The sequence below is a fragment of the Amphiura filiformis genome, chromosome 15 (genome assembly GCF_039555335.1).
Source record: "Amphiura filiformis chromosome 15, Afil_fr2py, whole genome shotgun sequence".
NCBI lineage: Eukaryota > Metazoa > Echinodermata > Ophiuroidea > Amphilepidida > Amphiuridae > Amphiura > Amphiura filiformis.
The window spans coordinates 29930916-30075094 of NC_092642.1; the positions used below are offsets into that span (position 1 = coordinate 29930916).

The 144179-nt window shown below is 36.7% G+C and overlaps 7 protein-coding genes across 8 annotated transcripts in view; 3 read left to right on the forward strand and 4 right to left on the reverse strand.

Moving 5' to 3' along the window:
- The first annotated feature begins 3562 nt into the window (after positions 1-3562).
- LOC140171492 (uncharacterized) lies at positions 3563-6406 on the forward strand. The gene is made up of 3 exons (XM_072194761.1): positions 3563-3728; positions 4421-4483; positions 5737-6406. Exons 1-3 carry the CDS (start codon positions 3598-3600, stop codon positions 5921-5923), a joined length of 381 nt encoding a protein of 126 aa, XP_072050862.1. The 5' UTR covers positions 3563-3597; the 3' UTR covers positions 5924-6406.
- Positions 6407-7259: 853 nt separating this feature from the next.
- On the reverse strand, positions 7260-35350 carry LOC140171491 (dynactin subunit 4-like). The gene is given in 13 exon segments (XM_072194759.1): positions 7260-9740; positions 11626-11704; positions 13848-13948; positions 14750-14906; positions 15524-15597; positions 15841-15950; positions 16889-17001; positions 23119-23251; positions 23254-23290; positions 23889-23932; positions 24804-25006; positions 29314-29384; positions 35219-35350. Coding segments are annotated over 13 exon segments (1392 nt in total). The 5' UTR covers positions 35348-35350; the 3' UTR covers positions 7260-9599.
- A 5530-nt stretch (positions 35351-40880) lies between these two features.
- LOC140171493 (mortality factor 4-like protein 1) lies at positions 40881-57530 on the forward strand. Its single transcript, XM_072194762.1, has 11 exons — positions 40881-40949; positions 42522-42568; positions 45417-45484; positions 46361-46450; positions 47261-47535; positions 49034-49131; positions 50427-50528; positions 51450-51541; positions 52202-52304; positions 53284-53353; positions 55407-57530. The coding sequence occupies exons 1-11, from the start codon at positions 40919-40921 to the stop codon at positions 55574-55576; spliced, it is 1146 nt and encodes a 381-aa protein (XP_072050863.1). The 5' UTR covers positions 40881-40918; the 3' UTR covers positions 55577-57530.
- Positions 57531-76427: 18897 nt separating this feature from the next.
- LOC140171494 (uncharacterized) lies at positions 76428-81854 on the reverse strand. The gene is made up of 4 exons (XM_072194763.1): positions 81623-81854; positions 79630-79692; positions 78833-78953; positions 76428-77976 (listed from the first exon to the last, which is right to left on the reverse strand). The coding sequence occupies exons 1-4, from the start codon at positions 81792-81794 to the stop codon at positions 77784-77786; spliced, it is 549 nt and encodes a 182-aa protein (XP_072050864.1). The 5' UTR covers positions 81795-81854; the 3' UTR covers positions 76428-77783.
- Positions 81855-89179: 7325 nt separating this feature from the next.
- Positions 89180-102178, reverse strand: LOC140171495 (uncharacterized). Its single transcript, XM_072194764.1, has 6 exons — positions 101754-102178; positions 95951-96385; positions 94814-94882; positions 93708-93737; positions 92716-92833; positions 89180-91277 (listed from the first exon to the last, which is right to left on the reverse strand). Exons 1-6 carry the CDS (start codon positions 101860-101862, stop codon positions 91070-91072), a joined length of 969 nt encoding a protein of 322 aa, XP_072050865.1. The 5' UTR covers positions 101863-102178; the 3' UTR covers positions 89180-91069.
- Positions 102179-126935: 24757 nt separating this feature from the next.
- Positions 126936-133613, reverse strand: LOC140171496 (kelch-like protein 12). The gene is made up of 4 exons (XM_072194765.1): positions 133223-133613; positions 132571-132813; positions 131264-131536; positions 126936-129827 (listed from the first exon to the last, which is right to left on the reverse strand). Exons 1-4 carry the CDS (start codon positions 133574-133576, stop codon positions 129702-129704), a joined length of 996 nt encoding a protein of 331 aa, XP_072050866.1. The 5' UTR covers positions 133577-133613; the 3' UTR covers positions 126936-129701.
- Positions 133614-138770: 5157 nt separating this feature from the next.
- LOC140171498 (arylsulfatase B-like) overlaps positions 138771-144179 on the forward strand; it is a 9879-nt gene continuing 4470 nt past the window's right edge. The window contains exons 1-3 of one of the 2 annotated variants that reach the window (XM_072194768.1): positions 138771-139008; positions 141215-141505; positions 143103-143289. In XM_072194768.1, the coding sequence (XP_072050869.1) occupies positions 141218-141505; positions 143103-143289 (475 nt within the window). In that variant the 5' untranslated portion in view covers positions 138771-139008; positions 141215-141217. Of the gene's footprint in view, positions 139009-141214; positions 141506-143102; positions 143290-143353; positions 143541-144179 lie in introns of both variants that reach the window. The other variant, XM_072194767.1, reaches the window with a different exon arrangement.

The following is a 144179-nucleotide window of genomic DNA, read 5'->3' on the forward strand; positions in this document are numbered from 1 at the left end:
TTTTATTCCCCTTTTTTATGGTCTAAAATTTTTTTTCGCCCCCCTTCAAGCACTAAAAACGAAACCCAAAATATACATCCCTAACAGTAGCATAGATTTCTTTTTGGGGTTGGAGAAAATTTCTTAAAGTCTAGTGAATGCAGCACCTTTTGCCGACAAAATAAGTTTATGGTACAAATGCGCGCGAAGCGCGCAAAAATTGCTATATTGAAGCTAAACTGGTGAAATATAGTACAAAACCGGAATTAATTTGCGCGAAGCGCCAAAATTGGCACTTTTAGTTTAAAATTACCAAAATATGTGGGTTAATTTTGGTTAGAAACCCATATACAGGCCACAACATTGGGGGATGATTAAAATATTAGGAGGATTTATCCCCCATCTCTCCCGGGATCTACCCCTATGGTCATTAACTCATTAGCTAAAAAAATAACACTAATAATAATAACAATAATAATAATATTAAATAAATATTAAAACTTTAAAACTTAATGTTATAAAGTTAAAATATTCCCACTTTTATGTTAAATCATTGGCCATTTATTTATATAGCCTATAGTATAAAGATACCACATAATCTACATTTTAATGTGAAAGTCTGAAAGACCATAGTTGAACCAGAGAAGGTGAGATTTTGAACATAGTTCAAAATTTAATAAAACAATATAAAATAATAACAATACTATTCAATGTTGCTACACTAAATATATGAAAATAAATAAAACGTATTACTAAAACAACCTTCTCAGCAAACACAAAACATTTTCGAGATCATTCGCAAACGGTTAGAAAAGGTTGTCAGAAAATGTTTAAATGTCGGGTTATATAAAGGGTATACAGACGATATATAAAACGTTTTTCATAACATTCAAAAATATTCTAACATTATGTTATTTAAGTGTTGACAAAATATTTCACAAAAGAAATGTTTGGAATTTTTATTTAAAATAACATTTTGAAAACATTTTAAAAATATTGTTGTTGTGTGTTTTCATAACAAAACATTTTAAAACGTTTTAATGACTTTTATATAATCCGACATTTAAAGGGGCATTTCGTGATCCACAGCATCATCTCCCCACTTTTTTCAAAAAAAGTTGAGACTTTTACATAATGTTTATGTACAAAAAATTCTTGCAGATTAATTCGTTTAGCAAAGATATGAATTTCATTCTGGTATACCAGAACGAAATTACAACACAGTCTATGGAGCAGTATAATCATGCATAACTCGCAAACGCAAAATTGGAATCAACTGAAATTTTGGGAATAAGCTTTTTTCGTGGATATCTATACTGAAAATTGTCATAAAAAGAGGATCATCGGTGCTATGATCACGAAATACTCCTTTAATGTTATTAAAAGGTTTTTACCAAAACCAAAACCCAAAATACAACCTGCTTCCAACGTTTTAAAAATTAATGTTTTGTGTTCGTTGGGTTAGGGCCTATATACTACAAAAATTTATTTGCATAAATTGGAAAACACTTCAGATTTATTGTCCTGCTTTTTTAACCAAAAAAAATAAAATAATAATAATAATTTCATTGTAGGCTGAAAAAGTTTCTCTCTCAGCCTATACCAACCGCGTGCAGTTAGGCCTATATGGCGTTTTAATTGAATTTAGGGCCTACAAATATCGCAAAGCGCATTTTAATATAACATTTTTCTGCTAAATTGGATTGGTAGGCTATTGTTTTGTTAAAATAATTACACAAAAACAAATGATACGAGAAGCAATATTGTATAAATAAAGACAAAATGACAAACGTTTTCAACTGAGTGTTTTTAAGTTATTTGACAAGTTTATAATATTCATCATGTTCATGCTGTTTGTGTGGCCTATAAGATGTTGCGAAATGATATATAGGCATAGGCATATATTTAACATGTTAAATTAGGCCTATGATAAAAAAATGTTTATAATTTCTTTAATTTAAAACAAAATCCTATACATTATAGTAGGCTATATAATATTATCATCGTTTAATTATAATTATTATTTCGTTGTTATTTTTTAAATCGTAACCATAAAGAATAAATTGAGTCATGACATCCTGCTGCTGAATCATACTATCAGATATCTGACTTTTGCAGTTCTGAGTTTGATCATGCTAATTATCGATTATCATGTCATCATTTTTGAGAGCTATTCAGCTATGATAGGCCTACATGTATGTTTCCAGTGCGTAAATTCTTATCCATGACAATCGTCGAACGATTTTACTTTGTATGAACTTTGAACTTTATTAAATCCTATGGTACCGGTATCTGATTTGTTGAGCCAGTCCCATAACCGTTGCTATGCATTGTTATAATGCAGGCAGACGCAAAACTGCTGATAGCCTATAATGTTGGCAACGTCGAATTTGCGACGGCGATTTACAATATACTTTAATACAATCACCACCATGCGTACACATTCTCAGAATCACGTATTGACTTTATCCCTTTTTACATCAAGCGCACGTCCTTTTTAAGGTTCGATAGTAGCTGGATTTTGATTGGTTCACATGCCATGAGGTCATCGCGAGATGGCGTGTTTCTCACAAGAAGCCTAAAAAGTTTATTACGGGACGCTAAAGACGTGACGGGTGGGGTGTGTGGGTGGAGTGGGTCTGAGGAGTTATTGGATCTACTTGGAATGTGTCCCCGGAACATTGGCGTAGATTTCTTTTTGACATTGGGGGGGGGGTTGACAAAAATATGGTACAAATGCCATATTTAAACTATTAAAGCTGGTGACATATAGGCCAATGGTACAAAAGTGGGATTTTAACCTTAAAAATAAATGCAATTTATTTAACCTTAAAAATTGAGTTTTTAAGGTATGACCAAATATGAGGTTAATTAATAACTCTCAGAAGTAGGCCTAATTTACCTTTATCATTGGGGGGGGCAAGGGCTCCCCCGCTCCCCCTAGTTACGCGGCTGCTTACCCATGTTAATTGAAAGACCGTCAAAATATGAAAGAAAAACTTTGCGTTACAATTTAAATAAGTTGTAAATTGAAATAGACCAAGGCTTACGACCTAAGACCTGCTCTGAGGCAGGGCCAAGAAAAGCCGCTGTAAGCCTGGTCTAACAGGCTTGCGTAGACGACGGCTACAGAAGACTGATTTCGAGAAATGCAAATTTTACTGAAGCCTGGGGCTAATCCTACAAGCCTAGCCCACGGGCTAACGAAGCATCGAGGCTATGGTAGCCGTGCTTCAGGAAATACGTTTTCAGTTAAGCCTGGTCTTACGACCTCTTAAGCCTTGAGGCTAGACAAGCCAACTGCTAAGCCACTCGTCGAGAAATTCGCCCTTAGAGGCTCCGGAAGATGTTAAATATTGGGGGGGGGGGGCAATGGTGCCTGGCCAAAATTATTGGGGGGCCCAATGGTACTTTTCCATAGGCATCCAAATTATTGGGGCCGAGCCCCCCCGGAGCCACTGCTTGATGATTGACAATCTTATCCAACGTTTTAGCAAGGCTCATTTATGCACGTAGGCCCTGTCTTCTTTTCAATATGCTTTTCAGACTCTTCACGTGATTTTCTTTGCAGGTGTTATAAATATCGACGACAGTCTTCAATATTAATAACCGAACAAAATGACAATTATAGGCGTCCTGCTAGCCACTGTTTGCACGCAATTTTTAGGCGTCATCTGGTATTCAGACGCCTTATTTCGTAAGGTATGGATGAGAGGTTTCGGCGGAACACCAGTCGTGAATGATAACAGGTATGGTGTTACACACCTAAGAGTCCCCCCAGCATCGAAGAAAATTAATTTTGAAACTTTTATATGTAGCTCCCTTTGATGTTAATGATAAAATGAAAGGTTTTCGTGGTTATTTCTTTAATTTCTTAAATTCCACACATTAAAAATGGGAATAAACTAGGCCTACCCAGCAAACACTAAACGGTTTAAAGAAAACGTTTAAATGTCGGGTTATAAAAGCGTATAAAACGTTTTAATAACATTCAGAACATTTACATGTTATTAATACGTTTTGACTAAAACCAAAGCGCGTTTATCACGTAACATTTGGGTGTTTGCTGGGAAGTAGCCGTGGGAAGTAGTTACCTCTCAAATAAGCAAAATGGTATATCACTCCCCTATTGACAAAAATTTCATGCTTTCCCCCACATCATCCGTATGAAAAAACCAAAATTTCGTGTTTCATTATCACACTTGCTCTTGTACAATATAGACCTAATACTCTTTTCCTGTTATATTTCTTAATTTGACATTACACGAGCCTCTCATTTATTCAAACAAAATACGTGATCAATAGTATCAAACGCCTTTGATAAATCTATGAATGCAGCAATGCATACAAGAACCATCGTTCGCATATCCCTCAAGTTCGAGGTCCACTCATTTCCTCCTCGTATTGACTGTTCCCTTCCTGTTTTCATTCATTTTGCTAGGGTGTATATGGCTGCTGCGGCTGGTATGTTTTCACTGGCTTTGTTTTTCAATGCAACACTTGGGTGAGTAGCATCGTCACCAATTTGTCATATTTTTTTCCGGAGATACAATTATTTTTAGTTTGGTCAAAAATGTCTCTGTTTAAGCAATCTTATTATTCTGGATCTTGACCAGTAACGCGAAGAACAAAGACATCTGTAATCAACACTTTTCTCTACGTAATGCGCTAGCTTTCCTATTAATTATATTCTAATACCTGTTGCTCAAGAAGTAAAAGAAATATAATTTGGAAGCTTGGATTATCTACATTCCACTCCAATATCACTAGCTTTCTCCACAGTTCAGATCGTAAGAACATTTTGTCTAGAGATCCCATGGTTCCAGGTTCAAATCCCAGTCAAGGGTATTTTTGAGGAAAATACATCAGAAAATGATCAATACCTCCAAATCACTTTTTAGCAACAACTTCTTTGTCTTGATTGGTCAATGTTATAAGCACAACTTGAAGGCATTATTAGTGATCCCTGCAAAATACTTGAAAAGTAAAGGATAGGCACTTATTCAAATGAAATATTATGGAAGAGGAAAATAGCAGTGCTGAAAAAAAATCGTGAAGCTTCATTCAAATCAAGTGTTGCCTGAATCAACAGAACCTTCCACATTGACTACAACTTCCAAATAGTATCAGTTTACTTCCAGTCTTATAACTTGCATGTCAATTCGCTGTAGAAGTGACGTATAAGAGGATTAACTACCATAGCAATTAATAGATGAATACAATTTTTGAATACATCGCCCTGTACTACAATGTTCACGCGGTACCTATGCATTGAACCAAAGAAATGCTGACCACTTGCACCTGTAAGATTAGTTTCTTTGAAAAGAGCGGTATTGTATTTAATCTATCATTGCAGACACACAGGTGATGAGTGCAATCTGCTTGTAGTGCAGGGCGATATATTCAAAAAATTTATTCATCTATTGCTGATTATTACGTCACTTCTAAGGCAAATACTTCTTACAAAAATCTTGATTTTTGTTTGTTTATCCTTAGTGTAAGAGAGCACGAAATACTAATAGGATTAGAGTTAGGGTTAGGAATTAGGGTTATGGTAGGATTAGGGTTAGGATTAGAGTTGGGATTTGTTTGGTATTCTCTTACACGAAGGATACACCATTTATTTTTGATAATTTTCTGATTTAGGGAATCACTGGTAGTGCCTTTAATAAGCACCAATAATATAGTTGCAATGACTCTGCTATGTTATCGTGTTTTATTTCTTTCCAATATGTTTCTTTTTTCTCTCCAATCCAGACCCTACTTTGGCATCAGCGGTGTCCATGAAGCAATACACTTTGCATTTATATTGACAATACCAGTTGGATTACTACAGATATCTCACACAGGCTTTGAAGGACGGTCTATTGGTGCCTATTTGGTTAATGTTGGCTTTGATGCTACCGTGCTTGTTATCATATGTACAATTGTTACCATACTATGAGGATGACACTGTACCTAACTTGGGCAGATGGCTATGTGACATTCTAATTTGTGACACGATTTGAAGATTTTCACAAGGGTATTTGATTTGCAATAATCAATGTTTTCTACCTATATTCTGTATGCAGAATATTAAATTTTACAATAACGTACTAGATAATAAGAGGTATTCCTGTCATGATTTCACCATCGCATGACATTTCGCATGACTTTCATGGTATTATTACATATGCCTCTTGTTGGTTTGTCTAAATTAGCAAAGAATTGGGTATCATTGTGCTTTTTCGTAGTGTTAAATCCAAGTTTCCTATCCACCTTGCATTGTGCCAAACGCTGAGAGTGATGTTATTGTACATTTTTGTGTGCAAAGTCACTTTTCGTAGCCATTGTTTGCTGCACAATATTGATGCCTTTTGTACCGCATTTCCTTTAGGCTATACCCTATTAAGGATTTTCTTGTAATCTGTAATTGTCACTAAAGAAAAAAAACACATTAAATACCATTGTACTTTCTCATTCTATTAACATATTTTGATCGCAATCCAAAACATTGACACAAGAACATTTATTGTCACTAGAAATAATAATGAAACATGACTCATAAGGCTATATATCATATACAGTACAGTTTATTATGTTATATTATTATATCTGTATCTAACTTGAATAGAACAAATATCACTTGCAACAATGTGACAACTTACCCAGTTGTAGAGAACTTGGCATTCCAACATTTTGTCAAACAACAGTATTTTGCTGAAGTGAGTTGAAGCTTCAACAGTGGTCCTGTTAAATTGTCTTTAACATATTAATATTTCAACATTTGTGGGGTGTTAAGCGACTTATTTCCGACTCAAAAAATTAATTTTGTGAGATGGTTAAAGTGTTCTTTGTGTTTTCTGCAACAATAAGCATACCTTAGGAACTGGTAACTGTAATTTGTAATTTCAATGATTTTTTTTTTTCTGTCTAATGGTCAAGACTTTTGAATAGAGAAAAGTCAACAATTCACTAATTTTGCTTGATGCATATTTTTGAATCCGAACTTAATCATATCTTGGCAAGCTTATTACAACTTGTCAATTTGCTATGCAAAAATATCAAATTTCAAAGTGGTCAATTTGTTGCAAGATATTACAAAATGTGACTCATAATGTAACATCCATTGCTGATCCAAATCTCCATAAATATTGGGCTATTCCAGTTGAGTGAGGCAAGCATATTTACCTTTTCATCAAAGAATGTTTTTATGAAAGGAAGAGATTGCAATTTTGAGATGATTTGGATCAACAGCCATATTATGAGACCCTTATGCTTCATACTATATTCAATATACAAACTCAGCTTCTGTATCAGGCAATGCCAAATGGAGAAGGGGCGATGTATATTAGTTCCCCGTTACAGATCTTTGTCAAAACACCTTGAATGAGAGGGCACACCTTCTTTAGATCTTCAGGAGATATTTGTTTTTAATTCCAAAGACATTGTTGTACAGTAGGCCCTACTAGAACAGCCAGCTTTAATTACACAACTGATTAGATATTTCATAATATATATTGATCATATATAGTAAACTAAATTCCCAAATGGTTCAGAGTCATAAGCTGTGCATACTAATGTGAATGCAGAAGCGATTAACAATAATGCCAATTGGCTGATGAAATACCATGACAAAAAGACGGCTGACTAATATTTGACATCGAGCAAGCAGAAGGAGTGGAGACTTTATGTCTTCTACATGCTCAATGATTATCATTGTGTAAGTGGAACTAAAGAATTGGTAAATTCATTGTAGCAATTAAATCACAATTCTGAGAACAAGTTAGGCTTCTACCGCAACTAAATTATTTCTATCATCAGTACTTTCACATGCCGTTGTTTTGATCAGTCTGATTACATCATCAATTTTAAAAGAGGTTGCTCCTCCACTGACATCAACCAAAAACAGCAGCACTGTGATCTTGATGAAATGGTGAGCTATAAAAGCTTGTGTGTATGTATGTGGAGGTGTAACTTGCTTTCAGTTTGCTGCCTCGATAATGATTTCTAGTACATTCATTATAATACATTAAAGCTAGTTTATTATTACTATATACAAGTTATGTATAACATTACATATGAGTATTGAGTACATGAAAAACAATTTTTCCTCTTATCTTTGTCTAATGTACATTGCACATGACCCTGTGGCCACTTACCTCCTCATCTAGAAATAATAGATTCCTCTACCACCTATCTCCCCCCCCCAAAAAAAGTCAAAAGTCAAATTTCCTCAAAAAAAAAAGAGTAAAATGTAAAACATACCTAGTTTAAATCATCTTTTTGTATAATAATAAAGTCTTTATATTTCTGTAACGTCCATTATTTTCTAACACTATATGTGACATGATCAAGGGGAATGAGTCGCATGTCGACCTTGGTCAAAAATGAGTAAAAAAAAGGACATTTAGAGCTTTCAGAAACTGAAAACCCCATGTTGATACGGCTTTTATTTGCGAAGTTACGTCAATTTATCAATTACTGAAAACAATATATAAAGAATTTTAACACTTTCTTTGCCAATATCTCAAAATCAATATTAGCGACATAATCCGACTCATTTCCCTTGATCATGTCACATATGAATGTTCAAAATTGGTCATATTTCTAAAAATAAATAGACAAACCAACAATTCCAATTACTTGTTTGCCTGAAAAGGGTTGTGTATCAGAATACCATGTGTACAGTTTATAAACAAAACATATGTGCGTATTCTAGCTAATTAGTGCCAACTCCCCTAATAAGCCCCCTGTGCATTTTTTTTTCAAGTGACAACTGTAATAAAACACCCATTTTAAATGCAAATGTAAATGCAATCTCATTGCGTTTTTTTGTTTGTTTTTAATTTGAAATTTGTCAAGTGGCCAAGAATACAAATTTTAAAAGAAACATTTTAAATATATCCGTTCATGCCAGTATTCTCATTTACAGATTGCAAAAATGCAACAACAGTCGAGAGACTTTTAAATTATCTCGATACCAATTTCTAAGAAAATATTTACCATCAAATGTTAGCAGTTGAAAGCCTAAAAGGTGGCAATTTTAAATTCCTTAATAATACCCTGTTACATCAAAGAATTGTTTAATTTATCAACAACATCATGACAAATAAATGAATAGTCAAGTACAAACATGCATATAACTATAATGCACTGTTTACAGATACAATAACTGGCATATATGTCACTCAACCCTAGCTACAACCTATTATATTTGTTATAATTAGCTGTATCTACTAGGTTTCAGCAGCCAGTCCTCTCGAAGTTGATAACAATATCTTCAGTGGCATAGCTAGGGAGTAGGGAGGGCACATGCCCTGGGCGCCATCTTGGGGGGCGGCGCTGAATCTACCAATTCAGTACCCCTTAGATCGATTCTGCTGCTCTTCAAGTTCTGAAAGTCTAAATTTTCTACAGCTTTTCATGTTTTTCAACATTATAACAAAATAAATAGTGTTAGTGGCTCCGAGCACAATTGTTTAAGGGGGGGTTGTATCCTTACCCCAGGCGCCACAACCCCTAGCTACATCACTGAATACCTTGAATCTTGTTCTTTGCATCTTTCATCAGTTTGAGCTCGCAATAGAGGATTAGCTGCTACAGCCTATACTCAGCTACATTTGCCAGATGTGTTTACTCTACTGGGTTTCAGCCAGTCCTCCCAGGTTGATAACAATGTTTTGATCCAGCCATTTGGTCTCGGCTTCTTTACCGTCATCTGCTGGAGTTCGTAATGATGGAGTCACATTCTTGTAGCTGTAATTGAGTTTCATGTGAACCTAAAACAAAGAATTAACATTAATCAAGAATGTCAATATAGACAAATCGTCGGCTGTATTCCATAGTGGCGTATGGTGATTTTTGGTCATTTTTTTTTAAAATTGGCACATATGTTTTTAATGATGTTCTCTTTCATTTTTTCTAAGTCTCATCAGTCATAATTAGCTAATTAATTAATAATTAATCAATTAAATGTAGGCGTATAGTTACAAAGTGACATTTTTGTATTCCATAGTGGCATATCGACCATACACGCCACTTTTTATACACATTTTATAATTATGAAATATCGGCAAAAATGAAAAACATCAGTATGTCATAGTGGCGTCACGCGTATCGGACCTATACGCCACTATGGAATACTTAACGACGAAAAGTAACGCCATAGGGATTACGGCGACCGAGGTGGCGTCACGGTTAACGTTAGGTTAGGGTATTGCGTTTTGTTTGTTTTCCATAGTGACGTATAGTTTTATTTTCAGTTTGCCAGCAATAGTATGTATTTATTTCTTTTGAAAAATATATAACAATAAAATCTATTTAGTTTACTACAGAAATTTCACATCATTTACAAAATATAATGAATGTCTGATTTACACAACTCGAGTTTAAATTGGCATTTCTTCAAACCCGATTTTCTCGAAAAGTTGTTTATTCGCGGCGCCCCACTATACGCCACTATGGAATACGGACGACGAAATGTGAAGGAAATAAGATGACTGAAATACTCTTCATACATAAACAATATTGAACTAAGGGAACTATCTATTTGAAACAAAACACTTTGAGACTACATATTGAGTTTCTAAGCCACATACAATGTTTGGAGATGCACTTCTAGCTTATAGGATTAATGGCAAATAGGTGCAAGATGTTAACCAACCACCTGTCATTTTGGATGGGCAGTTTGCTCCTGGGACAGGCAAAATTAATGAGTATGACACCTGCTAAATTCTGAAAATAATGAGTGAATAAATTCTGTGAACTCAAAACAAGACCAGACTATTATATCAAGGCTGTTGCAATAGCTAAACATCTCAAAAAAAGTAACTAACCCCCTTTATAATGACCATTATTAAAAAACAGGCGATTGTATTACAAATCTGTATTGTGTTGGAAGCAGAATTTATTTTCACATTTTGACACTTCATTTGTAGCAATTGACTAAATATTGACGTCACAGCATACATTTAAATCCATGTAACCCAAGATTTGAAAGTTGCAGTAAATTGTATTGATTTTACAGTTGTGTAAGTTCATACGTGCAGGTAGTAAACAAGAAGTAAAAAGATTAAAACTTTCAACTGCACTCACCAGGTTATTTTCCCAAATATTTCAGAACCAACTGGTTCCTTCCTCAGTGGGTGATGGTGTGTGAGATGTTGCTGAAATCAGTGTTTCTAGAAGATCTTCTACTAGAGTTGCCAGTTGGTTTCACTGATTTCAGCAAGCTGTTGTAAACTGGAGATAGTTCGTACCCCTGCGAGGTGTTGATTTTGGGCTGCGGGTCTCGTATTGATGTATTGATTTTGTATTCAGTATAAAGGAAGGAAATCTTTGTAATGATATCTGAGTGTTTTTGTATTGTATGTAAGTGCAACTTTCAAGTCTGGACCTCACTACATTAATTTGACCGTTGTTTTATTGTTTTCTGGGCTATCGTATAAAATGAGGTGTCAAAATGCGCAGAAATAAATTCTGCTTCCAATGTATTTTACAGATTTGTAATACAATAGTCCATTTTGAATAATGGCCATTATTTAAGGGGGGTTAGTTACTTTTTTTGAGATGTTTATTTGAACAGCATGAACCCCATAGAAGGGGCACAGGTCTGGTTTATGTTTGGTTTACAATAAGACAGACAATCCAATAATGTGTACTTACAATTACATCTCCAATAGAGGTCATGGGTGTTACTTTCACTAGCACTCCAAGCTTGTGTCCTTTACGGAATTGTATAAACCTGGGGAAAATAACAGGAATTATGTTGTTGTAATAATATTGTATCATCATGGTTACTGTAGGCATCTAAATTCTTAGCATTAACTTGACAAGTCAATTAAATTTTTGTCCAGTTGTTCTTACTGCTGACAAAATAACATTAACTTCTTATTTTGCACAACTCCTTTGCCAATGAAAACTCAAGAGCTAATGAAATTAAAATCCAATGAACTTCCTATTAAAAAAAAAAAAAAAAAAAAGCGTAGTGATTTATAGTGCGCTATGCACAGGCACAACGCCTAGACGTTGATCCACAAGCTTCAGCACACTTTACAGGTTGTCGCTGACCACTACGGCCCCACATCATTCCATAAACCATTTAACAACAACTCAGGGACTTTGCAGCTTCAAGAGCGCACACCCTAGACATTCCACAAACAACCTTCGCAACCAGGATCAGCTCCCGAGTTTCGTACGGGGTTACAACGACACAATAAGCAGTGAGTTCCTTGTCCAGGGGAATTTCAAGCTAACTCAATTTTTCCACGAGAGCAAACTAGGCACCGTCAGGGTTCGAACCCACAACCTCTCGCACCGTAGTCGAACGCCTTATCGATTGAGCTAACTTGACTGCAAATAGAGGTCGTCAATGTGATGTAATTTCGGCCATCTTGTGGTAAATCTACATAAATACCTTCAAGTACTAAGAAATCATGTGATAACCTAGAGATGAGTATCTGGATGTGCACCCATGACAATTATGGGAAATGCAACCTTATTGATTAACCAGCTTTTACCCACAAGATGGGAAAAGGCTTAAACCTTTTGTTAAGTGACTGCATATCAGTGTTACATATAAATCACTGTGGAAACTCATATGTTGCCATGGTAACTATGTCAACAGTATGTGGTCAGTACGCTGTACGCATGTAACACAAAATAACATGACACAAAAGTACAAAGCACCAGAGCTCAGCATGCATTATCATTAAGTCAGAAGTTGTACTGCATTGTAAAAATGAATATCTAAATTAATCAAGAAAATTTGTTGAGCTTGACTTGTTTCTCCTGTCTGATGGCTATGGACTCCTTCCAAGAATTTATGACTGTCTTCTAGAAACACCAAAATCATCCAAGTGTGAAGAAGACAGTCAGCCAGTCATTACTGCCTGAGGATGGTAACAGTTAGTTACCGAAAATACTAACAGATAAATATTTATTTATTTGCCTTCAGTTTCTGTTGAAAGTTTTAAAATTTTCTTGGTTATTTTAACAACCGGAATGTACGAGCCTACATAGCAGCAATATTTAAATTGCAAAACTGAATTGTAATACTGAATTGTACTTAAGGGATCTAGAATGAGCGTTTTTTAGCGTTCGACAGTATTTTTTGTGGGACATGAGAGCACCTCAGACCTATCGAATTGCATTCTGAATCTGAAGCATGTCTTTCTGATATCAAATAATTTTCATTTTTGAAAATCACAATATAATACAAATTTTATGACAAATTATAAAAATTTGATATTTTTGAATTTTTGATATATAACAGTCCTCAAAAGTAAATTATATAAATCTAATGATATATTCTTAAAGTGTATGTAGCAGGGAGGAAAAGCCGACGGTCAATTGAAAATTTTGACCTTTCATATTGAAGATATGGATTTTTTCCCAAAAGACCTAATTTTTTTGGTGTTTTGGGAAAAAAATCCATATCTTCAATCTGAAAAGTCAAAATTTTCAATTGATCGTCGGCTTTTCAGCCCACCTACATACACTTTAAGTATAAATCATCAGATTTATAAAGTTTACTTCAAGTACTGTTAAATATTTAAAAAAAATCAATTTTTAATGATTTGCCATAAAATGTGTATTAAATTGCGAATTTCAAAAATTCAAAATTATTTGATATCAGAATGACATTCTTCGTATTCAGAATGCAATTCGATATGTCTGATGTGCTCTAATGTCCCAAAATAAATACTGTCCAAACGTTCATACCCCATCCCTTAACTGAATATTAAAATATATTGGTGGTAGAGTAGATATACTAGCTTAACTACCCACTGTCAAATTTTGGACCAGATATTCTAATTATTTAGTGAATATGCCTAAAGATTAAAAAACTAAGCCCACAACATCATATTATTTTGGAGCCTACTTACTCTGGGTTATCATTGTACTCCTGTGTCTCCATGGCAGTGTCATCAAATTCTGCAGCTATGTCTCTAGCAGACAGAGACAACTCATCCCCTGGAACTGTAAGCTGTCAAATAAAATTGATCATTTTAAATCAAATTAACAAATAAAATAGAAAGCTTGTGTTTCACTCTTGAACTATTCAAATAAACCAGCACAAATTTCAGGGGCAATTGTACAATCATCCGTTTTAGAAAAAACACAAATCTGGTTGAGGGTTAAAGATAATGAGGTGCAGAATTTTGTAATTTGCATCTTTGCTACTATGATATATATATTTCAAGGAATAAGCACTCTTCATTGGTACTTCATATCGAGGGCTTAAAACCAGAACCATCTTTGTCCACAATTACGTGTTACTCATTTCGGCTACAAATGAATGGTTATGTCTGCCCTCCATATTATGCAAGTGACTTTGGGGTATATGCATGGTCACTTACATTAGATGCAAGTGATGTGATGCTGTATTGCATAATCACATCCAGTCATTCTCAAACAATATCAAACAACTCTTGGTTCTCACACAATATTATGACCAGCATCAGCACAGCAAAACTGCTGCTCTATGGGCGTAATTAGAGCTAATGTTTTGAGCAATGTATCTTGACAATGATGCCCAGTTACAAGCAAATGGCCCAAAGGAGTGTCCCAATGAGCCAGGGCACTAATTATTCCAGCTGGTTTCATTTTCTAGCAATTCGTAAAATAACTTCAAAGCAGGGGAAAAATATAATCAGCAGGTAGCATAGATGGACTTTCCTTGAACTGGACAAGCATTTTCAGCTAAGGGTCAAATTAGGTAAAGGCCGGTAGATAAAATTTGACAGGCTGCCAAGATAAGCCGACCCTGTTTACAGGTGGTACATACCTTTGCTGTGGTAGTCTTCTCATCCTCATCTTCCAATGCTTCCATACGTATGTAAGTTGGCTTCTCTACTGGGTTAACCAGCATCAGAGTCACAATGCTCTCCTTCTGGTGATGTAGCTTAGGAACCAAGAAGATACGAACATCTGGTATGTGATGCCTGCAAGGACAAATCAGTACCACAAACAGTATTTAGGTGACAGGTCACTTAAAAATATGTCATTGTTCACCTCACCTCCTTTAAAGCAGAAAAGAAAAAGTGAGTAAACCCCATTCAGGTAGTCTTTTCTGTTGTTAGTCTGTACATGTAGATATATGGTTTCAGAAGCGGTTTAAGATTGAACTGGTTGAACTTTGAACTTGACGAAGGGAGGATTGAAATCTGGTTTGCTAGAGCTGAATTTATACTCCATCGCTGAGCGACAAGCAATTGCTATTTGACCAATGAGATAGAGTGCTTATCCCAACGTGAATGGCTAGAAACCAATTGCTCATCACTGAGCAACAGATTTCAAATTCAGCTTCAGTTGTGTTCACAGTCCTGGCAACGAAACACCATCAAAATATCTCTATTCTCAGTTGTAACTGTCTATAAAGTTTTATTACAGCATGTAAAAGAAATCAGATTTGAGTTTTGCCAATGGAAAAGCTATCAAAGTTACAACTTGGACACTTGGCAACCAGGTGAATCTTAAACCTGATGGAGGGATTGAACTTTAGTTGACCCACTGATCCCTTAATGACTTTAAGATCAAATAAAAGAACTTGGACACTTACATGGCAACCAGCTGAATCTTAAACTTGATGGAAGAAGGATTGAACTCTGGTTTGCTTAAGTTGTGCTCACAATCCTGTAAAAGAAAAACATCAAAACATCTAGTCTCAATTGTAATTCTCTATAAAGTATATTGTATTAAAACTTTATTGAGCTGTTTTCATGATGATAACTTAATTTTCCACTACTCAAAATATTAGACCTGCCTGTTGTCTATCACACAGTATAAGAGGATAATATAAACAAAAATTCCTATTGTTTATTCTCTAAATCAACCAAACCTTAAAGAGATGGCATAAAACTGTAAACATCTACTCACCCTACAACGTTGAGATCTCTTAATCAGCAGGTGCTTGTGTCTTGGTTGCAGGTCATTCACCTTTTGACCTGCTTGCTCTGGCTGCTGCAAGCGTTGGGCTACAGTAGCAGCTATTAAACCACAACAAAATAAACAAACAAAATTGTGTTATTTCTTCTCTATACCAAGTTTGTATACTGTGGATTATAAGAATTTGGATTTTGAGCACAGATCCAACATCATATTTGCGAGTTTACTCCCAAGCAATGTTGCGCATTAATGCATTAATGATCACTGCTTAACAGTGGCATATATTATAGTGCAAATCAATTTACTCTTCTTGATCATCAACTTAATAGTTATCAGCATCAGTGGGTTAGTTTGATAGCTGTGATTAGTACATACCAACAGCAAAAAAATATGCCAGTTAGTTTCACCCTGTATATTTTAAACAAAGACAACTATGTCAAAATTAAAACCAGCAGCCAATACCTGTATCTTTAACTTCTAATTTAAGACCTTTGTCGGTTGATTAAATAAAGAAACTGTGATCTAAAACCCAGGGAAAGAACGAAATTAAAAGTTGCATTTTTAATGTTCTAATCAATGGAAAACGTGGCGCTAGTTCTCTTGTTCAAGAATGCTTTGTGTACAAACCAATAGAGCATGCAATGGATCAAACTGCAACTTTTGACTTTTGAATTTATATCTCCCTTGGGGTTTTGGATCATTGTGTCTTTATTTCTTAACAGATATCTGCGAATATGGTCTGAAATCCAAGCTAAAAGATGCAGCATATTGGCTGCTGGTTCTAATTATAAAACATCTTTCTTTGTTTAGGATATAAAGGGGTGATAATAACTGGTATCTTAATTCTTTTGCGGCCGGATATGCAAAGCGACAAAATGATGCTCTTCTAAAGCGGCACATCACAATCGCTAAACATACATGTGTATACATGTACATTCACCTTTACAGTTTGCTAATATGCAAGGCCTGGACTTATCTTTGACTGTGCTGTCTTAGTTTCCAGGGTATAGGCATTTACATGCTGCAATTGAAGCCTTACCTTTCTCCAACACTAGTGGCTGTGTGAAGATCTTTGGATCAAGTGGGTCCACTTCAGCCAATGGCTCGATGACATTGATGGTAGCCTCAACCCCTGGCTCTCCTTCTTTCAACCTGAAATATCGTAGTGTGATGATATGATGTTAGCAAATGAATATAGAGGGCGGTTTCACTTCAGCTGTTGTTAGCTATGGGAGATGTGCTGTGTGTCAGGCATTTTCATGGATAATAATTTGTTTACTTGTGTTTAATCATTTAAATCATAATAAAAAAAAAAATTGACATCAATTGACATCAGTGCATGAATGGTAACTTCAAATTTAGTAGTAAGACCTTGACCGCCCGGACAAGTGGTGGCTGTGGTGGTGAAAATGAACCTGGCCTAGAGGTTTATAGAAACAGACACATATGAGATACATAATAATAAGTTCACAACATGATGGCAAGTTCAAAAGGCATGTCTACAGAAACTCTCTTGGGATTGAGTGCTGGTGTTTTTCCTAATTATCATTATCACTGTCAATACAAAGTTTGGTACTGGAAAGCAAAATATATTTTGGGTTAGTAATAGACAATTTGATACAGAAGAGTATGATTATTTTAGCAAGGAAAAGAGGCAACAGCCATGTGATATATGCAGATACACCCATCGACAAGGGTGAAATTTGGCGGATGACTGGCATCGTTCCAGGCCTGTGAGTCCCATAATGCACCCCACTGAGGATAAAATGATGGAATCAGGTGATGATTTTTGTCCATGCCCATCACTTGATTATTTCATGTCAATGAGTGTTGGAAATGAGAATAGGGTATATTGCTGATCCACTGATTATCCTTTTCTGGTGCATTGTGGGATAGAAAAGGGGGCAAATCGATCGCTAATTTGCTCCTTTTCTATCCCACAATGCACCAGAAAAGGATAATTAATGGATCAGCAATATACCCTATTGGAATCAAGCAAATGATAGAACATATCAGAACAATGCAAAACGAGACAAAGGGAATGTTAAGGGAATCTGTATCATATGTGACATGATCAAGGGGAATGAGTCACATGTCGACCCTGGTCGAAAATGAGTTTTACATGTATTTCTAAAGAGAACATTTAGAGCATTCAGAAACTGAAATCCCATGTTGATAAGACTGTCCTTTGCGAAGTTACTTCAAATTATCAATCGCTGAAAACAAAAGAAATTTCATGCTTTCTTTGCCAATATCTCAAAATCAATATTAGCGACATCTGACTCATTTCCCTGATGATCGTGTCACATATGACTTATATCAAGGGAAGGGCTGACACACAACACTTTCAAAAATGCAGTAGACAAAGAACAGAGAATTACATAATTATTTAGGTCTACAGGAATTGAAATGACATAGAGGAGGCCAAAGGAGAAAAGAACAACCAAAAACATAGAGGTAGATACACAAACACACTGATGTGCAGTGCTACAACTGTGGCAGGTTTGGACCTAGGTATAAAGAATTTAAAAATACTAGTAAACCATAACCAGTTATGTTCAAAAGAAGATACATGTATGTACATTGTACATGAACATATTGGTGCAGTGCTACAACTGTGGCAGGTTTGGACACAGGTATACAGAATGTAGAAATATTAGTAAACCATTTCACTTCCAGATAGCTACAGTGACATCTAACAATAAAGAAAAAGATACATGAACACACTGGTGCAGTGTTAATACTCTAGCAGGTTTGAACACAGGTATAAAGAATACTGATGACTCCTGTTGCAGAGTGTGTGTGTCATGTTAGAGAACATGATGTTATTATCAACTTTGCACAAGTGAAGATAATGTGCAGATATGTGTCTGTGGAACACTTAAATACAAAATATTACAACTGATATTACATTAAACTTAATTGACTAATTGTACTTTTATTTCACGACCCGATGGTTCACATCACAGTCTCACTGTATGAATGATGGAGAGAGTCATCTGAAAATTCTAAGGTAGGAATAATTTCTTGTGTTTGGATCATAAGTTTTTAACTTTAAAATCATTCAATATATTATACCATCATAAATGAACTTTTATAAAAGAAGCAGTATGATGACATGGTGAATGTTGTTTCAGATTCAGATTGATTTAAAGAGATCGGATGCAAAAACCAACAATATCAATTTTTGTTCATTTTCATATAACTTATCAAATATAAAGAACATAATAAGAAAATATGTGCTACCTTTTCAAATTATACCTTGAAATGTTTAAAGTAGAGTGTCATTTAAAGGTAACATTATATGGCAGATGTCAGTGGCTTTGCCTTTAACTCAAAAACTTTGAAACTGACGCTTATTGTCTTTTTGCATCGGAACTCTTCATATCATCACCCTAAGATATATCCTTAGTCATTTTTTGTAATTTTGAGAACCAAGTACAAACTAGAGTCAACAGACGCTGAATACAAGCCATAATTTGACCCTATAACTTGACCCCTGGGTTACGGATGGGGTCAACTGCTCTTACATTGTGCTTAGGATGTCATAAGAATTATTCCTGGTGAATTTCAGCTTAATCGGAACTTATACATGGATTTTGATTTTTTGACAAATTTTGATTGACCTTTTGACCCCCTTAATGACCTTTGACCTCAATGAAAAAAAAACCTTACGTATTACACCGACAAAATGCATTGTTCCAATTTTAATTTAAAAATTCTAACATGTTTAGTTCTTGAGATAAAAATTCTTAAAGTTATTCAGCTAAAAACAGGAAGTGACCCCTTAATGACCTTTGACCCCCAAAATAAAAATACCATGCATACACCAGGAACACTGATTCATGTATGATGGTTATATTATTCTGGTCTGTTTATCTTTTGAGATAAAAATTTTTTGAACATTTTTGATAATTTTGGTTTTTGACCGGAAGTGACCCCTTAATGACCTTTGACCCCAAAACTGTAGGCATCCTAAAGACCCTGGCTAGTAGTGATGCATGTGTGCTAATGGCGACTTTCTGCTATGTAATTTGTAAAGACAGTGATTTTTTGAATATTTTTTAGACTTTGACCGGAAATGACCCCTTAATGACCTTTGACCCCGTATCTGAGCACACCCTATAGACACCGACTAAAGTCGAGTCACATGATATAACCATGTTCTCATCGCATGAAATTTGTGGAAGGAGTGGCATTTTTTGTGAAATCACATTTTTGACCATTATAGCTAGGTCAAAGGTCACAGCAAGGTCAAAGTCAAATGGAAGGTTGGACCTAGTCCAGTGGTCATTTGGCTCAAGTATGGTTGAAATCTGTCGAAGCATAAGAGAGCTAGGGCGAAACGTGGCAAGTCACGCAAAATGTCACGATTGGTTGCCAGAAGAAGAAAGAAGAAAGAACTAGAGCAACTGTGCCCTTTGCAAGGGCACAAGGTAAGTTAGGCGGATGATTGTGACGATCTGATCAAGCAGCAATACTGTGCTAGATATAGATAAGACTAATTTTAATAAGACTGTTTCATTAATTGCCATTTCAATATACATTGATCGTGGAAAGCTGGCATTTTGAAAACTTGATCTTTGACCTCTGTATGGCCCCTTATTGACCTTAAATGAATTTAAAAACATTTTTAACATGTAAAGAATGTCATAAGGATCATTGCATTTAAATTTCAGCTCAATTGAAACATTTTGAAAACTTGACCTTTGACCCCTTATTGCCCCTTAATGACCTTAAATGAATTTCAAAATATTTTGAACATGTTTAGAATGTCATAAGGATCATTGCATTTAAATTTCAGCTCAATTGGAGCATTTTGGAACACTTGACCTTTGACCCCTTTATGACCCCTTAATAACCTTAAATGAATTTTAAAATGTTTTAAAATGTTTAGAATGTCATAAGGATCATTGCATTTAAATTTCAGCTCAATTGGAGCATTTTGAAAAAACTTGACCTTTGACCCCTTCATGGGCCCCTTAATGACCTTAAATTTTTTTTTTAAATATTTTAAACATGTTTAGAATGTCATAAGGATCATTGCATTTAAATTTCAGCTCAATCGGAGCATTTTCGGTTAAAATGACCTTTTTTGACCCCTGTGACCTCTTGGATGACCTCTGACGTTAAACAACCCATAACTTTTGTAGCCAGCTACCCAATACTGCTTGTGACTGAGTTTGGTCCAAATCCGATCAAGCATGTGGCAGTAGTAGCAAATTGTGAGAAAGAAGAAAGAAGAAAGAGGAAAGAAAGAAATGGCAAGAAAGAAATAAGTTAGGCTGCCCGCCTAACTTAATTGGGAAGAGACAGAACAAGCCGACGTTCGTCGTCGGCTTGTAAATATGGTTCAAGCATGCATCAGTTACATAATCACCCTAATTATTTATAATCATTCCCTTTAATTTGTCTCATCATCATTTGTTCTTGTGCAAAGATTGGTCAATAAATATGTTTATATGTAAGCTTGAACCATATTTTGTACTTTGTTCTCAAAATTACAAAAAAAAACTTATGCAATTATCGTAGTAGGCCGACGATGTATACATAGAACAAAGCAATAATAAATGATACAATCAATCAGAATAAACAAAATAATATGTGGATGCCACAGAATACACAATGAGTTAAGCTGGCACCCTAATTTGATGAAATGTTTTACATGAAGGACTTGTTATTACTTACAGGAAGTGTCCGGCAATCACAACATTATGTCTTATATGTTGGAAAAATAATTATCAAGCACGAATCACATAGTATTATATAAAACAAACTCATATTAACCATAAAAATGAATAAAAACAGCAATCTCTCGACACGCGATATTCAAAATTCCCGCGCCAAAATTTTCTAGAGCAATAACGTCATGGTTATTTGTGCTCATTTGTCGTCATGCTTCATTGAATTATCAAGACGTCATTTGCTCTAGACAATTTCGGCGTGGGCATTTTGAATATCACGTGTTGAGAGATGGCAGTTTTTATTCATTTTTATGGTTAATATGACCTTGTTTTAAATGAAACCATGTGATTCGTGCTTGATAATTATTTTTCTAACATACATGTATAAGACATAATGTTGTGATTGCCGGACACTTCCTTTAAAATGTGGAGTATAAAGTTCTGTGCGGAATCAACAAGACTAATCCGTTGCCAATAAGGTTAGTGTATGTGAACTTTTGAGCAGAACTGTTACCTTCTAGGACTAACTGGACTAGGTGGTATTTCCTCCTCATCAACACTACATGATGTTTATTTATTGGAAAAAAGTTTTGATTTCACATATTCAATCTGCAGCTGAGTTTGCTTTAAAGCTTGAACTTTTGGCTTTCTTGTTTTTGATTACCATATCATTCCATTAACTGCCCATGTCCCTATAAAACAATATAAAAAATAAGCACCCACCCAAAATCACTTTGTTTAGCACCCTGGGTGGTTAATGGAGCGAATATGGTAATTATTTTTGAACATTTTCATAAAAAATGTATAGCAATTTGAAATTCAAATTCAGTCACTTCAACATGTGTAAGAAATGATGGTAATCATAGTCCATCATCGTCATCATCATGAAGTTCATCTCCATGTTCGATACACTTTCATTGTCATCCTACCATCTCATGAGTATAGTTTAACATATATTTTATTTAAATTAGGCACCAGAAACGGTACAATTACCGAATAGGGTGCAACTTGCTAGATTCGAGTCCAGTCCTCGTTTACGGAGTTTAGGGTTAGGGTTTAGGGTTGGGGTAGGGCAGTCTTGTAATAAGACTAGTAGAGTTGCACCCTATTCGGCAATCGCTCCCCAGAAACAAATTATGTGTTTGATCTTTGGATTGACCATCGATTTTGCTTTGATGCTTGTTTATGAACTATCAACTAATTAATCAGAAGTAACGCTAAATTTATATTGGTCAATATCACTATGGGCACAAATTACCATTATATCACAATTTTAAAAAGTAAATTGGTTTCATAAGGATCGACCAAACATCGATGGTCAATCGAAAGATCGAACTAATTTGTTTCTATTGCGTAAGGCATGTAGGCACTTTTCCCCCAACTGCACTCAAATATCGCTTGATAAGGCGACCATTAAATTTCATACTACACCCACATCACAGAATTACTAAAGTTTCACCCAACAACACAACATTGCACACACTACACCCACATTTTAACCAGATTACACCCATGTTTCATCCAATTTAACCCACATCGCACCTCATTCCAATAAACGTAACATATTTTATTTCCGCTTACTCACCCTAATGTTGACAGCGTACTGAGTAACGCTGCACTGCGTCGTCTTGATCCAGTAGGCGTTAAGAATTTCTCCTGCATGTTGAAATAAGTACGACGGCGTGTGTATTTCTTTCTTTCACGTTCCGCCTTCTCGCCCCGGCTAACTGTCGGTAGTAATCCAGTACTTCTCCAACCTGTAATTTTGGTATGAGTTGGTAATATTAGTTATAACTTGTAAACTGCATATTTACTTGTTGAAAGACAACTGAGACATTCATGCAATCAAAAATGTTGGCGCTTCATGTACACGCGCACATGGGAGGTTGCACTGATCATGAATCAACAAACCACCTTTGATGTCCACTAATTTCAGGCGGCGAGTGGCATGATGGTCGGAGAGAGCTGGCAAAAGCGCTCGGCCGTGTGGCGTTTTCCATATACTCGGTTAATTTGTGGGGTTCATTATCGAACCCCAACACTTTTAGCTTGTATTTATATTATTTATTAACACAAGCGTTTTAAAATGTCAAAATAATCCCATTCAATTACACGGTTGACGATGAAAACTTACTGAATTTAGAGAATGCGCGGCGCATACCACCTGACTTATTTGTTATACTCCAGCAGCAACAAGAAATATGCACTTTAAGCAAACATGTAATTGATACAAGGCACTACGGCAGAGAACACTGTATTTGATTTCTTTATTTTCTTCGGATCCACAAATGTCATTGCATTCAACATGATGATCAACTAAATGTATGGTATGGAAGTACAAATCAGTTAACTTACTCTTTTGGCATGTGGGTTTTCAGGCTCACTCCATGCTCCACTTGCTATGGGGAAAAAGAAAGCAGATCTATAAATTTGTTGTTTAATAACGTGATTTTACAATCAATTCAGCTGGTTAGCATTTGACACAGGCACAGTCAAACCACAAACTAACTAGAATGGATTGAAAATAGATGGAAAAGTAAGGTGCCAAGTTACTAACCGAGGCAAAACACAAATTTAGGGACTGAAAGCAAATAGTATCCGTGCTTATTTTGTTTTGAAAGCTGAGGCTCTTGTAATATGGAGAGGCAGAGGATAGTCAGTATTGTTGACAAATCCTGCTATCAATTTCCCAAAGATGTACCTTCATTTGCCAGCGTATACACATCATGCCTGTTGGATGTGTTGAACGTATGCTGTTCAGGGTCAATAATTGGCTTTGTTCAATGAGCTCTTCCTATAAGCCCTATTTTGGTTTTTAAAAAACCCAATATTTGTATTGCTGCATGTTCAATTGGGCAAACTTTCAGAAAGGTTATGACTCAATGTATGCCTAACACAACAGGATTCATGCATAACTTGTTATATCGACTTTAGCTGTTCAAGACATTAACAGCAGTTATCTATTATTGTCCTGACGGGTTGTCACAAAAATCAACATGCTTTCTACGAGGCTTTCACAATACCAGTGTACACTGGCTATTCCAGTTGAAATCCATACACTCCCTATGGATGACATGACCTTAATCTCCCACATAGGTGATGTAGATTTCATATAGAGTGTCATCCATTCAGGTAACCCCACTTGAAATTCACACTCCCTGATTAAGGTCATGTCTTCCATGCGGGTGTATGGATCTCAACTGGAACAGCCCAATGTACAGACAACCTGCCCAATGAAGTGCCTAAATTTGAGCCCCAGCCAAATCTTACCAACTTCTTTATCAGGCATGCCTAGGTCCCTAGATGTCCAGCGACAGAAACCACAAGCCAGGTAGTAGACCTTCTTGGTGTTGGCTCCCTTGGTTTGACCTTTAGGAGGTGTGTCTGGTATCTGGTCTGGTGGAATGGCTACACTGGTTGCTCTTGTAGATAGTGTATGCTTACAGCTGGGGCAATCCAGACAGTTGGAACATCTGGAAAACAAGGTTTGAGGTAGGGTACTTTAATTAACCTATTATCCACATCTCCAGGATTTTAACAATATTTAAAACTAAAAAGCAAAGTTGTTGCACTAGGCCACAGCAGTCCACGGAGTCATTTAAAATTTCAGACAGAGGCTTGTTGGATTTACTAAACATGAAGAAATTCTTAGTGCTGGGTTTGTTATAAATACAAGGCGGTTCTCGAACCACGAGTCTCGCCTGCTTTTGTGACCGCCTGCTTTTGCGATAACTGTTGGTAGAGAGGTAAATGAATTTGGCGGTTATCGGCTGGGCACGATTATCTGGCCGATGGTAACTGTACCCACCAAGTTTCATGCCCATGCAACAGTTTTTACTAATATGACCTCAGATGACCCCTGGTGGCCCTGAAATGACCTTCTAAAATTTTGGCTCTAAATGTTGACTGTACCCCTCGTGCTAAGTTTCATGCCCATAAGACAGTTTTTACTAATTTGACCTCAGATGACCCTGGTGGCCTCGAAATGACCTTCCAAAATTTGGCTTTAAATGTTGACTGTACCCACCAAGTTCCATGTCCATCCAACAGTTTTTACTAATTTGACCTCAGATGACCCCGAAATGACCTTCCAAAAATTTGGCTTGAAATGTTGACTGTACCCACCAAGTTTCATGTCCATACGACAGTTTTTACTAATTTGACCTCAGATGACCCCTGGTGACCCCAAAATGACCTTCAAAAATTTGGCTTTAAATGTTGACTGTACCCACCAAGTTTCATGTCCATACGACAGTTTTTACTAATTTGACCTCAGATGACCCCTGGTGACCCCAAAATGACCTTCCAAAAATTTGGCTTTAAATGATGACTGTACCCACCAAGTTTCATGCCCATACGAGTTTTTAATAACTTGACCTCAGATGACCCCTGAGTGACCTCGGATGACCCGTAATGACCTTCCAAAAATTTGGCAAAACCAAAGAACTATTTCATCAAAGTAATAAATCAAAACAGAAAGATGCTTCCTTTACGAGTTATCACTCATTGAAAGTGCTACTTTGCTATACTTTACATGGAAAGCGACTATCTTAAAGTCGTCATATTTCCTTAATTACATGACCCATCAAGCTGTTATTGGGATATGTGATGCACAGTTGAAAATTAATTATTAAAAGATTTGGTGACCTCAGTTGACCTTTGACCTTGTATGTGACCTTTGACCTCACGAAATTGGAAAAAAGTATGTTGCGCTGAAAAATCAAATTTGGCAATACCAAAGAACTATTTCATCAAATAAATCAAAACAGAAAGATGCTTCCTTTACGAGTTATCACTCATTGAAAGTGCTACTTTGCTATACTTTACAAAGAAAGCGACTATCTTAAAGTCGTCATATTTCCTTAATTACATGACCGATCAAGCTGTTATTGGGATATGTGATGCACAGTTGAAAATTAATTATTAAAAGATTTGGTGACCTCAGTTGACCTTTGACCTTGTATGTGACCTTTGACCTCATGAAAATCTAATCAGGTCGAGTACCTCTGGCCATAACTCCCCACCAAGTTACGTCACTGTACCCCATACGGATCTCCAGATAATCTGTTCACAAGGTATTTTGCTTATTACGCATATATTATGCAAATTAGGTACTTAATTACCATATTTTACGCTCAAAATCTAATCAGGTCGAGAACCTCTGGCCCCGCTTCTCCCCACCAAGTTACGTCACTGTACCCCATACGGATCTCCAGATAAGCTGTTCACAAGGGTTTTTTGCTTGATACGCATCAAATACGCATAAATTATGCAAATTAGGTACATAATTAGCATATTTTGCGCTGAAAATCTAATCAGGTCGAGAACATCTGCCCACGCTACTCCCCACCAAGTTACGTCACTGTACCCCATACGGATCTCCAGATAAGCTGTTCACAAGGTTTTTTTTGCTTGATACGCATCAAATACGCATAAATTATGCAAATTAGGTACTTAATTAGCATATTTTGCGCTGAAAATCTAATCAGGTCGAGAACATCTGGCCACGCTACTCCCCACCAAGTTACGTCACTGTACCCCATACGGATCTCCAGATAATCTGTTCACAAGGTATTTTGCTTATTACGCATAAATTATGCAAATTAGGTACTTAATTACCATATTTTGCGCTCAAAATCTAATCAGGTCGACACCCTCTGGTCATGCTACCCCCTATAAAGTTTCATCATCATAGCACTTACGGTTCTCAAGATAACGCGTTCACAAGCTTTTTCCGAACACACACACGCACACACGCACACACCCCCACACACACACCCCCACACACGGACACACACACACCATAGTGATTACTAAGTCTCTCCCTGAACATTCAGGCGAGACAATAAATAGAATGCTTGAAAGAAAATTTGAGAAAATTACTTAATGAAATGCATGTTGTAAACATGTTGGACATAACTCTACAACTGCATGTGCGAGAAGACTTGGATATCCTCATTTGATGGCAATTACACAAGTGACACATACGATGAACACCGACACACACCCCCACGTGTAATCGCCTCCAAACGTGGACGACGTTTAGGACTATCCAAACACAGCTGTCTGTATCAACATACCAAGGACATGTTCTGCCATTTTTGTGTGTATGAAATTTTAGCAACTGCAGACGTTTATAGCTCATGTACGATAGAGGACATAGTTTGACAATTTATACATTACACATGCAATACCAAGGACGTTCCCCCATTGCAGAGAGGTCCATGGTTTAAATGTGAAACACAAGTGTGTCCTCTCATTTCCTGGCAAACACCTACCCACACATAACACAAATGTTTGCTACCCATCTGTTCTTTTTAGCTTTAGCTTCTGATGATGGCATATTCTCTGGACACACCCAACCGCCCCCACCCCACACACACCCCCCACACTTAAATATGTTTCCTACCCACCCACCTGTTCTTCTTGGCTTTAGCTTCTGATGATGGCATGTTCTCTGGACACACCCACCCCCAACCCCACCAGGGTTCACAGATTTTGCGTCCAGGACGCTTTTTGAACTCACTGGACCCGGAAAAAGTAAGATTATTTAACCTGGATGGGTCCAGCAGGCTGTGCTTGGACCCGGAAAAAATCCCATCCAAGAAATAGAAAATATCATCATAGATCATCATTGTGCGATAACCCAGCTCAATCGGCTCACAGCACATTTTTTAACAACTTTTCATTCATAAATGTGACACGATCTGGTCCATGGGGGCCAAAGGAGGCATTTTTGAAAATTGAGTTACTGTAATTATTACGTTATACATACACTAGGCTATCATTCACTGAAAACACCAAAGGTCTAGCATACTTGGTTCTAAAGTTATGAAGTTTTTTGATGTCTACTTTCTTATGTATTTCATTGTTTTTTACTCCATATTTTTACCTTTATCTCAGTTTCAAATTTGCCGCCTTTGGCCCCCATGGACCATATCGTGTCACAAATTACATACAATTACAAAAATCGCTGCAACATGATACACACCTCATCGCTGTTTCATGCACAGATATTTGATCAGCGATACGAGGGGAACTGTGGAAGAGGTTGACTTGCGATTTTTTTCGGATCGTGCAAATATTATACGTTACAATAATAATGTCAACAAAACAAGGTCAATTCCTGGTGACATCGCAAAAACGTGTTTCAACAGAGCAAATATAATAAAATAACCAAATAATTCTAAAGATGATTAAAGCAGTGCATGTTATTAGGTACAGTAGTAATTGTAGTTCTTTATGAGAAAGTCGACCGATCGCGGCAAGTCTTCTTTTACCCAGTAATTTGACTCGACTTTGGTAAGTTTTGGGTGCCGAATTCGGCATACTTCAATATTTATCGTTTGCGCCAGTACTGACAATACATTTCTGGGTGTTTCTGAAGTTTCGTACATAAGTACAATTTGGACCCACAAAAATCAATTAGGGACCCGCAAATTTCAACTAAATGGGATCTGAATGGGTCCAGCATAAAAAGGGGACCCGGTTATTTGAGAGTAAACTGTGAACCCTGACCACCACACACTAAATGTGTTTGCTCCCCAACCCACCTGTTCTTCTTGGCTTTAGCTTCTGATGATGGCATGTTCCCTGGACACACCCACATACCCACCCACCCCACATACCCCCTCCACACACACACACACACACCCCAATATATGTTTGCTACCCACCCACCTGTTCTTAACTTTAGCTTCTGATGATGGCATGTTCCCTGGACACACCCACATACCCCCCCCCACACACACACACACACAAATGTTTTCTAGCCACCCACCTATTCTTCTTAGCTTTGGCTTCTGATGATGGCATGTTCTCCAAGCAGTTTGGACAGTAGTGGGAATCCACCTGTAAAGATACAACAAAGAAACACTCAATGATGAGCCTTGAACAGAAGGATACATTTAGCCTAATAAATAAGCCTCGGTCCAGATTCTTGATGATTGCCTGCTTTTATCAACATAAAATGCATATTTTCTTTGAAAGTTAACATTATATGTTTTTCAATGTTAAAGGATAGTTGACATGATTTCATTGCATTTTCCTCATTTTTTTTCTTCAACATTTCCAGTCTCATTTAACTTACCTTAAAGTTATGTAAAAGGCCTGTGGTCTGTACATTACCACATTGCGTTTTCCATAAGTGCCTCACAAAGTTGAGATTGGGAGGGGGTCTATTTTTGTGTGCAGAAATGGACCCATTTCTACATGTGTCATGCAAGGGTAGCGCTAGAACTAAACACTCCAGTGTCTGCAGGGACCCCCGAACTTGCAGAAAATTAAAAAGTTTGGGGTCCGGAGTAGAGTTTGGTGAGTCCGAGTTGCACAAATGCAGCATAAATAGTATGTCTGCAATAGCGCTAGATTGAAAAACTGGGGGTCTGCAGGGACCCCTGAACTTGCAGAAAATTTAAAAACAGGGGGTCTGAACTCTAATTGCTAACTTTGTTTGGGGACTTCTTTTTCCTTGACTATTTAAAGCTAGTATAGACACATTATGTTACCGTACTAAACATAATTTTCGCCTGGACACAATACTTTGCAACCTTTTGTCGAATTGTCGGCATCCACACAGAGTCACAAATGCACATATTTGTGCTGTTTACAACTGCACAAGCTGAAAGACAGACTGGGGCAGATGGTGTCAAATAAATATAGGCCTACATGTCGCTTTCAACATGAAAGAAACAGCAAATCGTTCATGAAAGTTCATCTGTGTTGGTATAAATCATGATTTTGATTTAAACTTTTGATCCAAACACAAGGAAATAATTCCTACCTCGGAATTTTCAGATGGTACTCCATCTTTCATCAGCGAGTGAGTGACTGTATCAGGTCGTGATTTTCTTGACCTTTGACCTGATAACAGACTCGTAGACTCCTGAAAGCTTGAACCGGCCCCCATCTTTGTTGAGAGATGGTTGGTTGGCTTTGATGTGAACTGCTTCTTTGACTCCACGTTGGAACCACCTGCTGTCTCTATCAAGTATGCGGACTTTATCCAAGTCCACAAAATGTCCCGCAGACTCGATGTGAATGTGGTTCGAGACCTCTGATGCTGTACTACTGGGTCTCCTGTGTTCATTGAAGACGGGGGCCGGTTCAAGCTTTCAGGAGTCTACGAGTCTGTTATCAGGTCAAAGGTCAAGAAAATCACGACCTGATACAGTCAGTCACTCGCTGATGAAAGATGGAGTACCATCTGAAAATTCCGAGGTAGGAATTATTTCCTTGTGTTTGGTGTTTGGTGTGTGGGAGACCCATGGATGTTTGCATCGATGAGTCTCTTACACACCAGGCTCTCCACAGATGGAGATGGTTGTGTATAGTTTAATTAGGTTTCAGTGTGTTTTTGCTATATGATAATAATAGTGTCATTTATTTATCATGTAAAATTGTAGTTTCATAATATGTGGTTTTTAGTGCAATTTAAATTGTGCAGTAGGCCTACATTTGTAGTCTCCCCGCTCAATATTGTAAGCCTATATGTTATCAATTTTTGTGTGTGGTATTTTAATTGATGAGAATTATTAATGTATTATTTACTATGGTTATATTATTACATTGGTGTCATATTTATTGATGTGGTTATTGTTATTTGGTGTGTGGGAGGCTCATGGATGTTTGCATCGATGAGTCTCTTACACACCAGGAATAATGTATTATTTAGTGTGGTCATAATATTACATTGGTGTCATTTGGTTTTGCATTAATTATGTTCAAGGGGCATGGAAGGCCCACGGATTGGCTCTTATGCTACATCGGTGGGTCTCTCATGCTTCTTACATAGACATCTCCGCCCATCCTTTGGATGGAGTAGGTTTTGTTTTTGCTTGAGTTTAGATTTGTTATGCCATGTATTTCTGCTGTTGAGTATAATTTTGTTTGTGTGTGGGATGTGTTTACATCGATGAGTCTCTCACATACTCTACACTGGCATCTGCATCTTTGGATGGAGATGGTTGTGTACCTTTGTATTTGGTTTCAGTGTGCTTTTTTGTTATATATGAGATTATTAGTGTAATTTTTATTATCTTGCTGTATATTGATGTATTGATGATGCCGGTGTGAGGTGCACCGACAGTCCCCCTTGGGGATTTTGTCGGTGAGCCTCTCACTGGTGTTAGTGTTACTCTTGCCATCCTAAAGTTGTTTGCTTGCAGCTGGTCTGCTATTTTTATGCATAGTATTGTTTGTATAATTCTTAAGTTAAAACCATATATTGTAAATTAAGTTTGGTATTTTTTAAATCTGTAAAGCGCATTGAGGAATCTGAGATTCACAATGCGCTATATAAATGCTGTTTTATTATTATTATTATTATAACCCAATGACATCACCAGCTCAAATTACATCCCATTGAAATACATGTAACTGATGTAAGTGGCACAAACATTACTCAATTTTCAAGAGCTTTTTATAAAATATTACAAGTTTTTCTGGGGTTTTCAAAGTTTTTCTACAGAAGTTTAAGGTTTATTCTTGAAAGCTTCTTGTGTAGAAAGTACAAGTGGAGACAGTCAAATGTTGATGAATAAAAGTAACATGCATGAGCATTTTTCATAGTCCAGAACAAATTTTCTTGAAAATCCATGCACCTGATTGGTCAGTTCAGTGCACGGGGTTGTATAACTTGTAATGTGAGCAGCTCTGCTGTGTGTACTGTTGGTTGGTGGTTTCCCAACTGTGCAATTGATCATCATGGTGGTCTGGTGTGGGTGATCCCCTGGTGTATTCTCTTAATTATTTGTACAGTGCCAATGATGGTGGAAGTTTGATTGTGGACAGACACGAGCCAATCCTGTAAAGTGGGTTTTCTTATTTCTAAACTAAAGATTTCATGATTTGTTGCGCGCATTCATCAGTCATGAGATGATTTCTCTTGTGTTAATTGATTTCAGTTTTCATGTCATACTCTATTAATGATATCAAAATGCATTGAATTTGAATGAATGATCCTAGCATTTAGGTCTAGGTCCAGAGACACTACAAAACAAACAAAAAACTTAGAAAAAAAAAAAAATTTATTTTATTTTATTTTTTTTGCAATTTCGGTACCGGTTACCCGCTTGAAAAATACGCTTGGTACAAAATTACCCGAAAATCACACCCCTACTAGACTCTAGTCATGAAAAGATTACGTATTTGTATAGTTCTCAGAAAAACTCAAGTTTTCTACCTATGGCGCTCTAGCTGAAATACAGCAAGATAATGTAAGATAGTTTATGAAAACCTGTATTTTCGCTAGAGTATCTCGAGCTAGGCAGCGTGATGGAAGCGATATCGCCAATTTTGAGGTCGCCATTGGATTTAAACACATAATCATGAAATCTTCACAAACAATTCTAAATTTGTTATGTGGTGTCAAAGCAAAATTATCTTACTCTAAAACCGTCGGGGTACGACAATGTACATTGTACCACACTGCAAGTATGTTAATATTCCATTTGTAATTGCTAACCGTGTATTTTGAATGGGGCTGTCAGTCCTGTATCTTCGCCAGCCTCGTACGTCACATGTTGCGCTTCCTACGCTGCCTGGAGCTAGGTAGCCCTAGAACTCTGGCCATAGTATCCGTTTTTACTTCTACTAGGGCCAGGCAGAGGCACTTACATTGAAAAATTTGTTGGAGATGCTTGAACGATCCAGTACAAAAAATGACAGCATTTCAATGCTTGATCGAGGTCACTAATTAACATGATAAAACCCACTTGAGAACACACAATCGCCGGTCATTTCTAAAGATGCATTTATTGGAGAAACCTGAATCGCACGCATGGTCAGTGTACTAAATCGCTGTCGTATTGGCCTGCTGAGCATGCGCATGATTCGCTGTTTTTCAAAAGTGACACGTAGGTCTATATTGACACCCTCTGTCGGTCAACGTTCTCTAGAATTGCACACATAACTTGTAGTTAGCGACAATGATTCAGTCTGGGTATAAACACAGCTTTACACAATGACTAATTTACATACCGTATTTCGTCGAATAAACGCCCCCAGGGGCGTTACATTTTCCCAAGGGGGGGCGTTTATTAGAGGTCATTTGTAGCACGAAAATTCCCGTAAAAATCATTAGGTAAACTTAAAAGTCACGCTAAAATGACGAACTATGACCTTTTGACACTGACTTTTGGTTCACTTCCGGGTTCGGATGCCGATTTTCGCCATTTATTGCTGCTACTCGCGACCATGTGAGCAACTTGGTAAGCTTACTACACAAGAAAGCATGGAAATATTGGAATTTTTGAAACATCTTGGTTGAAAAAAGTGGTGGGGGCGTTTATTTGAGGGGGGGGGGGCGACTATTTGACGAAATACGGTAGGCACAAAAGACCGTGTTCATGTACCGTTACTCAGCCAAACATGGCAGAGTAGGTCCCGGATCTTCTGTACATGTTCCTATCTCCTCAACGTTATACCTTTCCAACAAGGAAAGAGATACGAAAAGCGAACGTCTAGAGCTAGGTGTGGTCAGACGTGGTCTAATTCTGCATAAAACCGGGCAACGTTATTTCTATAGATCTGCTGCGCATTCAAATTACATTGTATTGCATCGTAATTTCATTTGTGTCTATGCTAATTATGTTTACACAACATGAACTCACATGTTTTCAAGCAAATTTGCCGATAATAGGTGATCAAAAGCGATCGGAATGTTACAAAAGTACAGATCGCATTCAGGTTACTTCATATGAGAAGATCTTTGGAAAAATATGGCATAATTTGTCATGGTGCTTGCGGAATGCTGCTATGGCATGCAGTAAAATACTAAAACGTTGCGGCAATTCATGATTGACAACTAACAATCGGCGTGTCCTTCGTATCCTCAGCTGTCAATTTCTTATCCACTCACTAATCCTTACAAAAGCTTTGACCTTTGTGTTGATTACGTAATGTAGGTATGCTAGGTGAATTCAAATTTGCCATCAAACTGCATCATTTTACATATCAAATTAAAGCCCTTGAGTAAAGAAAGCCAAAACTTAAAACATTTTGGTCATAGCACTTTCCGTAACAAAGTTACATCTTGTCAAAGATTGACTTTAGTTTCATCAAAAAGATTCTGCTAGCAAAATTCCCCAAAACGGCATTTAGGGGTGTTTCTAGATCGTAGTCTCATGGCGATAGCAGCTTTTTTTAATGGAACTGCCATAAAAATCATATATTTGGGTCAAGTTAAGTATAGAAAACATATTTATGCATGTATGTAGGTTTCCTTCACCGACCTATTCTCGAAAAAAATTCAAATTTCTATGTAAATATGCATTGTGTTTGGGCCCCGGTCTCGGCGAATTTCGCTGACTAGTAAATGTGTTAACTAAGGTTTGCCTGGGATACCTACATGTACGTAATGTACAATGTATGGAGGCAAATTGCAATAACAAGTACAATGGAATATGAGTAGGGCGGGCTCCGAGGCGGGTTCCTTCTTCGTCTTACGTAACAGTATTGTTCTCCAAAAAAAACCCGGAAGCGCTACATATGGGGCTCTAGCTGAAATACAGCAAGATAATGTAAGATAGTAAATGCAAACCTGTATTTTAGCTAGAGTATCTCGAGCTAGGTGTGGTCACGAAAGGCTACGCAAGGGTGACGAATTCAGCATGTTCGAGAGGACATGAAAATATGTTAAGATTTCTCATACATAAAATGACAACCTAATCACTACAAACGATTACCTCGTGTGATACACATCTTCCGCATCGTAACTCCAGACAGTGCTTGCAAAAGTAAAGCTGTGTTATTGCAGAACGAAGCCCACACTTGCACAAAATCTGTACACGTCCGTACTCCAAAACAGTCGCCATTTTGAGACTGGCATAAATAAAATCGATCAATATCGACTATCGATCGATCTAGTCTACGGTAGTAGACCATTTTAAATTTATATCCCCCAATAGCTCCCAATCCCTCTGACCATAAAAGGTTTGACACTATTTTGGGTTTAAGGGGTGGTGCAATAATTATGTATACCCCGGTCTGGTGAATTATACGGGGGGGCAAAGATTTTTGGCAGGCCAAAGGGAGGCGGGGGGAGCGACCCGCCCAGTGGGCACAAATGGTTGTTACTATGTTGTGTCAACGTCAATTATAGGCCTATCTAACGTCGGATGACAGTTGCCTGGTGGATGGATATGAAAGTTTTTTAACGCCAAAATAGAACGTTGGTGCGACGTCCACATTCAGCGTTGTGGCGACGTGGGCCAACGTCGATCCAACATTGACCCAACCCTAGTAAAGATGTAATCTGTGACGTTGGGCTAACATCAAATCTTTGATGTTGGGCCAATGTCATCCATTGACCAACGTTAAACCAACCATTATCCAACGTCGATCCAACGATTGGCAAATAAGCCCAATGAGACGAAAAAATCATGAAAAAAAAATCAAAAATATTATTTAGTAGCGTATATTCTGCTTACATTTTACACTTACCCACTCTCTATTTTACATCGAACACAAATTTCCTAGCTTAATTTACTCAAGTCACTTACCTTAATGGACCTACCGGGATTCTAACCAGGGACCTTCGGTTCATAAATCTGGCCCTCTACCGACTGAGCTACCGGGGTTTCTATATTATCGAAAGGTCGAAAGGGGGGATCAAGCGAACAGGGAATGAATCACTGTGTAGATTTAATATGATATTGGAGTAATTTATAAGAGCATACAATCAAAATAAAGAATTTCAAGATCAATGATCAATAACCATTTTTATCAAAGAAAACAACAATCATGACCAGATCTTACTGCGTTATATAATAAAAATTCCTTTAAAAAAGGAATGGGGCGCCCAAATTATGTGAGCTTGGACGTGATATGGTGAATTCCATGGCATGGTGTTTAGATTTGGTCCCGGGGATTTGGTATCATAATGATTTTTTCTAGGGAAGAGTAGAAGATGATCAAATGCAAGAGAAATGTGTTTGATTGGGGAAGGTGTATCACAGGACCGTTTTGGATGAAATAAATTGAATTGGAATGAAGCTGTCGTGTCAATTTGCGATTATGTGGGGTGGGGAGTTCAATTTTGGGGCATATTGTAGTGATGATATTGCTTTGGATATTGAATATTGTTGAATTTCGTTATGCAGGGGGTATATGATGGATAGTATAGAAGAGGATCTACCCTATGTTGACCAAAAGAAAAGTTTTTATGAATGTATAACGTCTGTGATACATATACATCATAACGTCTGTGATACATATACATCATCTACTTGCTAATACACTGAAAATCTAATAGAGATGAAGGATAAAAGACAATTACAGAACATTCATTCTTCATAAAAGTAGCTAAACTGCTCAAATAAAGAAAGTCCGCAGTCATGTAACCCGTCCTACACCAAAACCTGATCTTTTTATGAAAATTTGATTGATACGGTTGTGTGCAGAATCTTGTTAGCTCTAATCTGATTCCAAATTTGATACCAAACACTCAAAAGTGACAAAGACTGATACCAGTTTATGGCATTTGGTGCATTTTCAAAAGTTGCAAATCAAAACGATAACGCGGTCGAAATTGCTTAGCGTGGCAATGTGGTCAAGCTTGCTTGCCCACGATGAACCCATGTCGACTATCCCAAGTGCGCGCTTTATTCAATTGTTAATTTAAAACGCATGGATTGCTACAGTGCTTTACTGATGAATACTAGGGCTCGATGCGATCGATATGACCTAGCGGTTGTTTCGGGCTTTATCAATGGTCACGCTGTGCCATTCACCTCTATAGCTCCGCGTGGTCCATTTTTAATTTGCAACTTTTGAAAATGCACCAAATTTCATATACTGGTCTCAATCTCTCTGAATTTAGAGTTTTTGGTGGCAAATTTGGTATCAAGTTGGAGCTAACAAGATTCTGCACACGACTTTATCAATTAAATGTTCATAACACGATCAGATTTTGGTGTAGGACGGGTTACATGACTGCGGACTTTCTTTATTTGAGCAGTTTATATGGGTATACAAATTACAATGTTTACAAGATAAGAACGTTAATGTTTTGTACATGAACGTAACATCTTTGATACATAGTTGTTAACACACTGAAAATCTGACTAGAGATTTACAATTTGATGATATCCAAAAGAATACTTACTAACTTAGCATTGAAGAATTAAAATAATTACAGAACTTTCATTTGTTAACATACACGTAGCAATGATTAACAATGTTGAAAATACAAACGTAACGTTTTGTTCATAAACATAACATCCTCGACACATCTAGGATCCGCATAATTTGTTGATTAATGTCATAAACAGTCACAAAAGATTTATGGTCTGATCATTTTATCATTTTAAGGGGGACCCGATATTGCATTTGGAAGAACCAGGCTTTTCAATTACTATCAAAACTGCTGGGTACCAAACTTTTTGATACAGCTTGTATAGTAATTTGTTCTAATTTCCATGCAAAAGGAGCCAGTTGTTTCATCCTTAAAACAAATAGGCTACACCATAATTTCCAATTACCCCATGCAGATAGATAAGACCTTGGTAAGATAAGCATGTTAATTGTTATTTCACTGTCACTATCTTGATCTTGATAAGATGCCTGACTTTGAAACTTTGGGTACAAAAACTCATACTCTGCAAGTTAGGTCAAATTTTGCACTATGATTGTTTATTTGAGGTTATTGGACTATGCCATTCAGATTAGGCTATTGTAGTCCATAGTGTTGGTCACCGTCTATCGGGTTCTAAGAGGCGGTAAATTGGTTACAAAGGTCAAAGTGGTTACAAAGGTCAAAGGTCTCGAATTATTTGGTGTTTTTACAAATCCATTAATTTTGTCTTTTAAACAAAGAATATACGCACACCATTTTATCCTGTGCATAACAGAAAACAATAATAAAATAAAATCCAAGCATATAGTGGTTTTATTTCTGAGCAAGGGCATAATTTTAGCAAAACAATTGCGGAGTAAATCTAGTAAGAGTGAAATTAGAAGCTTCTCACAAACTCATGCCTATATTGTGGGCCGCCTCCGTAGAGGGCGCCCCAAAAAGCTTATGTTTTTGTTCTGTAAAACATCTTACACTAGCTAGTAGCCTTCACCTAGAAGGAACAAGGAGCAGAGGCAGGAAGAGAGTGATGTGGTTATCAAATCTGAAAGACTGGCTAAAAGAAAGGGGAGCTGAACATAAAGCGACAGAGCTTCTGGAGATGGCTTATAACAGAGAATTGTGGCATGACATGATCGCCAACGTCTTAGGATATGGCACCTAGAGAGAGAGAGAGAGAGAGAGCCTACATTGTATTTTGATATACTCTGAAGGGATAATCATTATCTTAAATCTTGTTACATCATACATGTACATAAAGACTTCTATTATTTTAGTAACTAATAGAATACTTTTAGCACTATCAACATTTTTGTTACCAGCTAAGTGATCTTGAATATTAAATTTAAACTCTCATTCAGTGCTACACAGGCCGTACACAGAGGGGCTGCACCCCCCTAATTTGCAAAAGTATAAAAAAAAGTCTCAAAATACCACAATTTGTGAGCGTAGCGAGCAAAAAAATAAGGTTTTTTACGCCTTTTTGGTCAAAAAGTCCAAATTTTTTGGAAAAAGTCCACTTTTCAAAAAATCCCCCCACCTAGGAAAAAGGGTCCACTTTTTTCAAAATCAGCACCCCACCCCCCCAAAAATCCTGCATACGGCCGGGCCTGGTGCTACTAAGGGAGTGTTCATAAATACTTTGGTGGGGGATTGGAAAAGTTGGAACGTCGGACATCAAAAAATTTTGATCCCCCCTAAAAAAGGGTGGATTTTTTTTGCCCTCCTTTTTATCATCTAAAATTATTTTGATCCCCCCTTCATGTCCTAAAATAGAAACCAAAAAAATACATCATTAACAGTGGCATAGATTTCTTTTTGACATTGGGGTTGGAGATAATTTCTTGAAGTCCAGTGAATCCAGCACCTTTTGCCGACAAAATAAGTTTATGGTACAAATGAAAAAATGTTGCCATATTGAAGCAGAACTGGCGAAATATAGTAAAAAAATTTGCACTTTTTAAAATGACCAAATATGGGGTTAATTATGGTTAGAAACCCATATACTGACAGGCGTCAACATTGGGGGATGATTGTATGGACCATCCCCCTATCAAAATATTGGGGGGATTTATCCCCCCTGGGATCTACCCCTATGGTCATTAACTCATTAGCTAAAAATTACCGTTTGGAGTTATTACTCATATTTGGAGTCATAGTGTTACACCCAAATTGTAAAGTGTGCACATTTTGTTGATTAGTAGCTTGAGACTACAAAATCGAATACTTAACATTCATGCGCGGAGCGCGCAAAATTTTTGGAATGTACTGCCTTCTCGTACAATTTTACCCTCAAATTTTTTTGATATCCCCCCTACTATTAAGGACTGAATTTTTTTGATCCCCCCTTTTTAGGACCCAAACTTTTTTGATCGCCCAATATTTTCCACCCCCCCCCCCAAAGTATTTATGAACACTCCCTAAGATGTGAACTACAAAGATCTTGCATGAGTTAATGCTCGGGAGTTAACTTCGTCTGTTCAGTACACGCATATACCATGATGTAGGCTTACTGTACCGCCTACATACGTACATTTTTTTACGTTTGGTTGGACTTTTGAAAATAAAAATAAAAAGTAATCACCAATTATTTTTCATAATCACCAATTATGTTTCGATCCAAGCTCACATTGGGCGCACGCCCCATTCCTTTATATAAGGAATTTTTATTAATTTTTTTTTCTGGTCCACGAGATAAAAAAAATGGTTTGGGGTGGAGCAATTTTTTTTCTTTTAGGCCGTATAAAATTAATGTTTTGGTTCTCGTCCAGAGGATTTTCATGAATTGATGAGGAGGAGGTTTTTTTTTTTTTTTTTTTCAATGTAAAATTAGCATTGTCAGTAGTTTTTCGGTCTTCTCCAACAGTGCTCGAGGAAACGATGAGGCCCTTTTTTTTTTCAAATGTGAGATTCTGAGGGATAAACCCCCTAGAGTACCACAAAAAGACTTGGAAGTGATGCTTGTTCTCTAATAAACTTATTTATAGGCCTATGTATGAAGATTTCATTAATCATTCCAAAGTCTAAAAAATTGAAAAATCTAAAAAAAAAAAAAATCTGACAAATCCCAGAAATTGAGGAGGGAGGGACGAGAACCAAAATATTAATTTTACACGGCCTTACTCAGATCTTGGCGAGGAAATATTTTTTTCTTCAATTAACTACTCAGCCTCCCCACTTGATATATAAATGGTGAATCCCTTTTGCTCAAACCTCTCTGGCTCAATTTATATCTCGATGCTCAAACTATATATAATTGCGGTGCTCCACACAAAAGGCGGAATTTCCCACATTTCCACATAGTAAGAATACCATGGCTCCTGTGAAAACCAAATTTACGGAAGGTTAGTGTAATAATGAACGTTTTTAAGCATGTAAACATATCAGTGCAAGATCCAGCCATGATAATTGTATTCTTAGTTACACATTGTTCGTATCTCATTTCATTTCGAGGGCTCAGAAGTTCAGGTCGACTATGAATGATCTGTATTACATCCCCTCATTGTTTATTTTACGTTTTACATGTGTCACGGTTGCCGAATTTTGCACGCTTGATTAATTTGTGAAACGATCATACTTGCTCAAGAAGTCTAGCAAAGAATTTGCTCACCGATAGCTTTACATTCTAGGATAGAGAGCGCAGCATTCAAAATGTATTAGGATTTGCTGAAGCATGACACCGTCACCGTGTAAAGCAACCATCCATGACCATGGCCATGCCATGCAATGCCTGGTCAATGGAAGGTCAGATACAGCCGATCACGATCGACAGGCGATTGCATCAAAAATGTTCCTAAAATTACACTTCAGCAAAATTTAGGCTGCCCAAAATAGGCAAATCTTGCTGTCAAAAGATATAGTTGACCCATCGAAATAACTTTCATCCAAATTTCAACATTATTTAAGAATAACCTCTGGTGCAAAAAATTGCACCGCTGTCCGACCAAAAAACCATAGCAAAGCACTCTAGTCTAGCTTCGAATGCGGAACTAGCATGTGCCAATTCGAAGCTAGAGTTGTCAAGTAAGATCAAACCTGACTCAACGCCTTTTGTTATTGTAATAACATCCTTTGACATGATAATAGCTAATCCTCCAAGAGTTGTGTTGTTACTTGTTACGAAATTATGTCAAGGCATGTCGACGATGGCACTAGCGCCAGTACATAATTAATGAGCAGGCAGGCAGGCACTATCTATCATACTCACTATCTAACTTGAATCATGAAAAAATGTTCATACATCATTTATACATGTAAATCTAAAATTCATCTTTTTTATTTTGTTACAAAACCTTGCTTTAAAACAATATTAGTGTCTGTATTTTAGTCAATTTATTTCTTTAAATTATTTTTAATTAATATTTTAAATAATATTTGCTTTTATTTTTATTTATTTATTGCTCACACTTGCCCTTGCTCAATGCTCATTTGTGATGCAATCAAGCAAAATCAGTCGAAACTCTGAAATATTAAATTTTCAGTTTCTTATACTAGGATAGTAATTGATCATTTACAAATCCTCATTGAAATTGAACAACCAGTTCCAAAGAAGCAATTAAAGGGGTTTCCAAATCAAAAGGAAACAAAATTATTGCCTTTGTTTGGCTATATCAATATTTCCGAGTTCCGACTGATTTTGCTTGATCGCATCACATATATGCTGAGTCTGAGACATGTAAAGCTTCAGGAAAATGTTTCTGTCCAATATCTCAAATAGTGAAACACAGACATTACATCCCATTTTGTGGTGGACGGTATCATGTTTGTCTACCTTGGTTACATAAATTTGAGTCTACGACCACAATGTGTGCAGTGTGTGTGCACATCATTGAGTTGCTTGTTGATGAAAGTGATTAAATGCACAGTTCAAGACAAATGTGATTATACAAACCTTTCTGATGTCTTTCTATTTTCAGGTGAAAGAGTTCTGTGCTTTCATGGACCACTACTTTATGAAGCAAAGGTGAGGTCTAGTTTTATGCAGAATCTTCAAAATAACATAATGACCTATTATAAGTAACTTAGAAATTATGCATATATGTACATGTACGTGTACATGTATGTAGTTGAAAAATTCAATCAGGAGAGTGATTTTTCAGGAGTTATCCTGATTTCCTGGGGTATTTTGTGGCTAAAATTTACAAAAGTTTATTGATTTTCAGAATTTCAGTCCATTTTGGGGCATTTTAGCCCAATTTCATGCTGGATTTTCTACAGGTTATTTCACAAGCTTTGAATCACACCCCTATTCAATACACATAAAAGGTTCACACTTTTGCTAAAATATGCACTAAAATGAAAAGAGTGAAAAACATTCGATCTATGAAGACACAAAAGATTATAGACGGGTGTTCCTTTTATGCAATTTGTTTATTCCACAATATCAGGTCCAGCTACGGGCCTGATACATGTACATTAAGACCCTGTAGCTGTAATTCATAAACCACAGTGTGTATGTAACTATGTATGTGTTTTATCTGGATTTGACTTAAAAGACTTGACCACCACAGGTTTAAATTGGTCAAATCTGTTAAAACAGTCCATACTGGGCAGTGCTGTACTTCCTTCAAATCAAATATTTTGCACCCATTGGTATTTAAACCTGTAAGTGGCTCAAAATAAGCTAAGGTGTCATAAAAGTGTAACACACAATTATTTTTCCAGCTCTTTTCTTTTGGTCTCCAACCAGGTTTAAATTATAGTATGCACATATATCATTCATAATACACTAAAAGAAAGATAAGTTATAGACCATTTACTTCACAAATTTAATTTTCTAGCCCTTGCGTACGTTATATTTGACAGACGCAATTTTGATGATTTTCTGCAATCAAATAAAATTTTTAAAGTATTACATAAGGTATTTTGTGGTTATTTAGGTGTAGGACCTACAGCAACTGATTGTGGAAAAAATGTGTCCAAATATTACAATAAGGAGGATAAATTGTTATAAATAAAATATGTGTGTCTGTCAAGCCATAACATACATAAGATGTCTGTCAAATGTAACATACAGAATAATAATTTGGCAAAACAGTAGTTCAAGATGGGAAATTGAATAAAGATCACATGCAGTTTATAAATCACATGTTTTAAAACACTTTTATAAACTCTAAACTATCATCATAATGTGAACATCAAGTGATTTTTAATTAATTAATTTTTAAACGATTATGTATGTTACTTTTGACAGACACATACAAATCTAGCGTATGTTACTTATGCGTATAAATGTTTGACAGACAACACTTAACAATGGATTGTGTCATCAAAAAGCTTCTCCTCACAAAGTGATAGTGCCACAAAGTTAGGTGGAGCTAAATGCTATGTCATGTAGCATAATTAGCTGTATCACCCTAGTTTAGCAGGAATTACAGCACCGTCTTGCGTATGTTACTATTTGACAGACATTTCAAGAAAAATTTTAAAATTGTTATATGTTCAAAAAAGATGGCAGCCACTTACAAATTGATTATAATATGGAGAAATGAAGTTATTTACAATAGATTTACCCTTTAGTTTATGCTTCAAGTCTTTGTTTATAAAAAACTGAGGGACTTCAAAATCAATCAAAAGTTTGACAGACAATAGTAACATACGCAAGGCAAACTTTTAAATCCTTTTTTTGATCTGTTAACTTATAATTCATAATGCCTCTTTCTGTTTTTTTGATTGGTTTACTGCACCATTTTGGGAAACAGGTCACTTGAATTTCTATAAGGATCCATAAAAAAAATTAAAAGCTGTTGAAAAAAGGCGTCTCTTTGCATGTTACAAATAAAAGTGTAAAAATAGGCATTTTTACAGCTATTTTTTATTTATTTTATTATTTAGAGTGAAAGGATTTTACTTAAATTGTGTATGCTATGTCTTTACTACCTAAACTTGCCCCTAAACTAGCAAATATTCCATTTCTATAATTATTATTTAAAAAAAAAGATGTCAAAATATATGGCTATAATATGACACCTTAGCATATTTTGAGCCAAGTAACAAATTAACGGATAGCCTCAGTTTTTCACAATTTAAGAAAATTATTTGGGTACGGTAATTACTGTCTTTATTAGCTGCTGTTTCTCTTACATGTACATGTATTTACCCATATAGCCATTTCTAATTCACATTTCATCAGCCTGCTAAAATAATTGCCTATTTAAACATATTTATTCACCAATCTTTGCACAAATGATAATGAGACAAATTAAAGGGAATAATCAGAAATAATGAGGGTGATTATGTAATTGATGCATGTTTGAACCATATTTTGTACTATAGTTTGTACTTTGTTGAGTTTGTTCTCTAAATTACAAAAAATTACTTGGGCAATTATCATAGCAGGCTGACGATATATTTGCATGAGAGTCACTCCATATGATATCAAGGAGGCCCCGTGATGACCCGGGCCCGTGACACAATGCGCAATTATTGAAATTTTTATTTTTTTACTTTTTGACAAATTGGGCATGCAGTTAATGTGTATACAAGGTTTCAGACCTCTCTCTCTCTTTTTTATAAAGAAGGCACAGACTCCCAAAGATGAAATTTATTTAAAGGGCAACTTTTGGGTCCAAATTTAGACCCCCCTACTCCAACTTTAAATGGCTGCCACAGAAATTTGTATCATTTTGTAATTTTTAAATGTGTATCTGCATCCAGATATTAATACCCCACACAGTTTAAAACAGTGCTCATTTAACATGTCTCTTATTTTCAAGATAATGCAAAATTGTCTGATTTGATTTTGCTGAGAAATCACTCAGAGCCTCTTCAACTCGATGTGTGCTTATTTTGTGATTTTGTTTTTGCTTCAGTGTGTCAAGCATGTTGTGAAGGAAAAAACCATCAAATACTTCATACATTACAATGGATGGAATAAGAAGTAAGTACAATCAGTGGCATGGATTTCAAATTAAAGTAGTAGTACTAGTAGAACAAATTAATGTTAATGATGCACCTTCATGAATGACGACAACATTGTGTTATTTTTTTTCAATTTAAAAACTTGAAAATGTTCTGCTGTCACAATAACAAAATCAGTCATGTGTGAACAAATAAGTTAGTAAGTTGGTTAAAAAAAATTATAACTGCAAGTTGATAATTGATTCTAATACTGAATAGTCAACAAAGAGGCTTATTATTAATATTCTGTTTTTTTAGTAATCTTATACATAAATATGTAAATTTTGATACAGCTTGTGTGCTAGGGAAGAAATCAAGTACTATATCTAGGTATTTAAAATAATTCTTAACCAATGTGAAATAATTTGCATACCTGTAGCTCCACAAGAAACACACATATAACACGGCCCAGCCCAGATGCTTGTATGCACATTCTTTAAGCTGAATTTATACTCGATTATATTCTTTTGAAGTAAAGCGATTCTTATGCATGCTCAGTATTTACTTCAGTTTTCAGAGCGTCAAGCCAAGCAATCAATACCAACCGGTTTTGAGAGTTGAAGAAACTGGTCACATATTATGCATCATCCAAAATTACAATGATACAATGTGCTAAGGCTGCGATCACATAGAAGTATGCGGTATTCGCTATACGAAATATGCTCGTTCGTTTAGCCTGAGTTCACAAAGGAGTATACTATGTGAATTCAGCCTGATCGAATGAGCGTATTTCGTATACGGTAGCGAATTATAGCGAATACCATATACCGTATACTTCTATGTGATCACAGCCTAAAGCCTGTTATGACATGTTCAATCAAGTATGATAATACATGTTTTCTTTTTTTCCTTATAGCTGGGATGAGTGGGTTCCTGAAAGCAGAGTATTAAAATTCAATGATGCAAACATACAGAAACAAAAGGAGCTTATGGCTGCACAGAAAGCGTAAGTAGAAATGGGTGACATTTGGGTGTTATTAGCTTTGGTCATAGCTTACCAGGCCATGAAACAATTGCTATAGAAATACTGCTTGTTATGTTATGTCATATACTATAGGTGAAAGTGGTGTTATTATGGGTGTACATGGTGAGCTTTGTGTGAATGGTGCACATGGGTGGAATTTGAGTGGAATATTATGTAAATAAGTGAAATTTGGTTTGTAGTTGCTTATGGAATTGGGTGGACATCGAAAGGTTGTGGGCGGGACGTTGGAATATGGTTTATAGGCCTACTTGCACATGTTATGTAGTGTGCATAATTTGTCTAGAACGTATCACATGCATAACTAACTTTATGACCAGTTGCGCTCAACAAGTTATGGTGAAACATTCTGAAGGAAGGTATATTACAAATGATGAAGATAAATATTATTACACAGTTCTCAATTGTGGAATTGGGGATCATTACAAACTCATTCCACTCATACTTTTGCTGCATTGGGCTATTACAGTTGAAATCCACACTACCCCTGTGGAAGATTTTGGAAATATCTTCCACAGGGGGAGTATGTTTTCCAAATGTAATTGGTCAGAGTTAATCATTTTGAAACCCATACTCCCTTTGTATTATGTATTATGGGTTTACCCATATCTTCCACAACTAGAGCAAGTATTTCAAATGGAAGTTATCCAACTGTCTATTCTATTTGAATTATACTCCTCTGTGGAAGACTTTAGCTAAATCTTCCACAGGGTAGCGAGAAATTAATTGGAATAGCCCATTTCATCAATTTTGTTCTCATTGTTCTTGTCACAGGAAAGCAAGAAAGGTAGGGAAGGTTATTCCACCAGTTAAAGGTCCCCTGCCAAAAACATCACTTTCAAAAGGAGCCCCTCCAAAAGGAGCCCCTCCAAAAGGACCCCCTCCAAAGGGACCCCCTCCAAAAGGACTGAAAAGACCAGCACCAACAGAGAGAGAAGAAAAGAAAGAAAAGGAACGCTCATCAACACCTACGATAGACAAGCAGCCAGCCAAGAAGGCTAAAGCTGTTGCTGTCGCTGCAGCTGCTGCGGCAACTGCTGAGCAGGCCGGTAAGTTTCTTGGTATTCATATTACTTGTACGTGACCTGCTACCAGCACCAGAAAATGAGCATGAAGTTGCAAGTTGGTAGTTTCGAGACATCCTGGGCTCCTGGCTGCTGAGTTGATGTTCTTTGTTTGCCGCGCACCTGTACAAGCCAGTATTATATCATACAGACATACTATTGGCTTGAACAGGTGCATGTGAAACAAAGAATGCCAACGCAGCAGCCAGGACCAGGGTTCAAATTCGTTTAAAAATTTGCATAGCAGTTTTTGGCTAATTCATCAAAATCAGGATACTTCCACATATACTAAAGCACTATAAAAAGTGCTATACAAATGCAAAATTGGGTAGCAGTTACTTCAAAATGTGGAGCAAACTGCTATGCGATACAGCCAAATTCGAACCCTGGCCAGGACGCCTCGAAACTATGAAATTGCGACTAAACGCTCATTGCGTGATAGCAGATCACAAATACTGTAGATCTCATATCAAAGAAGTAACTAAGACAAAATAGGTATATTATATGCATAAGAAATCTAGGCTTTGCGAAGAGGTACACCTTTAATTTTCTGCTCCATTGTCTAACACTGTACTGAGTTGCTAATTTTGATTCATGCTGATGAGAAAGAAACAAAAGACATCCATTGGAATGTGTACCAGGAGATTTTGACACTTGGTGACCTGTGTACCCTCTTTTTATGACTTATAGATCTGGGTCATGCCAGGATCAAGAGATGCTACATGGCTTGTTCAGCAAATGAGCTGCTGATATTTCGTTATGTTATTGAATCAGCCAATCAAAACCTCACTTCAGTGCTTACGCAGTTTATGCGCTACAATGTAAAGGTCTGTTCATACTACCACCGCATTTGTGATGCGTTGCTTTGCGATGCTGATATATCGATTACTTTTTGTCGCAACTCAACGCAACTCGTCGCATTTCCAAGTTAAAATGTATTTAACTTTATTGCGATATCGCAATGCAGTAGTTTGCAGTACGAGGCAGTGCGGCAACGCACCACATCGCAAAGCAACGCATCGCAAATGCGGTGGTAGTATGAACGGACCTTACAGGGCAGGTCTATTGTGAAAACAACATCATATCATTGGCAAGCTAATATTATGAGGACAATGAAAATGACTCCTTTTTTGAGAAAATAAGACGTTTAAAATTGATATTCCGCAAAACCAACTTAAGCAGTGAGTTCCTTCGAACAAGACAGATGTGGCCTAGAAAAACTGTGACGTCATGAAATGAGATGTGCCCGCTGTGAGAAAAGGGACTATAAACGCTCTCAATGGACAGAACGTATACTGTTGTTGTTCACAGAAAAAAATTACAAATTAAGTATTACAAATTTAATGGTTTTTAAACATATGGATAAAATCAGCCGCTTGTTTATTTTAATATTTAAAAATATTTAGTTCTTACCTTGATTGACCACAAAATTTGAAAACTAGCAAAAAGTTTTAATGTCCATTTATTGTGTCATCATTTGCAGCTGCTCCACCACCACCAACAGAGGCAGCTAGTACTGCTACACCTAGCACAGAACCTGCAAGGAAAAAGAGGGCGAGACCTGATCCTACAGTAGAGGCGGTAATTAGGAGTTATACCAATTTTACACATACTTCGTACATAACTATACCTAAAATCCTTATATGTGACCGTACACGACGAATGAGCCGTAAATGTCCTAAATTGTATTCTGAGTTTCAGTGTAAAATGTGCATGAAGGTCGTATTCATAGGTACCTCAGGTTGGTGCGATATGTATCTTTTTTTAATTTTTTTTTTTTAATCCTGTTCAAGTGGTGGGTTACAAAGCATTGTATTTTATTTTTTATGAGAGGACATTCCTGAACATCGTTGACTGATGATTTGAAATGACCGCCAATTATGACTGTTTGGTATTTATTACCAGCAAATTGGAAAAAGAGACACATGTAGAAACAATAAAAGGTGCCATTTTGTTGAAGGAGCAAAGTTCAACAAACCATAATTCCGCTTCTGGATATTGTTTGAAGTCAAATGATATACCATTTTAAAGCTTATGATATATATTTTCTAAACATGAAATAAAACAAAATTGACCGGAGGGGGAATTTATGGCTCATTTGTGATGTACGGTCTCATATTATCTAAACCTTAACAAGTTAACAGCATGCCAAGCTCATTTAGTGAGCTGGCCAATTGGGTACATATTTTGGTGTGTTATTGTGGTGCATATTCAAGTTGGTTATCAAAAATTGAGCCAGCATGAAATCTGATGGACAGAGGCTTTACTGTAGTTGTCCCATGTAAGAGTAGGAGTTGACCCTGGCTTCATTGTTTATTCTAGAGGTTGGCAGTTTAGATTACTCTGATCTACAGGGCTAAATATGTGACAAGATCAAGGGGAATGAGTCAGATGTCAATAATATTTTTTTTGAGATATTGGCAAAAATAGTGTTCAAATTCTTTTGTTTTATATTGTTTTCAGCCATTGATAAATTGCTCATAACTCGGTAACCAGATGTCTGATTTTGATGGGGCTTGCATCAAAATGTAGCATTCGTAAACTGCCAGAAAATAATGTAAAAAACTTCTGACTGAAAATTGCCGACATGTGACTTATTCCCCTTGATCATGTCACATATGCTGATCTGCAATGCTAAATCATGTCTTGGACCACTGATCAAAACTTTATGTAACGCATGAGGCCATTTGTGGGTTTGAAATAGGGCTGTATGACTAACTTGTGTATTTTGCTTATTGGCATGATATCTATATAATTGTATGTATACTTTTTATATATTACCAATTGCATCTATTTTTGGCTGCATCTCATTGCCTATTATATGAGCCTATATGCTTAAATCGCATTACAAAATTTGTTTTCTTGTTCTTTAACAGGAGGAATGTTTCTTAAACAAAGTTGAAGTTCGAGTGAAAGTACCTGATGAATTGAAACCTATTCTAGTTGATGACTGGGACTTTATTACAAGGCAAAAAATGGTAAGTGTAGGCAGTGTTTACCGTAGCAAATGAGGTTTGCCCATTTTCAATAAAATTTGCTTTGATCTTTACAACACTAACCAAATTTTTACAACCCATTGGGGTTGAAAGGGTTAAAATATATGGCACTTTGGTTTTGTTGTATACATTTGATATGCTTAAAAACAAGTTTAACAGACTTTCTCAGTAGCTTTGATTAGGCCCCCCAAAAAAAGGATTGTCTCAAAGCTCACGAGCAGTGTTTTTTTTTTAAATTCCCGACTTGGTATTTTTATGGTATTTTGAGAAAAAAAATCTGATTTTTCGCCTTTTTTTGGCCTTATGAAGTTTTACTATCTGGTCAAAGATATTAATTTTGCCTGACTAGGTTACAAACTTTCTGTCCAAAATGATGAGCAGACGAGGGTGGATAGCTAGGAGTGTATGGGAGCAGGTGTAGATGTTTTTGTGTGCATACTTATTTGCTTGTTTGTACAGCTAGTTAATTTCCGAGCCCAAACTAACGTCAACTTACATGTTGATAAGATTTTGGTTTATCCTTACTGTAAGAGAGCACAATAGGGCTAGAGTTAGGGTTAGGAATTAGGGTTAGGGTTAGGAATTAGGGTTAGGGTAAGGGTTAGGGTAGGATTAGGGTTAGGCGTAGAGTTGGGATTTGTTTGGTATTCTCTTACACAAAGGATGCACCAAGATTTTGTTTTCTTCTTTGTACAGCTGGGGTTCAGTGACCTGTTAGAACCAATGGTGATAAGATTCAGGGTTGAGTGTTTCCTTCTTTTTAGAAGAAAAACATTATCAACTTTTTCTCTTGTGTACAAAAGTATAGCAGATCATAAATTATCCTCTTTTTTGTGTGCTTTTCCCCCTTGTTTATTGAACCATTATCCAATGCTTAAAGATTTTGTTTTCTTGTTTACACAGCTGGTTCATTTACCTGCCAAAACTAATGTTGATAAGATCCTGGATGATTACGTCAAAGTGAAGAAAGCAAAGAAAGACAGTACACCCAGCAAGTAAGTCATCAATGAGACACATTCGGGCAAAATTCACACCAAACTGGTCACCTACAAGTTACTGATTACAGATTTCTGCTTGCTTCATGGAAATGTTTAGAACAGGTGTTTTATATGATGCGGCATACTTTTTCAATATTGGCGATTTCCAAGATTCCCACAACTTGGAAATTGACTCCATGGAGCTCCAGGACAACTGTCTTATTTTGCTCTGTTTAACTTTTGCAACCAAGTGCCCAGATCAGTCTGTTTTTGTCTAAGTGCAGGGTTACCCATAAAGGGGCACCATCCATTTGGAAGACCGTGATATTCTAATCTGAAGGTATCACAAGTACAAAAGCTTGGTACTTGAAATGTTGAATCTGAAGGTTGGACATCATTTAAACAAGAAACTATTCCCAAGTATGAATTTTCAGGGAAGGGGAAATACTTGGACATAGCATGGACAAAGGGACAAAGAGTACTTACTTTATGCAATACCACACTTTAAATAACAGAAACGGTCCAATGGTGTATAAACAGACTTACAAACAAGAGAAGATGCATTAAATAATGATAACCAATCATTGTTTATTTTCACAATGTGACTTGCAAAAAAAAATAATCAGGATTTTATTGAATTTATAAATAATGCAATAATATTTTCAATTTATTTTACAGAGAAAGTGCTATAATTGAAGTAACACAAGGACTGAAGGAATATTTTAATGTGATGTTGGGGACACAACTTCTCTACAAATTTGAAAGACCACAGTATGCTGATGTAAGTTTATTCTCAAAACAGTTATGCCCTTTTATCTTAAGTAGTGAAGGGTAACATTGTTATGTGGTGCTACAGCACCGTGCTTGCATGATGCATTGCAGGGGATGTCTGTGGTTGGATGTACCCCCTCAACAAACCAACAACTTTAAAACAGCATCGGTCAGCATTCGACAAGGGGCAAGATGTCCGAAGGTGGAGCTTCCCCTTTGCCTAACCATAGCCAGGGAGGGGAATGGCTCCTTCTACTTCCCCTCCCCTCTTTTTCTGGCCCTACCACAAATAGGCCTAATTGTGGATCAAAAATGTGCCTTAACATATAATGCAATATAGACTTGAGCATATAATGCAATACAGCCATAATGCCCTGCAAAATTTAACATTATAATGATTAAAAAAAACCTTTCTTCCAAAAAATGGTATTGTATCTTTTCTATATTCACATGACTGCAGGATCAATTAATCTGATATTGTTTGTATTTATGTTATATTTGTTATATTCCTCAGAGAACCATGTACTTTTCGGGTATAGAAACTCTCTATTTATTAAATTCTAAAGGAAGAATAATCCGTCCAAAAAAGGAATGTTTTTATGCTCTGAAATGTTGGTTGTTTTGTCTTTTTAACCTAAGTTTTGGATGTTGTTGTACACATTAAAAAGTTTTTATCGCTTATTTTCCTTGGTTGTGTACACTTCTTGAATCTTTTTTAGAGCCCTCCAAAGTTCCCCTGTTGATCAGTTGGTTTTAGATTGTTTTTTTAGCAAAAATAAGAAAGTTGATCAAATTTAAGTTGAGTCAGAAGTTGATATTTTAAAAGGAAAATAAAGTTGAATTGCTCAGGGTGAGCATTCCACTTTCCTCCCTGCCCCCACGAACACATAATTGAGAACAATATCATATTCAAATGCTTGATAAGGAAACAATACCTACTATATCAGCATTTTCCCAACTGAAAATCCTCTTTTGTTCTCATGTTACAGATTTTATCTGCTCACCCAGAAGAACCTATGACCAAAATTTATGGAGCTGTACACCTTTTAAGATTATTTGGTAAGTAAAGCGGGAAGAAGTGTGTTGGTTGGTGTGTGGGTGTGATTGTAGGCACATTCTCCGATAAAGTGTTCAAAATGCCAAATATGTGTCGCCTATAGTTTCAAGTCGTATTCAGGCTTGTTTCGTCAGAAAGAAATAACTTTTATTAATATAACTTATACTCCCCGAGTTGCTTTTTAAAATGTGTGAGGCACTGAGGCTAGAGGTTGTAACATGCCTAGAAAGTATAAAACAATAAAGCTGATTATGCATGTCCATTGTTTTCCTCCATGTCGCCAGCCAAGGTGTGTTCCAGATAATGTGTCCCTGTTCTCTAAACATACGCCAAGCATATAATGGATTATAGGTACTTTTCATTAGCTGGTATCATGCCCTAATTATAAAGTATAAATCATCACAACACAGATTATTAAATTTTTCCAACAGGTCTTTCAGATTATGTCGCTAATATTGTTCACAGATACGTTACCATATTTCTAATGGATAACAATCTGTGAAAATAATTGGCTAGATGAATGTTCTCATATGTGATAGATCAAGCAGGCTCCATAGTTATATTATATATATGGAACATAACACAGTGGTTTCAAAGTTAAAAAAATCAGGTCTATTAATGGCAAAAGTCCTGACGTTACGCCCATGCCGCCACAGATATCGCTACCTAAATTCTACTCCCTCGAAAAACGCTGTGATAAATGAAGCCAAATACCATACCAGACTTTAGTACATTGGGTGATGACTGATCAAGTATGGGTATTAAGTCGGTCAGTTTTTACACTTGCATGATTAAGACAAAGATGGGAAAGGGTTTAACAGATACGTTACCACTGATACGTTACCTCCAATACATACAAGTAATATTGCTCAAAAATGAAGTATTGTTGAAAAATCACCCATGCATTGTTTTGTGATCTTAAACTATTAAAGTTTACGATTCTGAATGAATTTTATGAATTCTTTGGGGTTGGCATTTTGTCATTCCTGAGACCAAACTTGAACGCTTTATCAGAGAATGGGCCTGTAGACAGTGGCAAACAAGGATGTACTGTGTGTTTGTAAACACGGCAAACAAGGACATACAACTTGGTGTGTTACAGCAGACACATGGGTACCGCTGATGTCCACGGTTCCTGCACAAATGTGTACATCCATATCAAAACGATGTTCTTGTAAATACCAGACTCTTCTCAAGTGGAGGTCACTACAAATAATCCTGAAGTCGCCAAGTGGTTTAGGAATACAGAGAACTTTCCTAAACCATGTGACTTGGAGATGATTTGAAGTGACCACCACTTTAAGATCAGTCTGGTATTCATTCCTAGCTGTTATGTAAAAAGAGTCACATGTAGCAGCCGACAAGTGCGTCGTTTTGATATGGATGTACACAAAATTATGTTATTTTATATTATCTTGAATGCAGTTGGAGGTGTAGGGCCAGTCCACACTTGGATTGTGAAAACTTAAAAAGGTTTCATTGTAAAGTGAATAAAACTGAAAATGTGTGTCAACAAGTGGTGTAATTGGTGTCCTAGTTTGATGGTGGTTACTTGTGTGTGTTTCAGAGTTCAAAGCATTGCAACATGTATTTAAGAGTCATTCATTTATAAGGGAGTGTGGAGTAAAGTGGCAACAACTAGCAAAAACCTGTTTTTGCTAGTTTTTGCCTGGTTTAAACTGACAAAAATGGCAAAAATTGGCAAAAACTCAGATACAGTCAGTCAAATATTAAAAACTAGCTAGCACAGAAAGCTCATAAACAGTAACACATAACTTTTAATGAATTATTCAACATAATTATATTTTATCTCATCAAGTCCTTTTCAAAATGAAAATATTTTGAATTTGATATGACACATTTCAGTTAAGTGCACTATAGTGCAATGAAAACCCATCTGGTGGTATTAGACTCAGGAAATTATATTTGGTACTTAATACCTGCAAACCGATAGTTTCAGTGGGTGTAATGAAGTGTATTTTTGGTGTAACTGTGTGTAAGTTCATATGCTGACATGCTGTTATTGGTAAAGTTGTCTTGTTTTTGTTTTTCCAGTTAAACTTGGCACGATGTTGGCATATACCCCATTGGATGAAAAAAGCATACAACTGTTATTAACGCACGTGCAAGATTTCCTCAAGTACCTGCTCAAGAACTCCAATACACTGTTCAATACTAGTGACTATGAGGTAGCTCCTCCGGAATATCACAGAAAAGCTGTGTAACCTAAATTGACTACGAGATGGAACCCTTGGAGTATCAGAGCATAGCTGTGAAAACCCAAAGTGACAATGAATTGGCTCCCTGTGGTAGAACAAAAAGCTGTATAATCTGGTTGTGACTGTTAAACAGCACCTATTCGGAATATTACAGAAAAGCAGTATAGCCTCAAGTGACTATTATATAGAACCCTCCTTGGAATATTAGTGGAAAGCGTTGAAAAGCGACAATGACAATGAAGTGAGGTTTGTAACTTGGTAGTGACTATGAGAGATAGAATCCTCTTTGGAATTCCAGATGAAAGGGATGACAGTGTAAAGTGACAATGAACGGACCCACAGACCAATAGTGGTTGGTTCTTAAGCAGCTCTAAAATGTACAGTAAACATAGCAAAGCTAGGTGTATTTGGCCCTCAAACACAGATCTTTAAAATTTGTTTGGCGCTCCATGTCCCACGAGTGAATGTAATTTGCTAATGATCTATAAATGCGTCATTCATGAAGGTCAACATAGTGTACCATGGGCTTCGTAAACTTCAATATAAAGGGAGGGCATGTTGGTTTGCATTAACTAAAGTACTGATTCTCACACCCCCATCCCAGGGAAAATGGTACTGTACATGTACTGTACATTCTGTGACCCCTGGGGACCACTGTCCCACTATCCCATTGTTTCTACCATTGCCAACCCTCGGGTTGTAGGGTTGGGAAATTACACATGTTACATGTACAAAATGCTACATGCCCCACACTTAGAGTGCACCAAGCATTAAGTCCCTGTTACCTTAATCATCCACACAGGGAGTGTGGATATCAGACGGAGTCTCCCATTCAGGTAGCCTCATTTGAAATTTGCTCTTCCTGTGTGGATGATTAAGTCAATGTCTTCCATATGGGGTGTACAATCCCCACCAGTGCTCCAAATTTGCCAAGATGGGGCTTGGGTTATGTACTTGACTAGTGCATAAATATTGTCGTCTGCTTCACATATTGTCGTATCTCAAAAGGCTGCCTTGAGTGATTTTCTTTTTTTATTATAGTCATCTAGTCATCTAATTGTGATGAGATACACTGTAAAATTAACTTTATATATTGATTTATTATTATATTAATTTTGAGGTGCTATCACAATATTACAATACCATGTCCATTCATGAAAGAAAGAAGCATGCTGAAATATAAAATAACAATATGCAATACAACAATGATAATAAAAATCACACAAGCCTTTTGAGATACAACAGTATGTGATGCAGATTGCAGAAGATGATATGTACCAGAACATTGAACTTTCAGTATGATAAAAACATGTAATTCTGAATCATGACATTTGAATACAACATTTTTTTAATCTTTTCAGGGCTGTCAGGTTGCCATCTTTATTACAACAATACAGGTGTATTTATAACAAACAATCTTTTTTTGATATACTATGTATGTAGGAAACATGTATTCTATTACTATGCTAGTTCAAAATCATGCTCCGTGATTTGTCCAAACACGTCACATGCAACTACATGCAGTATTCTCAATGTGCCATGATTGCATCTGAAATGCAATAAAGCGTGACACATTGTATGCGAAGCATTATGCATGTTATAAATCCCAATTTTTCTGCGATACTTGCTGTCACTAATATTGTGGATATGCATACAAGCTCTACCTTAGTGTAAACGACTTACAATATTTGGGCTGAAAATTACATTTTCTGTGTGAATCACATAATTTTTCAGCAGTAAAACCCATTGGAAGTAATGGGTTCTGCTACTCCTCACCCTTTATTTACATATTTATTAATTACTGCTTTGGACGTATTATTTTGCTGTAATTCAGAATAAATGAAGAGCCAGAAAAGCACATTCCTCAGAGCAGAGAAGAAAAATATAGAGGATTTGTGACACGATCTGGTCCATGGGGCCAAAGGTGGTACATTTGAAACTGAGATAAAGGTAAAAATATGGAGTAAAAAAACAATGTCACTATAATATTTTCACCCAGATGTGGTAGTGACGTGAACACGTTTAGGCAGCTGTTTAGCGTGCGCATCTATGCGGCATCTTTAAGCGTGTGTATTCATACGCCAGCGATTTGAGCATCTGTTAGCTACCCAAAGCTGCGCCTAATGAATTGCTCACTTACGTCACTGCCACATCTGTGTAAAACAAATTGGTATAGACATTTTGTTTAGGTACAAAGGAGCCACACACTGTCTGTTACCAAGATTGAATCAAGTCTAATTGCACTCCATGTTCTGGTGCACTTATTTTACCCAATATGTGATCACTGCAGGATTGATTAATTTACTTTGCCGATCCTTTCTTATCAATCCTGTGTGATATTATTTTTGTACATTTGTAATGTAAATAAACAAACCTGTTGACATCACTGTTATTGCTGTAGAATATCCGGAAGAGCATCTATGTGGTTCTTCCATAGTCTGTGACTACACGTAATACTTGTAACTTTGTACATGTACATTCGTGGGATCTGATGAGCAGAATTGCACTATTTGCAAATGATTCTCGTATCTGGCCAATTTTGTTCTCATGTCTGGAAAAGTGAGGTTGGGCTGTTTGATGTATCAGATATTTAGAATGTTAATGTAGTGGTGTCACCTTGGTGTCAAGTGGTGTCACCTGCACTTTTCAGTTTATTTAAAGCCTGCTGCAGACCAATGTGTAGGATGTGCTATACATGGATATGCATTGTTACTCTAACTCATATTATATACAGTTAAGCAAGTAGATTGGCTGTAGATATGCATGTGTGTAAGCCAGATTTTTGTTTGTGCTAGCCTAAGATTAGACTTGGTTGGTTTCAAATGTACTTTAGTATGCTGAAAAAGATTCCCTAATTGCCTAATAAATATTTTAATGCATTCTGTCAATCAAGACAGGTCTGTGCACCTACAAGTACTGGTTATACACACACTTAAAACATGTGTCTGTAATTTTGGTACAGATCACCAGTAGTGGCATGCACAAAGGGGTGGGGCAGGGGGGGGGGCATTGCCCCCCACTTTTGTTGGTCATTGGGGGATTCGGGGGAAAAACGTTAAAAACATCAAAATTTGCTCCTAATCAGACTCCATTCGGGGGAACTGAACAACCTGCCCCCCCCCCCCACTTTCAATGTGCTGCGAATGCCACTGATCACCAGTACAATGATGTCAGCAATGTAAAGAGAACTTTTGTAATCTGAAGTAAACACATGTAGGTGGCCAACCCCCAAGTTTGCCAATATGTTTTCACATGATAAGTTGTCTACCCAATGTAAAATTTATGATTTTCAATCAAGCATTTTGATGGTCCCATGTTGCTAATACTTCACAAATCATGTTAAAATTTGAATATAAACCTACATTCCACTGAAATTCACTACATGTACAAACTAAAAGCTAACAAATATTAGTAACAGTTTTACCTTTTTAACAACATTTGAAGGTTAATGCAATAAATTTTGACATTGTTGTTTTAAAGCCCAATATTTGTGTAGTGTTGTGTGATTTGAAAAATGAAATCTCGTGTTTTTTTTTGTGCAATTAGGCCTATGTGACTCAATCAAGCCAAATGAGGACCATAGACGTAAATCCGGGGGGTATGGGGGATAAATCAATATCACCCCCTTGATATTTTGATAGTGGGAATGGTCCATGGGTTTCGTTTTGTACCAATAAAACTGACTTTGAAATAATTATATGACTGTTTCCATGATTTCAGGGCTGAATGAGCCTAAATTGAAGGCAAAAACTGCCCTTTTCAAAAGTCACAAAGTAGGCCTATGCTTGTCACAAAAGTTGATTCATGGCTTGTTACTAATGGAAAACCCCTTGTTTTTGAGTGCAGTTTAAAATCCTCACCAAGTGAACATTTACTGTAATGTGTATCGATTCTTGATCATTCCGCCATGCAAATCCCCTTGGTGCAGAGTTCAGCACAGTGAGTTGTAAGATGGCCAGTTCCATTCCTTGTCCCAATACGCCTTGCAGTTAACAAGCATAGGCCTACTTTGTGACTTTTGGAAAGGGCAGTTTTTGTCTTGTCAATTTGGGTTCATTCAGCCATGAAGTCATGGACATCTTTCATTTTCTTAAAACACTTAGTAAACAATCATATAATTATTTCTAAGTAAGTTTTATTGGTACAAAGTTTTACTTTACGATGTTATGACGAAATTTTCAGAGGGGGACTTATTTCTTTTGATGTGTTTATGTGAGTTTCTGACCAAATTAACCCCACATTTTGCCATTTTACCTTAAAAGTGCCAAATTTTTCACACTTCGCACACATTTATTTCACTTTTATACCATATTTAACCACTTGACGAGTTTCGCTACAATATGGCAAAATTGGTACCATAAACTTATTTTCTCGCCAAAAGGAGCTGGATTCACTAGACTTCAAGACATTTTTTCCAACCCCATCTCCCCCCCCCCCCAATGCCAAAAAGAAATCATGCTGCCAGATTTGTGGTTGGGTAGCTGATTTACCCATCATCCTATAATGTTCGTTATTGTTTCAATGAAATACCCATTATTTTCAAGTAATAGTATAACTTTGCAGCTCATGTCTTTTTGTCACATTTTGATGCATTTACGACACTACCAAATTCCTATTGCTGCTGACCCCACAAGGTACACTTCTCCCAGCTTAGAGGGGCAGTCAATAGGTTCGTAGAACAAGGTACTTGAAAGAGTACTAGCCAAATTCTATCTCACTCTTGAGCATGGTCACTACAAACCTTAATACATCCGTCACAATTTTTCTTGAAACCTTCTATGTCAACAAAATGGAAGTCTTCCGATAGCTCCTTGAGCCACTCTTCAGTGAAGGCTCACCAACAAACCTGATATTATGAAGGTAGGACTTAAAATTCTAAAATAGGTTTCACTAACTGGAGGCCATGCCTGAACCACAATGTGGTTACTTTAGTTAACTGACCCCTCTATCGTGAATGGCAGCTTGACAAACTAAGAATAGCGTACGGGACAATCCGAGAACAGTCACATTCCTACCATCAACCTTCTTCACATGATAGCATACCTCAATTTTGCTATCAAAATTGTATGATATATGTCTATGATTGTACTTTCATTGGCAAAGGATCTGTCATCAAGACTCTCCCTGGATCTCAGAAACAGCGATGAAGACCTTGCACTATGGTGACGGAGTGATGATCTTCTTAGGGGTGGGAGATCCAGGTGCTTCCACTAAATGCACTCGTAATTCCAGTGATTAATGTATGCCTTATCACCTTTAGCCACATATAGAATTAACTTGCCTCGGTCCTCATTCTAAGTGTATAGAAAGTGTGGACCTGAATATGTCAATTGATATCAATTTTGTACAAGAAGATTCTTGGACCCCATCGAGAAGACACCCTGGAATACCCAGTGTTAATGGATTGATGTTGTAAACACATTCATCAGAGTTGTCATATTTTGTGGCTATCTCATCTTTCTTATTTGGCTCTTTATTCATTATCAATGCTACTGCACCAGCACGTATATCATTAGTGGTGACGTCAGAAGTCTTTTGGACCTTGGATGAACTTCAAGGATGCTCATTCCATTCTTGAACTCTAAGAACCATTTCGTTGCTGTTGAATACCAAGGACTTCATTACCATTTACAGCAACTGTACATTGTTAAATTTCATTTGAGTTTTCACTGCCGTCCGGAGAAGTTTCCATAATGACCCTGTATTCACTTCTGGTAGTAGGGGCCTACCTGTGAATTCATGGAGGTAGGCTTCCTCTGAAGAGTGTCCTGCCCACATACAGTGATGCAAAAATCTAATATCTTTGCAGTAATGTTTTGAAGGAACAAGCTTTCAAATGAGACCAAATTCAATACTGTGCGACAAAGTAGCATACCGAGTTCTACGAACTTTTTGACCGCCCCTCGTACCTTGTGGTTACTCTTAGTACCAGTGCTGAGCACCAATGAAGTTGCTGGGCAAGAGTGTATAAAGTGTGTAAAATTCAGCTAAAAAGTAACTAGTTTACAGGACAGGCTGCTCCTAAAAGTAACCTGTCTGGCCTGAAAGTAACCTGTCCATTTATAGGGTCCACAACTTATTATAAGTTCCCCCCTACATACTTTTTTAAAAATAAATCGAGAAATATTTGACAAAATGCAGACGTGTAAAATGGTATGGGTAGCCGTATTTGTTTTACGCATATGGACCAAACAATACAGTAGTATAGGTCTATTCATGTGTTTGTTAAAAAACTTGACTCCTTTGGACTCAGGTGCAACTTTTAAAACGGCCTGTTCTGTTTTGTGACTGAACGCAATGATGTGTGACGCTCTAAATTGGTCCACATGTGTAAAACAAATAGGGCTATACATATCTTTTTACATTTTAACATTTTGTAAAATAATTTTTGACTTATTCTAAAAAGTATTAGGGAGGACTTATAAGTTGTGGACCGTATATTTTAGCAATAGGAATCAGGTAGTGAATAAGTGCAAAGCTAATCAAGTTCTGTATCATGATGCAAAAGGAAACATTGAAAAATAGGTCATGGTCAATATTAAGGTTATTAACTATTTCAAACTGTTGCGAATTGGTAGTTCACAGCATCTTGCGAACAGTAGTGAATTTGGGCAAAAACTGCATTACTCATTTCATAGCGAGTGTGTAGAAGACTTCAAATATCACAGATATACTTTTGTAGGTCTTATGGTTCTTGAGTTATGTTGTAAAGAGGGCTGAAACAACAACACTTTTGTAAAACGTATATAACTCATTAACAACAATAAATTAAGCAAGTTTGTAAAGTATAGTATTTGTAGAATGAACATCTACAAAACATCAAGGTGTTATTTGTCAATAATATATTGATCTAGATAGTGAAAATTTATTTTTCGGTTGCTTCGACCAACAATACCTCGTCTATGCCAGGTTTTGTTATGAAACATTCTAAGCAGTGTAAACTTTTCCTTCTATGACTTGTATAATTACATAAAAAAGCAATTTCATACCATTAAGATTAGTTTTCATTTTTGAACCCTGTGTGGCCATAAAAAAAAACCAAAATCCAGCTTTGACCTTTTTGTATAAAATCCAGAGTGGTATGTCGCAGGTACGTCAAACTTTACTGTTTCTGAATACTTGACAAGGGGAATGCTTTGATAGTTTTGACATAATCTGAGCAAGTTTGAAATTTTACCTTTGTTTGGACTTTTGACTCTTACGTACTTAGAGCCACTTTGGGAAATCTGGTAATAGACACCCTTAGCATTTAAAAAAGAGGCAAACGGGCGTGCAAGTTAAACCCTCTTATATCCGCAAACACGCCTCATAAACCATTAAACAACATTAAGTGTGAATGGGTGCAGTCCCCTAGTCTTCCAACATACTTTATATATAACCATCGCAACCAAGATAAGCTCCTCGAGTAACATAGGGATACAAACAATTAGGCAGCTACTTCCTTATGGTTCAAGCGTATTTTAAGTTTCAATAGTTTCAATGTTTACGAGATCATTTCCTACCATGCCGGGGCTCAAAAGCTCTCAAACTCGGGAACTCTCGCGAGCGATGAAGTCCTTGTCCTTGGAGAGGTAAACAAATTGTGTGTGCCTTTGCTATGGATCGCAACGACTCGAGGCCCAAAACACCTTGAACCATCACCTTCACTTCAGAATGCAGAAGAAACACAATTTGTAGTTTACAAAAGCTAAGTCGAGGCCTATTGTATTAATGTTCTTGCTTATAAGCATGCATGCATAAAGTAAATTTCAATATTTACTTAGTTTTCTTTTTGTTGATTCTGTTATACTTAATGTCCAGGGAAGACCACTCAGTGTTGACTTGCATAATATAATATCCTTTGTGATCAAAATCCTTGCACAGATGATAATTTTCCAAACGGTGCTGCTTTCACCATTCACTCACTTCCTATAGGAAACAGGCATTCATCCACGATGTTTCCACTTACATTGACATATGTATCGTTTCATAAACCAGACTTCAGCAAGCCAGCAGAAAAATATTTTTCCTTTTTAAAGGGATATGTACTTTGGCGTACTCCAGATCTTATTCGTTATCGCTTGATAGTTTATAGCGCATTGAATTCATAAAAATTATGCCTGATTTGCAACTACCTTTCTTTGAAGGCATATTCAGAACGTAAAATCAGAGCATAAAATCTGTCCCGAAATCTTCTTTCCATTTACTTAGATAGTGACAACACACTGGAAAGTTCTTTCTACAGTATTATTCGCTCACTCCTTCACATGCACATTTTATAGCAAAATATGCATGATGCGATCTGGGAATTCCCAAGCCTAATTTATAGACATTACCATTTTACATTACAACATTACCTCAGGGAATTTCCTAAGATTCCCAGATGATGTCATCTCCATTTATATATATTCTGGGAATTTCCTAATCCATAAATAGATGTGACCGACTTTGTTATTGTATTGTGATTCAACTTGATTGCATGACAGGGGATTCAATAGATACAAAAATCTGTGATCGGTTGAAAATCCGTGAAACATTTGTAATCCAACACTTTTTTTTCAAGCAGTCACAGATTTCTCACGGAAAAATAGTTAAATGATCAAATTAAATCACTCAGGGTTCATTTGCAAACATTTGGACCTATAACTATAGATACAAAAGCAAATATTTTATTTATGCAAGACCAAGAAAAACAATGGTTTCTCACGTCACATTTTTCAAGACGGGCAAAAAAAAAAATTATAGCCTTTATTTAACAAGTATGCTCTTACATAGACTTTGGGAGCAATTGTGACTTGGCTGCAACCTGCAATACATTATCTAGCAAAAATAATCATTGCACTTTTAATAAGGTTGGCCTAATGTGATTATTCACATCATGGCACGTCATATGTTGTTTGTTTTGGGACGGCTGTAACCATCAAACTTTCTCATGTCATTTCTCAATTAGAATCAGAACTTTATATAATATTGCATGTTTCAGAAACTTGGAATTGCTTGTATATAATATGCAATGAAGTAAAATGGATGTTTTATTTCCGAAAATGGGAAATATTTCTGGGATGTATATTATGAGCTATTATGGCCAACTATCATGAATATAGGTCGGGAAATCTCCTTGCATTATGGGATTGCATGTATCAAGTCTGTTATGATCGGAAACTAGCTACCAGTATCAAAACTAGTCACTGGTCACTGATAGGGCATCTCTAGCTTCCTGTTTTACTAAAACATACCTTGTCTGTAGATACCGAATGAGCCTAAGGATGAATTATATACTGCGCCAAGAAATCAAGTTATCTTTACACGGGCTTTACACTTGGAAAAGTAATCACAATTTCAAAACTAAACCATATTTGGGTAAATTTGTTTTTATAATAGATGCACTATCTAATACTAAACATTATGACACCACATTGAATCCAATGTGACCTCAAGAAGTAAAGTTACAAGCAATAGACGAAGGTGCCGTTTTAAAAGTGACAAATTGGCCTATACAAGGCGCAAAAAGATCCCAACAAGCGCAAGAAAGAAACTACACAGTTTCTTTAATGAGGCCCTATTTAAAGCAGTATTTATTTCAGTTTTTACTTCTTAGTACTTTTCATAACTTGCATTTTGTTTGTCAGCTCTTTTGTTTCAGTTTTCTTTTGTTCCTTTTGTTTTAAATTAAAGTCAGGCACAAATTAGCCATTTACCACTCTCAAACCAGATGTCTAGTCCGTGGAGTTTTGAATAGGCCAGTGTGTCACTTTTAAAACTGGACCTTCGTCTAATCAAATGCTTGTAACTTTGCTTCTTGAAGTCACATTGGATTCAATGGGGTGTCAAAATGTACCGGATTAGATAGTGCATCTATTAAAAAAAACAAAGTTACCCCAATATGGTTCAGCTGTGAAATTTTGATTATTTTTCCAAGTGTAAGGATACTTTATTGGCGCAGTATATGATATTGTCTTTATTACGCAATAGTGAGACTACTGGATTATTTATTTTAGTTTTTGTTTTAGAGTGGCTGTTAGCGTTTTAATATCATTTATATAGCCAAAGTATTTGTCTGCAGTTTCAAGCGACAAATATGTTGCCGTTTCCAATGCGATTTTCAGTGCAACTGAGTTAAGGTCTAGGCTTACTGATAATTTATTTTGGTTACTCGTTTTCAACTTTTCATGAGGGCAAAAAAGTAATAGGCAACATTGTTTGTTTGTTTACCCAGGTTGGTCCGTGAGGGACACATCCCAGCAAACACAAAACGTTTTCGACATCATTCGCAAAAGGTTATAAAAGGTTGTCAGAAAACGTTTAAATGTCGGGTTATATAAAGGGTATATTAAGAGTATAAAACGTTTTCATAACCTTAAAAAACATTTTTGATAATCTACTGCTCAGCAAACAAAAATGTTTTACAGAAAACGTTTAAATGTTGGGTTATATAAAGGGTATAAAAACGTTTTAATAACATTCCAAAAACATTCTTGAAAACTTGATACAAAACAGAATGTTATTTTGGGGTTGAAAAAATATTTTGCGAAAAAATGTTTGCCCAAAATATTTTCAATAACGTTTTAAAAAGTTTTCATGACCTTTACATAACCCGACATTTAAATGTTATTAAAAGGTTTTGAAAAAAACATTTTAAGAACATTTCTTTGTTTGCTGGGTTCAAATATTTTAACATAATGTTATTTAAGTATTGACACAATATTTGGCAAAAATGTTTGCAAAAATAGTTTACAATAACATTTTTGAAAACATTTAAAAATATTGTTGTAGTGTGTTTTCATACAAAACGTTTTAAAACGTTATCATGACCTTTATATAACCCGACATTTTAATGTTATTAAAACGTATTTACCTAAACCAAAAGCCAAAATATAACTTATTTAAAATGTTTTTAAAACGTATTTGTGTTTGCTGGGATGCTAATCCATGGGAAATCCACGGACCGTTCCAAGCTCATGCAATAAAAATGCACAAGCCTGGATATCGATAGCCAGTGTAGGCTAATAAGATGCATGCTGGCCCAGATAGCGTTGATAAACAAAGCAAGAAATGGAAGAAAATAGTAAGGAAAAGGAGCAAAAAACAGAAGGCCACTCCCAAAACACAATTTGTAACATGAATCACTTTAAAGATGGTTTGTAGTATGCTAAAAATTATACTCCTCAAACCTTCAAATGTAAAGTACTTCATTGTTTTCCAAGAACATGAAGAATGCGTCGAAAAAAGATTACAATTGATCATTTCAATCTTTATTGCAATCATTAAAAACATATAAGCACAACATAAACCAGACTAGAGAATGGAGAAGACAAAATACCATCCCCATATCTCCGCAGGTGCATAAATACCAATACATACAAAACATTCAACACGTACTGTACAAGAAAATATACCTTCAGTAAAATTCATTTAAAAAATGATTTGATAGCATAATAATTTGTGTCAGTTCCTAACCAAACAAACACGAAATGTTTTTTTAAAAATATTTTAGAATTCAGTGCCGCATCCGCGGTTACAAATGCTGGGAAGAAGCGTCGTAAACCACGAACCGGCGAATCACTTAGTGAGCTGAAAATCACAGCCGAGAATGGAGAATCGTACCGGGGAATCGAAAATCGCATACGTCGAGAACGGATTTGACGCCTGAAAATGAATATATGATAGAGAACTTGCGATTTCCAAACTTACATATCGTACGCCCGTTGCGTTGATCTATTCAAAATCCCCTCACATGAGAGTGACTTTGTATAGATACACAGGCATGATACGTACGTTTGGAAGCTGACCTTTATGGTTATGCATCGTCTATTGGCAGTGCTTAAATAAGCCAACATTTTTTAAAAGGGCAATTCGGAACTTTACGGGTCTTTTACCAATTTCTATTAGGGTTTTGGCCCGATGGTCCGCCAGGGTCCGCCAGGCCGGCTATATTCCAACGTCACGGTCTTGAGGGCGATATCCTCGGCAGCGCGGCTAAGACTTGTCGCGATGTTTTTCAACTACAGAAAACGCAGTGCTGAAACTCAAGGCTAAAATCTGAAATTAGCAGCGGAGATCTAAAATCGCAAACAATGCTCCCCTCTGACCTATCTTAAGCATGTATTCGTAGCAAACAAGTAGTGGATCGCGATCACAAAATCACGTGCTCTGCGTCGACACTGGCCACAAAAAAAATCATCGATGTAATGCTGTATGTTTCTTAACGAATGTTGATAACGAAAGGACTATCAGAAGCAGCACACGGTTACGTTATTAAGCACTATGTTAGAATAATCCTTAAAAGTCAAGAGAGTATGTTAAACTATATTTAGATAATCCTTTTGGATAAAATTCAGTCGCCTCAAAGAAGTCACCTCAACTATAATTAATATCAAATCAAAGACTATAGCTTATTGCCATGTGATATTTGGTCTTTTTATATCTCGGCTATGTCATCGACAGCATGATTGGAATTCTTGATTGCATTACCATTACATATTTAACAGTTGCACATGTACAATATTAAGTATGTTGCTTGGAGTCAATTCTATATATGAACTTCTTTCTCAGAATAACTTCTTAGCCATCATTCATATATCACTTTGGTATCTCCTAGAATATTAGAATATGACATTATTTAAACATTGAGAAGATCGGAGTCTCCGTGTTAACCAAACTGAGTCTGGCAGGATGGAGTCTGCTATCGATATCGAGATCTCTTTTATTGATTATAACTTCCAATATTAATCAACTATGACGGAAATTCATATGAATGAACGCTATCAACATCATCCCTGGAATGCATATGTCGTGCTTGTTTCATGTCAACTGAAAGATGCGAAACATTCGGAATGGCATATGTTGGTTGTAAAATAGATGGTTTGCCTTGAACAGGCGGTTTATAGTTCGGTTTCGTAGGTTTAGCGCGACTCTTTCTTGGTGGAGGTTCTATAGTAGGTTTTCGCAACAGTCTTCCATTAGGAACTGGCTTAAGGGGTTGATATTGTGGTGTCTGGTGTGGTGTCTCGAGCGACATGTACCCTTCTGAATTCACAGGAGTATGTCCTGAAACGATGGAAATGCCATCACTCACTTGCTGTCTAGAAAAGCTTTTCTTTTTATTCCACAAAATGTAGATTAATACTACAATAAGTATTATACATAAAATGGCTAGAGTTGCCGAGACCGTTGCTAAGGCAGTATTTCCATTCTTAGTAGACACACGATTACTGTAAACGGTTTTACTGTTTAAATATGAAAGAGGACCAACGGAACAATTTTTGGTAGTTGTTGATGACGGGCTCCTCATAATGCATGTAAATATGGCGTCGGTATCGTCATGTGTAACTGAACGCTGGTACGCTAGGACATTAGTTTCAAAAGGTCCTGCTATGCTTTCATTTCCATTTCGATACCATTCCACAGTTGTTTCTGACTTATGCGAAGGTGACTTACAAATCAAAACGATTTCATTACCGTCTGCAACAAATATATCTCTCATTTCACAAATAGGCTCCGATGGCTGATCAGGTGTTGACGACATCTTTGTTTCATCATCATTGTCGACTGCTTTGGATGATGAATATTGAGAATAATCTTTATCGTCGGGTAATGTCGGAGCTCCAATAACTATCAGCTTGATCCAGGCCATAGGAATCGAACACGCGCCACGCCAGACGCATGAATAAATTCCAGCGTCGCTAAATTGTACGTCCGTTATCCAGAGTTTAAACAACTCGGCTGTAGAATTCTGCGCTGTGTGGTATCGTGTTTCGGCACGACTGGTGGATGTGATGTATTCATCTGAAAGTAAGGTATCAGTATCGTGGTGGTACCAAACTATAGGATAACCACCTGAATTTTGTAAATCACATTCAAACATCGCGTTTTCTCCAGGATATACCGTCAAGTCAGATGGTTTATTTTCCAGACTAGGGAATGAACTAGATACAATAGTTAGTAGAGTGTAGCTAATGGCGAGTTGAAACAGTAACATCTTTCTTTTTATTATATCCGGATGCAATGATGAATATACAGACGCACCTTTTGTATAGCTGGAAAGGTTCCTAGATACAGTACTGGAATGCATCGTGAAATATAGACAATGCAAGCAAGAGGCCAAAAATCGTATGATTAATTCGCCATATGCCGTGGATTCCACATATACTTTAAATGACACATCACGAAACATTCATCAATGTTCAAAGTTACAAATATAATTCACTGATCATCCTCCACACCATAGTCTCCTGCATTTTGGTATATATCCACACGGTGTAATAAATCCAACCTAGTATTGTTTAAAACAGGAAGTCATTATGACACTTTGAGAGGAAGTCTGTTGGTTGAAATGACCCGGTCAATTTTCTTAGGTTCTCACCACCAAGACCACTGACACTTTTTAACAGCGTTGATTATACATTGTACACATATTTTGAGCGATCATATTAAAACCAGAAGCAATTTTCATTGTTTCATCTATAGTATCGCGTACATCATGTCCCGGGCATCATGTACATTGCCTGTACATTAAGTAACTATTATGCAATTATTATTTTGAAAATCAAGCACCTTCAAAATGGGAGATGGTCCAGTTGGGGTTTCTCACGAAATGTTTTACATTGAGATCTGACACAAAAGAAAAATAGAGCCATTATTCCAAAATATGATTAACGAAAGTTTACACGTTGGTCGGTTTCAGCAGTTGCGAATTTATGCTGTCAGCAAGTCAGCAGTGCTGACAGGGCCTCCTTGATATCTAGGATTTCGAGCCGTATGTATTTTCTTTTAAGTAACGCCAATCACAAAATATATACGTTGGTCTACATTTTTTTCCCAGTATGCCCGTGGGTCCAAATAAGTTGGTCCCTTGGGTTTTCGGAGGATGTATAACATATTGTCCATTTGGTTCTAGGGGCCAAATGTCTGATAACATTTACAAAGACCCAATATAGAAAAAAAAAATACAGGGACAAAAGGTAAATGTTGCGACGCGTCTCATATCCCTGGTTGGCCCCGGGGCAAAACCTCAAAATACTTGTCATAAGGCCCAAATATACCAGCATTTATAGGGACGGGTCCCAGATAACATTATTTTTACAGGGGCCTACCCCGTTTCAGGCACTGTGACGCAGTAGCTAAGGTGAGCATTTCTTTTAGTTATTCCGTATAGATCACGTCGTCACTGATAAACACCACATACTGACGAATAACACATAACTAATAACCACCCGCATCAATTAGGTCAACGTTATCGATTTTCACAGTGGACGGATTATAGGGACGGTTTGTGATATTATGTAATCGCCAAGTGCTGTGTCCACGACAACATAATCTTCACAGATGTCTACGTTTCGCTCGCCATTAGAACTAATCATAAAAATCACAGCTTTGTATCATTTCAATCATTTGGGTACAAACAAAGCAATCCCAGGGTTCAGTCTACATTTCACAATTCCGATATTATTACTAAGATGATTTACGGATAATGAATATATTGTCCCGACATATTGCATCTGCAATCTGTAATAGGCCCTATGCTTTGCATCGCATTAGGCGGTAGGTAAATCGCTATCTTGGCGCCAACCTGTCAGCATTAGTAATAGTTAACTGCGAGCTGTTATTACCTTTATTATCCTTGTGCCTTGACATAAAAATATATATGACCAGACTACAGATTGGGATTATTAATATTATGATTGCTGTAATGCGAACATCCTTGTTCCAAGATGTTGGTATCACTCTTACAACACGTAAATGAGGATGCTGCTGAAGCTGCTGCTGCTGCTGCTGCTGCTGATGATGATGATGACGATGGTGATGCTGAGTAAACGACACCTCATAACATGGCGTCATAAAGTCAATGGGCTATGCACAGATTAATAAATGTCACTTGGAATATGGCCATTTTTTTAAATTCATATTTAATTCGACGCGTCTGGTTTCATATCCGAGGCTACTTTTTGTTGTTTGTGGGATAACCAGGGATCGATATAATGGGATAGGCATCGTAGTATTACGTAACACACCGAAAGATGTAGTTTAACTCTAGACAATAGGCGCCATATTGCAAGAGGGTTAGAGTTCATAGAGGAAACGTTAAAGGTTAGTAGATTAGGTCACCCAGGCACATCACTAATGTGTTTCACGAGTTGTAATACCGACAGGTAAAAACATTGATTTTGTAAAATTCTCCCGATTTTTTAAAATTACTAAATAAGGTTAGTACTTCAAACCATTCTTTGGTGAATCTATGCAATATGACGGTAATTTTTGAAACATCTAAGAATCAATCTTAAACATCTTCATGATATTCATTTTTTTGCGCATGGTCAAAGCATGCTCTTGCGCTATCCACAGACTATCCGGTGGAAACTTCAAAGCAACGATCATGCGTTAATTTTACAAAATGGCGAATGATGTACACTGCAAGATTCTCATCTGTGTGACGCCGATGTCACCAGAATGTCACTCCATCGGAAACTACACCTCGGTTTTCCATATCGCCGGTCCGAAATAGCCGGGTAGCCAGCCTCCTAGGTTTCTACAGAGTGACTTCGCGGCGCGGTGACTTCGCAGGAGAGTCACACTGGTGTGACTACGCGACTGGGCCTGGGTGCAAATCAAGTTTTGGCAAATCAAAATGTATAAATTGAAAATGCCTATGCTAGGCCTATAAATCAATTTTAAATATAACAGAAAAATTCTTGCTTCAAAATAAGTAAAGTTTTGGCAAATCAAAATGTATAAATTGAAAATGCTATAATAGGCATACTTTGCGAACTTCGGCTAAAAATTAATATCTCTTTTAAAACACAATTCGTTTTAAATAAAAAAGTTTCAATAGGCCTATATAACGTTATCATGCAAAATATGAAAAAAATAGGCATAATTTGATAGCAAAACATGTCATCTAACCACTGAAGTAAACAAAGCAATGAATGATATAAGTTTTGTGGGAAAACAAGCAAACAAATAAACTAAATAAAAACGTTTGAAATGAACAAACAAATAAACCAAGAACAAGAACTGTAAAAGTAAAACACACACAGTTGATGAGATTATTAAAGTACAGGCAGCACAAAAACAATTAAAAATATATAAAAGAGAACAACAAATAAAAGAAACAAAATGAATCGGAAGTCTCACAGTAGAAATATAAATGACAAAGAATGCAAAAGCACGATAAAAAACAAAGACGGCAGTAGGCCTACAGAAGCAGACCCGCTGTACAGCATGCATCAATCAATTAATTATAAAACCAACTCATTCCATTCATGAGCGTATACAAGCAGTAAACAAGCATGATACGCGTATTTGTCATCATCAGCGCGTATTTGGTAGATATACGCGCGCGTCCCCAGAGTGTTCGAACTCATAACAGGGTTCGGTCAACGACCTTTTGGCAGTGTAGTCACCTTGAAGTTCGCCAACTGGGCACCGAGCAGGCGACGCATGGGGACACGCTACGGAAGTCACTTTGATGTGACTACAAGATGTGGACCACTGTCGGAATCTAGTCAGTGGTGTACATCATGAGTCGCCGATGCGGCATCGAGCAGATAACACATCGGAGGCTAGCAGTTGTAGTCACTGTGTGATGACACTGCTGCATAGTAGCCTACTGCCTTGTTTCCGATGTTGTCACTCTCCTGTAGTGACTCTGTCGGCCACCATAGGGTAGGTTATTCTGGAGTGACGGCGATAGTGACTTCAGAGTTCCAGTGCGATGTAGTCACGCTGTCGCCAGGAATTTTGCAGTGTAGTTTAAGTCGAACAATAGCGTGACCGGCGTGACGTAGTGTTTGGCATTGTTCCTATATGCACTTTCACCCTCCTGGGATAACCTAATAACATTTTAACTGGATGCTTTTAAATCAAATAGACAATGTTACCATGAATTTTGGTTAACCCAACATAATTCATTTGAATTTCTCAAGTATATAACTTAATTGCCGGAAATCCACGGGTTCGTTTCTTACAACATGTGCAAGGTCCAAACAAATACACGATACCTTGATACTTCCTATGACCTAAGGCCCGGTTTATACTTTTTGCGACGTCAAATAGTCGATGCAACATAATCATTGTAATTCTACAAAGAACTAATGTTGTATTCAAAGTAAACAGAATTGGGAGATAAATAATACTACTACCATGACGTCGGAATTTGATTGCCGGCCAGTTGCATCAAGGCTAAAACTTTGTTTTTTTTTGCTTAAATCCGTTTGAATGAGCCAAAGTGGACACAATTTAATTTTTGCTACAAAGGAGAGCGAAAAACGCCTTCAACTTTTAAAACAACCCAGGAGTACAGGTCGAGGGCTTAAAACCAGAACCATCTATGTTCAAAATACACCATTTCGGCAATTCTGCCCTCCATAATAAATGTAAGTGACTTTGGGGTATACATGTATGCATGGTCACTTGCGTCTAACTGTTTAAGTGACATGTACGAGTATATATTCCAAAGTCACTTGCATTTATTTTGAAGGGCAAAATTGACAGTCCATTTGTTGCCGAAATGGTTAAGCCCTCTGGTTTTAAGCCCTCTGGTTTGTTTTAACAATTTAAAAATTCTTTTCCACGAGAATGCATACCCACGAATTCTCAGAATAACATAACCGACAATATGTGACGTGTCATGTCAAAAGCAGAGTCTTTTGGGCAGGATCGTAAATGGAGAAATAGCCAAAATTCTGCCCGGGTGATTTTTACACAATTTGGGTTTGTTGCGAATTTGTGATGTTATTAATGTTAAAAATATTGTCTGATAGTTTCAGACCGGAATATAACTGGCATCTTGTATTTTTTTAGACATTTTTCAAGGTAATTCATACTCTCAACATTGTCAATAATATTTTTAAAGGCCGATATCTCGATTTCCAATTTTATATTACCATAACTTACGAACTCATTATCTTCGCTTAGGAATGTCCGATTTCATTGGGAAAAATGGCGCTATGGAGCAAAATATCTCTATATTCAAGATATGTAAAAACCTCAAAATGTATAACCTGCCCAAAAGTGTCTGATTTTGACATGACACGTCACATATTACATACAGTCCTTGACAAAAGTCTGGAATATTTTTCACCTTTTCCATGACCTTGCTTAAAATGCCCCCAAAGTTTCGTCTATTCAAATGCTAACTCCCGTTTAGGCCGTGTCACCGTAAGCCCACTTTATTTTTCAATAATTATAACCTTCCCAAAAACAAAACGGCGTTCGACACTGTATTGTCACAGCAAACCCAGAACGTTTTACAAAAAAAGGTTTAAAGGTCGGGTTATATAAAGGGTATAAAAACGTTTTAATAACATTCATGAAACATTTTGAGCACGTGATGCAAAACGTTTTGAATAGACGTTCTAAGAACATTAGCGTGTTTACTGGGATGTTACCTCAGGGGTAGGTGTCACCACTAAAATATTAATTTTCAGACTCTTTATCTGTCCTTCAATCCGTCGTAAATCCAAACTCATCGTAACTGTAAAAAACCTAAAAAATAGATTGATGGGTTTAAGACTTACGATGGGTTTAAGAACTTACGATGTGTGATTATGTTAGATGAAGCCACTCCAGGTCATTGACCCACTTATCATTAATACTGGCCCTGGTTACATGTTTTATCAATTTGTCTGGTAGACATACTGCTCACTCGATAAGGAAAACGGAAATATTAACCTTCATACAGCAATTGCTCAGAAGTTCAAAGAAACCGACACAACCTAAATTAGTCCTGGAGCTTGGGCAATTAAAATTACTGGTACATTTTGGCTTCTTATCAATATTCTTCTTTTTAACAGATTTAGTTCCTGAAGAAATTCCTTATAATTTCACTCCTTGAGATGAAAAACAGTTTGTCATATTATGTATGTGACCGAATGTATATAAGTTTATGGTGAGATTGAAAACCATGGCCGGATGTGGCCGCTATATACCTGGCTTGATCTGTATCAATTGTTTTTTGTACGAGCACAGTCTTGAAGATGTTAGTACTATCAAGCCCATTATGTTATCTTATGCTGGTCCTGTTGTCAGTTCACTCAGTCTACTGCTGCCCTTGGGACGGTTGGTGATGGGTTCCGAACTCTCCCTCTCAGCTGCAGATACTGATATCAAAAGGATTTTTCTGTTTCTCCATGTATATAAAAATCAGATGCCCTCGTGCTGTCCAGCTTTCCAGAATGTGATCTTTGCCTGAGGCAAGAGCAATCGCAGAGGCGTAGCCAGCTATTTTGGTCAGGGTGGCAAAATAAAATTTCGGGGGCACAGACGAAAACATTACAGCTGCATGATTATACAATAGATAGAGACTCTATGTCTTCGAGCTTCCAATAAAAGGCTTTATTGGGACGATGTGCGCGCGTACCGCGAAAAAACTGGTATTTGTCACCTTTTTCGGCCACCAGGATGGAAAGGGCTTTATTTTTACAATGTTTTGTAATTTACACTATTTTGACCCATGATCGGGTTGAATTTTGATAGAAAAGGGGCTCCTTGCCCCTTTTCTTTTCCTTTGCCCTCCTTTTTCAACCAAATCAACGGTGATAACTAGTTGCGAGAGAAAAACATTTAACCACAAATTGCCTCAGGCAAACCTCACTTCCTGGGCACTGAATACCACACAAGGTCATTTTATGTAACTCAGTGACCCATGTGTGTCATATACTGTCTTTAGTTCAATAATGGCAGCCTGGTGATCTGGTCAATTCATTGACAGATACTTACCTCAGGAGGGAATTCAATTTTTGATCAATTCTCTTCAGGTAGTGAAACATAATGAATTACTCAAATGAGAGGCAGAGAGAGATACGATTTGGAATCCCCAAGGAGGAGGAGTAAGGAACGGGAAAGGGAATGGCTAACAGGAAATGAACTAGATGAAACAGAATTACGTTTATGAAATTTATTGTGATTTTACATCGTCAGACACACGGATCAAAGTAATAAATGTTTGTATTAATTATCCTTACCAGAGTGACATTGCAGCATAATTAAAGATAATTCACGTGCACGTCATGACAATCAGTATATTCGCCGTCACGATGTACAAACAAAACATCAGGAGACGAGATGGTTGCGTCCGCGCGGTTTGGAGAGTCAACAAGAAGTCATGTAATTATCTAAACATGGGCAATACATCGCCCCACCACGTTCAATTGATGCACGGATAATACGGCGTACACTCGATGCACGTGTATTATGGGTGACGGCACTAGGGTCACTATTCAATTATGCAAAGACGAATTATCGGCACGTATAAACACATGTATAAATTAGCATTACAATGCATACTTAATCAAATAAAATTTATAAAACATTCAAACATTTAAAATGAAAGTCCGGACTTCCTGGGGAAATACATATCAAAACAGTAAAATACACATTTTTAATTGCACATGAGCTGCTCTTGAAGTTCCCAAGATCAAAAAGCCAATCCAAGAGACTGCGTTGAGGGGAAAACTAAGCTCAGTCCAAAGATTCCAATTCCACAGACCAAATGGTCCATGCAATCACTCCCACTGTTGATGCCAGTATATGGGTTTCTGACAAAAATGACCAAATATGGGTTAAACCCATATTTGGTCATTTTAGCCTTAAAAGTGCCAATTTTTGCACCTTAACATAATTTTAGCTTCAATATGACAAAACTTTTCTCGCGCGCATTTGTACCATAAACTTATTCTGTCGCCAAAAAGTGCTGTACTCATGCTTATACGAATTTGTCGTCAACCCCATCGCTCCAATGTCAAAAAGAAATCTATACGCTACAGCAAATCCACCAATTCGAACCCCCATATTCAGGTATGGATCAGTCCTAGAGTAAATCTCTATATATTTTAGTCCTAAACTAACCCAAACCAGGATCGAAATATCAACACAAAAAAACCCAATTCAATTAAAATCGGCCGAACATTTAACATCAATCCATTTTTATAGACTGTTGAATTGAGCATTTTCAGCATTATTTTGATAATAACCATAACGTATAAACCATTCCGTTATTTTATTGCGTTTCGTTCGCAGTTGGTGTGTTCGAAAAGAAGTCCATAACCTCTCTCTACTGTACAAATTTTTGGATAACACTTCTTTAACAATTTCATAAGTTTTTTTCCTTAACACTAAATACCCTTGTAAATACGTAGTGTTTTCGCGGGTGTTTTCGTAACCAACGCGTTGAAGTGTTAAAAAAGTATTATCCGAGAATTTGTACAGTAAATCTGTTTTTTTAAAAACTCTCATTAGTTCACGAATTGGTATTTTCCTGACCCGAGTCTCTTCTGAATTCAATGTACCCATTGCTTTGTAAGCTTGTTCGAATTGCAACTGGTGATTCGTGATCACTTGGCGAAGGTGTCCTCACTTCTACTCTTTCTTCATTTGGTACTACAATAACTTGCGGCGAATTTGTCGCTTCTTCCTGTCTTGGCATTCTTTTTCTGAAAGAAAAAAGTGACAGTGTTGTTGGTACTTTAAAGTTGATTTAGAGTTCCTAGCTCTGCCCGTTACAGCTGCCGTTAGTGGTGCAAAAGTTACAATTACGTGTCAGACGAGAAATAGAACACTAAAATAATAACAGCAGATGGGCAGACATATTTTCTAATGAATGATTTCTAATCATGCTAACGCCTTCATACAATAAAGGAAGACATAATGAACTTGTACAAATTATTGTTTGAATGACACCTATTAAATATAATCAACACATGCAATATTGTCGTCATTATACCACGTCAATAATGACGAATCACAGACTGCTGCCCATTTGTATCATACTGATTGTAGAATGTAGAGGGCGTATGAGAGTTAGGCACATCGACCTTTTTTTATTGCTGTGCGAAGCCGTTCCTGCCTTTGTCATTGCCGTACATGTGAATCGCGTAAAGTACTTCACGGTTTATAGTCACCTGCTACGTATTCGCCAGTTTGCGTAAATGACAATGGTATGTGCCATTATGTCAACGGCAACGCTGACTTCCAGTTGTCTGATGTGATGTTGCAGGTACGGTGTGACGTTTGAGTAATTCTTGCACTCACGTTTGTGTCTTTGCAGTTTGTGTAACCTACCAAAGATGCCAAATTGACATATGCATTCGTTGCAATTTGCATGTATCTCAAGTAATACAAGACATAAATTGCGCTGAAATTGCATATAAAGGCCTACAAGTTAACAACATAAAAGAACCATTGTGCTTCATTCACCCTGTTAATGTGAATTTAAAAAAATCCGAAAATATTTCAAAGAAACCACTAAAGTGAAGAGATTCAAATACAGAGATTATGTGAGTGCCATACCTCAAATAAAAGCAGTAAATCACCGCACACACCACTATAATAACAACGATAGTTAGGATGGGATATGCTATCTTGATAATGGTAATATCTCTGTGATTGTCTAACCTGTCAACTGTTTCTTCTGAAAAGAATAATGAAGTGAATAATAAATATTAATATTAATGAGTAAATAAAACGACCACAGTCAGGAGTATATAGCCACAATCCCGGACATAAATAGTTCGAACACTTGTGTCCAAGTAGTACTGTTTGAGACCGTATTTCTGATATATTAAAATTTCGCTTTCTTTGACGTGAAGTCTGAACCATTTCCTACTACCCCCGGCTACTACCATGACTACTACAACCCTCACCTGGCCCACCAATCAATGTTGGATGTTTCTAGGGGTGCATGACCAAAAACACAACCAACAACATTGATCGGGAGGAATGGGGGCATATTTGAAGTACCCATGTTAAAGTGTTTGAACAATTATGACCGGGATTGCAGCTTCATCTCTTTTGATGTAGATTTTTCCTCCTCTTGTATCCCTTTTCTCCTTTGTTTCTCCTTTTTGTGTTTTTTCTTTCTCCATCTCTAACAATATTTTTCTTTTCCAATTCTCTTACCACCCTTTCCCCTGTCTCTTCCCTTTCCTGGTGCAACTCTCACCCAACCACAAAAGCCCTGGCTATATACATCACTGCTACTGCCACTTTTGCTACGCGTTGACGCGTGCGTCTACTAATTTCTCATGGGGGCAATGTGTAAAGATTTTTTTGAATCAACTGTTAATTTAATGATATTGTTCTCTTACCTGTTTTTGTTTCCATGCTCACTGAATCTGGTATATCAGATGGTGTCGTTGTACCAATATCGCCTATACAATTTAAAAATAGTTCCAAATTGTTAAAGAGCTCCAAAATACAATAGCTTCTTTTAATGACTAAAAAAATCTTGCACAACTAAGACACACGAAAAAGGTATATATTCGTGTAAAGAGACCTAAAAATGTGCCCACATTGCATAGTTCCCTTTCAAAAGTAATCAATATGAAATATTACAATGAAGAGCTAACTCTTAGCCTATATTTAAGATTTACAATATTAGTCTTAATATTTTGTGACATCTCTGCAATCTGCGACCTAATGCAATCCTCCTAGATGTCAACGCTCACCCCATAGAGCCAGGGTTATGAACAACTACCTCCAGAATATGGGAGTATAGAGAATGGAATGATCTGCCATCAGCCCAGATCTCAACCCGATTGCACACTTGTGGGACCAGCTTTGTCGTGCTGTGCTTGCCAGAGTAACCAATGCAACCACATTGAATGGCCTGCGATGAATTCTGGTGGAGGAATGGAATGTCATCCTACAACAACTTGTGACTAGGCTGGTGAGCAGCATGAGGAGGTGCCAGGGTGTCGTGGCTGCTTATGGTTTTTCTATAGTTTTTCTTTCTATGGTTTTTTTTATAGTGTTGTCTGAGCATAAAATAATGGTCAATGCGGTATATTCTGTTTGAGATCCTATACATTCACATGTACTCAGCCGTGAAAAAGGTGCTTGTCTAAACGTCAGTTACGAGGCAATTTGAACCATTTAGTAAGTCCCAATCCGTCGTCACTTGAAAATCACTCGGCGTGTTTAAACATGGTAAATAAACAAATAAATATTTTTTCCAGAGGATTCAAAGCGCTGTGATTTTGCTCACTCAGATCGCATCAACTAGGCCAGTTGCATCCGAAGCGAAGATTTATCCGCACTTCGATTGTAACATCCACCAATTATCTGTGCAGCTCCCCAAATTCCATTGGATGAAGTAAATATTTGATAACTAAACAACAAATCACCGGTTTTGAAAGCAGGAGGAAACCGGAAATACCGGCGAGAGCGAGCATGGATCGGGATCAACCAAGTGCACATACAGGCCTTGGGAACGGCTAGACCTGAACCCAGGACTCAGTGGTGCAAGGAGAGGGAACCCCCGCTGAGCCAACTCATTCCCCTACAGGTAACTAAACTCCTCAAATGCTTTTTTCAAGAATCTATATCTGAGAGCATATGTGACATGTTCATCTCGTGTTGGATATCAATGGACGGTTTATTTATTCCTCTTTGCAATGACACCACATTTGTAACATTCACCTTTTTAACGACTGAGTACATGTCTTGTGAATGTATAGGGTCTCAAACAGAATATGATGCATTATTTTATGCTCAAACAACACCCGTCATTAATCTCAATAGTGGGTGAAAAACGACGGCCTGGACCTCCTCATGCTGCTCACCAGCCTGGTCACACGTTGCTGTAGGATGACATCCCATTCCTCCACCAGAATTCATCGCAGGCCATTCAATGTGGTTGCATTGGTTACCCTGGCACGCACAGCACGACAAAGCTGGTCCCACAAGCATGACAAGTGTGCAATCGGGTTGAGATCTGGGCTGATGGCAGATCATTCCATTCTCTATACTCCAATATTCTGGAGGTAGTTGTTCATAACCCTGGCTCTATGGGGTGAGCGTTGACATCTAGGAGGATTGCATTAGGTCGCAGATTGCAAAGATGTCACAAAATACTAAGACTAAGATTCTAAATCTTAAATATAGGCTAAGAGTTAGCTCTTCATTGTAATATTTTATATTATTTACTTTTAATTGGTTGGGGACAAAAGTAGAAGACATGTTTTCAAAAATTAGAATGCATAATTAGTCTTTGTACAATTGAGAGATTTGAGAAAGAACAGTTACCAACAGATACGAAGCTAGTATAGATCTGTAGTGATGACATCAAAGACATCTTACCATAATTCTGTTCACACACAAAACTGAAACGCTCTTGACAATATCGATCACCCCATAGATAACCATACCGCCCATCCATCCTAACACAATTCACGTCCGGTTCATTTCGCCCATCGACCGGATCCCATGCTGTGTAATTTAACGATAACCCATCAGACCAGAGAAATTCCATTTGTAAATCATCATAAAGGAGGCCAATCCATGCTCCAGGACCAACGTCCTTTGGTCCTCTAATGTTAATAATAACAGCACTTAATATAGCGCTTTTCCAACCTGATCAAAGCACTTTACAAAGAACAAAATATATACAAAAAACATATAATACCAGAAAGAGGTTTAAAAACAGCAGCAATCAGTACAAGTGAGTTTTTAGGTTACTCTTGAAACTATCTACAGTGGGGGAAACTCTGATGTTTAAAGGGATGTTGTTCCACAGTTTGGGTCCCTGTACACTGAAAGACCTATCACCAATTAATCTGTTGCTCCTGGGGACAACTAGACGAGTTGCGTCTAACGCCGAGCGTAAACCCTCTCTGGTTGGGATATAGATCGTCAAACACTCAGACAGGTAGATTGGTGACAGATCATTCAGTGACTTGTAGATGTATAAGAGGATTTTGAACATGATGCGTTTTTCGATGGGTAGCCAGTGGAGGGAGTCAAGAAGCTCGGATGACGAGTAGCGGCGAGGGCATTGGAATACAATGCGAGCAGCTCTGTTCTGTAAACGCTGGAGACGAGCAATATCGGTAGACCTGCAACCAGATAGAAGAGCATTAGCGTAGTCTAATTTGGAGAGAACAAGTGCTCGCATTGCATTGCTACAAGTGTCTTGATCGATATAACGACGAATTCTGGATATATTCCAGAGGAAGAAATTCAAAGATTTACACAAGGAGGTTATGTGAGATGACATGTTCATTGCTGTATCGAATGTTACACCCAGGTTTTTGATTGTAGCTGAAGGTGTTATTACAGTACTACCAATGCAAATTGTAGTGTTGAGAAGGCGATGCATGTTATTTGGGGATGCAGCTATGAAAAAATCAGTTTTGGAATCATTGAGTTTGAGTTTGTTTTGTGTCATCCAGCAACGTATTTCTTCCACACAGGATGACAGCTTGAACAGAGCACTAGCTGCTTCTCCTGGAATACTGGGATTGAATATGAAATACAATTGAATATCATCTGCGTAGAGATGATATCTAATACCATGATTTCGGATTATTGAGGAGACAGGTTGAGCATACATAGTAAATGCTTTTGGACCAATGACCGATCCTTGAGGAACGCCGTAATTCAGAACATAAACATCAGATATTGAACCATGTATACTGACATGAAATGTGCGACCGGTCATATAAGATTTGAACCAATTTAGAGCTGCGCCTTTGATACCAAAGTCAAGTTCAAAACGATCAAAAAGAATGTTATGATCAATGGTATCAAAGGCAGCAGATAAATCGAGCATGATCAAGAAGGCTGCATGGTTATTGTCAAGAGCCCGATCAATGTCATTTTTTACCTGCAATAATGCGGTCTCAGTACTGTGTTTGTTTTTGTACGCTGACTGGAGAGTTTCATCAAGATTATTCTCTTCCAAGTGCTTGCTAACCTGCTTAATCACAGCCTTCTCGATAACCTTGCCAATGAAATTGATACTGGAAACAGGCCTATAATTTTGGAGGTCGTTCCAGTCAAGGGTGACTTTTTTGATGATGGGAGTTACCATAGCTTGTTTGAGATTATGTGGAAAAATACCAGTAGTCAGAGAATTGTTTACAATACAAGTTATATGAGGAATAACAATATCAATATACTCTCTTACCATCCAAGTTGGCATATAATCAAGGGAGCAAGATTTGTTAGCACAACTCATGATTATATCACGAACCTCGGTTTCATCAAGTTCTTTAAATGAGACAAGATCATTTGCGACAACGATGTTATTTCTAGTTACAATACCTGGTGATGAAACGACAGTATTACTGTTGATGTTGCCACATATTTTTGCAACTTTGTCAGTAAAGAATTGTGCAAATTTGTTGCACAACTCATCAGGAGTATCAAAAGTTGGTAAAGCTCTACAGTTCTTATTAAGTAACACACCTAATGTTTTAAAAGTGTCTTTTACACTAGCATTGTACAACACATCTTTATAGTGGTTTTCTTTAGCCTTTTCAATAAGAGAGATAACCTTTTCATGTTGAACCATATAAGAATCTCTGTTTACAGTGAGGCGGTTCTTTCTCCATTTTCTCTCCAATCTACGCTGTTCTCGCTTTTCAGCCCTAATCTCATCGTTATACCACTTTGCTTGAGGACGAATAGTGCGAGTTCTGGTAGATTGAGGAGCATGGGTGTCAAGAACAGTTCTCGAAACCTCATTGAAATGATCAAGAAGAATGTTAACATCAGATGTAGCTGGAGTAGAAGCCAGTCTATCAGTTAGATCTCCTACAAATACGCTAGAGTCCAGATTACGGTAATCCCGCATGGTACATGTAGCTTTCATGGGTGGTGGCTTACGCTGTTGGAGTACACAGCTTATCATCTTGTGGTCAGAACCAAAATAAAGACCAACATCACAAGTTCTAAGGAAATCCTCGTTTTCACGAGTTATTATAAGATCGATTAAGGAACCTGATATGTGGGTAGCCTCAGTGACATGTTGGTTAAGACCAAAAGAGGATAAAATAACTTGAAAACGAGCAACCTCGGATCTATAAGGCTCATTCATGTGGAAATTAAAATCACCCAACATGATGAGTTTACCAGTCAGCAAAGTGACCTCCTGGAGGAAATCTTCAAACTCCTCCAAGAACCAATTGAGAGTAAAACCATTTGTTTTGGTTGGGTGAGGGCGATATATGATAATGTAGTGAACACCATTGTTTGGATCTAAAATACTTGCATGTTCAAAGGTAACTGTCTTAGCATTAAGCGGGTGTAAACGAAACGCAAGTTGAGCCTTACTAAGAACTCCAATACCACCATGATTGCTGGTACCACGTGGGATGTTCAAAAAGGTATACCCATTTGGCTTCAACTCGCCAATGACAACTGGGTCATCGGTTGCTAACCATGTTTCAACTAAGAAGATAGCATCTACATCGTGTTCACTGATGTAGTCATTACATGTTGTTGTTTTATTTCGAATTGATCTCGAATTCCAAAGTCTTATGTTCATTAATGGTTCACGATTTATATGGGGTGTAATGAGGGTGCGGTTGGGTCTATCAGTACGAACAGGTTTTATGTGCAGTTCATGTTTCCTTTCTGAAGAGATGTGAACAGGTATACTGTGGTTTACCGAATCATCCATTAGGGAATTGTTTGAGATCAGCCATGGTTTTCGTCGGCCACCTCTTTTTCCCCGTGGTTTTGTATTGAATGAGTTATTAATTCCAAGGGAGGTAATTGTTCTCCAAACCTCTGTGGGTAATGTTTGGGTTGTTCGTTAAGAGACCAGCAACAAAATCCTGCTCTGGCTGTGAAGTGATGTCGACAAGGTGCGCGTTGTCTTCGGTGCATAAGGCTGAAGCAGTTGACCGCGAAACGGGTGTTGTGAACACTCTATAGCATGAAAACCTGAAGAAGTTGTACCCATAAGAACAATCACCTGTAGAATCAAAAATAAAGGGAAATAAATAACTTTTCAAATAAGTAACTAAGTAAGTAACTAAGTAACCAAGTAAATAAGTTACTAACTATCACTAACTAACTAACTAACTAACTAACTAACTAACTAACTAACTAACATGAATAAAAACAGAAGAAACAAAATAGGCTACACTATTCGTATTACATTTTGCATCTAAAGTTTTTAAAAAATTGGATGTATTTTTGGTACAAAAATCTTAAATTAAGCGTATCGCAAAAGTCACTATTGCAACCACAATATTTTTCGTCGTGTCCATCAAGAAAACAGTAACGAAGTGGAGAATCACGGTAACGAAAACATAATTTCAATCTTTTACACATATGACACATCACAGTATTTCAAATTACTTGGGCCGATGTCGATGTTGATTACTATCACGTCGACGCCCGTCCTGTTTCATCTCATCTCAATATGTAACACATATTCACCTTATTAAAATAATAAGTCAGATTTTTACCAATCAGCTCTTCAGTATGAGACACACCTGCTGTCACAAAGCTAATTCCGTTGGTGTAGCCAGATCAAAAGACGAATTGCCTGAGTAAAAATAATGACTATAGGCAAATGTGTTTTTCTCTGTCTTTTTTAAAAATAATTGATCAATGTTTGCGTAATGAGAGACACATTATAGAAATGCCTAATTCACGTTGTCACTCTAGGTAGCCAAATCCAAAAAATAATTGCCTAATTCAAGAAAGTGACTTAGAATAGTTGGCATGGTTTTTTTTCACTTTTTTCAATTGTTCTCAAAACTTGTATAAATGACTAAGGCAATAAGTATTTTGAAAAGGTGATGATTAATTTGATCGATATCGGTGGTAAAATACCAGAGAAGTTGTGTTGTTTACTTTTAATATGTTCTGGGTATATAACGAGTGAAAATAAGAAAACAAAATGAAATTATATAAAATCAACTTTTTAATGAAAATATTTTTCTAAAGCAATAGGCCTTCTTTCAATTGTTAAACAAATTTAACAAAATGCTGATGCATTATTTGCAAATTTTGTGTTCTTCGAAAGTTACTTACTTGCAGCTGATACGGCATTCTGGTTGAACGAAACACAGATCGCCGCACACAAAATCATCACAATATTGGGGTAGATATAAAACACACTTATTACGCCGGACGTATCCATTTGGTCTCTGAACTGATTTATTGAATATTGCACATTAATACCGAATCTGTTCCCAAAAATGCTGCATGTGATATAATCGGATAACAACAGAAACATTAATAGAAAAAGAAATAAAAAGTGAAATCATCATTATAGGGAATTTTATTTTGGGATTTCGGATTTACTAGAGTGAGGTCATCGTAAGTTAAGTAACCGTAAACAGAAGGTTATTTAAACAGATCACTGCGCAAGAATGAATTTTGTTGTGTCATTATTGTTGTAAGCTTCCTGTATCACCAAAGAGTGACTCATGCAATATCTGTACCACTTAGTGTTTATTTTAGTTGGTTATTTTGGAATATATATTGCGCCAAAAAAGTATCCATGCACTTAAAAATAAAATCCTAATTTTAAAACTAAACCATATTTGGGTACATTTATTTTTCCAATAGAAGATGCACTATCTAATCCTGCCCATTCTGACACGGTACACCCCATTGAAGCCAATGTGACCTCAAGAAGTAAAGTTACAAGCATTTAATTAGACAAAGGTCCAGTTTTAAAAGTCCCAGAAAAATAGAGAAATAGGCACCATATTCCAAGAATTTAAAAAAAAACAGCGTGTAGCCCATTTTATTATGCATCTTATTTGCTATTTTCACCTGAATCGGTTGACTAATTGCGAAGGAAAGGCGATTATAGTGCATGCGTCAATTCACTTCATTCCAAGTTTGAAAGAAAGCTCATTTAACACAATGCACACTCAGCTAGTGATTAACTGTACTGTCAATGGGCTTATTATTTTGTTCGTTGAACCCTTTCCATTCTTTTAAACATTCGTTGTCCTGCAAAACATTTAATTAGGTTTTGTTCAAATTTGAAAACTGTACGGTATTACTATTGAAAATGAAAGCTTGCATGTAAGTTAAAGGAGTATTTCGTGATCCTACCATCCTATTTTTACGACATTGTTCAGAAGATATCCACGACAAAAAGTTATTCCCAAAATTTCAGTTGATTCCGATTTTGCGTTTGCGAGTTATGCATGATTATGTGTATTACACTGCTTCATAGACAATGTGCTGTACATTAGAGAATGAATTTGGAGAAAACCGTCTGATAATTGAATACATGAATACAAAAGTCACCCAAGTCCATGGGAAGTGATTTTGAGAGAAAAACCTGTGTATCATTTTAATTCCTTCAGTTAAATTTACCTGGTCAATATGGTAAGTTTTACGTGCAAATGAGTGGATTAACCTGTATTAGGTATGACGATTAGCATCTCAGGGACTTCGTGGGGTTAATTTTAAATTTTGGACTTGGGTGGTTTTTTGAATCATATACAAAGACAACAATGTTAGAATGAGCTTACCACTAGTAAGATAATACAAAATAAAGCACACAGGTATGTATAATGTTGATAAGCATTCTGCCATGTAATATAAACCACACACTTTCCTTTATTAAACCCATTTTATGTTCAAAAGTCACTCTCTAGCAATGAATGTGTTACAAGTGGACTTTTATACATACTGGATCTCAATCAATGTGTTACAAGACTCAAATCATGGAATTGGGAGATTCTTTCATACATGCTATTTTTCACATGCTCAATAGACACAGAGGATGAATTTGAGTTCTTCTTTCATACATATGACAGGCCTATGTATAGCAACAATTTCCCATGCTTAACTCAATTTGGCCAACGTATGGACTTGGGTGGCTTTTGTATTCATATATTCAATTACAAACACTCGTTGAGCAGCAAGACCTTCCCTCTAAGCTTTTAATCCGATAAGCTGATTATCTATTTGTTTTCATGAATTGGAAGACATTCTTTGATGTATTACTGAGCTCAATCATCTGAAATTACTGGAGCGTGAGTCACCCAGGCTGGTGGCTCAGCATAGTATTTTACTAACAGAAGGTTTTCTCCAAATTCATTTCCTAATGAATTTCGTTCTGGTATACCAGAACGAAATTCAAATTTGACGATATTTTTGCCAAACGAATTAATCTGCAAGAAATTTTTTGTACATACACATTATGTATTCAGCTAGAGGTTTCCAGTGATATAAAAAACCTCACCTTTTTTAGAGAAAAGTGAGGGGATGATGCTGTGGATCACGAAATGCCCTTTTAATTCGTTAATGTTGATATAATTATGACATAAACAATTCTTGCATAAATAATTCCAGCTTGTTACACACATTTAATGTTTATGGAATATTCCCAAGAAATTGTAATGCAAAGTTTAAATTGTTTTTAAACTTCAACATAATGTTGCATGGCATCAAAAATCAGTAAAGCTGTAAGCAATAATAGATCATTGCCATTCTTGGCTCAAATGTTATTGCAAAGGTAAAATATAAGAGTAGGCAGTCGTGGCCTCATAACTCACGAAAACGAACAACGTCTGAAATCAATTTTACAGGGTAGCACGAAGAAAGTCAAACCTCTGAAGAAGGAGCTCAGCCAGCTCGCCCTCCTTTCAAGCTATACCATCTGGAATGCGCGGCATAATGCTGTTCCTACATAAAATGCTGAGCTCATCCTCTGGAGGATTTCCCTTTCTTCTGCTTCATCCTTCCCATTCCATGGCTTTCAAGTTTTCTTTTTTCCTTGCCTTTTTGATGAACTGTGTTTTATATAATTGTCCTTTGTGCTGTTTTTTTTTATGTTTACCCTGCACGGGTTTGGGTCTTCCCAAACCCTGTCCTGGGTTTCGTGTTTCCATTCTTTGTGTTTTTAATGAATAAAGAGTGATTGATATATTTACACAGTTTCTGCAGTCAAGCTTTATTTAAAGCAGTAAGGTTTTATTTCATTTTTCTCTTCTCTGTACTTTTCACATTTTTCAGTTCTTTTGTTTCAGTTTTCTTTTGTTCCTTTTGTTTTAAATAAAAAATAAAAAAGGTTGCTCATATAGCCATCCACCACTCTCAAACCAGATGTCTAGTCCGTGGAGTTTTGAATAGGCCAATTTGTCACTTTTAAAACAGGACTTTCCTCTAATCTAATGCTTGTAACTTTACTTCTTGAGGTCACATTGAATTCAATGGGGTGTCATAGTGTGCAGGATTAGATATTAAAAAATTAATATACCCAAATAGGGTTTGGTTTTAAAATTGAGATTTTTTCCAGGTGTACGGATACTTTTTTTGGCGCAGTATATATTAATTAAACCTTAAGGGGTCTCATATTGAATTTGTTTACGAACTTTAATCTCATAAGATTTTTGGGGCAAATTAATGAAAAATGTGTATTTTGTACTTTTTTTCATGAAAGAGAAATGTCAGAAACAATCACTGTTGGACATTTGTTATACATTATACATACATAGACAATAACTTTCCGATGTGGATTTCAACCAGCGAGTTTCACGATTTACGGTTACACTTTGATTTGGTCCCCCATGTGACTGTTTCATTTTATAGACGAATCCAATTTCACGCATTCCTACACCTCAATGGCCGCTATAGCTGGGTCCCCGTCGGCTCCATCTCACCTAAAATGTGAGATGATGCGGCCTTGGAGGGTATTGTAAACTGCATTCTATCACCTATGTTTCACGTAGACAAAAGAATGATGACAGTTTACAACACAAAATAATTTTACATCGAATTTTAAGCGGCTTTAATCCGCCCAATGGCCAGTCATAACACCAGTTAGGTGCTGCGGGGACCCAAAAATCCTGACCATGACTTGGCTCGTTGGATTTGTCTATACATGTACTCAAAATAAAATCATTTTCACCATGGCCTGCCCAAAATGTTTGTCTCATGGTCAGCAATGTTTCCCCGAATATTCAGCATTTCGTCCAAGTTACTCTTTTGGTGTATTTTGGTTGATACCAAAATTTGCAACAGTGGAGCACCTGGGGTTATAGCGCCCAGGGCTAAGGATACATAATGGTGCCCCCAAGTAGACATAATGGCGTCCCCAGTTCATGAACAATTGGGCGCGGAGCGAGAGAAAAATTGCGCAAATCGGGCCTACCACTAATTTATTTTGGTTATGATGAAGTTGAATATAGGTATATTTCAAATGATTTTGTGCTGAAATACGCCCGAAGCTTGGAGGGGGTGCAGAATCAATGCTGAATTGGTCAATTGCTGAATTGGGACGCCCATGGCAAGTGCCCCCTTGCCCCTATCACTACGCTACTAATTTGCAATCTCCCCTACTGAAATAAATTAATCCACATTAGAGAATGAATTTGGAGAAAACCTTCTGATAATTACAAACACTCGCTGAGCAGTAAGACCTTTCCTCTAAGCTTTTAATCCGATAAGCTGATTATGTATTTGTTTTCATGAATTGGAAGACATTCTTTGATGTACAGTATTACTGAGCTCAATCATCTGAAATTACTGGAGCGTGAGCCACCCAGGCTGGTGGCTCAGCATAGTATTTTATTAACAGAAGGTTTTCTCCAAATTCGTTTCCTAATGAAACGTTTAGTTTTAGGGATCTTTAGTAGTGTGCAAATACTTTGATCTATTGTGCGTACATCATTGTTCATAGCACATAAGCATACTTAGGTTCTGATGCTCTGTTACCTGCACCGTTTCCTACGTACGCATACTCATGATTAACCACAGTTTCGTTTGCCCTTACTCCCATCGGATCGAAATATGTATGTTTGATTTCATTATTACAGTTCATATCATGTGATATAATATGGTTTTGCATAGCAGATTGCAGGTTCGTGATCCGTGTTTGCTGGGAGTCTGGTTTAAACTCAAGGTAATTGTTACTTTGGTAGCTTGTTCTGACATCAGCTGTTTCGTCCTGGCGGCTGGTTCCTCCTCGTGTCTGCTGTGTACTTTGAGGTTGGGGCCCACGGGAACGCTGGTTTTAAGTTTTTTCCTGCAAAAGGAATACAAATTACGTTTAATAAAAACGCCTTGTAACTTATGTTTTGTGATTTGTGTCGTTATTTGTGTCCGGCCTGTCCTGTCATTTGCCCGATGACTCATGTCTTCGTGAACCATGCGGGCAACTTGCACGAGCTTGCTCCATCCAGGTTACCTCACACAGTTGTGTGTGTTTTTGTTCATGGTATAGCATAACTTATCACATTTAATTGAGCCCACTGTAATGTTGTCAGTCTCGCAAATAATATGCAGTCCGCTCGACAAATGTAAGCCTATTTAGCACACATTTTTTCAATTCTTGAGTATTTCACAGTATTTCCCAATATCTTATTGGTGACATTTAATTTACCAATAAATACCGATATTTCCCACCCGCTTAATTATTCCCCCCATACACCCCACCCCCACACAAATATCAGCATTTTAAGTACTTGTCAATGCAAAATTATGAAATATGATCTTCATCCATGGCGTTGTCATTTTAAAGACATTTCTTGTTTGATTAATTGTTCAAAAATCGACATTTTATGTCTCTTCAAAAAAGGTTATATAATATGCGTTTGTTGAATGAATTGAATGAATAATAAGTCACTTTGTGATCCGGCAGCACAAACGAGCCGTAAATTCCCTAAATTGTATTCTGTGTTACGGTGTAAAATGTGTACAAAGGTCGTATTCATCGATAACTTAAGCTGGCCCGACATCCGTCTCATTTTAATAGTCAAAAACTAATCAATAATCCTATTGTTGAAGTGGATAATAAGCTTCTACCTTAGATGGCCGGCTATAGAACTTTTAATAGCTCTGATCTTTGTTTGCTTTTGCTCAATCCTGTTCAAGTGGTGGGTTACCAGGCATTGTATTTTGTACAGGTATGCATAACCAACAATTAACAATGAGAGAACTTTCTTAAACCTCGTTGACTTGGGGATGATTTGAAATGACCGCCAATTATGACTGTTTGATATATATTGCCAGCAATGTGGAAAAAGAGACACATGTAAAAACGTAAAAGCTATAATTTTGTTGAAGGAGCAAAGTTTAACAAACCATAACCCCGCTTCTGGATATCGTTTGAAGTCAAATGATATACCATTTTTAAGTTTATGATGTTTATTTTTTTATCATGAAATAAAACAAAATTGACCGGGGGAGGAATTTACGGCTCATTCGCCGTGGACGGTCACATATGTGGTGTGATCAAGCAAAATCAGTCTGATGTCGGCCATCTTTAATATTTAGTTTTCTATATCATTTACAAAGCTACATTTTGCAGAAAATCCAATCAAAATTGAACATTTAGTTCCAAAGATATGAACAGTTGAAGTGTTTCCAAAACAGTAGGCAACAAAAGAAATTATTTCCTTTGTTTTGCTATATCTGAAAATCAATATTTCCGACTTCCGAATGATTTTGCTTGATCATATTACCTTAGATAGCAACAGTAAACCAGCACTCCAACAGCTACAGCAACAACAACAGTAAAGATGGGATAACATATTTCTATGATGGTCAGTTCATGATGGTAATCGGGATAACCGGTAGAGTCTATAATACAAAGTGGAACATTTTTTAACACTGCTTTAATTGAAATACTTTATGTCGTTTTCATGGACAGTTGTCTCAAAAGATAACTGTCTATGAAATGCTGTATGTGAGGGTGTCACGTGTGTGTTGTTTGGTGTTGTGTATGTTGAAATAACTGCTGACTAGAGAATTCGCTGGATTAAATAAGACCACATTAAGATCCGCCTGTGCGATACGTTGGCGTGTTTGTATGTTTTGCGCGGCAAAATTGATGTTACCCTGGGAATGTTCTTGGTTTAACTGTACTGTAACGGTTCTATAATTATGCTAAATATGGGTCTGAAACTTACTGCATGAAAACATGAGTGTTTTTGTAGTGTCATGACAAAGGAGAAATGATTTGCAAAAGGTTAAAGTATCACATCCAATTGCTTCCTTGTTTATTCCTTGTTTAAATGTTGCTAAAAAGGTAGGCTGGCGCTAGTTACAGATAAACTTTGCACTATTAGTATTGTATGTGATCAAGGGTAACTTCATATTAACGTAGCACACTTTGGGAATTATTCAAAATTTAATTGGGAAAAAGCATCAGCTACTTCATTTAGAAAAGAAAACTGCCTATATTGAATTGGAACAGGTAAATTTGAGGCCCGATTGCAACCACGTCAAATTTGGTTGTCACATTTTTGTACCATAAATCTGTCAATGATGCCTGTCTCATATAATTTTGGTGCGCTTTCCCGCACATTTTGGAAATTCTCATATATATAACAAATGGTGGTCCACCATTCTGCGTCATCATTCTGCGCTGTCATGTCATTGTGACTCGGGGCGTGGTCGTGGTGGGTATTTGATGAAGTTCCCTGGTTACTACGAAGCTATTAGGCATACTTACTATTGATGTTTACTGCACTTGTAACTGGAGCTGTTGAAGAGAAATAACATACAGGAAGGGCGTATTACTTTAAAGGAACAAACCAACAGTTCGATAAACGAATGTGAGTTCTTATGTTTACGCATTTTCAGTTGTAAAGGCCAACGTTTTGTTATAATGTTGCTGGCAATCCTACAGATTAGCCATAGAAAGTGCGATACCCTCTTTTTGTGCATTTGAGAATAGATCAGTTTCGATAAAAACCGAAATCATTACGTAAGAATTCAAGGTTTAATGAGGTTAACGTACTCAACACTACAGTACCGTAACACATATTCCGATCAGAAACTTTTTGTGCCTTCACAATAGAGATTTTGGTCATTACATTCCTGAGTACACTACTGTGATATTTACTCCACACGATATATTCGTGCGATACTCTTTTTTCATCATTCACCTGTGTAGGTACGACCATGTGCACAACTTTTTAGAGCCAAGTAAGTTGGTTTCTCGTGTTTTTATTTTGTTTTTGTCTTTCAATAAAGTCCGTATTTTGTTCAGTGACCCTGTGTCATTTTAGGGGTTAAAATATAATCTTAATGTGCCAAAAGTGTTTTTACACACTTATTATTGATACATTATTCTACGGACCTTCCAATGTTCAGTTTTGCTCTCGTATCAAAAGAGTGCAATACCGGACTACCTCTATGAACCTTCATGATAGGGCGGAGTTTTCTTGTGTGATTCAGAAAATAGTATTAGTTTTACTTGGTTGTCAAGGTCATTTCTTAATCTACTACATAAGCTTTGTTTCAATAAAACCGGTGGCCAATTGCGTAAAGTAGTCCTAAAACAGTGAGAAAATGTCAAAAGTGACCCAACTCGTTTCTGGACGATTTAGTTAATTCATCATAGCATTTGAGCCGAACTAGTAAAAGAAACCAAGTAAAGTTTTTCTATTAGCCAAGATGTTACTGTTTCCACAGCATCCACAGCATGTAACATTGTTGCCATGATCTCTTTTATTTTTTCTTAAAAGCGAAATTGCAATTGTATAACTTTTATTGCGACAGTCTGTATATGAAGGAGGCATCTCTTGTGATTTTAAAGGAAGCATCATTTTTTACCTGTTAAAGCAGCACCTCTGTTTGTAGGTACATGAGTCAATACAGAAGGCGTCAAGGACGAACCGATTTCTGATGAAATAAATCATAAGGTGTAATCGATAAATCAAGAAAGAATTCATCACACAGTGTCGACGCCCTATACGATAAATATAAATTTAATACTCCGTTGGTGAGCGACGGGCGAGTGGTATTTCACCGAACGCAAGAAAAGGAGTTCTATCTGATTGGCTAGCAATCGATCGCTTAGGTCGCTCAGTAGTCAACTACAAACTCAAAATGGAGCAATGTATTCAATTCGATTGAAATCGATATTCTATTATTGACGTAGATAAAGAGAGTGATAGTGTGTCAATAATGTACATTGTATTGCACCTGGATTTTACATGCATTCCTTTATATAATTATTTTCTCAAAGAGTTGAATATAATCACAATTTTTACTTTGGATTTCAAATTTTTTACTTTAAAAATGCAGTAAAAGATATCCACAGCAAGCTGCAAGGCCTCGCTAATTAGTGTACTGCTTTCGAGTGAGTGTACTGGAAACAAAACCCTGGTTTTTCCTGAAAACAAATTTTGTTCTTGTAATAGAAACATCATATGGGGTACTAGAGCATGCACAAATCGTAATAATGTGTAGAATATAGAAACGCTGTGGTATCTCATATGATAGTCATGGTATGCTTAGCCTGAGTCGCTCGGCCTATCTCGAACAAAATCGCGATGCGTAGCTGTTAAAAACGAGAGGATTCGCTGTACTATCACGGCAATTTTTAACACGAAGATATAGGGATGATGACGATGTGAATCAGTCACTACCGCTTATCGGGGACATAATTGTACAAGATATTGTATGCTTTCTACACATCATATTCATGCATAATTAATAACAAATTAAATAAATGAGTTCTGGTACAGATCCAATAAAAATGAAAGTACTCACTAGATATATTTCAGTTCCTATCAGGAACCTTGTTCACTCTACAGTCATTGCAGAGCGTTCCTGATAGGAACTGAAATATATCTAGTGAGTACTTTCATTTTTATTGGATCTGTACCAGAACTCATTTATTTAATTTGACTTTGAACGATCCTGATGAATCTCATCAATAATATAATTAATAACAGCCAAACTTACCAGAACTTTTTTCGCAGACAAAACTGTAACGAAGTCGACAGTCACGATCACCCCATTTGAATTGAAATTCGCTATCCATCCTAACACAGTCAACTTGCGGTTCATTACGACCCCTCACTGGATCCCATGCCGTAAATCCCAACGATGTCCCATCAGACCAAACAAGTTCTCTGGATGGGGTCCTATCTGATACCATTAAACCAATCCACGCGCCAACATTCTCGGCGATATGGATGTCTTTTAACCGCTGAATCTCTGGATTATTTTCAAGCAAATCAGCGACAAAATTTTGTTCTGATTGTGAAGTAATGTCGACAAGATGAGCATTTGCTTTACGACAGGTTGCTGAAGCTTCTGACCTTTGAACTCTTGCAGTATTCAATTGGTAGCAAGATTTGCTGAAGTAATTGTAGTTAGGTGGGCAGTTATCTGCATCTAGAATGAATGCAATAAATATATTGTTTGTAATTGATATTTGCATTAAAGCAATACACAGATTCATTGAAACATTCAACTCGATCAAAAAAGTACTCCCATAATACACTAAGCCAAAGAATTAAGGTTATGTTCACCCCTGTATATCCTAAACAAAGACAGATATGTCAAAATTATTGAAATTGTTGAAATTGGTTGAGAATTAAAGAAACGGTGATCTAAGGAAAATACGAAATCAAAGGTTTGGTGTTCTAATCAATGGAAGCACGGCGCTATATATTGTAGTTCCCTTGTTCGAGAACGCTTTTATGTGCAAATCAATAGGGCAGGCAATGGAGCTAACTGCAGCTTTTGAATTTGCATCCGTTCCTTGAGTTTTTCGATTGTCATGTCTCTATTTCTTGAACGATTTCAACGAATGAGGTCTTAAATTGGCTGCTGGTTCCAATTATGATATATCTGTCTTTGTTAAGGATATATACAGAGTAAGGGAGGTTGATTTTGGAACTGGGGTCTGAAACAAGTGGAGATATCTGTGAATCCATGTAGAAACACCATTGCAGCAAGTCATTTTTGTGGAAATTACTGTAATTTTTGAGGAAATCCAAATATATTTTGGAAAATAAACCTGTCGAATTCGGCAACCTTGCACAGTGTTACACTATGGGAGATTATGGGCTAATTTATAAGTACTTGTATTATAGGAATTATAAACACAGCCCAGCTCATTATTTGGTATCAGTTTATTTTTACTTTGAAGGCAAAGGTTTCTTTTCTATATTGATGGCATAATACCATCAGTAAGTACTAAATTATAATGATTATGATGTCACTATCGAGTCTTAAATTGCTATTTAGGCCTATGTCAATTTTTAGGAGCTTTTAGGAACGGTACAGAGGTCAAATGAAAAGCCGTCAGTAATACAAGCAGGATGTGAAGATGTTGAGGGTAGTTTGTTTTTATGAAAATGATATTAAGAGGAAACTACACACTGTTGGCTGTTCACTTCATCAGAATGGGCTTCCTTTCAGAGCTATAGGCCTATTAAGCACCTTGATGGCAGTACTAAAAGTCCATCCACTTTCACTGGCGATCTATAGGAACATTGTGTGAAACTGATTCATCAGGATTTGCCACAGGTGAATTCCACAAAGGTGAATGGCTCCCTTGATCAGATGGAATTTGATGAAGAGTCACTGGATGATCTCTGTAGTGACCAGAGGCTTCTGCTAGAGTATATTCATGGCATTTCCTATGGAAAGGTCAGCCCAAGATTTGCAGCCTGTAAGATAGGACCATTGAATCATGCATGTTGGTTGATGTGTCTGTGGACCAGGGGTGCTTATCCTACAAAAAAGGCTTCACCGTGCTATCAAGTTCATTTTTTTTTTTTTAGATGATACAACATGTGCGCGACTGGTTCACGCTTTTGTTACATCGCGTTTGGATTCATGCAATTCTGCCCTGTATGGTCTTCCTTGTTCCGACATCAACAAGCTTCAACGAGTCCAGAATACGGCTGCCAGACTTGTCGCACGCGTATCTCGTCACGAACACATCTCTCCAGTTCTTCATTCCCTTCACTGGCTCCCGGTCAAACAGCGTACAGCTTATAAGATCCTTCTTCTCACCTATAAAGCGATCAACGACCTTGCTCCACGCTACATATCTGACATCATTTCATTGTACAAGCCCAAACGTCATCTTCGCTCATCTTCCAAAACTCTTCTGTCTGTTACACGCCGCTCATCTACGCAGTTTTACGGCGATAGAGCTTTTGCGTCAGCTGCACCCGCACTGTGGAACACCTTACCAGAAAACATCCGTTCCGCTCCATCTGCTGCTTGTTTCAAAAAATTGCTCAAGACACACATGTTTCAAAATTTGTAATACCCTGCTTCATCAAGAACCAGATGCTGAAGATCTTGGTTGTGGATGCATGTGCTAGCAACCTCTGCTCCACCAGGGTTGTGTGTTTTGCTTATTTTTCTTGTGCTCGGGTTCCCTGCTTGTTTCAAGAGCCGGATGCTGAGGATCTAGGCTGAGGATGCATGTACTGGCGACCTCTGCTCCTCCAGGGTTCCATATAATATTTTGTCTTTGTATGTTCCTGATAACCGGTTTCATTAATGCTTTATTATATTTGTTGTATTTATGATTGAATTGTTTATCATTATACTTTGTTTGCATCTTAATGTTGCTCATATGTACTGGTGACCTCTTCGTTATTCAAGGGTTCCCTATTTACTCTTGCCTTTGCGTGTTCCTCATATTGGTTCATATTTTGATTCATTTTGCATTATATTTTGCATATATATTGTATCTTTGTTAATTGCTTGATCACATTATTTGGTTTTGTTTTCATAATTATTAATGATCTTTCCGATAATTGATCATTAGTGGTTTCATATAGTTTGTTAAAATGTATTATGCTCTTATGTTATGTATTCTGATGTTTGTTTAGATAAGGTGTTGCCTGCATTAAAATAATGTTGTTTGACATGTTCTTTTTTGCCGAGGGCGTGGATGCTGGTCATCCATACTCTCTTTTTATTACTTGCCATTTGTAATTGAAATATTTTTATGTTTATATTTGCTTTGATATATTTGTAGCTTACTTTCATATTATATCATTATATTGCTTGCCTATATTTTGTGGTTCTATAACTGTAATTTACTTTTATTGCTTGCCTGCTTTTGTAAAACCATCACGTTTGAGTTTCAGCCTTTGGCCTTGTTTTGCTCTCCTTCTGACTGTATTCTTAGGCGTGTTGGTTCTTTTAATGTTTTTTATGCTTGTATATTTTGTTGTAAAGCGCATTGAGGCTCTTCGTAATAATGCGCTATATTAAGTGTCTGTTTATTATTATTATTATTATTGTTGAAGTGTATGCTATATTAAGTTGGTTTAAGATCAAAAGGGACAGCAAGTTCCATAACCAGGAACTGTACATTTTCAACATGATCCAGAGGATCAAGCTGTAGTCTGAAGAGATCCAATCTATCGTTTTCAGGAATCTCAAGTACAATGCATTTTGTACTTGAACCTCAAATACAATGCATGTACTTCAGTATTATTGGTGTGATCTTCTTTAAGCGCTTTTTGCTGGTTCTTCACTTTGATGGGCAAGACTTTCTTGAGTGCAGTTTCTCTCACTTCTGTACTCCATGGTGAAGTCTGATGATTTAGAAGTGAGAGAAACTGCACTCAAGAAAGTCTTGCCTATCAGAAGTGAAGAACCAGCAAAGAAGCGCTTAAAGAAGATCATACCAATTAATACTGAAGCCACTCATTGGTCGGAACTTATCAGCCTGTCTCAGAAAACATTCCTGACCAGGTGCTTCAAGAAGCATTGCTGAATGGTTCCAAATAGAGCTGCCTGACATGCCGTCACATTCCCAGAGTGTTGAAAGAGGTGTGAAGCTGACATCTGAAGCTGCCCACACTGGTCTGGAAACAAGGCAGAGTCACATCATAGCCAAATCTGTGAGTCGTCAGATGAGACCTTCCTTTGCTTCTATTAAGGGATCTTACACTCAACAGTATGATGGCCTTGGAATCTAAGCAGAAGTTAAAATGAAGTGGGGTCATTGAAATTGAGAACTATGATGTTATTGTTGATATTAGAATGACTCCTATATCTTGTATGGATAACATTGGAACAATTGTTAAGTTAAACATAATGAGCAAGAAAGAAGCATACTTTGGGGTTGAAGAGTAGGCCTACAAAAATACAGCACTCCCAGGTGTGATAAGGGGTTAAATTTGAAAATTTTCTGGGATCTGATACATTTATGGTTATTTTTCACATCAATGGAATGAAACAGTTTTCACATGTAATATATTGATACCAAAAACGTAGGAACTTAATATCACATTATACAAACTTCCCATAGTAAATGTGGTGCAAAGCTGCTGAATTCGACAGGCTTATTTTTGAAAATTAAAATGGATTTCCTCAAAAAATGCTTGATGGTAGAATTTTTTTCTTTGCATGGTAGTTAATGTTATGGCAAGTCACAGCTATCTCCATTTGTTTCAAATCAAATATCTAAAAAAAGTTGAAAATCAACCTCCCTTAATACAGAGGGTGAACATAACTGGTACTTTAATCTTTGGCTTACTGTACCGTATAATATCACAGTGATTTTCGCAACCACGAATACCAGATTACTATGTAAACCGCACAAAGTTTGATTCACCATGGAAAAGACACGGTAAAAGTAGATTTGAACTGCACAAAATCAGTAAAGTCACCTGCACTAGAAGCAATAAATACACTTTATGGGCGGTTGAGAGTGTGTGGTATTTACTGCTTCTAGTGCAGGTGACTTGTCTGATTTTGTGCAGTTCAAATCTACTTTTAGCGTGTCTTTTCCATGGAGAATCAAACTTTGTGCTGTTTATATTGTAATCTGGTATTCGTGATAGTGATCTGGGAATCGTCGGTATGAGAAAACTATGGGCAAGACCAACTATGAAGATAAACTTGAATTGCCCATTAGCAATTTACATTTTTTAAACGCGTCTGGGAAATTATATAATGTAGCAATGTTATTGCTTCCCTGGAGGTGTCCAGTTGGACGTTTAGTGTTCTAGCTCTAATAACATTCAACATAAGTGTTTGTGTTGTCATCTTCCTTTATAGGCCTGATTCTTAGACCAAAAGGAACCTTTTTTGATCCACTTTAGTGTTAAAAATGCTACTTTTTGCACGCTTTGCGGGCATTTCTCCAATTTTGCATTTTTGCCCTCCGAGTCCTTGGAAATTTGACATGGGACGTCACGTTACTGTAAGCTACATTTGGCAGCAATATTTTGAAGATGAGACACTAAACGGTGTAAGTGTTTAAAGTGGTCACCCCACGGAGGACCGGCATTTCATCAGGTGTCCACTGCGCCCGATATTATGTCGAAGGTTCGATATGTCGAAAGTTAGGTTCGCTATGTCGAATATGATATACGGTTCGCTAAGAGCTGAGAGTTCGCTAAGAGCTGATAAGGGATGAAATCAAAACTCGACTGGTCGTTGACCGGCGATTGAACAGCGTTCCATTGTTTAGAACAATAGAAACCGACTCCAACCGGACGGAACTGCCCGGAACCGGCGGTCGAGCCGGACGAGTTTTGATTTCCTCGACCACCGGTCGAGTTTTGATTTCTTCGACCGCCGGTCGAGTATTGATTTCATTCCTAAGGAACAAGGTTATTGTTAGATTCGACATAACAAACTTTATTTCATATTCGACATATAGCAAACCTTATTTTTCACATTGCGAACCTTTCACCATGCCCTCAAGATTTGGTGTACCTTAACTAAACCTTACCTAATATCTACTGTTACAGACGATATTTAGGGTACGTACCTACAAGTTCTTCTACTTCCCAACTGTTGTTGATACTTGTCACTGCACCACATATAGACAGCAGAGTTGAATAGCTACATATTGATATGATGAACAATAACAGCATCATATTGAGAACTTTGGAAACTAGGAGACTATCTATATCCAGACACACAGAGCAATTTGACGTCCAAATTTGGTACAATTAAGAGACAAATTATGAATTTAAATGATGTATATTTCAATGTAGATACAGGTTCGTGTATATTAATAGAAAATAGTCTTATATCCAGACAAACATTAGCTTTGATCGAGTAATTACAAAACAATTGAAAGTGAACACATGGCGTAATACCTATTTTTGCTATCTCAACTTGTACTTCCACAATGTACATGTACACGAGGCATGTGACGTACGTATCAAGTTTGCTATTGTTATGCCAACTTGTGTATTATAACCCGTGTTGACATGCTGGTGCTAGGCGCTGTATATACTGTAGTATATCCGGTTGTGATAATGTTTTTGTTGGAATACTTAAAGGAGTATTTCGTGATCCTACCATCCTCTTTTATGTCACTTTTTAGTAGATATCCACGAAAAAAGCTTATTCCCAAAATTTCAGTTGATTCCGATTTTGCGTTTGCGAGTTATGCACGATTATGTGTATTACACTGCTCCATAGACAATGTGTTGTACGAGTCGTAATTTCGTTCTGGTATAACATGAACGAAATTCAAATTTCACGATATCTTTGGTAAACGAATTAATCTGCAAGAAATATTTTGTACATAAAACATTATGTAGCCAGAGGTTTCCAGTGATATAAAAATCTCAACTTTTTTTGAGAAAAGTTGGGGGATGACGCTGTGGATCACGCAATGCCCTTTTAACATTAGCGATTTTTCGATCCAGAACACCCTAAAATGAATCACAATTCATATTGCTGCATTTTTGGAACAAAAGAAAAGGCTACAGATGTACTATAAAGCAGACAAGATGTGAAAGCCATCTGGTATAAACAGCATCGGACATAAAAATGAAACTAAACGTTAAAGTGGGTTTCTAGTTTTATTACTTTTTCTGATCCCGCGAGCTTTTAATGGATCATCAAAGTTAACCTTTGACCTTTTGGCTTATAACTTTACATTTTCTGAATCCTTATAATCAAAGAGACATTTTGGTATGGGCTTTAAACACAAATCGGCAGTTTTGAATTTTGACCCCTGTGTAAGCTTTGTCCTTGTAAATATTATTAAATTGCCCAGGGGTGACAATTCTGCACACCACCACTCCACAATCTCATTCTGTACCACCTATAGCTGCCATCGAGATGCTTGTGACCCTGGTTTCAGGTTGGCTAATGATGATGTCGCTGCAGCCATTCTAATTTTTATTTCTTGTATTGATTTGGCATCATATGGATTGGTTGCGCCTTTTAAAACCATATTATAACATTTCTTTAAAAATAGATTAGTATTAATTTTCAATAAAATATTAGCATTTACTGTCAGATATGTCCCCTTTTAATTTTGAGCCGAACAAGTGAGGTAAAGCAAAGAAAATCGGAATTTACAACTAGCGCCAATGCATGTCACGCCGGCGGGGGTAATATGGTACGACCCTCTGACGTGTGTGTGTGTGTCCCGCACGCTGTGTACGTAGTACTGTGTTGACATCGCATACGCGTTCGACTAATATTTCTATCGTAATTATAAAACGCTGATTCAGGCGGTTTATTCAAAATCTCGGATTTTGACAAAACTACAGCACCTAAAGTCTTGATTTTTGCAGAGAATCTTTGTTTACTAAAGTACATTACAATCGTGTAAAAACCTGAATTTAAATTTTTTTTGAGGGCGTTCTCCTCAGCAAATGTTATAATATGGCTTTAATATTACTAATTGTTTGACGTTCTTCTCCACAAATGTGTACACTGTACACTTCAACATTATCATCAGATCCCAACTTCATATCCTTGCCTTCAGAGCTTGAATTGGAACCTGGAATGACCCAAGGAAAACTAGAAGGAAAGAGAATGAGTAAGAAAAATTATGTAAATATCTGTGGTGTATCAGAAATAAGATGTATACATGTAAAAAATTTCATTCCACCTGGCAGCAATCATGTGGATAAGGTGGATATCCAACTTGTAATATGGAATTCTCTTTTTCATCACATCGGTTTATGATGTTTGTTTATCATTGTGCAATAAAGGTAATAAACTGAGCTATACTTAAACTAAATTCAATAGAAAGTGAGTGTAGTTACCACAGGTATAAGCTGAATTTACGAAAGTAGGAGGAACAAGAAACCAGATTGGAATCTTATGGGGCAATATCTGGATACTCAACAGCTCCATCTGGTTTATTAACTACTCTAAGGCATTTGATCGTGTTAAACACTGGAAACTATTCAATATAATCATACCAATTAACTACATAGAACCATGCACCGCAAGGCAATTTACGAGATGATTGAAAGAAAGAGAAGTAATTCATTGGTGGAGCACCAGCGCAGTCACCTTCGGAGCCTTATTTCACCCTTATACAGATGAGCACTCCATTATAATGCCTCTTTGAAGGTGTCTTGGTAAGTATTTCTTGAACTGCATATCTCTTTGTCTTGGGTATGCATCAATCAATTCTCTGAGGTCTCTGGACTAAGGACCAGACTCTGGTGGGTTAAACCGGTTTTAGGGGGCCCCACTCGCCTCGCTTCCCTCAGAGATAGATTTAATTAAATCATCATCAGAGATTGGGCACTCCATCCTACTTTCAGGCTAGGAACAGCTGGTATGAGTGGCGTAAACCAGCGTGCTAAGTCAATGTCCCTATATTACCCAGCATACCCTTGAGCTAGAGTCAGCTGAGCAGAGCTTGCACTGCTGGAACTGAGATGTGCAGTGTCATTACGGACAATGACTGGTCACAGGAACCTAGTCTTACTATCAGTTGGAGGGGTAGTTCATTGGTAGATCACCAGCGCGGTCATCTTCGGAGTCTAATTTCACCCTTCTTTAGATGAGCACTCCTGGTGTAGTTCTCTCTTGGAAGATGACAAAATTGGAAAAATCACCTTGTTGTAGTTTAACAAACGAACAAAATCAGCTTGTTACACTAGCAAGTGCCACACCGTTGCAACGGTCCACCCGGGGTGATGTAAGACAGCAGGCAGGACTAGTGTATAGCTATGAAAAATGTCCCCAGAGTCTCAGATTAGCTGGTGATGGAAGTTGGTCGCAGATGGCATTGACATGGAATGATAGGAGCTCTGGTGTCCATACATAAAGGAGCTTCTTCCAAGATGTATCTACTTGCATGGCAGAGTCCCATCTGAGCCATTGTCCTTGTTTGGCGCAGCCATAGAGGTACAAAAGCATGTCATCGTCATCTACGTCTTTTACCAGACTAGTGAGGCATTTCCTGTGTTCTTGGGGTTTCATGTCTCTTAACAGTTTCTGGTTCTTTTTGAAACCAAGGCCTGCTCTGTCTGTTTGACCTCTGCACATCTCATTCAGTATCAGATGTCGCTCTCTTTGTTCAAGTTCTCCACCTTCATTGCTTTGCTTTTCTTTGTTGGCAGTCTTTGTAGAGAGTCTGTGTTTTTCCATCTATAGAATACTTGTTGAGATGGTGCATTTTACAGAAGTGGTGAGTCTTTTAAGGTGAAGCCCATATACTTCTTCCTGCTTCTGTATAGAGCACTGTTGGTGGTACATCTGCTTATCCCTGCCCATCTTTTTAAGTATTTGGTGCAGGTAGCTTCCTCGATGTATGTAATTGGGAAGTTGTAGATGGTAAACTTTCAGCATGTCTGTTAGTTTCTGCTTTACTATACAGACTCTCTGATTTCCTTATCTTTCAGATCTTTGAAGATAAGCTTGCCGAGGAATCGCATGGGTTGGTCGTGGATATACGCAATCTCTTCTCCATCTATTGTCAACTTTGGATCGTATGCCACATATTGGGTTTTATGTCCCTCTTGCTTTTGTTTCTTATTTGGGACAAATCTCTTCATGGCATGGGATCGACATTTGCTTGGCTTTGTCTTCATTGATCGAGTCCACCTCAGGAAGTCATTAACGACGTTGACCAGTTTCTGACAGTCTTCTAGGTTTCTTGCAGTTAGAGTAAGGTCATCAGCATGAGCTTTGACTGAAGATTTGATGGATGGATCCTTCATGCAGTACCCCAGATGGCTGTGTTGGTCAAGAAGATTAAGGCAAAGATTGACTACTGCCATGAATAGGATGCAAGATAGTGGGCATACCTGGAATACTCCTATGCTGCAGTGTATCCAATCTGTTGTCCATTCCTTAATTTTTACATAGATGTAGCTTTCATCATAGTAGTTAAAGATTATCTTCCTGATGTGGTCGGGAACATGGTACCAATCTAATGCAAATTGGATGAGGTTGTGTGGCACGGTACCATATGCATTTTGTAGGTCAAGCCACGTTGTCACAATCGGTTTTCCATTCTTTTTGGCGTCTTGGAGTATCTCGGAAAGTGCCTCAGTATGTTCTACACATCCCGATATTGCTTTGCCGCTTCAGGCATCCTTCAGTTCCAACTTCCTTACTTTGTTATGTAATCTAATAAGCTTATGAAAATCTTTCTTCAGCTCCTTAGCAGTTTTATTGTCTCCCTTCTTCAGAGCTTGTTTGAACTGACGTTTGGTTTCCTTCTTCAGGTTTCTCAGTTTTCTCTGTTGCCTGGAAGATTTCGGTTTATTACTCGCCTTCCTTGATGATACTGGCTTCACACCAAACCTGTCTACTAACCTTTTGTACACCAGGTTCTCAAGGTTGGTAAGTTGTTCTTTTGGTGAGCCCACTATTTCAGTTGGTAGTTCCTCATAGAGTTGATCATCCAAGGCTTTCCAAACTTTGTCATCTGATGGATTTGGTATGTTAATGTACTCCTTGGCAGTGTTATTCATGCAGTTCAAGTGGGCTTCTTTGGTCTTTCTTTGGTGATTAAAGCTCTCGCCTGGCGTCCTAGAAGTGCTGTGGGTTTTACCCTGTCTTCCCACCTCTTGAGTTGGGTGTGACAACTGGCTCAACTTATGCTAGCCTTCGTTTGAAGAGCTTGGCTGCGATGAACTCATCGTGCACCTTGATTTTGTCTGATGGAGCTTGACATTCTTTAAACCCGACTTTCCACATGTTGGATAGGTTGCACCAGGTTTCTCCGTATCTGAACAACTTCTCCGTCGATTAGAGAGGTCCAAAGGTCGTTGCCGTAATATCCATCTAGTGGTCCGATCTTCCCGCTCTCGCACGGACCGTGGGGGTGAGTTTTCTTTATAGGACTTTTATTTGCAATGACTCGGAGATCTATAGGTTGCTAACCTTTCTTTATATCAACCCGGCTATTTCCCCGGCGCCAGCGGTCTTTCCCAGCTGTTCATTGTCTTTCCAATTGTCAGAATGGTTACTTTTTTTTACCAACAAGCCAACCAGTCTTTTCCTGGTCGTCACAGGTATGCACCTGAGGTTCTATTGAGAAGTAATTCATTGGTAGAGCACGGCAGCACATGTAAGAGCCCAGTACGTAACAAAATCCCACTACGTATCAATTTGATACGTATTGGGCTCAACCTCTTCTACCTAGAACAAAAAGTGGCAAAAAATAATTCATCCCGCCCAATACGTAACAAAACTAAAATTTGATTAAAATTACTTTATTCATACTCCCTCCCTCTGTAGTGGTTTTTGTTACGTATTGGGCTCTATACATTTTTTTTTTTTTATTGGGCTCCGGTTGTTTTTCAAGCAAATTATGGATATTATGTGCATGTGTTTTTATAGAAGTACTTTATATTGACCCAGTAACTCATTTTGAGTCTTTCTAGAACAAAATATTTGACAGTGTTTTATCTCTAGACTTGGAATTTATTTGTTACGTATTGGCCTCTGGTTATTTTAAAAGGACATTATCATGATTAAATGCATGTTTTTGTTATAGAATTACTTTATATTACTCAGTAAATCCTTTTGAGTCATTTTGAGTCTTTCTAGAAAAAAAAAATTGACAGTGTTTTTTCTCTAGACTTAGAATTTTTTTTGTTACGTATTGGGCTCTGGTTATTTTTAAAGCAAATTATGGGTTTTAGGTGCATGTTTTTGTTATAGAATTACTTTATATTGACTCAGTAAATCCTTTTGAGTCATTTTGAGTCTTTCTAGAAAAAAAATTTTGACAGTGTTTTTTCTCTAGACTTAGAATTTTTTTTTACGTATTGGGCTCTTTACATTTTTTATACGTTTTGGAGTTTACACTGTCGGAAAAGCTCTTTTATCCGGATTTTTTTCGCATATATGGACATTACCTGACCTCCAGTTAATATTTTTCGAAGAAAGAACACAAGTGGTTCTAATTTTTTGTCACGTATTGGGCTCTATACATTTTTTATGCGTTTTGGAGGTTACACTGTCGGAAAAACTCTTTTATCCGGATTTTTTCTCATATATGGACATGACTTGACCTCAGGTTAATATTTATCGAAGAAAGAAAAAAAATCGAGTGGGTCTAATTTTTTTTGTTACGCATTGGGCTCTATACATTTTTATGCGTTTTGGAGGTTACACAGTCGGAAAAGCTCTTTTATCCAGATTTTTTCGCATATATGGACATGACCTGACCTCCAGTTAATATTTATCGAAGAAAGAAAAAAAATCGGGTGGGGGTCTAATTTTTGGTTACGTTTTGCGTTTTGGAGGTTACGCTGTCGGAAAAGCTTCCTTTATCCGGATTTTTTCGCATATATGGACATGACCTGACCTCCAGTTAATATTTATCGAAGAAAGAAAAAAAATTCAAGTGGTTCTAATTTTTTGTTACGTATTGGGCTCTATACATTTTTATGCGTTTTGGAGGTTACACTGTCGGAAAAGCTCTTTTATCCGGATTTTTTCGCATATATGGACATGACCTGACCTCCAGTTAATATTTATCGAAGAAAGAAAAAAAAAAAATCGAGTGGGTCTAATTTTTTTGTTACGCATTGGGCTCTATACATTTTTATGCGTTTTGGAGGTTACACAGTCGGAAAAGCTCTTTTATCCGGATTTTTTCGCAAGGATTTACTTGATTTGATCTCCAATTAATATTTATTTATTGAAGAAACATGAAGTACCGACTATTTCTTTTATAGGCGCATACCGTATTGGAATGTCATCTTTCCCTGGGTAAGATCTGACACCAGGCCAGCCCATGGCCCGAGGGTAACATGAGTATGTTTGTTTTACCTTGAAGGCAAGGATAGTCTTGCAAATATGGGCTAACTTTCCCCTAGGCCATCCAATATGCCATATACATTAGGGATGCACCATTTGATACTCAGGGGAAAAGGAAGTTTTCAAAAAAAAAAAAAACTTCCCCCACTACATGAGCAAAAAAAACAAACTTTCCCCACCAACACTAAAAAAAAAACCCTTCCCAAATCTAACTGTGTATAAATGCATGAAATTAAAAAAAAACAAACTTGCCGCCCAACTTCCTACCCCCCCTGAGGATCTAATGGTGCGTCCCTTAGGACTAAAAGTTCACAGATTTTGTTAAGGTATGCGATTGGAGGTTTGCGTGTCAAAAAATGGGGTTTATAGGATTTTTTGGTTTCATGGTTCGACTTCATTTGATATCCCATTAATATTAGTTATAGACAAAATAAAATTCCCTTTAAAAGGGAAGGCCAGCGTCAATGCAGAAGAGGTCTTGTAAATAGTTTGGGTCACCGTGAAAGGCATTTTTAGGATCACGCTTACATCCATGTTACATGACAGTTCACCAAACCATCAATGGTGAGAACATGCACACTGAAACAGCAAAACACATTAACTCCTATAACTCCTGTCAACTCTTTAATTCATTACTCCAAATTGTTCTGTATTTTTGTCTTTACTGCTTTTTACCCATGCTTATTATAAAAATCAAGAAATACACTGCAGTTGTTAGTTAATTCGCTATGTTAACTTAACTTACATGCACATTTTATTTTAAAATAATTTTATATTATTTCGCAATGTATAGTTTACTATAAAGTAGATAGTGGCAAGCACATGATAAAGGACTGATCATTCACTACAATCTTCACTTTTAAACTGTATTTTTTGAATGTGTTGATTGTTAGTCCGAAACTCCTGCAAAGCTATGGACATGGCATCTTACCTACTCTATTCTGTAGTCTGCATTGTGTGTTTTCTCAGTCTTCAATCATTTTGTTGAATGTAATTTTATGAATCAAATAAAAAAGATAGAAATTGGCCTCACTTTAGTTATGTGTCATTTTACAGTATTTATGATTTATAAAGTAAGACAATAATTTATTATTTTCTATAAGTGCATGTCAAAATATGGGATATATTGTTCAATATTATAGCTAGCCCCTAAAAACTTTATTTTCAATCGGATTTTTCCCGTTGAAAAGCCAAAACTGATGTTAAAGATAGCAATAATATCATCAATAACATTTTGAGTCAATTTTATCCATAAAACGATACAGGATAGGATAGATAATTACTTTGACTTCAATGTGGTCCATATAATGAAGATTTTGATTCCACAACATTATTAGATCTGTTATCAACATATCAATTATGCACTCACAGGCAACCAAACATCATGCTATGCTCAGTATAGTCCACTGATATGACCTCGTGATCATTCCCCCGCTTTGACCATGTCATTTTTTTTTATATGCTGATTGCTGAACAAGTTTATGTTTATATGTGTAGGCCTAACCTATGATAACTTTTTAAGTCATAATTAATTCAAACATAACTTTGGCAATACTCAATCGTTTTCGTTCGTTGAAACGGCAAAACATACTTTCTTTTCCTTGCAAAGCGAATTAGCAGACATCAAAAACATTTCCACCACGAGAAGTAAAAAAAAAATTCATACCAATAGAAGAAGGCTATAATCTTAGCTAATCTTTAGTGTACACAAACCCCATCTCAGAATTAGGTACCAGCGCCCTATGCGCTGGCGAAAAGTGTTATTTTTGATAGGTTATTCCATGTGTAGGTGTTAATGTAAAAAAATGGTTTTATTCTGATATTTTAGCGGCGAAGCCAACTGAAGCAATACCCGTGTAACAAATCGCTTGTTAAAACCATAGTGCAGTTATGTCCACGACAAATTCACCGTGACATTTCCAACCATAAACCCGCTTAGTGAAGATTAAACCGAGATATGCAGTACTAAACCATTATAGTAATCGATTGTCCAATGCAAATTTATTACCACGTGATAATATAAATCCAATGAGCGATCGAATTGTCCGCTACGGTCGAATGGAATGGATAATGACGTTATTGACATGTACGGGCAGAGCTCCACTGACCGAGTTTTGGGGTATTTTGCAATGGTTTGCTGTCATTTACTCATCAAGGTGGTCCCCCGTTATTTTAAGGACTTTGCTATTGATTTAAAGATTGACATGTAGAGAATAAACCATACTTGATTGACAGAAAGTACTAAGTTTGTACCTATTACGGTTTTGTGACACCCCTCTTCCAAATGCGCCCAAGCCAGGGCGGTCCGGTAAAGCAAAATGTGCATTAGAATAACACGGGAGTTTGGATATAGATGGTAGGATTTCTTTCTCATACAAATGTATGGTCCCTCGTTATTGAAGCATGCACCGGGTTGAAAATTCAGAAATTTTGAAAAGAATAAGTAATTGAAACATAGAGCAAGTACTAAAATCATAGCTTTTATTACTTTTGATATATGACGCTAACTAATTCATCTCCTATATCTACAACACAGCGCTACCAGTAGGGGTCAATTGCCTATTGTGAGTGCCCCTGTGTTGTGTGCATACATGTAGGCAACAATAACTGCATGATGCACCGAACAAACTTTGAGATGCGTGTTGTGTGAGATGTGTGCACAGACTGTCCTGGACTGTCCCACAATCTTGGTTCGGTTCCGTCTTTGGGTTCCGTCTTTGGATAAAGGAATGATACATAATTACGTACGACCTATGAACAAAAAGTTCTGTAACCCCATTAACCCGCCCCAGTTTCCGATTCTAAAATAGGCCTACTCCATACTCCATTGGTGCTGATTTAGGGTGTGGTGAGGAGCGGTAATCGGACACGCACATATTTTTTCAATCTTGTTAAATTATTATTTCAGTATCTATTTCGTGTAATTGATCTTTTCGGTGAACCCATAAGCCTTTGCGATTACACCTGATATGTCGTCATTTGACTTCAGTACGCGTCAGGCCGATGCGAACATCGTTTAGCAAATATCGTTACTGCGCATTATATAATTATGTCGACGTGACGTCAAGTAACGACATCTCAGGTGTACTCGCAAAGGCTTATGGGATTTACCGAAAATAATTGGATGCTGGGATATGTTTTTAAACATAAAATACATTGTTATAACTGGTATTATTGATGTTTGGTTACACATTTGATGTTGTTTCAGTTATAATATGCTAGCATATTAGGCCAAAAAAAACTAAATTGTTGTCTTGCCCTTCCAAGCCTAAAATCTTGGTACAGCCGGCCGGATTTTTTTGTACCAACTCAACCATTTGATACCTACTATTTTACAGTAACATGAGTGAAGAGAGGCAAATGCATAATATCGGCTGTATTTTCTACCCGATGTTTAAAATTTTTATTGAAGTAAATAATATCAAGGTCTTTCACAATTAACTCTTAGTTTACTGATTTATTTATTTTTTAAACCCCAAAAAACCGGGCCCATAATTATTTTCGCGATTTTGACCCGGCCGCGGAGGGCAATGCAACAACTTTTTTTTACCTAATCATAACACTTGTATATCGATCTAATCTCCTAAGAGGAATACACACATATTTTCATTTAAATGTTTACGACTTTTTATCGTTTCCGGAATATCAAATCTTACTCTGGTTATGAGTTCACCTACAAAAATATGGAAAATGTATCAAAATACAGTGTAGGTAAAATTTAAATGTACAATTATGCTAAGCTTGAAGAAGCTATCATTTTATACAGGACAGAAGTTATAAGAGTGGAGGTAGAACTTTTGAATGACCTCGTATATCAAGGAGGTTCAACGCCCCCTCGGAAAAATGCCACAATGAAATAAAATATGAAATATAATCTTCAGTAGATAGCAATGACTTCACAGAACAACCTGCTATCATTTGATAGCACTGTCTTTACATAACCATCAGCTATCTTCAGTAGATAGCAATTACTTCACATCAGCAACCTCAGTAAATATATATGACTTTACATAGCCATCAGCTAATATCAATAGATAACAATGACTTTATATGACCATTTCTAAATTGGCAAATACTGTATCAAGTTGACAATACCCTAACCCTAACCTTTAACCCTAACCCAAAGCCCTATAACTATAAATCTTAACCCAAGTCCCAAACCAAAACCCTAAGCAGCGCCCTTACCCTTACGCTCTGAAAACCTTAACCCGAATATCCTAAACCCTAAACCATTACCCTAAGTCCAAACCCTAAACCCTAACCATAACTAATTCGGTGGGTTGGCACTGTATTTAGCAGTTCAGCATATAGGGGGCGAAATGTCAGGTAGGCGAAGTGTCCTGTTTCCCTTTAGTAGATACGTTGTGTGTGGGCACTATATCCAGCAGTTCAGCACGTAGTGGGTGAAATGGTAGGGATGCGAAATGTCTTGTTTCCCTTTGTGAGAGTAATTTCAGCTATCTTCAGCAGATAACAAAGACTTCGCATAGCCTTCCGCTAATATCAGTAGGTAGCACTGACATCACATATAGCCATCAGCCATCTTCAGTAGATAGAAATGACTTCACATATAGTCACCAGCTATCTTTAGTAGATAGCAATGACATCGACATCAGCTATCTTCAGTAGATTCCCCACGAATACGCTCACACCCGGACCCCAACCTTCTTCTGAAGAAATGTTTTTCCTTGATTATAGCTATACTCAATAAAAGAAATATGAATTATATTTTACCTAACAACGCAAATTTACAAGATTGTAAAATTGCCCAAATTGTTAAAATGTAGTATGCAAATTTATGTAGGTAAGGAACAGCAATGTTTAAAATTTGCTTCATTCCAAGTAAGTGATTATGTGATTATATGTGATTATTAGGCCTACATAATGGTTAAAGTTTGTTGAATTTTCAGATTGTCTGATTAGCAATATACTTGATGACCATGCATGATGACGGTGAGGTGACCATGCAAATTGTATGCAAATTAGCTAATTTTCTATAATTGTTCTTCACGTGCAAAACATTGCAGACTCCACAGTTACAAACTTCAAACTATTCTCTACCTTCACAAGAAATCAGAGGAACTCCAGATACCTCTATCGAATTATATATTTTTTTTAAACAGACATTTATTACGGTTCTTCCACACATGACACATTAGTTTAGTGGTGGTTTGGTCAACTTCAAAGGACATTTCTAGAGGGCGCAAACATGATTCAACAACGACAGATTCGGAAAAATGAACCCTTTTTATAATTCGGAATAGAGATCACGGTGACTCATTTCGGAATAAAGAACCCTATTTAGATTTCGGAATGAAGAATGTTTTTTTCATATTCCGAATAGAGAACATTTTTTCATATTCGGAGTAGAGAACACGGTGACTTGTTTCGAAATTAAGAACCTTTATTCGATTTCGGAATAGAGAACCCATTTTTCATATTCGGAATAACGAACTTTTTCATATTCGGAATATAGAACCTTTTTGTTTTCGGAATAGAGAGCCTGTTTGTGTTTTGACAATTTTCGGAATAGATAACCTTCGAAATAGAGAACCGTTTTTTCGTAATAGCGAACCTTTAGTAACATTGTACACCCTTTGTCAGTGCACCCGATCTACTTTCGGCCCCAGGCACCCTGACCCAAAGTAAGCAGAGGCGTCGTTAGACCCATCGGATTGGGGGGGTATACGGCATAATTTTGCCGACGGAAATATCTTGGTCTGTCTAATACAATTGTGAATTGTAGATCCCAATTTTATTTTTTCGCCAGGGCGCTTAAGGGCTGGGGTATGAACGTTTGGACAATATTTATTTTGGGACATTAGAGCACATCAGACATATCGAATTGCATTCTGAATACGAAGAATGTCATTCTGATATCAAATAATTTTGATTTTTGAAATTTGCAATTTAATACACATTTTATGGCAAATCATTAAAATTGATATTTTTGATATTTTAGTACTTGAAGTAAACTTTAGAAATCTGATGATTTATACTTAAAGTGTATGTAGGTGGGATGAAAAGCCGACGATCAATTGAAAATTTTGACCTTTCGTATTGAAGATATGGATTTTTTCCCCAAACACCAAAAAAAATAGGTCTTTTTGGGAAAAAAATCCATATCTTCAATATGAAAGGTCAAAATTTTCAATTGACCGTCGGCTTTTTCTCCTGCTACATACACTTTAAGAGTATATCATTAGATTTATATAATTTACTTCGAGGACTGTTATATATCAAAAATTTGAAAAATATCAAATTTTTATAATTTGTCATAAAATTTGTATTATATTGTGATTTTCAAAAATGAAAATTATTTGGTATCAGAAAGACATGCTTCGTATTCAGAATGCAATTCGATAGGTCTGAGGTGCTCTCATGTCCCACAAAAAATACTGTCGAAACCAATAAACGCTCATTTTAGATCCCTTAAGAATCTAAAAAGTGTGTGTGGGGGGTAATTATCAAAATTTTTCCTCAATATTTTTTTTTCATTATTAACTACTTTTACAATAACAATATTGTATAACAACAACTTCCGCACATTGGCTTTTGTAATCTGCCGACAATCCTATATGTTTTGCCGACAACCGTCACTTTTGCCGACAACATTAAGAATTGGAGGAGGGTGTCTCAACCCATACCACCCCACCCCCTTCTAGCGGCAGCCCGCAAAGTTACGTTACCGCAATCAAAAAGGAATTACTGGGCACCATACTAGCATATATTCCTTCCTTCCTATAGTTTCATGTTTTTGTCCTTTTGGGGCGTCCTCTTTCATGATATATCTTTTAATTTTCTCTGTTTAATGATGAACGTAACATTTATATTAAAAACCATAATACAGTTTATTGGTAAATTACCGATTTTGTTTGGAACAGAAATTGCATGTGCTCAAAGTGGTTTGTGGCCGAATTGCCGTGGGACCGAATTGTTTTGGGTGCGAATCGACCTGGCCCCCAGGACGGGTATGGTCGAGGACTCAGGGAAGGTAATATGGATTCTGCTTAAGGGGATATAATACCATGATTTTGATCAGTATCCCTCTTCTTTTTTTTTGTTGCAAATTTATGAAGTACATGTTTCATAACAAACTATAATTTATTCTCTTTAAGTAGAGTACATGAATAGAATACATTAAATCCTTTGTTATACTATCTTTAGAAAACTTATTCAGCAATGCATGCTAAATAACACTGAATAAATTAAATAAACTTTTCCACAATGGATGCATAGTCAATTTAATACTATGTACCTTCTATAATGTGTTGTTAGGAAAAGAGATTTAATAAAAAAAACCTTTAAAAGAGAGTGCTCAGGCATGATTAGAACACATAGTTATGCAATGTAGGTCGTTGGTGTTGAATAAGGTCGCGTTTCTTATAATTAGGGCTAATGATACTGTTTTTATATGTAGGCCTACATAAGATTAAGATATAAGATTGTGAAGATCCTTAAGCATTTTGATTAAAAGGGTAAATATAACGTTCCACTAGGGTGATTAGTTCTTCAATATTTAGAGACTGCATATCTACTAATGTAGAGCCTGTTGGGATATGTATAGATATGATATGATGTGTGATAGATAATGATAATGATGAGGTTTCTTAAGACTTGGGTGATTTTTAGGAAATACAGTAAAATTTTAACGTTCCAGAAGGCTGATTATCATTGTCCAAAATGATAAGAATATCCCATTTTATCTGTTTTGGGTTTTGTTTTTGGTACAGAGGTGCAAAATTGTGATGTAGCTGGAGGGGATCATGAAATAACCAAAAACTTGTATAATTTAATACAAAATCAATTAAAATTGTATGAAAACAACAAGTTAAAGGTTTAAAACTGGACCTGTTTTGGTTAATGCTAAGAACTTCATTACATTAGTGGCCACTTACTTTCAACTAGAGAGGAAAAGTAAAAGTTGAAGCCTTAAGGGCTACGTGTATGAAACTATACCTATTCAGATAATGCATCAAAATACTGTGTGCAATAATGGAGAAGATATAAACATTTGGCCTTAAAATTCAATGTTGTAAATAATGTTGTTATGCTGGGCTGATTATATCAAATCCATATCAGTCAACAAGTACCTCTCAATGCAAATTTAAGAAGTTCATGGGCATTTGGTATTGTATATTTGGCCATGCACACTGATCTAGTTGGCTGGCAAACAAAATCTGATCTAAAGAAGTTCCTGAGCAGTATGTAATTTACTAACTTGAACTTCCAGACCACTATCAATCTGTCAACACCTATAACTATTGAAACTAATATCATCCCCAGGTAAAAAAACCCTTCCACTATGGGCTACAGAACAGTTTTATAAATAGTTTCATGGGAAATGAGGCTAATATTATATGCCCACCTCAAGTTAGATATCTCACTGCTGCATATATATTATGAACTATGTCATAGGGAGTGAGGTTAATTTAGTAGCTAGCATTTATAGTCTGCATTTCCATTACCAGGCATTATCCTATCAAATATTATCCTATAAAATATTTTTAGTGAAGACAAAGCAAAAGCATTTGCAGAAGAAGCCTAACTTGGAGCTACTTAGGTTCAAAGGTCGACTTTAATTCCAAGGTCTAAACTGGATGTATAATATTCACTCAGGTGTACCTGAGCGAAAAAAGGCTATATGTCATCATAGGTCAGGTTATAGGTCACTTGGTTCAGGTCAAATTTAGGCATCCATTTTGAAAACTTGTGATAGTCTGTGATATTATAATGAGCTAAATGAGGCATCAATTTTAATATTTTGTTTTTTACTGGATATAATATTGAAAAGGTGTGAGGTGGATATACTAAAATACCTTGGGATGTAAATGGTGAGTACAATTTAGATTGCCTAGTTGAGATGGATTGGACACATAAATATAAAATAGTTACCAAAATCACAAAAGTGAAGCTTACGAAAAAGTACCTAATATGGTGGTATAGGTGACAAGAATTGCTGTAGTGTGGTTGGGGTAACCTGTTACCTATGGCTTAATTAAGTTTCAGTGAAATAATGTCGCAAGTTAAAAATATAGCTCAAAATTGAAAATAGAAGCATTTTAACCACTTTGTTTTTTGATACGTGTGGAGCACCAAGTTCATGAAGTCATAAAAGAAATCAGGAAGCGCTTATTTCCATTTTACATATCAACATTATATCCCTAAGGCCGTGTAAAATTAATATTTTGGTTCTCGTCCCTCCTCCTCAATTTCTGGGATTTGTCAGATTTTTTTTTTTTTTTTAGATTTTTCAATTTTTTAGACTTTGGAATGATTTATGAAATCTTCATACATATAAATAAGTTTATTAGAGAACAAGCATCACTTCCAAGTCTTTTGTGGTACTCTAGGGGTTTATCCTCAGAATCTCACATTTGAAAAAAAAAAAAAGGGCCTCATCGTTTCCTCGAGCACTGTTGGAGAAGACCGAAAACTACTGACAATGCTAATTTTACATTGAAAAAAAAAAAAAAAAAAAAAAAAAACCTCCCTCCCTCATCAATTCATGAAAATCCTCTGGACGAGAACCAAAACATTAATTTTATACGGCCTAATGTGTTAGCAACACATATCCAAATTTTAACGAAATCCGTTGATAGTAAGCTTTCCAAAATGAAGTGAATTTAAAACACCAGTGATGTACCACCTTTTGGCTTCTACCTTTAAAAGCATGTAAGTTACATTGATACCGATGCCACCAATAGAACGAGAAGATTTGCCCCTTCATTTTGCATACCCCTTAAAAGCCACAATTAATGCACGATTTTTTACAGATTTTTTAAAACCTTTTTTGCAAATTTGTTGTATGTTTACACATGTGCCAAACTTACACTAAACTCATGTTAATTGGTTTCAGACAAATTTGGTGTGATTGCAGGACAACATAATAGAAAATTTATGATTTTCACACATTTCAGATTTTTGCGGTATTTAGGGGGCGGTCATTTAATATCTACGCCAGCAAGGGGGGTGGAGGATTTCCATATTTTTTCTCGATTTTTAAGTTCCCCCTTTCAGGTTCCCCCCACCAATCAGGTAAAAAAAAATTGATGTTTTAAACTAAAAACAAGTCCTTGGTCTTTTTTGTTTTTGATTTGTTTTTATCGAATGCTTTCGGTTGACACTTGTACTGGTTCTCACATTATCCAGTCAAAATGTTACAGCACTAAAATCATATATTTACTTTTAGAGTTAACAAGTCACTGTACAGCTGATTATGTGATGCCGCGATGTAGGCCTACAAAAGTATAAAAACAAGTTAGAAATTACTATGGAGGGAATGACGTTTCTTGCTTCCCTTTGAACATGAAATTGCTGCAAGAATATCATGGGCGTGCCCAAAGACATCGACAGGGGGTCCAGGGGGCTCAATGCTAGGTAGGCCTCTGTCGGGGTCCAGAGTTTCAGTGGGAAAGCCCTCCCCCCCCGGAAAATTGACATTCGACTACTTTTAACTAATTTGATGCTTTCTGGTGTGATTTAGAAAACTAATAATGGTTAAAGGCATATGGCCTATAAAGTTAGGCGCACCGTGTGTATAACAGGAGGCTAGGGGGGGGGGGGTGACGGATTCCAGAAAAATGGATTCTCTTCTTTTAAATTTGATTCCTGGTTGACCCACAAAAGTGTTTGTGGGGAGTGAAAATGTTTATCACGAAAGTTTGTATTACACTTTATATTATTGATATACAAGCTTTAATTTTAAGCTATTAGGAGCATTCAAAGTGAAGGCAGTTTCCATGGCAACGGCCATATATATTCATTTTAAAGCAAATTCTCCCAGCAAAATTGAGCAAATTTCTCAGTAAAATAAAACATGGGAGTAAATGGGGCCACGATCTAGAGAAGGGGCAAGTTTTGAGAGAAAAATAATAATAATAAAACAATTTAAAATAAAAAAAGAAAGAATACAACACATGGTCAACCCTCTTAAGAATGTAAGCATTAAAATAACACATTTTCTGGCCCACCAGGATAATAATTTATAATTTTTTCATAATTTCTCCATTTTTATAACGTGCGTCACCCAATAGGATTTGCACACACGTTTAAATAGCTTGTTATCAAATTATATCAGTGGCATTAACAAATATCGTATATTGGACATATATTTTGTATAATTACTCACGATATTCGCCCATACTGAACAGAGCTAGATAATTATTATCTTGTGTAATAAAAATCGATGATCGAATATAACTTTTTCGCAAGGTACCGATACCAATATGAATATCCGATTCATAATAAATTGTAAGTATGGGATAATACTGGACACTTCACCCCGCACACTTTCACCACGTATATTTCCACGCGGCCCGCACATTTTCATCCCAGCACATTCTCATCCCGTACGCATTCGCCCTCTAAATAACAAGCTATTCGCTACTTGCACGGTTCCGCCATTATGCACTATGTGCGGGGAGAGCCTCGAACTGGCAGCATACATGAATGGGAATTGAACTAGTCATAACGTTCTGTGTAAGGTTACATAATTCTTCCTTTCATGTATGCTGCCAGTTCGAGGCTCTCCCCGCACATAGTGCATAATGGCGGAACCGTGCAAGTAGCGAATTCTATGTTCAAAATTGGCCGGTTGGTCCAGTCGATTTTTTTTAAACCTTCAGCTTTTAAAAATCCTAACAAGTATTAAATACTGGTTCATCCATTAGGGACATTGTCAATTTTTACTACTGAATAGGCCTACTTGTTAGATAATCAATTAAGACTAGTCTTTCAAAAAAAATTAAATTAAAAAAAAACCATTTAGTTTCTATATCTGTACAATTTTTTTTTTTTAATCCTCACTCGATTTTTTTTTTTATCTTTCTTCGATAAATGTTGGAGGTCAAGACAAAATGCGAAAAAATCCGGAAAAAAGAACTTTTTCGACAGTGTCGGAGCCAAAACGCATAACGTAACAATTAGACCCTCTCCACTTTTTTCTTTCTTCGATAGGTATTAACCGTAAGTCAGGTCAACTCCATTTATGCAAACAAATCCGGATTGAAGAACTTTTCTGAGAGTGTCGGAGTCAAAACGTATAACGTAACAAAACAATTAGACCCCCTTGAATTTTTTTCTCTCTTCGATAAATATTAATCGGAGGTGAGGTCAAGTTCATACATGCGAAAAATTCCGCATAAAAGAACCTTTCCGACTGTGTAACTTCCAAAACGCATAACGTAACAAAAAATTAGATCCACTCGATCTTTTGTTCTTTCTTCGATAAATATTAACCGGAGGTCAAGTCATGTCCATATATGCGAACAAAATCCGGATAAAAGAGCTTTTCCGACAATGTAACCTCCAAAACGCACAAAAATGTATAGAGCCCAATACGTAACAAAAAATTAGAACCATTCGAATTTTTTCTTTCTTCGATAAAATATTAACTGGAGGTCAGGTCATGTCCATATATGCGAAAAAAATCCCGATAAAAGAGCTTTTCCAACAGTGTAACCTCTAAAACGCATAGAAAATGTATAAAGCCCAGTACGTAACAAAAAATAGAACCACTCGAATGTTTTTCTTTCTTCGATAAATATTAACCGGAGGACAAGTCATGTCCATATATGCGAACAAAATCCGGATAAAAGAGCTTTTCCGACAATGATAACCTCCAAAACGCACAAAATGTATAGAGCCCAATACGTAACAAAAATTAGAACCATTCGAATTTTTTCTTTCTTCGATAAAATATTAACTGGAGGTCAGGTCATGTCCATATATGCGAAAAAAATCCCGATAAAAGAGCTTTTCCGACAGTGTAACCTCCAAAACGCATAAAAATGTCAAGGGCCCAATACGTAACAAAAAAATTAGACCCACTCGAATTTTTTTCTTTCTTCGATAAATATTAACTGGAGGTCAGGTCATGTCCATATATGCGAAAAAATCCGGATAACGACAGTGTAACCTCCAAAACGCATAAAAATGTATAGAGCCCAATACGTAACAAAAAATTAGACCCACTCGAATTGTTTTCTTTCTTCGATAAATATTAACCGGAGGTCAAGTCATTTCCATATATGCGAAAAAATCCGGATAAAAGAGCTTTTCCGACAGTGTAACCTCCAAAACGCATACAAAATGTAAAGAGCCCAATACGTAACAAAAAATTAGACCCACTCGAATTGTTTTCTTTGTTCGATAAATATTAACTGGAGGTCAGGTCATGTCCATATATGCGAAAAATCCGGATAAAAGAGCTTTACCGACCGTGTAACGCATAAAGAATGTATAGAGCCCAATACGTAACAAAAAATTAGACCCACTCGAATTTTTTTCTTTCTTCGATAAATATTAAATGGAGGTCAGGTCATGTCCATATATGCGAAAAAATCCGGATAAAAGAGCTTTTCCGACAGTGTAACCTCCAAAACGCATAAAAAATGTAAAGAGCCCAATACGTAACAAAAAATTAGACCCACTCAAACTTTTTCTTTCTTCGATAAATATTAACTGGAGGTCATGTCATGTCCATATATGCGAAACAATCCGGATAAAGGAGCTTTACCGACAGTGTAACGCATAAAGAATGTATAAAGCCCAATACGTAACAAAAAATTAGACCCACTCGAATTGTTTTCTTTGTTCGATAAATATTAACTGGAGGTCAGGTCATGTCCATATATGCGAAAAATCCGGATAAAAGAGCTTTACCGACCGTGTAACGCATAAAGAATGTATAGAGCCCAATACGCACCAAAAAATTAGACCCACTCGATTTTTTTCTTTCTTCGATAAATATTAAATGGAGGTCAGGTCATATCCATATATGCAAAAAAATCCGGATAAAAGAGCTTTTCCGACAGTGTAACCTCCAAAACGCATAAAAAATGTAAAGAGCCCAATACGTAACAAAAAGTTAGACCCACTCGAATTTTTTTCTTTCTTCGATAAATATTAACTGGAGGTCATGTCATGTCCATATATGCGAAACAATCCGGATAAAGGAGCTTTACCGACAGTGTAACGCATAAAGAATGTATAGAGCCCAATACGTAACAAAAAATTAGACGCACTCGATTTTTCTTCTTTCTTCGATAAATATTAACTGGAGGTCAGCTCATGTCCATGTATGCAAAAAAATCCGGATAAAAGAGCTTTTCCGACAGTGTAACCTCCAAAATGCATAACGTAACAAAAAATTAGACCCAGTCGAATTTTTTTTCTTTCTTCGATAAATAATGACTGGAGGTCAGGTCCTGTCCATATATGCGAAAAAATCCGGATAAAAGAGCTTTTCCGACAGTGTTTCCTCAAAAACGCATAAAAAATATACAGAGCCCAATACGTAACAAAAAATTAGACCCACTCGAATTTTTTTCTTTCTTCGATAAATATTAACTGGAGGTCAAGTCATGTCCATATATGAGAAAAAATCCGGATAAAAGAGCTTTTCCGACAGTGTAACCTCCAAAACACATAAAAAATGTATAGAGCCCAATACGTAAAAAAAATTAGACCCACTCGAATTTTTTTCTTTGTTCGATAAATATTAACTGGAGGTCATGTCATGTCCATATATGCGAAAAATCCGGATAAAAGAGCGTTACCGTCCGTGTTACGCATAAAGAATGTATAGAGCCCAATACGTAACAAAAAATTAGACCCACTCGAATTTTTTTTTTCTTTCTTCGATAAATATTAAATGGAGGTCAGGTCATGTCCATATATGCGAAAAAATCCGGATAAAAGAGCTTTTCCGACAGTGTAACCTCCAAAACGCATAAAAAATGTAAAGAGCCCAATACGTAACAAAAAATTAGACCCACTCGAATTTTTTCTTTCTTCGATAAATATTAACTGGAGGTCAGGTCATGTCCATATATGCGAACAAATCCGGATAAAAGAGCTTTACCGACAGTGTAACCTCCAAAACACATAAAAAATGTATAGAGCCCAATACGTAACAAAAAAATCCAGCCGAAAAACACTGACAAATATTTTGTTCTAAAAATACTCAAAATGACTCTAGAAAGAGTCACAAATGACTCAAAATGAGTTACTGAGTCAATATAAAGTAATTCTATAACAAAAACATGCACCTAATAACCATAATCAGCTTTGTTCTAGAATTATTCAAAATGACTCAAATGAGTTACCGGGTCAATATAAAGTAAGTTTATAGCAAACAAAAATGCAACTAATCGCCACAATAACCAGAGACCAATACGTAACAAAAAATTCTAAGTCTAGAGGAAAAACACTGTAAAAAATAATTTTCTAGAACGACTCAAAATGACTCAAAAGGATTTACTGAGTCAATATAAAGTAATTCTATAACAAAAACATGCACCTAAAACCCATAATTTGCTTTAAAAATAACCAGAGCCCAATACGTAACAAAAAAATTCTAAGTCTAGAGAAAAAACACTGTCAAAATTTTTTTTCTAGAAAGATTCAAAATGACTCAAAAGGATTTACTGAGTCAATATAAAGTAATTCTATAACAAAAACATGCACCTAAAACCCATAATTTGCTTTAAAAAAAACCAGAGCCCAATACGTAACAACAAAATTCTAAGTCTAGAGAAAAAACACTGTCAAAAATTTTTTTCTAGAAACAATCAAAATGACTCAAAAGGATTTACTGAGTCAATATAAAGTAATTCTATAACAAAAACATGCACCTAAAACCCATAATTTGCTTTAAAAATAACCAGAGCCCAATACGTAACAAAAAAAATTCGAAGTCTAGAGAAAAACACTGTCAATTTTTTTTTCTAGAAAGACTCAAAATGACTCAAAAGGATTTACTGAGTCAATATAAAGTAATTCTATGACAAAAACATGCATTTAATCATGATAATGTCCTTTTAAAATAACCAGAGGCCAATACGTAACAAATAAATTCCAAGTCTAGAGATAAAACACTGTCAAATATTTTGTTCTAGAAAGACTCAAAATGAGTTACTGGGTCAATATAAAGTACTTCTATAAAAACACATGCACATAATATCCATAATTTGCTTGAAAAACAACCGGAGCCCAATACGTAACAAAAAATGTATAGAGCCCAATACGTAACAAAAACCACTACAGAGGGAGGGAGTATGAATAAAGTAATTTTAATCAAATTTTAGTTTTGTTACGTATTGGGCGGGATGAATTATTTTTTGCCACTTTTTGTTCTAGGTAGAAGAGGTTGAGCCCAATACGTATCAAATTGATACGTAGTGGGATTTTGTTACGTACTGGGCTCTTACAAGTGCAGTCACCTTCGGAGCATTATTTCACCCTTTAATATACAGATGAGCACTCCATTATAATGCCTCTTTGAAGGTGTCTAGGGAAGTATTTCTTGAACTGCATATCTCCTTGTCTTGGGTAGGCATCAATCAATTCTCTGAGGTCTCTGGACCAGACTCTGGTGGGTTACATAAGGTAAGATAAAGTAACGCAGAAATCATAAGTTAAAATGTCTTTAGAAACAGCTGACTGTAGGAACATTTCTGACGTGTTCTGGAAAGATCTTCCCTGTACATAAAAGATTATTTTATGACACGCAGACATAAATGTACTTGGCTTTAATTTATTTATATTACGTTCAACTACAACTTACATAATCCAATGTGATTGATAACAGCAAAATATACAAGTAATTCAATTCAATGATGTTAAAGGGCATTTCGTGATCCACAGCCTCATCCCCCACTTTTCTCAAAAAAAGTTGAGATTTTTATATCACTGGAAACCTCTGGCTACATAATGTTTATGTACAAAATATTTCTTGCAGATTAATTTAGTTTTGCAAAGATATCGTGAAATTTGAATTTCGTTCTGGTGCACCAGAACGAAATTACAACGCATTGTCTATGGAGCAGTGTAATACACATAATCATGCATAACTCGCAAACGCAAAATCGGAATCAACTGAAATTTTGGGAATAGGCTTTTTCGTGGATATGTACTGAAAAATGTCATAAAAAGAGGATGCTTGGATCACGAAATACTCCTTTAACTAACACGTGAACGGGAGATATTTTAGAGTTAATAAATTTATATAACTACGCTCGTACATTAACATTCAGGCAGTCTTTTCATACGCGGACAATATATGATGTTTAATGTCTCTATGTTAGTGTCCTGTGAGGCAAGCCAATCATTGGCAATCAATTTTATGTCGTAGCTTTGGCGAGATATTTAAAAGTATGAGAGAAACTATTTACATCTTGGAAAAATGGTGCTTTCACGCCAATTCCTTAGGGGTGGTGCAATAAATATGTGTGTTCCCGGTCTATTGAATTTTAAGAAGGGGAAAAATATTTTTGGCAGGCTAAAAGAGGGGAGGGCAAGCATGGTTTTACAGACCAAAAGGAAAGCGAGCTGTTGGCACATCCCGTTCCGATATTACGACCTAAAACAGTGTAGGAAACATTAAGAAAACATTCAAATATGCAAATCTTCTGCTTCTGCTCGCTGCGCTCGCATTACACGATTAAACAATTTAAGGCTTTAAATTTGAGTTCCCAAATATCTGTAAGGGTGAAAGACCGATTAGCACGTCAACGGGTGGAGGACAAACATATTTGGCACGCCCAAAGGGGGACAAGATATTGGATGTCAATTTTGATAATTCACCATAATTATTGCACATCCCCTCAAAAAAAGACCAATCCAACATCATACTGCAGTTACTGTCCGTTTTCCTATACACAATACACAGTGCTCTTTCCCATTGACGCGTGACCTCTACAAATAGCCCTACGTTAAAAGTATGGGGATATGACTAGTTAACGTCGCTGTGTGAAAAACAACCGGCCAATATTAAAAGTACTCTTCTAAAGTTCTAGAAAATATAGTTTTGTAACATGTCCTAAATTTTTAGCTAATTTAGATGTTTGGAAATATTCGTACTTTGGTGTTTTAGGAAGGATATGTAAACGACAGATAACACCAAAAATATGAAGAAATTATTTCCAAACCGTGTTAAGTCAACAGTCATTATGTTGCTCATTTTCAAGAATGCTGGTTTACAAAAAGCAGGCAATTGTCTCATTTCGTGAACAAAGCTACACATACCATTGTTTCCTTTCGTTTCCTTTATAATCGGTTACCCAACTGAAGCTATAATACCAGCTTTATTGCGATATCGCACATGAAAACAGACACTTGTGCACAACCAGAGAAGATCCGATTTAATCAGTTGAGCTGTTTCAATGAGTGTTATCTTGGTTTAATAGCTTTTAATGGGGTTAAGTCCTGCAAAGGTCGAGATGAATTCTACTGTAGACATGACTGTATCATGTTCCGTCAATATAGAGATTAAATTCAATAAACAACTATACAGTAAGCCAAACAATTAAGGTACCAGTTATGTTCACCCCCTGTATATCATAACCAAAGACAGTCTATGTCAGAATTGGAACCAGCAGCCAATAGCTGGAACTTGTAGCTCGCATTTAAGACCCCATTCCTTGAAATTGTTCAAGAAATAAAGACACGACGATCCAAAAACCCAAGGAAGAAGCCAATTTAAAAGTTGCAGTTTGCTCCTTTGAATGGCCTATTGATTTGTACACAAAGCGTTCGCGAAAAAGAGAACTTGCGCCGTGCTTCCATTGATCAGCACGTTAAAACTAGCCTCATGATGCAGTCATGTCTACAGTAGAATTCACCACGACCTTTGCAGGATCCCAATTAAAAGCTACTAAACCAAGATAACACTCATTGAAAACAGTTCAACTGATTTAATCAGATCTTCTCTGGTTGTGCACATGTTTCTGTTTTAGCTGTGCGGTATCGCAATGAGCTGGTATTATAGTTTCAGTTGGGTAACCGATTATAAAGGAAACGCAAGGTAACAATGGTATGTGGGCCTTTGTTCACGAAATGAGACAATGGTCTGCTTTTTGTTTACCAGCATTCTTGAAAATGAGCAACATAATGATTGTTGACTTTAATAACACGGTTTGGAAATAATTTCTTCATATTTTTTGGTGTTATCTGTCGTTTACGTATCCTTCCTAAAACACAAAAGTGCAAATACTTACAAACACCTAAATTAGCTAAAAATTTAGGACATGTTACAAAACTATATTTTCTAGAATTTCATAGATTACTTTAAATGTAGCTTGTACCGTTTTTTTTTTTGGCATCCTTCAGAAGTGAGCGGTCCGTTACCAATATTTTCGGTCAAATCTCCATTCAATTAACACGGGGAGTTGGCTAGCTATGCCTTGCCCTCATTCATATTTTACCAAAGTGCGACTATTTCTGAACATATAACCTACCTGTAATTTTAGGTCATGTTAGAGAAATATATTTGCTAGAAGTTTGGAGAATACTTTAAATATTGGCCGGTTATTTTTCACACAGTGATGTTAACTAGGCAAATGCCTATCCTTCTAACATACACTATTTGTAAAGGTCGCGCATCAATGGTGAGAGCACTGTGTATTGTGTATAGGAAAACGGACAGTAACTGCAGTATGTCGTGATTTCATTGATCATGTTGATTAGAACTCAAAAGTGCTTTTGATTTCGTTTCTTCATTAAGTTTTAGATCACCGTTTCTTTAATTTTCAACCAATTTCAACAAATAAGATCTTAAATCAGAGCCAAAGAGTATAGGCATTGGCTGTTTGCTTTAATTTTGACATATTTTATTTGTCTTTACTTAGGATATACAGGGTTGAACGGCCTCCACTAACTAGCTACTAACTTGGGTTATGGGCGCTGACTTTCATGTTCACTGTCACTTACTCATCAGGGAAGTACGACCCTTTGTCAATCACCTACACTACCCAATTTCGGCATACCATATAAAATCATGTTAACCTCAATGTTATCATTTGGTTATAAATGTCATTCTATATATCGTGGTGGCGCGGAGTTATAGTTTAGTCTTATTTCGATCCGTGAATGTTTTTGAGTTACACTTCGATTATAAATTCAGTGAAACGAGCTGCACTATCATTGGGTAATACGTTCCATTTGCTCAGGTCAGTCTCATAGACTTGACTGGCTTCTACTTTGACCCCTGTGTGATAAATTAGGTTATTTAGGATCAAGTAAACGTCACTACCGATGCGGAAGGCGGGAAATTTGGATTGGCCAACTAGATGCTGATCAATCTCTGCCACTTTCTCAAGTGTTAATGATGTAATATCCTTCTTATCATCGCCTTGGTATGGCTGGACTGGCTGGCGATATTCAGTGACAGTGGAGGTAAACTTCCATCCATCAGTGTTGGCATATTTCTCCTTGAAAGCGGTAACCAAATATATCGTATTTGGTTCCTCAGAATTTAAAAGTCGACAGTATAGTGTGTCTTGTAGGGCAACTTCCGAGGTGCTCATAAGGTGTGTCCACTTGTTAGTCGCGGAATCAAATGCCAATACTCGCACATACCTTTTCGTAAGTTCAAAATCGAGGCCACATACTATAATTTGGTTGTTAAGGACAATTGCAGAAGGGTTGCCAAGGGTGTAATTCATATCTGCTATCCTCTGCCAGGCGTTCAGTTTGAAATCATATCGTTCTGCCGAAGGAGTGTGAATGGGATCCTGACCGTTCATTCTTACATCACCACCAATAGCGTATAAAAATCCGTCGTGGTACACCACCGCCGCGTTCCTACGCCCTTGCTTGAGATTTCCTAAATCTTTTTTTGACAACTGTCCATGGCTTAGCTGCACTAACGTTTGACCGTGCGAATCACTGCCTCCCACGATATACAGCTCATCCTTCACGACAGTAAGTGCTGCATCGGTTGTGTTTAAATAATTGATCTTTTGCTTGGTTGTTTTAATGTGTTACCACTTTCACAGAAATAGCTGACCTCGGTGTTTCTAGGACCACGATAATAGCGAACGGTGCTCGGAGTGGGAAATACAAGAAGAGCCTGAAATAGGAACAAAATAAAATAAGAATATTATTTTAATCAGTTTCAATCACAAACACGGAAACATAAACGTTTTAACATGTGAAGCCTCCTTTATAGACTTTACAATATTATGAATAGCCTGTTGGCAAATGAAATCGGCATCAAAGGGACAATGCGTTAAGTAATCGATTGCTTCTCCTTCAATTATTATCCTCGCAAATTAACATCGAACCTCCACCCAATGCCAGAGCTAATCACGAAGCAAGGTCACAACAGTAGCCACTCTCTCAATGGTCGTCATTTCAGTGATTGACAGTGAGTTTCAATGATGTAGTGCAAATGTGGCACTGGCCATCTGGTCACGTGCGTATTAAAGCGCATTTATAAATACACCCGAAGTACACTGTTAGCTTAGCCATCTTAACATCTAAAAATCTAATTTTAACCAAATAACTTTTATTTTGTAGCCAATATTTAAGAGTGTAAATCATGGGTAATTTCAATTTCCTGGGACGTAAAATAACAGAGATATGACGATGGAGGTAGAACTTTTTGAGTGTCCCTTGTACTACATGCAACCTTCCATAACATAAAACCACCAACAGAATAGCAAAATGTTTCACAATTTTCCACTGGAAAATGACCTCGTCATCACAAAGATTTTTTCATTTCATTTCATTTCATTTTATTAGAAAAAGCATCGTGGCCCTAAGGCCAAATTGAGCAATTTTTACAAAATTCAAAGACATCAAAATATTACTAAATTACAAATACAAAATATATAAACAACAAATTTAAATTCAAATAATGCAAGATAAAAGATGAAAAATATTGCACATATAAAGCAATAATGGATATTGCCACATATTAAAACATCAGCATGCAGGTGTGAGTCGGCTCCGGGAGTCGGTGTGGGTGGAAAAGGGGTACACAGGTGAAGGGTGCATGAGCGCACGCACCCCGATGCACACACAACGGCATGCCAGCACACATGGTCCCTTCATCTCTGAACCCATACAACACCCAGCCACCACAGAAAACAGCCACTCACACCTGCACACCCCATACTCACACACACACCCCCACACCTAATTCCCACCACACATATCACTGGGCTCAAACAAACTCCAAAAACACCTGGTACTCGACCCTCGTGCTCCCACTCACACATGCAAATAAAGAGATCATAATAAATTATATAAATAATGACACCTGCATACATGTAATACATCAAAACTGTTTAAAAGCACTAAAAATGGCAAATGCAAAAGGATAACTACTGATTCAATAAATTAATAAAATATGGTACTGGACTATTAGCAAACCTGGATGTTCTGACAGGAATTTTTGATATTTTTTTCAGGAAGAAAGAATCAAGGATCTGGATAAGGCTCAGTTACATCATCATCCTAGACGCAGAAAGTGGAGAAACTATTTTGCTAGCAAGTAATCACCTTGATTGTCTTTCTTGATATGAAAGCATTTTCCATGGCCTGAAGTAATGGTCCCTTTCGTTCCTCTGGTTTAATATGTTTGAGCGTATGGTACTCGAGTAACTCATAATACACCTTGTTGCATTCCAATATTTCAGAAAGGTTGCCACAAATGTATTCTTTGACGTCTTCTATTGGAATGAGACCAAGACGGACCTTCTGAAGCAATGGCCAGGCCTGGTTCCTACGAGACTCCCAACTATGTTGCAACCATTTCAGCATTGCATCCAAAACCTACATGGAAGAGTGGTTAAACAAAATGCATATCACTTACAAATTTGTGTCTAGCTGTTAAACATTCCTTCAACAATAGAAAACACGTATTCTGTTCGTGTTAAAAAAGTTTGACGCAGTGCGAAAATTCTTGGGTTCATTAATATTCATGTTTCAGCCGGGACGGTTACGCTTTCGGACATGCATGCACCAGTTACCAGTAATACGTATCACCATTTCTAATTGTTATAAATTCTTTGCTTATGGTCAGCTCTTCATCATGAGAGACGTATGAGGGTAAAAATTTCTTATTTTAATCCACACTCACTCTAGGTAGCCAAATGAAAAACAAATACCCATATCAAGCAATTAAGCAAAATCATTCTCACATAACGCTATTCAAGAGTCAAATTTTGTGCAAAAATGTTTGCCAAAAATATTTTACAATATGTTGTTGAAGTATTTGTTTCAAAAACGTTTTGTGACCTTAATATAACCAAACATTTAAATGTTATTAAGGGCTCGGATAGCAACGTTTGCACAGTATTTTTTCTGGAACATGAGAGCACATCAGACCTGCATTCTGAATTCATTCTGAATACGAGGGATTTGTTGAAATTTGTTGACATTTTATGGTAAATTATTAAAAATTGATATTTTTTATATTTAATAGTCATACTAGCTGGGAGAAAAAGCCGACGATCATTTAAATATTTTGACATATTTCTGTCCCTTTAAGATCTAAAAATGTTAGGTCTTTTTGGGAAAAATATGTACCTTCAATACGAAAGGTCAACATTTTTAAATGATCATCGGCTTTTCCTCCCAGCTACTTACACTTTAAGGACATATCATTAGATTAATAAAGTTTACTTCAAGGACTGTTAAATATCAAAAATAAAAAATAACATTCAAATGTTAACAATTTGCCATAAAATTTGTATTATATCGCGAATTTCAAAAAATCAAAAAATGTTCCCACATTTTTCTCAAAACTAGTAAATAATGACTTTAATAAGGTGACAGTGAAAGATTTTAAATTATTTAATTTTTACCATTTTTTCATCGGAAACTGCCAAATCATCTCTTTCAAGTAGATCACCGAGCAGATCACTGGTCATATGTACCCGAAAATCATCTGTTTGTGCCATTTCTTTGAAGTCCCGTGCCATGAAAGTCAATCCGAGAGTTTTTAATTCTGGTAGGCCATAGTTGCATGCCATTTTGACAATTCGAAGTGGATTTTCAAAGGCCAAGTGGTCTCCTTTGTAGGAATCGCAGATGAAGTCTGAACATTCCTGTGCAAATACAAAATTACACTTAATTAATTTACTTTAATTAAAATAGCTGTCTATTAGCACAAATATTAGCAAGTATCTACTATTAGCTAATTTCTTTTATAGCTTATAACTAATTTCTAATATGTTGCTAATACATGTATGTATCTGCTATTAAAGCACTATTATCCAATTTATAGTATGTGGCTACTTGTATTTTATTAGTGGGCCAAATCAGAGAGTTCAGATCTCGCCTCTTAATAAATTGACCAAGGCTTTCCTTTGACACGCAACTTATATTTCATATAATTATAGTGTAACACAATAAATGAGTACATGACTATTATAGAAATTCAAAATCAATCCTTTGGCTCGCAACGTATATGCATTGCATGACTTTATATAAATTTGTCACATTACATAGACTTACCTTTATTAAGTGTTTTATCTGCAAATAGCAAGCTGCAGCAAGAACATCGAAGCAATTCTCTTTATCAATGCCATTTGAAATCCCACTGTATATGAACACCAAAACAACCTCAATCACATCAGGAGATGCGCAATCTGTATGCTCCAAGGTCACCTCGTCTAATTTGTTGGTTTCATTAAAATGGTCAGATACAAACAAAGCGTTGAAATAGTCACTCGCTGCGGCCAGAATTACCTTATGTGCTGGAAATTTCTTGTCTTTTACAACGATGGTTATATCATGCAAAGATGGTTTTCTACGGAATGAATTGAGAGTGGATGTAAAATCATCTATATAGGACTTATTAGCCGCCATATTGCAGTAGTTCTGAAATTGCACCTTGATCTGGTACATGTAATGTATGTACAATATGTTATATGCAATCCATTGCCGCATGTGTTTCCACTATGAGTCATGCATTATTGCGTGAGTCTATGTTGCTGAAATATGTTGTTAGCATAATGATTAATAATGGGGACGTCTATTAAAGACCATTCAGTGATCACAGCGCACGTGTAAAAAATTAAAATTGTTTATAAATTAAAAGTGAAGGATAGGTCATTCAAATTGTCATTTGATATTTTTGAAATGAAAAAAAAATGGCAAAAAACGAAGAAAACAGCAGTATTGACGAAATTGAAGTCCCATTCAAATACATGGCTAATTTATATACTCTCAGTATATAAATTACAGATTCGTGTAAAATGTCTTATTTTGTCTTAAATACATGGCTTGCGGCTGAACCACTAGCAGGCTATGTTAGCACAAAAAAAAAAACATCTATGACAATGACAAAGGTACCAAAATCTTGATGATTTTTACGATCGTCCGGATGAGCAAATCACTGAATGGGCCTTTAATAGCCCCCATCAACAGCAGTATACGCCAAAATGAAATATTGTTTCTTTAGGGATCTAGAATGAGCGTTTATGGCGTTTCGACAGTATTTTTGTGGGACATGAGAGCACCTCAGACGTATCGAATTGCATTCTAAATACGAAGCATGTCTTTCTGATATCAAATAATTTTCATTTTTGAAATTCACGATATAATACAAATTTTATGACAAATTATTAAAATTTGATATTTGTCAAATTTTTGATATATAACAGTCCTCGAAATAAATTTTATAAATCTAATGATATATTCTTAAAGTGTATGTAGCTGGGAGGAAAAGCCGATGATTCAACCTGCTTATTTTTGATCTTTTATATTGAAGATTTTTTTGGTGTTTTGGGGAAAAAACCCATATCTTCAATACGAAAGGTCAAAATTTTCAATTGATCGTCGGCTTTTCATCCCACCTACATACACTTTAAGTATAAATCATCAGATTTATAAAGTTTACTTCAAGTACTGTTAAATATCAAAAATATCAATTTTAATGATTTGCCATAAAATGTGTATTACATTGCGAATTTCAAAAAATCAAAATTATTTGATATCAGGACATTCTTCGTATTCAGAATGCAATTCGATATGTCTGATGTGCTCTAATGTCCCACAATAAATACTGTCCAAACGGTCACACCCCTTCCCTTAAAGTGTTTTTAGAATAAAATTTATTTAATGCTAAGTTATTGTACAGGCTAAGGAAGCCTGATTAAAAAAACTCTCTAATAAGTGAAGTTTCACGCAGTGCAAAAATTCTTGGGTTTATTAATATTCATGTTTCAGCCGGGGCGGTTACGCTTACGGACATGCTTGCACCAGTTACCAGTAATATATACATATCACCACTTCTAATTGTTATATATTCTTTGTTTATAGTCAGCTCTTCATCATGAGAGACGTACGGTATGAGGGTAAAAATTTCTTATTTTAATCCACACTCAAGTAGCCAAATGAAAAACAAATACCCAAATCAAGCAATTAAGGAAAATCATTCTCACATAACGTTAATCAAGAGTTGACAAAATATTATGCAAAAATGTTTGCCAAAAATATTTTACAAAGAACATTTTGACAACGTTTTTAATATGTTGTTGAGGTACTAGCATTTGTTTCATATAAAACGTTTTTTATGACCTTTATATAATCAAACGTTAAAATGTTATTAAGGTCTCAGATAGGACATGAGAGCACATCAGACATATTTCATTCTGAATACGAGGGATTTGTTGAAATTACCAAAAACCTGGACCTAAATTTTTAGGTAAAAAAAAAAAAAAAATGTGTACCTTCAGTACGAACGGTCAAAATTTTTAAATGATTATCGGCTTTTCCTCCCAGCTATATACATTTTATGTACATATCATTGAATTTATTAAGTTTACTTCGAGTACTGTTAAATATCAAAAAAAAAACCCTAATTTTAATAATTTGCCATAAAATTTGTATTATTTCGCGAATTTCAAAATTTTAAAATTATTTGAAGGACATTCCTCGTATTCAGAATTCATAATTTTATGTGTCAATAATTCTGTCTCATGCGTTCTCATGTGCTCTCACTTGTTCCCCATTTTCTCAAAATTAGTAAATAATGACTTTAATAAGGTGACATTGAAAGATTTTAAATTATTTAATTTTTACCATTTTCTCATCAGAAACTGCCAAATCATCTCTTTCAAGTAGATCACCGAGCAGATCATTAATGTAGGACTTGCTAGCCGTCATTTTACAATAGTTTTGTTAACTATTCATATATAATATCACATTGAACCGTGATCTGGTACATGCAGACAATCCATTTAAAAAATAGTGCATCATTATCAAGGAAAGAATTTCCAACAGTACATCGTGCACATGTGTGTACAAAGTCATGGAATAAAATGCCTTCCCCATATCCCCCACGACTTTTACATTCGCATGCTCAAAGACAAGAAACATGCAATGCATCTGGATTAAGGTTCAATGTTTCAAATCTATCAGATACATACCTATACCATTATCTGTGTGATATTTATTCCTGCTCCGAAGTTGCAAACTCATAACATTACTTTACATGCCACTAGATTTATGATAGTTATCAATGGTGCCCAATTTTTGTGGTTACAATAATCAGGGTGGGCATTTTTGAGGAATGAGCAGGTTAAATGTACTGAGTGGCAATTTGCGGCAATGATCAGGTTGAATTTACTGGGTGGGCATTTTTGGGGCAATAAGCAGGTTGAATTTACTGGGTGGGCATTTTGGGCAATAAACAGGTTGAATTTACTGTGTGGGCATTTTTGGGCAATGAGCAGGTTGAATTTACTGGTAGGGCATTTTTGGGCAATGAGCAGGTTGAATTTACTGGGTGGGCATTTTGGGGGTGCAAAAGTAGGTTGAATTTACTGGGTGGGCATTTTGGGGGGCAATGAGCATGTTGAATTTACTGGGTGGGCATTTTTGAGCAATGACCAAGTTGAATTTACTGGGTGGGCATTTTGGGGGCAATGAGCAGGTTGAATTTACTGGATGGCAATTTTGGGCAATAAGCAGGTTGAATTTACTGGGTGGGCATTTTTGGGCAATAAGCAGGTTGAATTTACTGGGTGGGCATTTTTGGGCAATGAGCAGGTTGAATTTACTTGGTGGGCATTTTTGGGCAATGAGCAGGTTGAATTTACTGGGTGGGCATTTTTGGGCAATGAGCAGGTTGAATTTACTTGGTGGGCATTTTTGGACAATGAGCAGGTTGAATTTACTGGGTGGGCATTTTTGGGCAATGAGCAGGTTGAATTTACTGGGTGAGCATTTTTGGGCTTAAGCAGGTTGAATTTACTTGGTGGGCATTTTTGGGCAATGAGCAGGTTGAATTTACTTGGTGGGCATTTTTGGGCAATAAGCAGGTTGAATTTACTGGGTGGGCATTTTTGGGCAATGAGCAGGTTGAATTTACTTGGTGGGCATTTTTGGGCAATGAGCAGGTTGAATTTACTGGGTGGGCATTTTTGGGTAATGAGCAGGTTTAATTTACTGGATGGCAATTTTGGGCAATGAGTAGGTTGAATTTACTGGGTGGGCATTTTTGGGGCAATGAGCAGGTTTAATTTACTGGATGGCAATTTTGGGCAATGAGTAGGTTGAATTTACTGGGTGGGCATTTTTGGGCAATGAGCAGGTTAAATTTTCTGGGTGGGTATTTTTGGGGCAATGAGCAGGTTGAATTTACTTGGTGGGCATTTTTGGGCAATGAGGAGGTTGAATTTACTGGGTGGGCATTTTTGGGGCAATGAGCATGTTGAATTTACTGGGTGGGCATTTTTGGGCAATAAGCAGGTTCAATTTACTGCGTGGGCATTTTTGGGCAATGAGCAGGTTGAATTTACTGGGTGGGCATTTTTGGGCAATGAGCAAGTTGAATTTACTTGGTGGGCATTTTTGGGCAATGAGCATGTTGAATTTACTGGGTGGGCATTTTTGGACAATGAGCAGGTTGAATTTACTGGGTGAGTATTTTTGGGCAATAAGCAGGTTGAATTTACTGGGTGGGCATTTTTGGGGCAATGAGCAGGTTGAATTTACTGGGTGGGCATTTTTGGGCAATAAGCAGGTTGAATTTACTGGGTGGGCATTTTGGGGCAATGAGCAGGTTGAATTTACTGGGTGGGCATTTTTGGGCAATGAGCAGGTTGAATTTACTGGGTGAGCATTTTTGGGCAATAAGCTGGTTGAATTTACTGGTGGGCATTTTTGGGCAATGAGCAGGTTGAATTTACTTGGTGGGCATTTTTGGACAATGAGCTGGTTGAATTTACTTGGTGGGCATTTTTGGGCAATGAGCATGTTGAATTTACTGGGTGGGCATTTTTGGGCAATAAGCAGGTTGAATTTACTGCGTCGGCAAAATAACAGCATGTTGGGGTGTATTCACATTACACAATGTGGGTTCGTACCTAGGTAGTAATGTGGTGTTGATCCACATCGAATCCACATTGATTTCCAGTTCATACTACGGGATTTTTGATAACCAAAATAACCATTTTTTTTTTTTTTCTTTTGGATGAGGCTCATACGTATAAATCGTGCTCAAGATTTACGGTTTGCTTATTCAGTGATTTGCTCATCGGGTGGATCGTAAAACTCATCAAAATTCAGATTTTGGCACTTTTGCTAATGTCATAGAGATGTGGTAATATCATAGCCTGCTAGTGGTAAAGCTGAAAGCTGTATTAAATGAAACATTGTAGAAGCAGAATCTTGCCAGTTGCAGAAGCGGTGATACATCAGAATTTCACACCATCACTGGTTTGTAATGACACTTATTGTAACGAAATCATATTCCTATTTAGAAGTCAATAGAAAAACAATAATTAACTACGTATTGAACCAAAATAAGTTACCCACTTTCTAGTCCGACTTACGCCTGCATGGCATTACTAACGCCCTCTAGATAGCAGGGCGCAAATTAAATAACAATACGTTATGTTAATAACAATATTAATAGCTAATAATAATGGTTATTCCATGTTAATCATGTTAAAACTTTAATTAATTACAATTAACAACACTGTGAAGGCTGTACACATGATAATTGTTCAGTGCCGCTTCCAGTTTTGATATTCCTTGATATAGAGTAACCCATCACGATTGATTGAATCCACAGTTTTGCTTGAGTTGTGTCAATAAGCTTCGATATCACTGAGTACATTAAACTTCCCATTATCAACAATTGTTCGAGGTTATTAACAAAAGGCATTTCACTTGGCATGTTTCCTGTGATATCCCGGCTGACTATAATCTATAAAATACACGTCTGAACAACTCTGCCACTCATCAGCTATACTTTTTATGCTACATTTTCAACATCTACATGTTCACAAGTAAGTATATTTATATATTAATAATATAAATTTCATGCAAGCCTTTGAATCACGGTTGAATAAACACCAGCATGAGCAGTGCATTGAGAAAATTGTATGCACAGTAGTGTTGGTATTGCATTCACAGGATTTCAAGCCAGTGATTTTGGTAATGGTATATTGTTCACTATAGGTTTATATGTTATGTTTGAAATTGCGTGAGAACACAATTAATATACCACTGTGCTATATTCGTGTGTAATTACTATATAATTATACTAGGGCATATTGTAATACTTTTCACTATTTAGGGTTATAGGTATTTAAGGGCTGGGGTATGAACGTTTGGACAGTATTTATTTTGGGACATTAGAGCACATCAGACATATCGAATTGCATTCTGAATATGAAGAATGTCATTCTGATATCAAATAATTTAGATTTTTTGAAATTCGCAATTTAATACACATTTTATGGCAAATCATTAAAAATTGATATTTTTGATATTTAACAGTTGAAGTAAACTTTATAAATCTGATGATTTATACTTAAAGTGTATGTAGGTGGGATGAAAAGCCGACGATCAATCAAAACACCAAAAAAATTAGGTCTTTTTGGAAAAAAAATCCATATCTTCAATATGAAAGGTCAAAATTTTCAATTGACCGTCGGCTTTTCCTCCCTGCTACATACACTTTAAGAATATATCATTAGATTTATATAATTTACTTCGAGGACTGTTATATATCAAAAATTTGAAAAATATCAAATTTTTATAATTTGTCATAAAATTTGTATTATATTGTGATTTAAAAGAAAAGAAAATTATTTGATATCAGAAAGACATGCTTCGTATTCAGAATGCAATTCGATAGGTCTGAGGTGCTCTCATGTCCCACAAAAAATACTGTCGAAACACAATAAACGCTCATTTTGGATCCCTTAACTAAAACGCATTTTATGGGACACAAAACGCAAGATAATGTTAATAAACAATAACATTGAACAAATCGACTGCTCAGTACCAGAAGTGAGTAAGTGCAATAGCTGCCTAGCCTTGTGTAGCTGCATGCTGCATGTGTAGATGAGTACAATATACTGTGTGTAAATTTACCAAATGTTCACAAGGCAGCTATTGTACTTGCCCACTTCTGGCAATGAGCAGTCGAAATTAGCTTATTTGCTGTGTCACCTGACACAGCTGGCATATTTTCTCACGTGTTAAATATGCATTAACATGACTGTATCCAGACAAAATAGAATAATACGAACTGTATATCTATTTTTATCATTATTAGGCTACCCTATAGTGATGATTACGCTTTTATACAGCTTCTACATTGTATAACAACAGGCATTAATACAATTTTCAGCACACTACTAGCACATATACCGCAGAACTGTGCACACCCTACCCAAAGTCCCATTACCTGCCATCCAGGTAAAACTCACGTGCACCCTTCCCCTCCACCCACACACCCCCACCCATACCTGACACACGTCAAAGGCGTTTGAAGTGCGCCTCAGGAAACATTACAACAGGAATCGATTACTTCATGTCATGTTCAAGTTGAACTGCAAATCAATAGATTCAGAAGGCACAAAAGAATTTTACAAACATGATAAAATTATTCATGTCAATGTCATGTCAAAATATTATGATATTATGCAAATATACATTATTCTACATCAAGGTAAGCCAAATAGGGACGGAGACCCCTCATATTTACACACCGCCAAGTTGAGGTCGCCGACGTTTAGGGTTTTATAAATTAGTTACAAATTGCCTAGGCCTTCATTGAGTTGAAGAGTATTTAAGGTTATCAACTATATATTTTAAGCAGTTGCGATTTTGGTAGTTCACATCATCTTGCGAATGATAGTGAGCTTTGGCAAAAATTGTATCGTTCATTTCATAGCGAGTGTGTAGAAGAATTCAAATATCACAGATATAGTTTTGTAGGTCATGTGGTTCTTGAGTTATGTTGTGTAGAGGGCTGAAACAACAACACCATTGTAAAACGTACATAACTCATTAACAACAGTAAATCAAGCAAGTTTTCAAAGTATATTATTTGTAGAAGGAACTTTTTGCAAAACATCAAAGTGTTATTTTGTCAATAATATATTGATTTATATAATGGAAATCGATGTTTTGGCTGCATTATTTCGACCAACAAAACCTAGTCTATGTTTGTTAATTTTTTTTCTTCTTAATTTGTTTCAGGTAATGGATTCTCGTGCAGTATTAACACTTTTTGTGTTATCGTCAATACTACTTTTTAAAGACAATGTGTGTGTTGCTTATAAGAAAACCGTAACTCAGCCACACGTCCTCTTCATTCTTGCTGATGACCTGGGGTTTAATGACGTAAGCTACAATGGTAGGAATCATGGATCCGCCATGAAAACAACAACCATTGACAAATTGGCAGCTGAAGGAGTCACTCTTGGTAATTATTATGTACAACCAATATGTACTCCAACTCGAAGTCAACTGATGTCAGGGCGTTATCAGGTAAGTTGAGCCTAATATGGTTGTTTGAGATCATTGTCTGGATGGATTTTTCGTACGTGGACGGGGACGTGACCGCGAACGCGCGATGTTTATTATAGAGAGCTTGCGATTTCCAAACGTACATATCATACGCCCGTGCATCTATTCAAAATTACTCTAATGTGATGGGATTTTGAATAGATGCACGGGCGTATGATACGTACGTTTCGGGAAATTGTAAGCTCTCTATCGTGACGTAATTCAACCGCAAGAACATCATTATAACGTTATAATTGTCGTAGTATATACTGTAATAGTCTGTCAAATTGAAGTGCCGTTTAACCACATGTAGTGCTGCGAAAGATTTGCTATTAATATATTAATACCTTATATATTAATATGTCACATAAAGATCACCATTAATTATAATGACGTCAAAGATTCTTCATGTTTTTGAACATCACAACCGCTCACACCTGTAACCACTTACCCACCCCTACCCTCGTCACCCTCTCATATTGAAATCCGCGTACTCATTACGTATAAACGATTTGTTCAACAACTGGCAAAAAATGCTTCCATGTACTGTACTGGGCATGACAAATGTTACCACTCGTAACTATCAAAATGTGCGAATAAAAGCATTAATGTAACGATGTAATTCGCCATGGAAGTAGTGATTAATTACCATACAGGATTAATTACCATAGCAATGGGTTTACACTATTTTTGAATGTATATTGCCCCACACTATAAGGAGGTTGCACTCATCAGATGTGTATGTGTGTAATGATAGATTAACTATGTACGATGATGCTCTTTTCAAAGACACTAATGCGTGTGATCTGCATGATGTGAAAATTCTATAGAATTAATGATCCAGGTCGTTATCCTTGTTCTTTGATAATCTATAGTCGTGTTCACACGGTCGGACATAAGTCAGTTATTACCGGTAATAAGCAACTTATAACCGGTAGTAAGGACTTATTACCGGTATCGGTATTAAGGGGGTACTACACCCTTGCCCAATTTTGTGCCTATTTTTGCATTTTTCTCAAAAATTATAGTGCATTCGTGACAAGTAAGATGTGTATATTATAGGGGCAGGGACTACAACTACTGCACTAGACATTTTATTTCAGCACAGACAACAGTTATGGAGTTACAGTCAAAAATGAGGGAAAACCAATATTTGATCAATAAATCAATTTCTACTTGCCTCGAGGTGCTGAATTTTCAGTGCAGTAGTTGTAGTCCTTGCCCCTATAATATACATATCTTACTTGTCACCAATGCGCTATATTTTTGAGAAAATTGCAAAAATAGGCACAAAATTGGCCAGGGGTGTAGTACCCCCTTAAGTGACTTAAGTCCGACCGTGTGTCCGACTTATGTACAATGCAGAAGAACGATGTTACGTCTAGTGCAGGCAAATACATTCAAAACTATCGTAAACCCGTTGCTAGGGTAACTAATCCTCTTACATCACTACGTACTTCTATGGCGAATTCTGTCTGTGCATGCAACTGTCGTTTTATACATCAACTCATTTTATTAATAAAGGGGCAACTCTTAACTTTTCCTTTATCCCTACCCTTGACGACTTTTGTATTATCAGATTCACACAGGATTGTATCACCGCAATTTTTATCCAGACCGCCCACAGTGCCTTCCACTGGATGAAATCACATTCCCACAGAAAATGAAAGACTCCGGCTATGCTACCCACATGATAGGGAAATGGCATTTAGGCTTCCATAAGAAAGAATGCCTACCCACATACAGAGGATTTGATACATTTTTAGGTATGTCTTACTGAAATCAAAGAATTGTGTTAAAATGAATAGGAATAATTATCTCCCTGCACAGATTCATACGGGATTATACCATGCTATTATATGGCCAGACCTTCCTTCTTGTTTACCATTAGAGGAAATCACCTTAGCACAAAAAATGAAAGAATCTGGTTATGCAACTCATATGATTGGCAAGTGGCATCTCGGATTCTATAAGAAAGAATGTTTACCAACTTATAGAGGTTTTGATACATATTTGGGTGAGTTTGTGCGTGATTATCTTTTAACAGAATAGACCAGAATAGAATAGAATAGTATAGAACACAATAGAATAGAATAGAATAGAATAGAATAGAATAGAATAGAATAGAATAGAATAGAATAGAATGGAATTGAAGGAAATAGAATATATAATTTGGTGTTGATGTGAGCCATAGAATAGTTTGTACAAATATATCGCTCTGTCAAATTTAGCCTGATTTAGCCTCATGAATGGGAAAAGGCAAAATTTGACATCGTGCTATATACCATTGTACGCTATGGCATTCAATATAGAATAGAATAGAATAGAATAGAATAGAATAGAATAGAAGGCATACATCTTGGGGCTATCTGAGTTCGGACTTCAGGCATCTACTTTTAATACCAACGTTGGTGGGTAAATTGTAACGTTGGCGCCGTCAGCATTTGTGATATTGCCAGGCGGCATAGGAAGCGCAACACGTGACGTTCGAGGCTGGCGAAGATACAGGGCTGACAGCCCCATTCAAAATACACGATTAGCAATTACAAATGGAAAATTAGCATACTTGCAGTGGGGTACTTTGTCGAACCCCGGCGGTTTTAGAGTAAGATAATTTGCTTTGACACCACATAACAAATTTAGAATTGTTTGTGAA

Bases quoted from the DNA above. Each gene is read 5' to 3' on its own strand.
- LOC140171492 (XM_072194761.1), top strand. From the start codon at position 3,598: ATGACAATTATAGGCGTCCTGCTAGCCACTGTTTGCACGCAATTTTTA. The intron at 3,729-4,420 runs GTATGGTGTTAC...TCATTTTGCTAG, and splicing joins CCAGTCGTGAATGATAACAG to GGTGTATATGGCTGCTGCGG. The intron at 4,484-5,736 runs GTGAGTAGCATC...TCTCCAATCCAG, and splicing joins TTTTTCAATGCAACACTTGG to ACCCTACTTTGGCATCAGCG.
- LOC140171493 (XM_072194762.1), top strand. From the start codon at position 40,919: ATGGCTCCTGTGAAAACCAAATTTACGGAAG. The intron at 45,485-46,360 runs GTAAGTACAATC...TTTTCCTTATAG, and splicing joins TACAATGGATGGAATAAGAA to CTGGGATGAGTGGGTTCCTG. The intron at 50,529-51,449 runs GTAAGTGTAGGC...TTGTTTACACAG, and splicing joins TTATTACAAGGCAAAAAATG to CTGGTTCATTTACCTGCCAA.
- LOC140171494 (XM_072194763.1), bottom strand. From the start codon at position 81,794: ATGGAATTTCTCTGGTCTGATGGGTTATCGTTAAATTACACAGCATGG. The intron at 78,954-79,629 runs GTAAGAGAACAA...TATTCTTTTCAG, and splicing joins GAGCATGGAAACAAAAACAG to AAGAAACAGTTGACAGGTTA. The intron at 77,977-78,832 runs GTATGGCACTCA...TTTTTCTTTCAG, and splicing joins ATTTACTGCTTTTATTTGAG to AAAAAGAATGCCAAGACAGG.
- LOC140171495 (XM_072194764.1), bottom strand. From the start codon at position 101,862: ATGATGCTGTTATTGTTCATCATATCAATATGTAGCTATTCAACTCTG. The intron at 94,883-95,950 runs GTAAGTTTGGCT...TTATTTCATCAG, and splicing joins TGTCTGCGAAAAAAGTTCTG to AAATCGGTTCGTCCTTGACG. The intron at 91,278-92,715 runs GTAATATGATCA...TTCCTTTTGCAG, and splicing joins GTTTACTGTTGCTATCTAAG to GAAAAAACTTAAAACCAGCG.
- LOC140171496 (XM_072194765.1), bottom strand. From the start codon at position 133,576: ATGGCGGCTAATAAGTCCTATATAGATGATTTTACATCCACTCTCAAT. The intron at 132,814-133,222 runs GTAAGTCTATGT...GTATTTGCACAG, and splicing joins AGATAAAACACTTAATAAAG to GAATGTTCAGACTTCATCTG. The intron at 131,537-132,570 runs GTAAAAATTAAA...TCTTCCATGTAG, and splicing joins CAGTTTCCGATGAAAAAATG to GTTTTGGATGCAATGCTGAA.